Below are 144,179 nucleotides of genomic sequence, written 5' to 3'. Positions count from 1 at the left end.
TTGTTATTTAATTTTTTTTGTCCTATTTTGGTGTGTTACTTACTTTAAATAAAAGTGTGAGATTTTTTTTTATGGTGGGGGGGGTCATATTCGGTTTCGGCCAGGTAAATGCTGCATTTTCGGTGTCAGTCCAGAATTTGTTTCGGTGCATCCCTACTACTAAGCCAGACAATGAAGTGGTAGGCCTACACCACATCAATGTTTGGCTTAGTATATAGTGATAGGAGTTATGCTGCACTATTGTCAATGTCTGGCTCAATGTATAGTGATAGGGATTACGCTGTACCACCGTCAATGTCTGCCTCTGTATGTAGTGATAGGTGTTATGCTGTACCATTATCATTGTCTGCCTCAGTATATAGTGGTAGGTGTTATGCTGTACAACCGTCAATGTCTACCTCCGTATATAGTGATAGGTGTTATGCTGTACCACCGTCAATGTCTGCCTCAGTATATAGTGATAGGTGTTATGCTGTACCACCGTCAATGTCTGCCTCTGTATATAGTGATAGGTGTTATGCTGTACAACCGTCAATGTCTACCTCCGTATATAGTGATAGGTGTTATGCTGTACCACCTTCAATGTCTGCCTCAGTATATAGTGATAGGTGTTATGCTGTACCAACGTCAATGTCTGCCTCTGTATATAGTGATAGGTGTTATGCTGTACCACCGTCAATGTCTGTCTCAGTATATAGTGATAGGTGTTATGCTGTACCACCGTCATTGTCTGCCTCAGTATATAATGATAACAGTAATTCTGTACCACCTTCAGTGTCTGCGCCAGTATATAACAATAGAAGCTATGCAGTTTTAAAGTGTGTGTGGGGGGGTTTCCACATACAGGATCCGCCCCAGGTGCCAAATACTCTAGGTACGCCCCTGCATCCATGCTCAAATTTACATATAGACATCCATGCACACATACACTCATACCAGACATCCATGCTCACAACACTTATACATAGACATTGATCCTCACAGACACACTTATACATAGACATCCATGCTCAGCTTAACTTATACATAGACTTTCATGCACACAAACACTTATACACAGACATTCATGCTCACATACCTAAAAACATACATATAAACAAAAAACAAACTAGAAAAACACCAAACTATAGTAAGCTGTGTAAAACAATATATGCCTCTCCAAATGCAGGGGGGCAGGCTTATCCAGTCAGCAGACTTAGGATCTGGCATCCAAGCTAAAAGCAATCCAAAACCAAGATATGGAGAAAACGGTCCAGAGAATGGGACCGCAAAACTGAACACAATCCAAATAACTTTACCAACCAATAACTTGTTTAGGTGGCAATAAACATGGGGGGGGCAATCCACAGGGAGTAGAAGACTGGCCTAATGTGTTTCAAACCTTCGGGCTCTTGGATCCTGTGTTCAGTTTGGCAGTCTCGTTCTCTACAGAGTTGGATCGTTTTCTCCGCATCTTCATTATCTAAAAACATACATACCCTCGCCTGTCCTACTGTCAGTACGTAAGGTTGTATGTCTTACCTCTTCTGTGGCTTTTTGTTCTGCTCCTCACACACCGTGTGAGCAGCCTTGTTTCAAGGTGGGGTCTCGTGATATAACATGATATAACATTCCTGTCTCCCCATGCTGGTTCAAAATTGTTTAGAGGGGGCCCTTTAGACCTTCACTGGCTTAGTCCAGGTTTCTGATCAATTTTGAACCAGCACAAGGAGGCAGGAACAAGTGTTCACAGTGGTCGCCCGGGCCCTCTAAAGTGATGGGCCCCTTTAGTTACGTCCCTGCTTCTGATACTGATCCAGGGACACATGTGAAAATGCGCTTTTGTGTTTTTCTACATGTTTGCTCGTTTTGAAGCTGATACACTGTTTCAACTGACAGGCCCCTAGTGGACAGAATAATTAAATCCTCCCAACAGTTTACACTTGTTTGGGAGAGGTCATGTTATTCCTCAAAATAAGGTGTTAGTGTGAGCAGGTGTGTGTTAGCATATGGTGTAATTAACTGATGTTAGAGTTATTATGTGTGTTAATGTGTGGTGTTAGTGTGTGTGTGTTTGCATGCTAGTATGTCTGTGCGTAACTGTGTGTGCACTACTTGCCCTGGGGAGGGAGCGCCAAAGAAAATAAAATCCTGCTCCAAGGCACCAGTAACCCTAAGCTTTTCCCTGCCTATCAGTGTTCAAATGTAAAATGATTCTTGTCATATATTATGCTAGAATTGAAAGAAAAATGCATATACTTATTTGAATATGGTATATCCTATATTGAGAAAATCTGATGTAAAATTATGATTATGCAAAAGCATGCTGTTTAATTAGGCTACTAAGAAGAAAATACAGTATGCAAAGCTTTTTATTCCCCTTGTGGTAATCAGATAATATGCCTTTTCTACAGCTAGACTAATCACTAATGCTTGAATTTATTCAGGGTCAAAGCTTTGACTGTGAAATGATGAATATTGGAAGCTTGAATGATTGTACACCTTGGTGTTTACCTTTTAATGCTAATTACATGCTAACCCACTTAAACATTAATATGCATTAGTAACTAATTGTAACTAGACAGAATCTGTGAAGGGCCAATTGCCAATGATGGAATGCCTTTATGACATTTGTGATTGCCTAATTGTAGCTGCTCCTGGAGCAGGGACAAACGTGGACTGAAGCTTTGCAGGGTAAGTGAGTTGTGTGTGTGTCTGGGTATTTTAGTGTGTGTGACTGGATATGTTAGCATGTGTGGGTATGTTTGTGTGTATGTGTGTGGGTATGTTAGCATGTGAATGTGTGTCTTTGTCTGGGTTTGTGTATGTGTCTGGGTATGTTAGTTTGTCTTTGGAGATGTCTGGATGTGTGGGTGTATGGGTGTCTGTTTCTGCTTCAAGAGATGTATTTCCGCAAGTTAGATAGCCCTACGTTTTTGTCATTTTATCCATAAGTAGATAAAATGAAATAAATTCAAGCCAATTCAAGTCCATTGAAAGGATAATTAGAAATGTCCACGAAAAGATTTTCACTTAAATGGGGTAAACCAGACACTACCCTAACGGGAAGCTAGATTTCTTCACTTCTAATGTATTCAAGTAATTATTATTGTACATCAATGCTTTATGGAACAATTAGCTTTTCCTAAAACTAAGCCTAAATTATGTGTGCTCCGTGGGAAAAAACATCACACTGTCGTTCAATTATATTTTGTAAGCAATACTATTGGTTAATATGAAATATGAGCTTTTTGGTTGCCAGTCCATCAATATGTTAGTCCATGTGCTAATATTTCATTTTTTAATGACAATATTACAATAAATACTGAAATCACTCGTAAAAGGTTTTTGAAATGTTAAGATTAACTAGTAAATAACTGTGTTTGTAGATACCTGGTCATTTGTATTTGAACCCCAATAACAAGAGAACTTATTTCAACTGCCACAAATCTTAAAAAACATATACTGTATTCAAATGTTGAAATGCTATAGCAACATACTAAGGAACTCCTATGCCCACTCCCAGCTAAATTGAGGGGATTTGGGGATAGCAACTCCATTGTGTGGCTAATCATACGCCGATACAAAACCAATCACCAAGATAAAGCAGAGATCCAGGCGGTCTACCCGGGACGTATGTAAGTATGCAGATTAAAGCAAATGAGAATGGCCTACATGTGTATACAAAGGAAATAACATTTTATTTTTGTTTCCTGCATATGGAGTCTTTAGTTGAAGTGATATATTCTACTGCTCTGATGATTCTTGCCACTGGTTGACTGCTTGAAAGTGCTCCCATTGAAATCACAGGGGGACTTGTTAACACATTCCCAGTAGGGTTCACCAAGCCAGAGATGGAGTTGGGTGGCTCAAAATGTGTTAATATTATCCAGCAGAACACTACCCCTTACATGGAACATATCTGGAGGGTGGGGAAGGAATCTGCAGAACCCCCTCATGCATATGCAAGGGAAAACCCTCTCAGCTATCATATGCTTTAAGGTGCATTACAGAACCATTTCATCTACAACATTAACATGATACTGCAGTCCTGGAAGTATGTATCCTATAAATATTTAATATGTTCCGTACCTATTTGGATTCTTGTAGACATTATTATATACAGTAATAAAATTGATGTTAGCGCCAGTAGGACATTCATTTATAAATCTTAGGTCTAGTTCTAGACAATTAACAATGTTAATTTAGACAAGAGTGAAAAATACTGACTACCTACTACTACATGACCATAACTAAATAGCATGAAGGATCAGTATCTTAATGAAATGCCTATATTAAAATGTTGCTGGTGCATGTATAACAAAACATAAAAAAAACAATATAGCTTTTCTGAAAATATCTGCCTTTTGGCAGTTAATACAAATTTTAAGCTACTCTAGTATCCTTTGGTTCAATATGATAAAATATATAATACATTATAATAAAATATACCGTATTTGCTCGATTATAAGACGACCCTGATTATAAGACGACCCCCCCAAAATCTGAATATTAACTTAGGAAAAAAAGAAAAAGCCTGAATATAAGACGACCCCAAAGGAAAAAAGTTTTACCAGTAAATGTTAATTCATGTTAACTATTTTTTTTAATAAAAGCTATGATTGAGAAAAATATTTTTTTTGTTTTTATTTCTTGTATTTTCCAACCTGTCCCCCAGTTACGCACATCTGCCCCCAGGCTTGCCACTCCAATATGGCACTGTGGCCCATGATATGCCTTTTAACCCTCTATATGCCACTGTGCCCCATGGTATGCCTTTTGACCCCCTATGTGCCACTCTGCCTCCAGAAATGCCTTATACCCCTATATCCCATTCTAGCATTTAGGGGGTTAAAATGCATATTATGGGGCAGAGTGGCATATAGGGAGGTATAAGGCATTTCAGGAGGCAGAGTGGCATTAAGGGAGTTAAAAGGCATTGTATAGAGCACTCTGCCTCCAGAAATGCCTTATACCCCTATATGCCACTCTGGCATTTAGGGGGTTAAAAGGCATATTATGGGGCAGAGTGGCATATAGGGAGGTATAAGGCATTTCAGTGCTCTATTAAATGCCCCCTTAACACCACTCCAGAAATGCCCTATGCCCCCATTTAACACACATACCCTGTACCCCCATTTAACTAACACACACACACACTCTCTCTCTCCCCCCTTGTCTCCCCTCTCTGCCCTCTCTCCCCTCTCAGCCCTCTCTTACCGGTGCTTCCAGCCGGGGCAGCGGGTTGACGTCGCCTTCCGCTGCAGCCGGAAGGAGGTGGAGTTGGCAGCGGGGGTTTGTATGCGTCCGTCGCGTAGACTTTCCCCGGCTGTCAGAGATCAGAGTTCCCCGCACCGGTGCGGGGAACTCTGATCTCTGACAGTCGGGGAAGGTCTACGCGACGGACGCAGACAACCCCCGCTCTTAGCCACACCTCCTTCCGGCTGCAGCGGACGTTGTCTACGCGGATCGCGTAGACGTCAACCCGCTGCCCCGGCAATACAGCAGGAAGCACCGGTCAGTGTGTGTATGATGGGGGGGGTGAGACAGGAGGATCCAGGTCCCCTGCAGCGGTGCGGGGGATCTGGATCTTAGTCTCCTAATCAGACCTCTATTTGAGGTCTGATTAGAAGACGACCCCGATAAGCTCGTCTTATAATCGAGCAAATACGGTACATTGAAGAATATTCTTGTATTACTATATACTTTTACATATGTAATGTAGAATTATATTTCTGTTTTCCCTTTAGAATTGATTATGGTGATCATGTTATTATATTGTACTAGGCTATTAACAAATAAGCCACACTTCTGCCATATATATATCACATCCACTCTCTGCTCTCTCCATTGGCTTCCTATTAAATGTAGAATCTATTTAACCCCTTTGTGACAATGGCTGATTTTATTTTTTGTTTAACATTTCTGCGGTGCTCGTGTTTAGCAGTAATTTTCTTCTTTCCCATTAATAAATGGTTTTGTTTCAGAACAAGAGGGGCTTTCTTTATTTTGATTGTATCATATAATTTACTATAAAAAGTATACAATATGGTGAAACAATTTAGAAAAAAGGACCTTTTCTGACTTTTCCTTGAAAAATAGTTTACTCATCTTTAAAAGCTAATTAAAAAACTGCTAAATAGATTCTACTATTTGTCCTGAGTTTTAGTTTTTTTTTGCTTTTTTCTGCACATTATAGGGTAATAATGACAAGTAGCGTTTTGCTATTTTAAAACCATTTTTTCCAAATCTGGTAATTCTGCCTACATGTGCTATTTGGAACATATTTGAAGCCGTCCAATGCAATTTACCCTCATCAAAACATATATTTTTGAAAACTAGACACCCCAGGGTATTTCAAATGCTACTCTTTCCATGCTGATTCTACCACCAGTCTTTTCAAACTTTGTGGTAGTAATTTTATTTTTTTTCCATTCACATTTTATTCAGGTATGAATTTACAGCTTCTGGTATATATGTCACTGACAAACAACATATGTTCAGCAATATCTCCTGAGTACAGTGATACCCCCATGCATGAGTTTGCCTGACTGTTTGAGGACAAAAGGGCCACATTTAGGGCATGCGTATTTCTCAATGTGACATTTGGCTTCCAAATTTCTTCCTAATCGAGAAAGCAGGAAAGTTAATTTGTTGTGCGAAAACGAATGAAATTTTGTTCAAATCAATTTCTGTCCATTTGCACAAGTCTAATATTTAGTATGAGACAGTAATAATTAAATACCAAATGTATGTTACATAAGCACATGTAGTAGAACCATTTTATCTCTAAATGCAAGTTACATTTCATAATATATATGTGTATATATATATATATATACCGTATTTGCTCGTCTTATAATCGAGGTCGTCTTCTAATTAGACCTCAAAAAAATGTCTGCTGGGGCCGTGCTGCTTACCGGTGCTTTGGTCCCGAGCAGCGTCTCTTCTATTAGAAGCAGGAAGCTAGCAGAGTGTCACATAATTCTGCCTCCCCCTCCTTCCTCTGGGGGCGGGACCAGAGAAGTTGCTCGCACAGCCGGGCCCCTGCAGAAGTCTGCGAGTAGGAGATCTGCAGTTCAGGTAAGGGGGTGGGGGGTTTGAGTGTGTGTGTATGTGTGATTAATGGAATGAATGAGTATTTAAATGTTTGTGAATGAGTGTGTGTGTGATAGCATGGATGTGTAGGGGGGGTGGTAGCATGGCATAGGGAGGCTGTACTCAAACTCCTATCATCCCCAGGTTCCAGCATGTACTGGCTGCCTTGGCTTGATAGGAGTTTGATTGCTGTTAGCAGATATATATATATATATATATATATATATATATATCCAGAAATGCCTTTTAACCCCCTATATGCCACTCTGGCATATCATGGGGCAGAGTGGCATATAGGAGGGCATAAGACATTTCTGGAGGCAGAGTGGCATATAGAGGGTTAAAAGGCACATCATGGGGCAGAGTGGCAAATAAAGGGGGATTAAGGCATTTCTGGGGGCAGAGTAAATTTACTAGTAGTATTTACTAGTAAAACCTTTTTTCCTATAGGGTAGTCTTATATTCAGGCTTTTTGTTTTTTCCTAAATTAATATTTAGATTTTGGGGGGTCGTCTTATAATCAGGGTCGTCTTATAATCGAGCAAATACGGTATGTGTATATATATATATATATATATATATATATATATATATATATGCCATAGTATGTTCATCTATTGTGTGCTAAATGTTACTGACTATACTCTGTAACCATATATTCATTGGTATGCATACTCCAGGCACCCATATTTTCTGGAGGTTTTTTAACCAATCTGTTTCAGCTCTTGGTATTTATATGTATATCAAATGACGTAATACTGACTAGACCAATAAATCACTAGACTATTGGTCAATTCATTATTTTACAATGCATCTTGATATAAAGAGGCTTCCAGAGATGCATTAGAATTTCCTGGCTTCTAGCTAAGATACGATAATAACCTTAACACTTACCCAATGTGCCTCTCCTCCAAATCACTTAATGTACGTAAATCACCACATCTGTCTAATCTCTAGATAGAAGCATTGATGAAATGCCAAGCTGAAACTTAGCTTTAGCTCAAATAAAATAAAAGACTGCAATACATAGCATCAAGGCACTCATTCTGAACGATTAAATTGGTCAAATGAAACTAGCTCATGTCATAACATGAGCTTCTTCCCCTATGTTATCTTTATGGGCAACATGGGATACCACAGGGAGAAAGAAGCTGAGACATTTGCTCTCAGTTTTGGAATACGGCCCACAGCCACTTCGGAGCTGAAATGGTAAATGAAGGTGAACATTGGCTCATATGCTAAAAAATGGCGAAATACTGCTTCTACTCAGCAAGTTTTAGAAAGCAAATAGAATCTTTGCATGTATTGTGAGGTTGGCACGTGTATGTTGAAAGTTTCCGACTGCATCTGCAGGCAGGGCCGGCCCAAGGCAAAATGCCGCCCCCCCCTTATCTACCCTTTCTCTCTCCCCGTCCCTGCCACCCCCCCCATTATCTACCCTTACCCCCCCCCCCCCTTGTACTTACCTTTCAGCAGTCCTGCGGCGAGTCTCCCTGTTCGTTCTCGGTGCCGGCTTGTAATGCTCAGCGGTTGCCCCACTCGGCTCCATTGTCGGGCCGGCCCTGTGGCAGGTGTCTCTATAATTGCGAGTCACAAGATTCGCAATTACTATCTTGAAAATTATTGATTACTTTCCCCCCAGTTCTGATGGTGATGATTAAATCAACATCATTTGTGTGATTTGAGGTTTCTGACCAGCTATTTCTGCTTAGAAATAATTACCATATCCACAAATTGATAACCTACAGTCAAGCAGAGATTTCACCCATGTCATACTAGAAAGAAAAATATATGGAGAAAATATGTGTTAAATATACAAAGTATCTGTAAATATTTTGTTTATTATTCTAGACTATCAATAGTTAATGGAGAAAATATTAGCCCATCTTAGTGCTGGAATTAACTCCAAAATTAAGAAAAAGATAGGGATAGACATAAGTGTCCCCCTTTCTTCCCCTGTCCCATGTAGCTGGGTAGGAGTAATACAACAAACATTATAATTAAGTGCCCTGACATATCTTAGAGTTTGACAGTGATCCCACTACTGGTATAATCACTTAGTAAATCAGGTCAAGGACAAACCATTCTCCTATTTTAGCAGTGTTTATTAGGTGAAATTCATCCCAGTAGCCCATCAGAAGCTGCCGAGCATATACGTTAATTCTTAATGCTCGTTGGGTTCCTTTAATGCATGAGCAGCTACCATATGTGACCAAAAAAATCAACATTTATTGGGAAAATATTCTTATATGTTCAGGGTTTTGCCCATTAATTTGGTTATGTCGATATTTTGTCAGTATTATTATGTTTAGTCATTGAATTGTCCATTTATATTACCCATGTTATATAAATGAGGACCAATACAAGATGAGCAGTTACACCGATGAGCAGATCCATATGATTCCACAGTGAAAATCCCCACTTAATTCCTGCCTAGGTGAGTATGGCTAAAGGGGAAAACCATTGGCCCTTTCATTTAACAATTAAATAGAATATTTATATTAATAGGCTTTGAAACACTAATAGAAAACATATTAGACGCATTATGATTATAAGGCTCGCCTCTGTATGATTTATTCTGAAACATATTTTCATCGGAAAGGTACATGTCTACATGTACAGGTTATTTGAAACATAGCAATAATAAAAGCAGCTATAATTTGAACATTTTATTACCTTGGCAAATGAAATGGTGGTACTTCAAGAAAATGTAAAGAATCCAATTTCCTAGGCTTATCCACAAACACAAGCTAGATGAGGAATAATAAGGACTTATTTTCAAGGTCATATTTGAGTAGAAATATTATCTGCCCTTCTTTTGAGAATGAAACATTTCATTCAATTACAGTCAGACAGTTTTAGATTTGGGACCCTCTTGAACTCCACTCCCTTCAAATTAAGATTCCTGCCCAGCATTCACAATTTATGCGGCTAGTGATATCTCAAGAGTTCAAAGCTAATTGGGTTAGAGTGATTCACTAGCAAAGAGGATGACTACATATGCCTCAAAGACATGGAAAAAAAGCTTTTAAGAAATTAAAATATCAACTAAAGGGCTGAGCAGGCTAAAACTAATAAAATATTATCGTTTTTTAAGGAAAAAAAAACCCACTTGTGTCACATTCCAATAATGGTATTGCTTTTATCATGCCCATATTTAAATGGCAGGATATAGCTAAGGAAACGATGACATGGGGAAAACATTTTGCTGCTGGTGTGCAAAAAATATAATGGGTATTGTATAATATATATATATTTTTTTTTTTTACAGATGTAGCAACAGGAAGACAGTGCTGGAGTGAATATCTTAAGGCAATGTACTGAATAAATTGAATATTATAATACTAAAATGCCTGTGAATGTAATCATTAATGTGGTGTGAATTGAAGTTGGCTTTTAATACAATTGTTTTTTCATCTGGGGCATATACACTACCACTCAAAAGTTTGGGGTCACTTAGAAATGTTTTTCGTTTTTGAAAGAAAAGGGGATTTTGGCCATTAAAATAACATGAAATGGATCAGGAATACAGTGTAATGGAGTATCTTCATAGGCAACAGAGGCCCTTTATCACTCCCATGTGTTCCAATGGCATCGCTAATCCAAGTTTAAGTTTAAAAGGCTAATTGATCATTAGAAAAGCCCTTTTGCAATTATGTTAGCACAGCTAGAAATGCCTTGTTTTCCATGAAAACCGCTAAGTGACCCCAAACTTTTGAATGGTGTGCCATTCGGCCATTTGCAAAAATTACCTTACCTTAAATCACATCAAGCCCAGTCATCAAAAAATTCCGTCCTCATTTTTGGCTAAAGGAAAGTGGCCACTACTAAAAATAAAAAAAAAATTGCATTTAATTTATAGAGCCGTATGAGATTTCCAGTAAATTTTTCTACATAAATTAGTTAAATAATGTTATTAATAGATTTCCAATCAATATATTAAGGAAATTTAACAACTTCTCAGCTTTTCTTTAATTTTAGCATTACAAAGCAAAAAGGATGATTTCTCCCTGGACAGAAACTTCTAGGATCAGTCAGCTGCTCTTTGAAAGAGTGTTAGACACCCTCTAGTGTGACGTACAAAGATCTGCACCTAAAACCAACTCTGCCAATGAAGAACAAATACATTTTTGAACTACAGTAAATTACAAATCAAAAAACACACACGAGGAGCCTAAAAATATTCAAGTTTTTGCATAGAATGTTATATACAATATACACCATAGCCCATATTAATAATAATAGTTGAAGCTAAAGGTCCGCCACTGTTGCAATATTAATTGGGCTACATTATATTATTTCATCTAAGGCGCTGAGATGTCTGGTATGGCACTACAGGTTCCTGCAGATTTGGAATGCCAGACACGCAGTATGTCCAGGGTATTAAACACACTAGGACTGGTCCTAAGTTGGACTACTGTCTACTGTCAGGACCAGACTAATCTGTTTAGGAGGCACAAATAGGTAATTTGCATGGGTATACTTGGTTTCTGCGTACAACGTTACCCCTCCTAGCCAGCCAAGCACCCCATCAGACCCATATTGTTGAAACTAGAACCACAATTGCATATACTATGGTACATTGGATGTGACAAATCGCTGCTGGGTTCCGATCTCCAGGAGGCATCCAGGTCACTAGGGCAAGTTTGGAGAGCATCAAAGGATCATTGTTAGTTTAGTACTCGTGTGAAACATTCAGGTAAAATTATAACTAAGGAAGTTTCAGATAAATCATTCCACTTGTATTACTAACATAACAAAGGCTTTATCAAAACGTATCAAACAGGGTGGTGGGTGTTCCCATTAAAATCAGACACTTTAGTATATTAGCAATAAGTAAGTAAACTTAACCTGGATCAATTAACAGGAGTTATTCAAATCATTTGAAAGGCAGCATTGCACAGCTCGTTAAAGGTGCTGTTCCACGTACTCTGCTGAATTTAACACTTTTGTAATTGTGTAGTATTAACAACAATAACTCCTGGTACTGCTGAATGAATACTTTCGGCAATAAAATGTTAATCCTTAAGTGAATAGACAAAAGAAACACAAAATAAAACAAATTTCAAGAGGTAAGGATATTTCAGAACAGGAGAAATCTTAGTACAAGAGGTCACAGCTTGTAAGTAGAGGGTGAGATGATTACATGTAATGTAAAGGAAGCTTTACTTCATTGAGGGGGTGGTTAAAAAGTGGAACAGCCTTTCAGCGGATGTGATAGATATTAATACAATTCAGGAATTTAACCATGACTGGAATGTTCTGAATATAAGTCCAAAGTACCAAATTCGTAATGAGGGTTTTGAAGCAGAAAAAACTGGTGGACCAAATGAACCTCATCTGCTGTAATGGTTTCTATGACAGATCCACTACGGTTTATTTGCTTAAAAGACTAGAGAGTGTAATTAATGTTATGCCTAAGTGGAAGAACACATTTAACCTCTTTGCCATTGAAGCTAGTTTTTATAATTTGAAACTAGGGAGTGAGAGGCTTAGATGTAATGTAAGGAAGTTTTACATTACTGTCAGGTTCTGCATTCTGTAACGATGAAAACTAGACAAAAATAGAAAATATTGATACTAAATGCATTTAGTATCAATAGTATAATGTATAAAGGAGTATAATGTTTTACTACTCGAGACATGCTGATCTGCTAGTGAAAGTGTAGCAATGCAGTCTGAGTGGCTGTTGCCATAGTAACACAACACAAACTGAGGGCGAGGAAAAGCCAAGACAACAAGACAAAAGAACTACACAAGGAAAGCAGCCAGTATTAACACACAAAAGGCTGTGAGCGTGAGATCTACAGACAGTCCAGCAGGTGAGAGCGGTTTATGGATCATAAAGTTTATATATAATACATGAATTCCGTTTTGCTAACTTGTCTGAAAATCACTATGAGATATTGTCACAATATTCAAAAGAATGTTATTTTTACACATAAAGAGCAATTAATTATTAAAAATGTTCGTACTCACCACATTAACTAATGGAGTGTTCCTATTAATCGCTGCACTCCTTCCAGCTAGTGAGTTTGGGTCATTTATGCTGTACGGTGTGATGGAATTATCCTTAAACTAACTATAATCATTTCTTACTTAGGCCTGGAAATTTTTTTTAGTGAACAGAAAAAGTATTCACATTACATATAATGTGGTTTTACACACTTTAAATTAATGTTTTCGATCAAAATAAAAAAAAATGTTTCAGATAAGAGAGTTTTAATTCCTGTAAATTGTTTTAAAATGCCACACAGTTAAATAAATCAACTCGTCACAACGTTACATAAAATGTCCTGGCAAAGCTCTGGCCGTTTGGGAGGGATGCAATAAAGGATATTTTGGTTTGAGGGTTTTTAGCTGTGCCCACTAAACCAAAGTTTAAAGTGTCCCTTTTAGACATTTGCACCGCTTGGGTGCAGTCTCCAACGCCAGCAATGTATTTATGTTAGCCCCCAGCTGCCCATGAGCTTCACCTCAATGGCCTCTATGCTCACTCAGAGCCTTGAGATGTGACTTCATATAGCAGCGCTCTGCTCACAACAATGCAAAATGCCACAGACAGCATGCTGTAGACCGAGGCTGTGTCCTCCATACTGTATCGGGACATTTGAGGAGATCGGGGATCTCTCTTGTAACCTGCTTATTGAGCAGAGGCACACAGACAGCTTAAGAGGTGGAAGTTTCCCTCACATGGAGGACTGTTTTCAAATAATTTATTTGATTTTAAACAAGTTGACACATATATGGAACAGAGTATATTAGTAACGGGTGTCATAAATGGGTAATCACTTAAGTACATCTGACACACAAACACACAAAGTAACTTGCATAAGGGTAACAACATGTATTTGCAGGATGGTGACTGCCAATTGTGAGTGATTGCCCCGGTGATAATGTATAGTTGTTAACTCCAGTGCCCATGACTAACTAAATTGTTTTTTAACCCCTTAACGACAATCCACGTACATGTACGGGGTTGCCGTGCAAGGGGTTAACGACAATGCCCGTACATGTACGGGCTGCCGTTAACTAGCTGCATCGCCGCGATCGCGGCGTTTTCGCCGCGATCGGCGGCTTTGCAGCATCCACGGAAGCCTCCCAAGTGAGGCTGACCGTGGATCCGGGGAGGGCAGCCCTCGGCAGCCCTCCCCGGAAGAAAAATGGCCGCCGCCGCACCGATCATGAAAGATCGCGGCGGCGCCCGGCTAAAACAGCTTAGGAAGCGATCGGAATCGCTTCCTAAGCATAAATGGTGTTACTGACATGCCTCGATATCGAGGCATATCAGCAACACTAGCCCCCGACCCCCGATCGCCTTGTGATTGCTCCGAAGAGCAACCACAAGTGCCATCCTGTAAATGACGTTGCCGTCATTCACAGGATGGCATTAACAATAGATCTGAGTTCAGAGGGTCTATCCAGACCCTCTTGTGAACTCTCGAGCTCCTCCTGCAGGTTGAATGCAGGTACTGCATCCAACCATGCAAGGTCAATGGAGCCCAGCTCACTAATGAGTGATTAGTAAAAAAAAATAAAAAAATTTTTTTAAAAATTTTTAAAAAATAAAATTTAAAAAATGTTTAAAAAAATAAAAATAATATGGTAACATATAAAAATCCCCACTGTCACCAAAAAAAAAAAAAAAAAATTAATAAGCAAGTCCTAAAATTCTTTATCTTTACAAAAATTCCAGCATGGAAAGAGTTAAAATATTGGCATTACAAATGCCCATAGGGTGTCTCGTATTAAAAAATGCATGAGTGGATGGGGTAAATTGAATTGGCCGGGTTCAAAGGTGTCCCAAATATGGGACATGGGGGCAGTAGGATCAGATGTCTGAATGGCCAAAAAATACACACCTCACAAAGGCGGCCTTTTACCTCCCAAATAACCCAACAAACCCATGCATGTGGGGTATCACTGCGCTCAGGAGATGTTACTGAACACATATTGGGGTGTTGTTTGACAGGGACATATACCAGGAGCGATAAATTTATACCTGAAGTACAACGTGTGTGAAAAAAATACAAAAAAATTTACTACCATAAAGTTTCACAAAGGCTGGTGGTAAAATTAGTGCATGGAAAGGGTTAAATTACCAGCATGTGAAATACCTTGGGGTGTCTAGTTTTTAAAAATATATGACTTGATGGGGTAAATTGCATTGGCCGGCTTCAAAGATACCCGAAATGGCACATGGGGGGAAGAATTACCAGATTTGGAAAAAAAGGTTTTGAAATAGCAAAACGCTACCTGTACTTATTGCCCCATAACGTGCAGAAAAAAGCAAAAAAACATAAAAACATTGGGTATTTCTAAACTCAGGACAAATAGTAGAATCTATTTAGCAGGTTTTTTCATTCGTTTTTGCAGATGAGTAAAAGTTTTTTGTTTAAAAAGTGAGAAAAAGTAATTTTTTAACAAAAAATCCCCATATTTTATCTTTTTTTTTATAGTAAATTAGATGATATGATAAAATTAATGGTATCCAAAGAAAGCCCTGTTTGTCCTGAAAAAAACAATATATAATATGTGTGGGAGCATGAAATGAGAAAGAAGAAAATCACAGCTAAACAGTAACACCGAAAAATGTTAAAATAGCCATTGTCCCACAATATACTACGAGTAATAACCCCTATTGTCCTTAAGGGGTTAATGTACCATTTGATTATGCTTTTAATTTGCAAATCTACCACCTTAGTATTGTATTCGAGCTTCCTCACAGTGTCTGTCCTCAGCACATTGCTATAATTTCAGACGTCTGCATCAAGTAAAGAAATATTATATTTTTATTAGTTATTAGTTTAGTAACTGATACATGTTTAGGGTATATAGGTGAGAAAACTGTAAACACCTGAGACTAAGACGAAAATGGAAGAAGAAAAAAAAGGAAACCCCGCGCTTAGAATAATGCCTTTTGTTTGTTTTGTAGCAGTATGAGGTATGAACCTGAGTAAACTTTAAAAAACAAAAAACAACTGAAAAAATACTTTGGTAGTGAAATGCTGTGGTCTTTATTATGGTTTGTACAAACAGATATCTTTATTTTAAACTAAATTAAAAATACCAAAAATTACTGTGGCCCAAGCCCAGAGGAACATGGATATACACCTAATAGAAACCACCCTATGGCGAGGATCCTGTAGATCAATGAAATCCTATCCCCCTAGCGAAATCTAGGTGAATCACCCCTGAAAAAAGACCACAAAAATAGAATAAAAAGATTAAAAATGAGGGGCGGGAGGTAGGGATGCAGCTTCTAGGTATGTTGCCAGGAGTGTTGAGGCAAACCCTAAAAATCTCATTTTATATAAGGCAGCTTCCCGCTATTAGCTGCCCCAAGGCACTTAATTACCCAATCAAAATCTGATTTCTAGCCACTGGGACTATGCTTGCACCACTGCCCCCCCCATACTTCACTTTTAACTGTTTATCTCCCACTGTTTCCCCACACATGCTGGCAGTGCTAATTTGTTGTTGGCATTTCAGACACTGTTGTTGCTCATGTCTACAGAGTCAGCATAGCCACGCTCTTCCAGTTCATCCAGATTGAGATAATGTCTGAGGGATTGTTACTGAAATTCAATATACTACATTGTGTAGCAATGTCATAGCTCATTTGCCAGATATGCAATGTCACACTATAAATATGAATGATCCTTATGCTAACTCATGCCAGGTTTTGAGAACAAACATTTCTGAAACAGGGAATCCAAATTCCTTAAAACATTACAAATTACGTATGTAGATGGGGTTTTGTATCAAATATGTATAAAATGAAACAATCAAAGTATAACATTAGTAGGCTTGCTTCAAATCCTTTATTCAACATGAATGTATTCTCTAGCTCTATGTGAATGACTGGTGCATCGAGTCCCTCATTCTTCTTCTAGTCATTAAAGCATTACAAATTATAGTCCAGAGTAAGCACAAGTATTTTTGTTTTCTGTCATGGGAGATGCCCTAAATGTAACCCGCACTTTGATAAATTAAGGTACTTCTGCTGATTCCAACAAACATGTCAACTGTGATTGCCATTGAGAATTAGAAGAGGGTACTGATGCAAGAAATAACTCAGCCATGGATAAAATACTGAGCCAACTGTACAGAAATCCACTTTTGTTTGGATGCTATTAAGGGAATTAATCCTATAGCATAGATTTCATTTTACTTGTAATAGTATTTAATACTGTATTTAAATTAGAAATCTCTTATCCAGCACAGTTCCAGAGCCTCAGGTGAGCTGCATTATGATTTCTTTTGGGAATCTTTTATGTTTCCTCAGTACTTCTCAATTCCTATGAACTTTCCAAATTAAAACTTATTCATCAATCAGTTTAATTTATTGCAGTTCAAACTAAAATTAATATGTCTCCTGGGAGCATCTTCAATTATAACTAGTTCCATCGGCTCTTATTCTCTTTCAAATATTGTATTAATAAGGAATGTGCTATTGTGCGCTTCTGTATTAATGTCCAACATGCATTAGAAATATTTATTTATGAATAGATAAAGTTAGAAAGTTAAATCTATTAACCAGGGGCAGAATTATGCAACAAAGAGGAATTAGACCTATTGATCATTCAGTATATATATTCCATCACCTTTTACCAACCACAATTTATGTAATGGTATTTCTTAGCTACCCTCAACTATTAAGCCAGCATCACAACCTCATGCTGACGAGTCCCATTAAGGACGAGACAGCTGTCCATGTCTTCCTGAGTTTTGTCTAAAGGCTGTCTTGTACAGCGGGCAATTACTTTCAAGGGATCCATGTATAAAATGGATATAGAGGCAAAGGTGATAATTGTTGACCTTATTTGCATGCACTTACCCAGAATCCCTTGTGGATGTGGCAGCACCATGAGATTTCTGAGGGAAAAGACAAGCCTTCTGGGTTGTCTGGTGTCTGTAGATGAGTGTTTAATAATACTTCTACTACCCCTTAAATTTAAATGGAAGGCAATCACTGGCCACTTTATTAGGTACACCTGTTCAATTGCAACACAAATAGCTAATCAGCCAATCACATGGCAGGAACTCAATGCATTTAGACATGTAGACGTACTCAAGACAAATTGCTGAAGTTGAAACTGAGCATCAGGGATTTAAGTGACTTTGAACGTCGCAAGGTTGTTGGTGCCTGACGGGCTGCTGTGAGTATTTCATAAATTGCTGATCTACTTGGATTTTCACGTGCAACCATTTCTAGGGTTTACAGAGAATGGTCCGAAAGAGAAAATATCCAGTGAGCGTCAGTTGTGTGGACAAAAATGCCTTGTTGATGTCAGAGGAGAATGGGCAGACTGGTTCGAGATGACAGAAAGGCAACAGTGGTGTAATGGTGTGGGGGGGGACATTTTCTTGGCACACTTTGAACCCCTTAGTACCAATTGAGCATCGTTATATTGCCTACCTGAGTATTGTTGCTGACCATGTCCATTCCTTTATGACCACAGTGGCCTGATGGCTACTTCCAGCAGGATAATGCACCATGTCACAAAGCTCACATCATCTCAAACTGGTTTTTTGAGCATGACAATGAGTTCAACTCCAATGGCCTGCACAGTCACCAGATCTCAATCCAACAGAGCACCTTTGGGATGTTGTGGAAAGGGAGATTTGGGTCATGGATGTGCTGCTGACAAATCTGCAGCAACTGTGTGATGCCATCTTGTCCATATGGACCAAAATCTCCGAGGAATGTTTCCAGCAACTTGTAGAAAGTATGCCATGGCAGTTCTGAAAGCAAAAGGGGCTCCAACCCGGTACTATCAAGGTGTACCTAATAAAGTGGCCAGTGAGTATATATATATATATATATATATATATATATATATATATATATATATATATATATTGGCAATCTTAACTATGTCACCTATCAATAAAAGGCCCAGTGGGAGAAGTGTACATTTTTCATGGGTAAAATTAAAATACACACTAGAAACACATTTTCAGACAAAATGCTGAAATGTGTCACACATTAAAAAGTATACAAACATTCCAACTTAGTTACTGGTATTATGTGAAATTTCATGTTTATTGTTTAGGACTTTTTCTACTGTCTGTGTAGCTATATTATGCAACAATTAGTATTCATTATTTTTTTCTTACAGAATAATTGGATTGTAGACTTAGATTTTCAGGTCCTCTTTTGTTTTATGTAGTTAAAATTGAGAATGTTAGTTCTTTCACCCATAAATAAGCCTAAAGGGCTTTCTATCTTCTACCCATCAAGGATAATAGTGATTGAGAATACCGTAACAATTTGTCAGCTGAGGTTACTATAGTAGCGAATATGGCATTTCAGTTTGAGATGGCATCCAAAAACGCTATATATACTTACATTGTAAATGAAGCAATACTGTCTATGCCAAACGTTTCTAGAATAAATACGATTCACAAATAAATTATGCCATTGCAGAGTAGCAAATGCTATCGTGGCCTATGTCTTTTTTTCCTAACTAGCATAATCATAAGATGTCCTTTAATACAGAATTCAGGAATAAGCTTTGGAAGTGATTGTCTTGTACAACCATATGTTATCATGCAATATGCGATTCAAATTATATGAAGAACTGTTGAGCATTCTCTCACGGTCTGAATAAGAGCAGTACGTGTCACAATGTCGAATAGGATATTTTGGCTGTGAAGTTTTTAGATAAAATGGCCACCTGTGAAGTTAGAGTTACTGTGAAAGCTCAAGAAAGTTTTGGCTATAACAAGTGAAGTAAGTTCCTGGGGAGAAAAAGGGAACAGGCCATTTTCTTCAATCTGTAGATTTTCTACCTTGATAAACAACACATCTTTCCTCAGACATTTGTGTCAGCAGAAAGTAAGTAAAAGCAGGCTGGTTGGTAATGTTCACTGTTTTTCAGTAATACAACAGCTACAGGCAAGGCATCTGCTTCGTTTGAACCAAGCTGGCCTGTGGCAGAATGAAGTAATCAAGTACAAGAGAAACATTGGTTTCAAGCAGCTTGTCTTCTCTTTTAGCTGCACGAGTCAAGAAAGTTCTTTTATTAAGACAGACCGTATCTGCTTTCCATTTACTTAAAAACAGTACACCTTGCTACTCTATAAAGCAATTGTTATTTTTAATTAAGTTTTCATTTTCATGGACTTCCTCTGACAGTACATGATTTAGTGAAGTTTATAAAAAATGGTTTCACTATGGTTATGGCATAAGACTGCGATAACCACTGCAGTGTGCAAGGCGTGTAACATCCATACATACTATAAAATGATGTGTGTGATACACATACGTGCTGATGTATAATACACATTCTTTAGAACCATGTTTTAGAGACAACTTACAACGCAGTTATGCTATGTTCTACTTGCATATAATCATTTCCCCTTTCCTAAATGTTGGCTAATTCACAGTTAAATCAGTGACAAACTCTATAACTTTCAATGGACAAGAAGGGCAGCTGTCCCAGGCACTGCAAGGTGAGTGGTGCCACTGAGACACCCGACAGCAATGCCTCTTTCAGTGAGATCTCTTAAAGCAATCTCAATGATTGACCTATGCTTTATTGTCGTATCTAGGAACTTGCCATGTTATGGACTACCTCCACTGGTCTCTTGGTTAGTATCGTCAATGACCAAGTAGGGGAGAGGTATTTGGTCATGCCAATTCAAAACCCCAGTCTGCCTAGTTCCATCCCCTGACTGCAATCACATCACCAGAAGTTGGGGAAACATCATAGGAAGTTCTTAGGAATGATTATTCTAGCAATGGTGTGTAACTGGTCTGGTACTCATACCCACCAAACAATCTGAGCTTCTAGAAATGATGAATTTATCAAACTTGTTGTTATATTTATATTCTGTATTGTGTTTATCTATCTTACTATCTTATCTACACTATAAAAAATTAAACTAAATAGGGGGCGTGGCTAGCAGCCAAACAAGATGGCCGCATAATCCTGGAGCTCTGCAGGACCCTCTCCGTTTTTTCCGTTGCATACCACGATTACCTCAAGATGGGCAAACACAACAAGGTCCCCGGGACACCAAAAACACAAGGGAGCAGGGACAAGCAGGCTACTACCTCAGTCCGGGCGTTTTTTCACGCCACTCAAGACCAAGACTCCCGGGACTCGTTTGCCAAGATGGCGCCGTCTCCCGCCAGTTCACATGGTGATGGTGGCGAGGATTCCTGTGCAGACCCGCCACTTCACGATCAACTCACATTGCAGGATACGAGGGCAGAAATGGTGCCTTTAATTGAGCAAGCTACACAGGGTATCCGCGATGCACTGGCCGAAATTAAATCGGATGTTCACCAGTTAGGTGACCGCGTGGCTGCTGTCGAGCAAGATAATGTGCAGATAGCTACTACTGTGGACTCTCTCTCATCCCATATGTCCGACCAGACCACCATGCTCCGACTCCTAGCACGCAAGATTGAGGACCTCGACAACGATGGCCGGAGAAACAATCTTCGGGTGCGGGGAGTCCCGGAATCGGTACTTCAGCCGGACATCTCTAATACACTTCAAACAATTTTTAATGACGCTCTGCAGAGGCCTGCCGACTCACAGATCCTTTTCGATAGGGCGCACAGAGCCTTGAGATCCAGAGGCGATGCAGCCGGTCCACCGAGAGACATCATTTGCCGTTGAAAGAAAATATCTTGCGGGCCTGCAGACAGCGGGCGAGCCTGTCCTGGGACGGTAATTCCATCTTTATTTATCCGGACCTCTCTCCAACTACCCTGCAGACTCGACGCGTTTTGAAGCCCCTTACCGCTGCCCTTAGAGAGGCCTCTATTCCGTATCAATGGGGTTTCCCCTTCGCCCTCATTGCTCGTTGGGACGGCGACACCTTCAAGATACGCCAGGCATCAGATGTTCCCCAATTTTTGCAGGACCTTGGCCTGCCGCATTTAACCATCCCGGACTGGGAGGCTACTTTCCCGGCCCTTGCTCCGCTTCGGGATCCCACTAAAGATTGGTCTCCGAGACCGCGCCGCACCAAACGGCAGAGGCTGCCGAATGCCTAAATGCCTCTTTCTCCTCTGACCGAACGACTACCGCGTTCCTGTTCTCGGCTGACTCCTTGACACGATGCCGCGACTCCTGGTCATGGTTCTGCAGCGCCGGACGTCTTTGCATCTCCTTCGACTCGTCGTCTCCGGTTATGTGCCTTTCTGGACGCCCTGCTTTGTATATGGCACCTTGCTTTCCTTTCTCTGGCTCCAGGTATGAGTGCCTCGGGACATGTTTACTTACCTCGCCTGTGCCTTCACTCTGGAGGGGAACTGTCTGTCCGCCGCCGGGACGTTGATGCACTCATTTACATGCTTTAAATACTTTATTTTCTTTTCTTACTGCTTTTTGTTGTTTTGTTTTGTTTTTTACGCTGCTGTAGTGCTTGTATTGCTGGCGCCCTGATGCTCCTCTGTGTACGGAGTTCACATGTCCTGGTGCTGTTATCGTTCGATTGGGCTCTTCCCGGGTCTCTCCCTTCACACTTACACGCACACACTTTATGGCCTTAGCGGTTTCCTACACTTACCTTGAGACCCCCTCTCTCCGTGAGGCTCTGCACTCTCCCATGCTAGTGTCCGGGATGCCTTCCACTTGTCTTCTGGTCAGGGGTAAGGTCCTTGGGTCTTCACCTTCACACACTTACACTCCGATTCATGTTTCTAGCTGCTGTTTATCCTTCATGGTTTTCTTTCCTTTCATTTTCCTTTACGGAGGGGATGCTCCTGCATCTCATCACACTCTCTCTATATTCTTTCTTCTCTTACACACTTACACTACCTCTCACATGCATTACCCGCCTTGCCCTTTGGGACAGGGTCCTAGGGTTTTGACCACTAGCATGGTCTTTTGGCTCATGATTCGACGTGGTTACATCGGGCACATGTTCGCCCTATTTGGTTTCTTTTTTTGGTTACTGGTTTGTTTTTGTTTCTTCCCACATTCCATTTGTTAAAATTAAGCGTGTTAAACGAATGCTTCTCCTCAATCAGATGGTGGACGCATGGCGGGTCCTTCATCCATCTGTGCGGGATTACTCCTTTTTCTCTCCCCCCCATAACAGGTACACGCGTATTGACGCTCTCTTTCTTTCACACCATCACCTCTCCTTTCTCCACTCCGCGGTTATTGGGTCCCAGACCCTCAGTGACCATGCTCCAGTGCACCTTACCTTACGCCTCCCCTTGCTCCCCCCTAGGGTTTGGTGTTGGCGCCTTAATGAAAACTTGATCGAAACTCCTGCGTTTGTCGCAGACCTCATGTCTCACCTGAAACATTACTTTGAGGAAAATTCTCTCCTTGACACCCCTATCTCGACGATCTGGGAGGCCCATAAAGCTGTTATTAGGGGACACCTTATCAGACTAGGCACGCAGCTAAAGAGACTTAACCAGGCCGAGCTCTCTTCTTTATCTCGTCGCATCGCGGAGCTTGAGCTTCAACATAAGCTTTCGTTATCTGCCGAGATTTTGGAGCAGCTCCGGGCGCTAAGGTCCCGACTTGCAACCCTTTTAGACTCTAAACTACGCAGGAACTACCTCCTCGCCAGGGGGCATTTTTATGAAATGGGCGACAAGCCAGGGAAACTGCTTGCTCATGCGCTTCGTGCTAAGAGGGTAGCTACGTTTATTCCCAAGATTAGGGACGCCAAGGGATCCTTGCACCACACTACTGAGGATATAGCCGCCTGTTTTGCACATTATTACCGGGAGCTTTATAATATCTCCCAGGGGCGTGAACCTGATACTCATACTGCGTCGCTCATGGATGCGTATCTGACTAAACATCTCCATAAGCGCATTTCGAGTGCAGACAGGGATAGCCTCAACTCCTCTATCACGGAAAAAGCCCGGGTCCGGATGGGCTTACCCTCCTCTATTATAAGAAGTTCTTCTCAGTTTTGGGGCCGCATATGGTCACTCTTTTTAATTCACTTGCCACTGGAGGCTCCCTAGATCCCCACTAGATCTAGGGAGCGGTCGCACAGGTCGCACACCCCAAAGGCCGGCCCTGAGTGCAGGCCCTCTACACCCTACCCTCGGCTTGTGTGAAGGTCAATGGTGTTTTATCTGAACGCTTTCTGTTGGCCAACGGCACGAGACAGGGTTGTCCCCTATCTCCCTTATTATTTATTTTAATGATGGAGCCCCTCGCTAATGCTCTCCGTTCGAACCGGAATGTCTCTGGCCTTACAGTGGCGGGGATAGAATATAAGCTTTCTATTTACGCAGATGATATGCTCTGCTTGCTTTCTGACCCGCTTACGTCTCTTTCTCATGTCACGGCCGAGCTTCAAAGATTTCATACGGTCTCCCAGTATAAGATTAATATTCAAAAGTCCGAGATCCTGGGGTCTCATGTGCCCTCATCCCTGAAAGCTTCTATCCAATCTTTATTTCCCTTTCGTTGGGTTGCCAAATACCTGACTTACCTCGGTGTTCGCATTCCGGCGGACCTATCGACCCTGGTTAGGGTTAATTTTGTCCCACTGTTGTCTACAGTCGTTGCCGACCTCAGACGCTGGTCTTTCCCGCATATTTCCAGGTTCGGTAGGGTGGGTGTTTTGAAGATGAACATCCTCCCGAGATTTTTGTATTTGGTTCAGTCGCTCCCTGTTTATCTACCTAGGCCCTATCTTAGGGCGTGGCGTAGAGTTCTCACCAAGTATGTGTGGTCTGGCCCCCCCCCAGACTTGGCTTTAATTATCTCACGAGGCCGAAGGAACGTGGCGGCTTGGGTCTCCCAGATGTCGAGGGGTATTGGATCGCCTTGCATGCGCGCAGGGTGGTGGAGTGGGCGACCTACGCTCCTAAGCAATGGGTGCAAATTGAGGATTCCTCCTTTGGGGCAGATATTTCGTTCATTCCTTGGTTGGCGGACCTTCACCGTCGTCCATTGATACGTAATCACCCGACCTTGCTTCCCACGCTTAGAGTGCTCCAGACTCATCTGAAGCGATTGGGTTGGTTGGGGTCCCCAGGCCATTTATATCCCATCTCTTCTAATCCGGCCTTTCCTCCGGGTTTGGGTGACGGTATCATTAGCCACTTGTTACCTGACGGTGTTAGGATCCTCCGGCACCTTTTAGCCTTAATTTTCTGTACCATCAAGTCAAACATTTCTTGCGGGCGTTATCCCCTGTGTATGACTCTGCGACTCCGTATACCCCCTTTGAGATTGTATGTGATGATGGGGCTCGCCATGCCCACCTTTTGTCCACTATGTATAATTTGTACGTGTTGCAACGTTCCCAGGCTAAGCCATACTTTCTTGGCATGTGGGAGAGGGACCTGGGCCTCTCCCTCGATGCTGAGGAAAGGGCCAAAATCATTCTTCTCGCACATAAGGGAGCCATCTCCTCTAAACTTCAGGAAACATCCTACAAATTGCTTACCAGGTGGTATAAGGTTCCAGCGGAGCTCCATCATTTCCTACCACAGGTCCCCCCGCAATGCTGGCGTTGTGGTTCGGGTATCGGCTCTTACCTTCATATTTGGTGGGACTGCCCCTTGGTGCGGCCACTTTGGGCAGCTGTCGAAGCGGTGCTTCGGGCGATAGTCGATCCTGATCTTCAACTCACCCCTGGGATTGCTCTCCTTCATCATACGCGGTCGAGCCTGGGTTCCTACAAACGGTCCCTTACTATTCAGCTTCTTAATGCCGCCAGGGCCACTATCCCTAGGTTTTGGAAACAATCCATCACCCCCCCCGATCTCTGCGTGGCTGTCTTCTGTTAATTTTTTATGTCACATGGAGGATTTGGTGATGTCATCTAGGGGCGCTTGTTATAGGAACGGTCTGAAGTGGCTGCCATGGCAGGACTTCCTTGGGTCGCCCACCTTTCCGACGGTTCTGCCGGGTCTCCCGGGCACCCCACCGGCTTTAGAACCTGTCTAGCTTTCCCTTGGATCTACGCTGTGTCTAAATTTCTTTTTTTTTTTTTTTCTTTTGGGTTACTCCAGTCGTGTGTGCTTTATATTCAGCTACACTAATGCACAACACGGTACTTCTTTCTTCCTCGTAATACGTCCATCTTTTTGTTTTATTTTGACGTTCTTAGTTTCTCAGTACGTTCCAGCTCGGTTGTGATTTGTTCGCCTCTCAGTTTCTCTGACTGTGACATACCCTGCCTTGTCAGTCAGCTACCACTTGCAAGGATTTTTGCTTTATATGCGTATTCTCTATTGCCAGTACGCCCGTTTGCTTTGGTATTTTATGCTGTGCCTGATGGATATGTTACTACTTGTCATGCTCATTCTGCCACTCCTATGTGCATTTTGTACTGTACTTTATACCCTTGGCGGTTGTATTGTCTTTATTCTTGTTTCAATAAACTGAGAATTGATTAAAAAAAAAAAAAATTCAACTAAATAAACAATACAGTTGCAGGGAAAAATGGACCTGGTCAGAATTTTGGTCTCAACATTTAAACTACCTATTTTGCATATTCATCAATATACCCGGGTGCAAAACGCTGGACAATACAAGAAGTTAGGATATGTCGCTTAGTTATATAATGATGTCTCTAATGCTTCAGTTAGAATCATACATACTTTTTGTTTTAGGCCAGTAGGTAGAACAAAATCTTAAGCAACATAAAAAAGCAATGTAAACTGACACGATGCCGGCAGGTAGAAATAGTTCAAGGTCTATTTCACACTAACAACTGAGATAAGGAGATACTATCAGCTTGCATGATTGTTATAGTATTACATGCTGCTGAACAATGTGGCTTCAAGCCACCTGGACCATGCTGGGCAATAAATTCCCCTCTTTGTTTTACAATCCATGGAGATTCCCTGTGTGCGTTTAAATTCAGCTAAAAATACAAAGAATAACATAAAATATTTAGTTTGCTTTGTCCTCAATTCCTGGCTCTTTTTTTTCTTGTTTTGCCATAAAAAATGTATATCTCCAATTAAAGGTGGTGTTCCACTTAGACAAAACTAATGTCACTTTCTAGTATATTAATCAAGTAAACCAACAAAATCATTTCACTCTTTCCCCTGAATGTGTAATCACATAAAACTACATAGAAACATTGCAGAGGCTTCCATGGAAACAACTAATTAGTGCCTACATTTGTGTCACAGGACAGTTGAGTTTTCCCATCAAAAAAAAAATCAATGAAAGAAAAGTTTACATAATTTCAACTTTCCTAATGCTTTGTTTAGTTATGGCACCTTAATTATATTAAATTACGTAATTTTAGTGAACAAATAACCCTATATTATTCAGGTAATGTATGTAAAATAATGAGTGTGTTTAATACATATTTCAGGTAAAATAAAATTCTAGGTACCATACAATCTCCATGCCCGAGGCATCAATTATCAGCTGTAAAAGGTTGTACAATTCTATTTTTGTGCTGGTTAAGTATCAAGCTCTTACCTATCGTCTAGCTCTGGGCACTATGTTTGATCCAGATACTAAGAAAGGTGACCGTGGGTTGCAGTTCTTTCTGCATAGTACATGTGGCCAGTGTTTCCAGTAACTAATCTATGCTGGAATTTCAGCCCCTATAGTAATGTTTTAATGAAGCATTAATTGAACTGCAGGCAAAGGTATAGCGTTGTGCCTTGTTACCCATAGAAAGAGAGAAAGCACATTTGGTGAAGATGATTCTATAGATGCCTTTAAATATGGGCTTGATGACTTTTTAGCAAAAATAATATAAAGAGATAATTAGTTATGTGCAGGATTGGTCATAGCTTGTTGATCAAGTGAGAAATCAGATTGGGTTTTTAATGTGGGTTTTTGCCTAGTTGTGTGTCAACAATAAGGTTGATTTTGATGGATTTTTTTTCCACCTAAATTACTGTGTTAGTATGCATACAGTATAAAGCACATACTTTAAACCAGATGTTTGACCAAATTTAATAAAATATATTAAATGGGCATATGTATTGTGCTCCTTCCGTTGTCATTTGTTTGTTGGTGAAGTAATAAAATGGTTCATTTATTTTATTGTAGCAGATTGCTAGCAATACTTCTGGGTGCCCATACAAGAGGAACCAGAGGTGTTTAAAAAAAATGTACAATGATCAAGAACGTCAAAAGAGCACAAGTGATGGAAATCTGCCTCTACACGTATCCAGCCATAGAAGCCATGTGAGCGATGCCAACCATGAGACTTCCCGACTGACAGTGGAAAATGTAACTAAGTTAGAGGATGAGTATAAGTCTGCTGATAGAAATCTTCCAGAAAGAAGGACATTAGAAGAGTACATTAGGAAGCAATTACCATGGAGTAACAGCCAACAGAATAGCAAGACTCCATTAGAAATCACTAAAGGCCCTGAAGGACGACCGGTGGACAGTGAGGTGAAATCTGACATACTGTACAGACGCACGGAGAAAGTGCCTTCTGGAAATGGTGTGCTTTCTCACAATAGTTATATTTCAACTCACCAATTAGAGTCTCTTCTTCACATAAATTAGAAGACCAATGTGCTGTTTTATTTGTTATAGTAGATTAGATGTATTTGTTATAGTAGATTAGATTTAGTTAAAGTATATTTTAGGGAAGTCTCAGAACCCAGGAAGCTGTATTGATTTGTTATTACTTATTTTTTTTTATTTGTTCTAAAAAAAACATAGGATTTTTTATGGAAATGTGGGTGGAGAATAATCGTAAAGTATACGACTGCCCAATCACCCTCAACCAGGTAACATCTCTTTCTGAAAGGGATGGGCGTTGTTGCAGAGAGTCAGTTTGTCCCCTCTATGATTAAAGTATTTTTTATTCAACACACTTTTATAAAGTACAATATATGAACATATGCCCATTTTTCATACAGCACTTGCCACCGGATTGAAGGTTAAATGGATTTCCACTTTTAAACCCCATTTGTTTGAAGCGTCGGTTTTGTTATGTGTTCTGTATAGAAAATGTTGCAAGGCTTACTTTAAAAGGACTTTTGTACATTAAATTGAATGACATTTATAGCAAACTGCTGATATAGCTACCAGATTAATAAATACTGTGGAGTGCATTCATGTTTTTCAAAGAAAAATGGCAGAATTTTTATAAACATATTTTTACTTTAGGAAATGAAGCGGATGCTCAAGCAGACACATCAACAGAATCTAGCAGGGGGCCTAGGTAGGTACTCATCTGTGTTTATTTTTAATTTATGGAATTAACTGCAAGTATTTCTCTAAATCTTTATTTAGTAGTGGATGTAATCAATTAAAGATGCTGTTCCACCTATTCTGCTGTATTTAGTGCCCTTATACAGTTATAATTAAAATAATAAAAAAGGGATAGACCCCTAAAAACAATAAAAGGTATATAAATTCAGATTGATGTAATAATGATTACTTTGACATAGTGGCTAAACAATATATGCAACAAAATCTCCAATATTTTAGATATAGTCTTAGATAGGCCTTTTTTTAAATGGTATTCGCTGGGTATGCGCTGAATTATTACCCTACTTTGTAACTTAATGCTGTGCAGAAACTCAATTCCTAGCACTGTTGAATGACCAAACCTTTAATAGAAATGATTCTTTAATCATGTAAAATTTTGCCTCATTCATATTTTTCACCAGGAACACTAGTGTCATGTGACAAAAAAAGATGCTGAATATACTACTGCAGCTAGAACCCTAAAGGTCAATAGCCATCTCTGTCCTGTACCGTTTGTAAAGTTGAAGGGGAATCATGGATGATGTTATGACATTGAACATGTTTACCACAAATATACGTAAAAAATGTTTACATCCGAAAGCAAATAAATCTGATGACTTCTGCCCAACACAGTCTCAGATGTCTAAAGGAGATTTATATTGGATTGGGTGAAGGTGAATGATCAACGCCAAAGGCGCTTGAAGATATTCACATTTAAGTAATACAAACAATATAATGTTTTCTAACGATTTCTTTAGCTCGTCAGTGGACAAGAGGGGCTACGTTTTGGATCAGGATCATTTTAACACAAAAAATGCCCAGACGCAGACAGAACGGAGTTGGCATGATATGTCTTCATCGAGCTTTATTGCCAATGGTAATGATTTACAATGCATCCAAATCTATTTTCTTATTATGCAAAAGCAGTGAGGTGCCAAGTTCTGCTTCTATGCAGGGAAAGAGGTTTATCTTTTTATTAAGGGCAATGAAGAGAATTGCCAAAGTAAATGGAGTGATTCCAATGTTTCCAGTGGTTTCCTGTAATTGTATCATGCATCAGATTCTTCATTTTCTCTGGAGTGAATGTTTTTACAATGCATTAGTTTTTAAGAAGAAAACGTATAACCATACTCTAGGTCCATTAGTTATTTTATTAGATTAGTGGAAATCTACAGAACATGCACTTTTACTTAAAGCAACCTCTGTAAATGTTAAGTGAAGGTATGGCTTTGCAATCTGGACACATATTAAGCACAATTAGAGCAGCATTGAGTACTGGTTAGAGGACATTGAAGCAGTGAAGTTTCATCTTGCAATAAAAATGGTTTAATCAACCGTATTAAATTAAAAAGGTCTCTTCATATAAGCAGTTTGGAATTCATTTAAAGTCTGATTTATAATGTGAGTGTATAATATCATATATTTATAGGCTGTTCTGTTCTTTACAGTCAATATTCATCATATGTTTGCAGAACACCCTGAAAGTGAAGATACAATGGTGCGTACGTCAGTAGCAACAGGAGCTGAAAGTAGGTGAATAAAGAAAAACTTTGAAGAAACATTATTGTAAGCATATCAATCAGTTTTTTCTCAAAGGATCCTCACCAACAAAAAGGAAGCTTAAAAGCTATTTATCTGCATGCACATACTTTTTATACTAGTTCAATTTCAAGTGCTTGTTTATAAAGCAATGCCACTGGCTGTGTCACGTGAATTTGTTTGATAACTTTACATTTTAACCTATGTGTTAAATGCATGCATACATAATAACACAGCTACATTATACGAGGCAGAAAACCTGTAAAAGCGGTAGGAGTGGATCCTGTGAAGCAGAGTAGGTTAGGTTGCTGGAGGCAAATAATCAGAATTTGCTGGAGATAAGAATCAAAGTTCTCGAACCGAGAAATCATGGTCAAGCAAGCCGGTACCAGAAGAGCACAGGGACAAGGCCGGCTACAATGGGTTCAATCAATATTGCAGGAGCAATAACACAGTCTAACACCAACCAAGGGTAGGCTGTAGGCGCTGAAAACAAGGCACAGGAGGTCAGACTGGGGTCACTAGAGGTTATAAATGCACGTCACTCATGCACATGAGTAGACACGGAATCACGTGACCGCTCGCTACCTTCCAGAGAGGCCCGCTGTAGACTGTCGAGGAGGCACAGGGTCTGCAGCTGGTGCCCACTGCTTCAGAATACTCAATAGCGGTGGGAGAAGCCTCCAGAGCGGTTGCCACCGCAGTAACTGGCGGAGGGTGGTGGGGCTGGAGCTTCGGACAAGGGGTAGAGCCATGGTGTAAAAATATTTTTATACCAAGGAGGACATATTAATTTTTTAAGTTATTTACAAATACAGTGTAGATGTACATTTAAACAAAGGATCCAACATTGTGAAGACTGCAGGGGGATCAGTATTTGCGAAGAACATTTGTGGGCAATTTAAAGCAACATATGGGTTTATTCACTAAAGCCAACGTTAGCACCATCAATGAGCTGCTCCTTTCATTAAGTTCAACTGAGTTGTATGAAATGGTGCAACACAAGTATAGTCCATAGTCCGCTTTGGAAACACTCCCAATGGAACTGGTACAGCTTGGCCACCTGGACAGCTGGAAAATTAAGCCATGTCAAGCCATGGTTCAAGCCAATGCTGACATACCTAGCCGTAGCCACGACTGAAATGTCCAGTGTTCCAAATTAAGATTCAAAAGAATATTTTGTAAATAAACTACACAGGCTAAAATCAATAGGAAACAATGTTAATTTGTACTTTAAAATAGAGGCAATACAAATGTTGTATTATAACTTCAGGGCTGTACTTGTAGCTAATAATAAACTCAGCATGGCATGCCCTATACTTTGAGAAGGACGGGATTAGTTCACGAGGTAGCTTTCTCCTCTTTATCTCCCTGAAAATACTGTGAATGTCAGCAGTGATTTTCACTTCTCCTTCCTCTTGTATGATTTGTGCTACAGGGGAAAAAAGAGGGCAAGGAAAGTTCAGTTCCATAAAGAACTCCAGAAAAGGAGCCACAGTCATCTGTATCATGTGCGTTGCGTATTTAGAGCATTGAATATTTATGAACTATATTGAAATATACAGTATTTACTTGCACTATTTTGTACGTATCTATTCTCTCCTTGAGTGCAGATATCTGGCAATGTAGAATGGCTGTTGAATTTAACCCTTTGACTGCCTGGAAAAACAAAGTTTTTTTTTTTAATAAATGAAATTGATTTAAAAGTTATTTAAGCAAATGTGAATTATGCATTTGATTTTTTCTTTTTTCTGATTGGTGTTTTTCCCTCAGTCCTTTTCTGAGAATCATCTTCAAAGTGTTTTCTGCTTACCTATTAGCATAGAAAAACAGACCCGTTTCCCAGAATGTCTAGTATTTTTTTCCCTTAAATGTGATAAGATTGTGGATATGAATACTGATTAGTTTAGCAATGAATATGTTAACCTGCTCGTGGTAATCACACATTACACCGAGCTAGATCAAATTTTTACTAGGAACTAGGGGCAGGCATTAACTACTCCCTAGATGCTAACGGATTGTAATGCCTATGATCCAGCGTCAGCTTGTTGACAAATGCAAGCATTTGTTTCTCTGAGATTTTTTCTTCAGTTATGTGTCTGCGACCAATTACCCTCCATTTGTTAGTAGGTTATACATACATATCATATACCATACCTCCCAACAGCCTCAGTTTTTAAAAGACAGTCACGATTTTCAGTCCCAGTTGGGGAGATCTGTTCTCAATTGTAGATCTCTACAAATCTCAGCAGCAGAGCAGCACAATGTGCCTCATTGGATAAAGAGAGTGAGTAGCCTCACCTTTTGCCCCATCCACTCCTACCTATGGCCACATACTCTCCTTCCTCTAGCCACACTTCTCAACACAGGTGTCCCAGTTTGGACATCTGAAATTTTGGGTGGTTTGGTATACTGTATGATTTTATTCATATAGCATAAAATAATAATAATCTCCCTCCCTTATAAATGCGTGGAGGGATTCTGATCTAACATTGCGTCTTAATTGTCCTCGTTGTGATGCTAGATTCTCATCTAACACATCATGCTAATTGTTTATAGCTTACAGATTCAGCATTATTTTGACGGAACAATCTTTAAGATTCAGCACTCTTTGACGGCCCAAGACAGGCCTTAATTGTAGGCCCTGGCATTCTGAATAAATTGTTTCTAATTTATTGTCTTGATATTTTTAATGTTGCGACTCGCGTTATAATTGAATAAGCACTTCTATGCACCAAGTCACATTTTAATTAAAACTAGTCGACTGGAAAAAAGCCATTGTTGCATTTTGGAATTTCTGACCCTTTATCTTGAAATTACTTAATTTAGCATTTAACAAGCTTTAACTGGTGAAGCAATAATTGTTGGTCAGTTGGTGGTTCTTTGCAGCATAATCCTAACTTTTCATCCAATGCATTAGATACAATATGTAATTCACATATTATTGAAATAAATTGATATTGCAAATAGCTATTTCCTTCTCGAGTAGATCTGCAGCAGATATTATTAACCATCTATTTTGTTCTTTAGAATCTTAAATAAAAAACTGTTGTACAGCACAAAACATAGCAAGGGATGAACAGCTTTAAACAAGAATGTCTTCTTGGTGATGTTGCTAACTTCTATTTTTACAAATGACATGGCATCTCTTTACCTGTTGCCTCTAGTCCATTTGCCTCCTATCAATTGCTGTTTCACCAGGGGTATGTCCAGATTAACCCTGCTATTTCTTTCGAAGCTTCACCAAACTTGTTATCTGAATCAATTGTCCTCAAACCAGTTTGGTATTGTTTCACATATAATTAACATACAGATACACAAACTAGAGCCCTGCGCGGGACTACTTTTTTAATCCCGCTCCCGCCACTTTTGTGGCCAATCCCGCCCGCTCCCGCCACATTTGTGGCCAATCATGCCCGCCTCCTTACCTGATTTCCCGCGCAGTCCCGCGCGGCTGCCCTCGAGTTGTTCCCTCACGGCGTCTCTTCTCTTGCTCCGCCCAGGAACAAGGCGGCGTCACAGGAAGTGACGTCACATCACGTGACTCCGTTTTGTTCCTGGGCGGAGCAATCTAGGAGACACTGTAAGGGAGCAGCAAGAAGGCAGCCTTGCGGGACTGCGCAGGATTACCAGGACCCGCAGGTACAGTGCCTGACCGCCCGCTCCCGCCCGCAGCCCCAGCAAGACCGCCCGCGCCCGCAAGTTTTTTGGCGGGTCCCATGGGACCCGCCTCCCAGTGCAGTCCTCTAACACAAACACATTAATTCATTAATGAATAGAAATGTTTATATCATCTCACCATATGTTCTATAATTATAACACACGCAGAGTGTAATTTGGGCTGGATTCCATTCTATATAAAACAAATGTTTTGGCAACATTAATGTGTTTAGAATCACTTACCTGGGTGTATTAGAGCTGCATCAATAAAGTGCATAAATGTGCATAGAGTCATAAGGTGCCACATAGTCATGATCATATAATTTGTAGAACTAATATGTTGGCTGGAAATATGTACATCAAATGAAAATGTGACTATTAATATTTATACTTAAAACAGAGCTTAATTTGCTGGTTAACAAAATATAGTGATAAAACTAGAAACACAAAAAAAAGGGGTTGCGCTGTAAAATTAATGTAGACGCTAAAATAAAATAGAATAAGGTGCAGCAAAAACCACCAAAGACAAATTTCACAATTGTCTAACCAAAACCAAAATACATCATATTAATGCCTGTGCTCCATATAGTGAATAAAGTAATAATAATGTAACCTTACATGGATACTCCAATAAATCCAAATATGATCATGTAAAAAAAAAAAAGAAAAATAAACAAAATGATGAGTGGGATTTTTATGTGTTTTATGTGTTATGTGTTACACTATATTTGTTTTTTTTGTTTTTTTTACATGCTCATATTTGAATTTATTGGAGTATCCATGTAAGGTTACATTATAATTACTTTATTCACTATAAGGAGCATTGGCACTAATTTGGTGTACTTGCACGTGCACGTGAATGGGGCTGTGTAACGTATGTGTAGGTACGTTTGTGTGTTGTCACAAAAATGGTAATTAAACAAGTACATGTGCAGGGATAGGCATAATTCTATCCTCAATACAAGACAAGACCAAGGACCAAATACGTATTTAGTTATAAGTAATATTTGTAGTCATACATTTATTTTTTCATATATTTTATTCTCCAGTTTCTGTTGCTAAGCAAGAAAGAGTTGTAGATAAGACTCCACATACAAAATATGAAGAGGAACTCTGCAACTCTGAGGTAAAGTTTAGAAAAGCTCTTTTATATCAACTTCATCATATTTTATTTTTAACTTGTATCGCTATTCAAAACCTGCCTCTCAATTAATATGCACAGAAGGGGGCCAAAGAAAATAAATGTCATTTGGATTGCAATTTTTATTTTTAAATTACTTTTGAGATACAAAGTCTGGAGAGCATGGCTATGGGTTTTTTTTTTTTCATTTTTAATCTTACGCATAATTAAATATAAGTAATTTTTCTAGTCACTGGTTATGTATACATATATATATGTAGCCTCACATGCTTGTAATACTACGGCATATTAAGTTATATGTAAATTGTGACATCATTATATATTATATATAATGTCACATTTAACAAACTATGCCGCGATTTACACAGTATTTGAAAGTTATATGTGTATATATATATATATATATATATATATATATATATATGTTTTTATGGAAAGAAAATATTATAATCTAATAATTTCAAGTATACCATATTTTGCAACTGTGTGTATATGAGCAACTATAGTTTGTAATAACATTGAGGATTTGGGATGATTCTTAATACTTGTGTGGTACATTCAATGTTAGCTTTGCTGAAGACACAGTTCCTCCATTGCCAAGTTGGTAACAGGGACTTTTTACACTATTTTTGCACGATTCATACATTCTTGGTTATGAGAGTTTTTGGAATTTACATTTTTATGTGTCTTTCAATATCATTCTATTTTATTAACAATTTTTTGTAGCGGTCTTGCATTATTGAAGACAAGCTACCCACCACAACGGAAGGCCAAACAATGTGTGCGTTCTGTCATGAAGCAAAAAAACCCTTTCCAACACCTGAACAACTGTCTTCAGAGCCAGAGCACACAGTGAGTGATTATTACCAAACATAGTGATTATTGTTACATATAATACAAAAAATGTACCTTCATGCTCCACAGTTTATTTGAAACCCTTATTAGAGTTATGTGGAATTTTAAAGAGTTATGTATTATAATACTTCAGCCTATATACTATATATTTTGTTCTACTATGACAATTTGTATGTTATTTCCATAACATAAGGTATTATTGTATTAAATTAAATAAGTATATTGGCTACGAAGCCCTGTGATCAGCAAAGGCATATCAGGGACAGGAGAAAAAAAGTGTCTCCCCCTTGCAAAAAAGAAGGAAAAAATACAATAAAAAATAAAGGAAAAATGAACTGAAATAATAAAGTAAATAACATTTATGGCCCAGTGATGTCACCATGGCTTCATTGGCATCCAAATCCCCAAGATCTCCAATCTCAATTCATACAGTGCAAAAAAATATATTTTTGTAAAAAGTCCCCCTTAGCCATACCACTACAAGTAAAATATATATATTATATATATATATATATATATAAAAAACAAAATACAAAATACTGTCTGCGCTTCTCACCCTAATAAAGTTGGCAACAAATATATAAACATAATATAAATGAGAGGTTTTGGTTATATGAATTGGCCAAAGCATAATTAAGCTCACCCGCCACGTCAAGGCACACTCTCAATAGGGTGAGAACCTACTCTCACCTCCTACATAGTGGGCACACAAAGCAGTTTATACTGCTACCAAAACCTTATTAATGTGTTGGGGGAGGTGCAATTAAACCTCCTCCCAATTAACCCCTGGACAGCAAGCTGCAACCAGACTGATGAGGAGCCAACAACCTCAAATATGTGCAAACAGCATGCTCACACTGTTTGGTAGGCCTCATATTATACATTTGTATTATTTGAGCCTGAGACTAGCTTAGCGCACCGACATTTTTCCTTTTCCCTGTTTATATATATATATATATATATATATATATATATATAATCACCACTTCCAAACATTTTAAGCCAGTAGTAGTAAATGTATATTATAGGGTAATATGTAGTAATCAATGTGACCCTCTTGAATAAATAAAAAATATGTATGTAGGCTATCACTGTAATCAGGGGATGATGACAAATATAAATTCATTCAGCTGTGCCAACTACGGTCTATAAGAAATTCTAGGCAAAATCACACAAAAAAATAATTCCTATTTCAGTTAGTTTTGTTTTTACATATGTATAGTGTATATTTATGATTTTAAAAGAAGGCCCGACTTGTGTATAATGGGGGGGTACATCAAATTCTGCAGTGTGTGAATTACATTATTAGGGGCCGCCGGACAATAAGTGCAAACATTTTGCAAAAAAACTAGAAAACAGGACAGTATTTTTGAAAACTTTTTTTTTTACTTTTGTTACTAGTAATAAAATGTATTTCGGTGGGGTTCCCTGTAAAGGGAAACTGCGGTGTAACTGTGACACACAAAGTTTGTTTTGTGCATCTGCGATAGCCTCTGGTGCACTGTCCCTCGTGTGCAACTGACAGGGTTGGTGTCTATTTAGCATCCATGTGATTGACAGCGGTTGCCTCTGTGGAATAGACTTGTCAGTCACTGTTGGCTGCTTCTTTGCATGAGGCAGCAAGCCTTGTCTGTCAGTCAGTGTACTGTGAATTAGCCCTGCACTTGGTTGTATGTGTAGACAAACAAGAAATGTTGTGTTTTCCTGCTAATTTCAACTATATAACTATCCATGATATGCATTAATCTCATTAAGAGGTTTGGGGCACTGTAAAACAACTAACATTCAGTTTATTCTGCATGTGCACAACAAAATAATATTTTCCTCCTAAAAATGAAAACATAGTTCATTAATGTGGATAAAACATTATGAGTGTCAGTTGCTAAATCACAAATATATTAGTGATTGAGTCCACATTTGTGTAGTTACAGAGTTATTGAAGATCAATTTATACATGCAGATGGCATTCCGAGAATCCAAATATTTAAAAAAAACCACACATACAATGCATATAATGTGAAAATACAAGTGAAATAAAAATGCTTCAAAGTTTATGGTCATTCCAAAATCTGTGAGGGCATGCACACTTCATAATCTGTAAGCACACCTTTCATCAGCATTTTCTTCTGCCAGCAATGCAAAGTCTAATGGTAACAGGAAAACAGTCTGAAAATGTTCTAAAAATGTTTTATATTTATACTGGGAGTATTTATTTTACACAAAAAATAGGAACAAAAATGTAAAGATATGAAAACAGATTTTATCGAAGATATAAAATATATCAAAGATATAAAATATAGACCTGGCAAAATGTATCATTGTTGTTTAAAATATGGTTAAACGTCACATAATCCTTACTGTTCCTCAAACCCGGATTTATGTACAACGTCATCTTGGTCATCGTCTCATAGGATCTATATTTGTGTTGCAGTCGTATTCTGGTGATTACACAGATGTATACGTTTTGTGACTACATAACCCTAGAATTAGGCTGTGGTGGGTGCTTGTTGCCACTGTAACCGCACTTGAGGAACACTGTTCTAGAACTTTCCTCACAGTTAAATTATGCACCCATTAAGAGAAAAATGTATTTTGAGAATGCCGGCTAAAGAGTAACCCAAAATGCATTATGTGCTACTCTAGTTCTAGGTAAGGTTGGACTCCAAACTGGCGAGCTAGTGAATTAGTGAGTTTGGTCGGTGAGTTTGATCATTTTTATGTGCTATAGTGCATTACTATTTGTTTTTTCTTCTAGTTGTTTTGCTGTGAGAGCTACCAAACCTTATTTCATTATTTTATCATGGGTATTATTGAGGCCAACACTTGTGGTGAAAAAGAGGATCCCTTTGACATTAGGCCTGATGCTGACTTTGGTGGAGGACAAGATGTGGTTGAGAACCTAAAAAAAGACGAGGACACCATTGACATTAAGCCACATTTTTACTTTGCCGAAGAACAAGAAGCCTTTGAGGACCTAAAAAAAGAGTATGTTTTTGAAATGAAAAACAATCTTTGTTTTGATTTATTAAAGAATCTTGTTGTTGGTAATTTAGCTATTCATTTTTTTGCTATTATAATTATTAATTAATTTATAAAAGGCCATCATATTCCACCTTGCTGTACAATTGTCTTTTTTTTTCTTTTGCCTTTTGCAATATTGTTGCTAAAATATGATTAATATGTCTCCCAAAGAGTTAAATGAATCATTCTGCACAATAAAACATTCTCCCCGGGAAATATTTGTACAAATTAGTGTAAAGAACTAGAGACTACAGGATGGACTCAGTCTCGCTTAAAGAAAATCCACGCAAACAGTGAATGAGATGAATAGGTTTAGCTGGATCGACTCTTGAGTGTGTGTGCCTATACAACACCACAGTAATACAGTTTCACACTCTGAAATATCATTCCTTAGGATATTGCCCAGTTATGCACTGTTTGCACCTTTCGGCACACAATATCTGCAGCTTTTATACTTTGAACCTCTTATACTAAACTTTAAAAAAAAGTGGTATGTAATAAAAAAGTTTGCAGACAGTCTGAACAGCCCCCGACTTTGCTATTCATATGCAGTACTGGCCCTGCTTTTTAGGTTAAAACAGTTAAAATGGAAAGTTCTTGAAAGTTACCTAAATGACTTACTTATGCGTTGTGGCAGGGCCAGGTCATCCCTTCTTGCAAAAGAAAGCGCTTGTCTGTTAGCTTCTCACCAGTTATTTCACAGCCAGTCTTGCTTGTTCTGTTTGTGAAAGTTTTTTTATCAGAAATAAGTTTATAAAAACTGAGAGGATAATGCATTTTAAAACATCAGTGCAGTCTGTAGTAAGCAAACAGCTGCTCAATTTCTGCAAGCAGAAAGTATTATACCACATCATAAAATGTGTCAAAATTGACTTTATCCTTTGGCTTAAAAGAAATCAGATGGTGCTGTTGCAAAATGGCCAGGAAAAAAAAGTGTACGAACAGAAAATTGGCTTGAAAGCTTGGATATTTCAATAGAAAATAATTCATCTCATTTACTGCTGGTCCCATCAGTTAGTATGTGCTACAGCATAGCCAATTGGAATAACTATATTGAGGGATATGTGTGTAAGGTTCAGAATCAGTTGACATTAGGAGGTTTGAGCTTACATGTCAAAATTGACATACCGTATTTGCTTGAATATAAGACAAGGTTTTTTTCAGCAAATGCTCTGACAATTTCGTAACAAGGGGGGGTAGGTTGGCAAATAAAAGGTAATAAAAACAAGAAATGCATTTTTCTCAATCATAGTTTTTATTTCATATGAAAAAATAGTTTACATTTGAATTAATAATTACTAGTAAAAGTTTTTTTTCCTATAGGGTAGTCTTATATTCAGGCTTTTTCTTTTTTTTCTAAATTAATATTAACATTTTGGGGTGTCATCTTATAATTGAGCAAATTGGGTATTTAATACAAATAATACTGGAGGGAATTAAAACCTGTATTTTTTAATATGTCTGATGCCTATATTGAAATTAGTAAATATGGTTTTAGGCATGAAACTGTAAATTATGAAAATCAATTTATATATCCTATAATCCTAGCAAGTGGCATCCTTAGGCAGTGGGGTCTTGCCTAATGGGAGAACAAATCTAGAAGAGAGTCAAAGGCCCAGGTGGGAATCCATATGGCAGGATCAGTCTTGGGACTGTGGTCAACACAGACGGTTGTTGTTGTGCCTTTGGTTTTCTCTTTCGCACCATCTGTAGACACTAACTTGGGCACCAAGGGTTCTGAAGGCAGGTATGTGCAGACTGCAGAGGGGTCTGCAGTTAGAGCAGACTGCAGAGGGGGTCTGTAGCATGGTACCAGGGGATGATGCAGAAGAGAAGTCAAAGTCCAGACTCAATAGGTCAAAATCCAGGTCATCAACATCAAACATCTACACCAAGGTCCACACCAAGGTCCACACCAAGGGTCAAATCCAAAACAATGAGCAGAAATTGGAAGTAGAGCCAGAAACAAATGCAATACTTTGGGGGGGTCCCCACAGTAAGGTATGCACTGAGCAGTATTGCTTCACTTCCCTACCGGGCACTAGACAACCACATTATCGATATTACTAATCTCCCCCCACCCTTGTCTTTGCTTCCCCCCCCCGATGCTTTCCTTAAAGTAACATTGTTGTTTGTAATATAAAGCATGATGCAGTGTGCTACATATTGTAACAGAATTGAGCTGCATGTCCCTATATAAATAACACAGGTTTTAATTTTTTTCAGGTTCAGCAAAACAAACATGCAAAACTACATCATCTCTGTGGCAAACCATCTCAAAGTCTTTGGATGTAAGTACTACGATTCAATCACGAGTTATGTACCTCAGTCAGCCTTTTTTGGTCCAAAATTATTTTTAAAAAAAAGCTATTCTGAAATGATGATGTGTGTTAACTACCAGCAACATTTGGTTTGTCAATTTAATTTCCCCATTTTCAACATAGCTTTATCCCCTTAACGACAATCCCCGTACATGTACGGGGTTGCCGTGCAACGGGTTAACGACAATGCCCGTACATGTACGGGCTGCCGTTAAATAGCTGCTTCGCCGCGATCGGCGGCTTTGCAGCATCCACGGAAGCCTCACAAGTGAGGCTGACCGTGGATCCGGGGAGGGCAGCCCTCCCCGGAAGAAAAATGGCGCCCGGCTAAAACAGCTTAGGAAGCGATCTGAATCGCTTCCTAAGCATAAATGGTGTTACTGACATGCCTCGATATCGAGGCATGTCAGTAACACTACCCCCCTACCCCGATCACCTTGTGATTGCTCCGAAGAGCAACCACAAGTGCCATCCTGTAAATGACGTTGCCGTCATTCACAGGATGGCATCAACAATAAATATGAGTTCATAGAGGGTCTATCCAGACCCTCTTGTGAACTCTCGAGCTCCTCCTGCAGGTTGAATGCAGGTACTGCATCCAACCATGCAAGGTCAATGGAGCCCAGCTCACTAATGAGTGATTAGTAAAAAAAATTAAAAAAAAATTTCAAAAAAAAAATTAAAAAAATGTTTAAAAAAAATAAAAATAATATGGTAACATAAAAATCCCCACTGTCACCAAAAAAAAAAAAAAAAAAATTAATAAGCAAGTCCTAAAATTCTTTATCTTTACAAAAATTCCAGCATGGAAAGAGTTAAAATATTGGCATTACAAATGCCCATAGGGTGTCTCGTATTAAAAAATGCATGAGTGGATGGGATAAATTGAATTGGCCGGGTTCAAAGGTGTCCCAAATATGGGACATGGGGGCAGTAGGATCAGATGTCTAAATGGCCAAAAAATACACACCTCACAAAGGCGGCCTTTTACCTCCCAAATAACCCAACAAACCCATGCATGTGGGGTATCACTGCGCTCAGGAGATGTTACTGAACACATATTGGGGTGTTGTTTGACAGGGACATACACCAGGAGCGATAAATTTATACCTGAAGTACAACGTGTGTGAAAAAAATACAAAAAAATGTACTACCATAAAGTTTCACAAAGGCTGGTGGTAAAATTAGTGCATGGAAAGGGTTAAAATACCAGTATTTCAGATACCTTGGGGTGTCTAGTTTTAAAAAATATATGACTTGATGGGGTAAATTGCATTGGCCGGCTTCAAAGATACCCGAAATGGCACATGGGGGGAAGAATTACCAGATTTGGAAAAAATGGTTTTGAATTAGCAAAACGCTACCTGTACTTATTGCCCCATAACGTGCAGAAAAAAGCAAAAAAACATAAAAACATTGGGTATTTCTAAACTCAGGACAAATAGTAAAATCTATTTAGTAGGTTTTTTCATTAGTTTTTGCAGATGAGTAAAAGTTTTCTGTTTAAAAAGTGAGAAAAGGTAATTTTTTAACAAAAAATCCCCATATTTTATCATTTTTTTTTATAGTAAATTAGATGATATGATAAAATTAATGGTATCTAAAGAAAGCCCTGTTTGTCCTGAAAAAAACAATATATAATATGTGTGGGAGCACGAAATGAGAAAGAAGAAAATCACAGCTAAACAGCAACACCGAAAAATGTTAAAATAGCCATTGTCCCACAATATACTACGAGTAAAAACCCCTATTGTCCTTAAGGGGTTAAATTGGCTCTTTATAAATATTTAGTATTTAGTTTACCGAAAGTTATTTTGGTTGAAGAAAGGTAATGGAGGATCAGATCTTGACATATGGGTTTCAGGAGGAGGAACATTTTCTTTAACTCAAATTTAGGCTTCTATTTCCGTATTAGTTTGCAAATACTGTGTTATATATTTGTTAATCTACCCAGAATAAATGTGGTACACTAAAAAGTGATTATTTTTTTTTCTGGTCCCATTTTAGCTCTTTTTGCAATGAACACAATTTCATTTACTCTGGCAGCAGAAGATAATAAAATCACAGACAATGTGAAAATAGACATTCCATATTCTGGCAATGCTTTTAACTGCTTTTTGGATGATTTGTTCATTTCTGTACCAGTGCTGCCTAATCCACTACTGGAGGTAAGGGCATTCTTTGTTGCTACTTACCACAAATAATCATTGCTAAGATTATAAAATGTGTTGTCAGTGGGATTATGTGCAGAGGAAACTTGACGATATGGAAAACGTAGGAACAGGACTGCACTGGGTATCATCAGGCGTCACCTTAAGACCAGCAGCCATCTGATGATGTAAGTGTGGTCAATGTATCGTGCGGCGGGATATAACAAGCCAATGGGCACATGCTGCAGCACCCAATCTGCCACTGGAGCAGCAGATATAGTAAATGTGTGGCGCTGTCAAAATTATGAAGGGAAGAAGAATTGAAATACATGTTAATTTGTATGTGAAATTCAACACGTATAAATGCAAAGTAGTTAATTTTAATTATAAAGAAAAAAATATGTAGAGGTAATTTCAGAAGATAGACATCTAGTAATGTGTAATGTCTGGGCAAAGACATATTGGGAAAAGCCCAAGTTAAATATGAACTGAAAATAAATGTAAGTTAGAAGCCGAGGCGAGTTTGCAGTAACAAGCTTGAATAAGATGGACTGGGAAATTTATTGCTGCTAAGCTGCATTTACACTCTACTGAAACATACCTCATAACTCTATGATGCATTCATTATCAAGCTGCTTGTAAACTGTAAATGGGAGTTAGGACTTGCTCATTTCACCTTGTCTACTCAAGAGCAAGTGAGTTGAAACTATACACACACTCAACCCCTCCCTTCGTTTACATAATGATAACAATGAAAAAAATAAATGAAAAAACAAGGTTCCACAGCAGTGCCTCTTAGCTCCCGTTTACCAGAAGCCTCAAGTGATTTGAGGCCAGGCAACCCCTGCTACCAATTGTCTCCTCTTAATGCCATTGGGTTTGGGTAATACCCACAGCAAGCAGCACAAGGAATGTAGAGATCATCCAAGTTGTCTGGGGACAAATGTGGCACAGACAAGCAGTCTGGGATACTGTTTGGGGTACTGACAAGCTTTTGGGGGCAGAGATAGCACAGGTAGGCTGTTTGGGGCACTGACAACCTGTTTGGTGGCAAAGATAGCACAGACAAGCTGGTTTGGGGGACTGACAAGTTGCTTAGTGACAACAATGGCACAGGCAAGCTGTTTAGGGGCACTAACAAGTTGCTTGGGGACAAAGATGGCACAGATAGGCTGTTTGTGGTGCACAACCTGTTTAGCGGCCAAGATAGCATAGAAAATGTGCTTGATGGCAAATACAGCACTGATAAGTTTGGGGGCAAAGGTGGCACTGTGAGACATGTTGCTTGGTGAAGTCGGGGGGGTGTGGTTTCTAGTTACGTCCCTGCAGTGATACTAGATATATATAAATATATATATATATACATATAAATCAACAAATCTTAAGTAAAAGACTAATTTTAGAAACAATGTCAATTTGCCCTATTAGATTTCAAGTTATCCAATGGGATAGTGGCTAACAACTATTTGACTTCATTATTATTATTATAACTGAAGGAAAAAGCACTTCATTAATGCACTGAAGGAATATAATGATGCCACAGCCTATGACAATGCATAACAACTGGGAACAGGGTTATTTTAAACTATTTTTTCCTAAAGCAGTGTAGGGGAACAGTATGAGGAGGTTAGCCAAAGAAGCAGTAATAAGTTCATGGGAATTGTTAATTCTTGCGCTCCTCTTTTTTCAGATTTCTTTTATAGATTGAATATTATTATATATTGAGTTTAAACCATGGACATATTTGCTTAAGTAATATGTAGCACTGGGCTACTTACATGAACTATATTACAAAGGAGATCACTGAGAACTCACATAATGAAATAGGGGTTATCTTCCTAAAAATGACACTTTCTTGTAACTTTTCTTGAGTGGAACAAGTGTTCTAAAATGCATCTCATAGTGCTCAGGTAAATAGGATCTGATCGTCATATGCTGCTGCAAAGGGGTAGATTCTTGTGTTCTAAGAAATAATTTATCAGTGAAATGAGTTCCATAAAGAGTGTTTGTATGAGGTTTGGAAGGTTATTCGGCATGCCAAACACTGTACATTGATTTGAAAGATGTACTCATTGTTTCGGGGCAGTGCTTCCTTTGAGGTTTTCTTTTTTATATGATGTCTCATAAGGCGTCTGGTGTCAGTATCACTGTAGATCGAGACAATAAAAAAAGATTTCTCTACTTGGAGAAGGTAAATTAGTGTGCACATGAAGTATGAATTTTGCTTGTTCACAACCTTCATACTTATGGTAAATCAAACTGATTGGGTTCCATTGACACATTTTATAAGTTTTTGAGTTTGGGTGGCAGTAAATAACATCCTTGTTCTATTTTATTCCCTTATGAACATCGTTTTTCATTTGTAATGTTTTGAACACACTGATCCGCTAAAGAACAAAACACATTGAGCATAATACAATTTCTACATTTTCACTTAGACTTAACCCGGTACATGGCACGTTTATTTATAATGCTGTTTTGTAGATGTGTGTGTGTATGTATCAGGGGTGTAACTACTGTAGAAACCATAGGGGCCTGGTGCAAAAATTGCATGATCATATGATGTAACGTGACCCCGATATGTTCCTTTCTCCCCATCCCCGGAAAACAGGAGACAGGAAGAAGGGGTCACACTGGGCCCCTGGAAGCACGGCCCTGACGCAGCTGCAACCCCTGTAGTTACACTAGTGGTAGTGTCCAAAAATTCCAACAGAAACACTCCACAACCTCGTGGAAATCCTTTCCAGAAGAGTGGAAGGTGTTATAGCTGCAAAGGGGGACCAACTACATATAATGTCTATGTATTTAGAATGTGATGTCATAAAAGTCCCTGATGGTGTAATGGTCAGGTGTCCCAATACTTTTGTCCATATAGTGTAGATAGCGACAGCAGAAAAGGACCAATTGGCTTATTTTGCCCCTTTTAAATAATTAAACTGGTGTCTGCAGCTGCTAGCAGAAGAAACACTAGACTTTGGGGATCTTGATATAAGGGCTCCAATTCTAATACAAGCATTGAGTTTATTCATACACCAGTGGTTATCTGTATACACAATACACAATATGTTTTCTGCCCTCCAACATCTGTTTGGTGTCGCATATGGGCATTCTTGAAAGGTGCATCATCCAGTTATACATTAGTACACCCTATGATATGTTTTCTTTAGCAGAATTTTGGTTACAACTAACCCTAAACTCTTTATTGCACAAGTATACATAGTTTTCAATATCTTAGCATGTCTTCTTTCTTTTTCGTGCTATTTTTCTTATGGTTTTTAAAATGTTTTTGTTTTATCAAAAAATAAGTTTGTTTAGCACTAGCATTATCAGTACTTTACATAATTTTACTTTAGATATTTGTGGAGTCAGCACTGTAAAAAAAAATATGTATATTTTTAAGCATTTATAGTAAACTATTAAGAAATATACGAAAACATCCACAAAGATGGAATGACAATAAATAATTTATAAAATACCTCTGAAATGACTTAGACCGCTGCATTTTTTTTCATCCAAGTAACTTATTTTTTTTTTAACACATCCAATGTTTACATTAAATAATGTAAAAAAAAATATCTAATTTCTTCTGAAATAAGTGGAAATACGTCATCACTCTGAACTGTCATCCGTAAAAGTTGTAGGAGAAAGATTTTGGCATTTTCAAACTACCCATGGATAATGAAGGTTTGTTAGTTACTTCATTAACATACCTGTACCTTTTTAACCTAACAATCTTCATGCTTTTTATAGTTTTGGGTTATGTGGTTTTTTTTATAATGGACTGCAAAACAATAGCAACAGATTCTATTTTAAAATGGGTCCAAGTTTTAGAAATATTGTTGAGCTTGCTCCATTTAATATAGAATGCAGCTCATGATCTTAATAGCCTATTATTAAAATAGATTAAAAACACTTTTGAAGACTTACATACTATAAAAGGAAGGTCAGTTTAACAAGTTTCATGCATTGGATCAGTAGCTAAGAATGATTCGCACATAAAAAAAAAAATCAGCAACCTACTTTTCCCCTAAAGTTCATAAACCTTATCATTTTAATTATTTTTAATTGGTTTCCAGATTGCTTTGAAATCTTCAAATGAAAAGTACTGTTAAAGTGCAACATTATTATTAATAATACAATTAGTGTTACTGTTCCCTTTATAGTTTTGACCTTTCGGTTAATGTATTCAATATAAAATTAACTTCTTTACCAAAATGTATTAGACGAGGCAGACATATACTTGGATTTACTTTGATTTAAAAAATAGGTATCAGCAGTGTAAATGTTATATGTTGTTAATATTAATAGCTGTAGTGCTTAGATCTGGAAGTAGTGTCAGAGATAATTAATACATTCATTTAATTTTAATATCTTAATTATAAAGTTTTGTCATTTTTATCTACGACTGAAAGATTAAAAGTAGAGTTGACCTCTTAGAAATGTGAACCTGCAACCTTGAAATGTATTAGCTGCATTATCTACGCCATTCTCCCTGACTTTGTCCTACCATTCATATAGAGAGCATTTAGACCAAGAACAATGTGTTGAAGGGAAAATGTTTTAATTAGTTTAATGTAAGAAATATGTAGCTTTCGTTATTGACTAGCACTATTGTGCTAACAAAAATTGGTACACCACGTTCTTGCCATTCAGAATGTATAGGGCAGGACTAGTGTACACAAATTGTCAAGATGTATGGAATGTGATCAGAAGCGGAGATATCGTCCTCAATTGAAATGTACTTAGCAACCTTTCCATTCAAAGTTGACCTGTCACTGACAAATGATCAATCATAAACATGCTAACCAATGATATTTGAGAATAAAAAATAAATAACTCTGCACCCATAATCTTTAAAAATGTCAGGTTTGGTTTGAATGAACAAATACAATTATATACACATTTTTTATAAAGTATGTAAAGTAAATATGTATATATATATATATATATATATATATATATATATATATATATAGTTCAATAAGTTAACTGTTTATATTTCAAAAGACCGAAGAGTGCCAGTTCTTTTTTGTATCCATGGTACATGTGCCCACCATGGGCACATGCCAAGATAATAATTAGGAGTATCAGCAAAATTTACCTTCTATTTTCCTTATTAATGAAATATAACTTTACTCCCTCCTTCAAATTTTTCATTTGATCTTGATTTTTATTCTTGTTATTTCCAATCTCTTCCTACTGCACTTCTGAGTGACAAGATTTCTGATTGGGATTTTTTTTCATTTCATAGGTAATCAAGTCAGCCAGGCTGAAAACCACAGCCACTTAAAACAGTCACATTGTCTGCTGGAATGGTTTCATTTAATACAGTCAATTTCCATGTTTTTCGGTGTGAGATGAGCTCTTTAAATCTAGGGAATTGTAAATGTGTGTGAAAATGTCTATTTTAAGATAAAAGCACATTTGAATTTATCGGTGCAATTTTCTTAGCAGGATGTCAAACCTTAGCTTCTGCGTGTAGGCGTTCTTTTGGGGGGGGGATGTCAGAAGAAAAGTTAAATTTTACGTGTTTGAGAGAGGTTGTCAAAATGTAACTTTTAGACTACAGTTTGACATCAAGTCAAAGAACAGAGATGTGGCATCCTCTGGGGGCCACAGATACAACATGTTTTCCTGTTGATCAATAACACTGTGGTCATTGTTAATTTTCTGGTCTTGTGATTATTAGGTAGAATATTAAAATGCTAGTTCATGGCACTCAAGGACATGGTAGTCACCCCTGTTTAAATTCTTTAAATTACAACCAAGCAACACCACCATACAATAAGGTGCAATATTTAATGTACAATAGAATGATAACCATGAATGAGAGTTTTAGCAGATTACCAAAACCACATACAATAAAATATTTATGAGGCTTATTACCCTAGTCCTGACCTAAGCCCGAGATGCCCATCCTAGACCTCCTGTGAAGGAGGCGATCCTACAGTATGTCTTCCTTATGCTGTGCATGTCATTGGTGTTGTGTGCCGGCTATGATGTCATATCCAACTCACTACTTTATCAAAGAAGGTCATGTAATAAGAGTTCTGTAGCAGCTAAAGCACAGACCTCCACGCTGTAACTGGGTTGATTACAAGGGAGTCACCCTAGGCAAACTATGTTGCTGTTGTGATATTAAAATGTTGCCTATATAATAGAACAAGAGATAAAAATTCATATTAAGCTATTTTAAGATACTCTTTATTTTGTTGTGTTTAGTCTACTGGAAATGAGCAGCGGAAACCCACGGGTCTAAGGAGCACTAAACAAAATACTGAATGGACTGTTTTTTAATACACTATTTTAATATGTTGTTTTGATTTGAAGTGGGAAAAGGGGTTCAAGGAGGTCCTTGAATGGTAGTGCCCATTCTGTGAATGAGGAAATTGTCAAGCTTCAGGTATAAAAGGTCTATAACATATTTGCTTCCAAATATATAGTTTTCTAAGCATCAGATTTTGTTATTAGTAATTTTAGCATCCCCATAATAATAAAGCTAGATACTAAACCTTCAAAATTACTCCATTTTTCCAGAAATTTAGGTTTTGAATTTCTATAAATTTCCCTGTTTCCCCGACAGCGTTCTGCTTATTTAATATCACTGATTTTCCATTGAATTCTGTGGCAGTGTTGGCACCGAGGAGAGCAATGAATTCCAAACAATATATCCCTCCGGAGAGTAAAATGACGGGTGTTTCATCAGTGTGAATGAACTGAGTAATGACTTGGAATTCTGGTCTGACACTGTAATAAAGAGATGTCAAGCTAGTTCTGTGTCACGGAGCCAGGATGGGTCTTATCTAAGTCTACAATTCACCAGACCCAGATTTACTCAGTACTACTGGAGTTAATAGGATAAACCTTGAGGCTTAACATTAGAAATCTCCACCACATCTTTAGTATCTTTATTTCTTGTTTATGGCTTTTGAATTTGTACATTGGCGGTTTTTATTCTTCTTTACTATTTTTTAAACGTTTTCTAAAATTGAATAGGTAATTAATATCTTACTACCACTCACTATTGTTCTAGTATTATGCTATGTGACAAGCAATTCCAGTGCCTTATTTTTCTAAATACGGTACTTGCTGCAGAAATCATACCCTTGGTTTTTTTATATTCATCCATTGCTTTTGCTCCAATTTGTATTGGGGTCACTAGCTTATACGAAATAAGCATGGTTTACATTGTTTTTCTGACATGATAGTATAATACAGTACTATTACAGTTGAAATGCTGGATATGAATGCTGGATATGAATGAGCTATGTGTGGTTTCCCCAGAGTCTTTCATACTTTGGCCTTGCCATTCATTACCACCCATGTTGGTGAAATAACAGAGACAATTGGCTTGTTCTTGTGCCTAAAGACCTTAGCAGACACTTGATAGATGTGATAAATAAAATGATGGGCATTTAAGGGAGATAGAGAATTTCTTGATATTATTGATATTTAAAGCTTTATAGTATCCAGTGGTTAAAATGCACCATTTGTTGGAATTTCCGCTAAAGATATATTTGTAATGCTCAGATCTTGTTTGCAAACCTTCCAGATACCTCTGTTTAGGTAGGACAGTCCCTCTTCAGGACCCAAATACCGTCTTCCCTTTTTCTTCCCCCGACTGCCCTCTTGTCTTGAAGCTCACAATTTTCGCTAGGTTTGTGTGTATCACAGTGTTCTGCAGCCTCAAAAATCGCAATAAGATGTATATAAACACCAGTAGATGGGTTTATATATCAAAATGTTTAAATAGAAATGCATTATCTTTCTTCTCAATGCCTTAATAAGTTACATATGTACAGGAGAGGGCTGGCAGCCTAAGGCCTGGGGGGCAAGTCTAGACAGGTGGCCCGTTGCGCCACCGAATTAGCGCACTATACATGCCCATCTTTTCCTGATTTTCTAACGCATATTGATGTAATGTGATGGGACTGGGAGTAAAAAAAATTATGTTTAATACATTAAACAGCTAATCTTTGTAACAAAATAAAATTTAAATATGGAAAAATTGGACCCTAAGCATTTCCTTGGGCCCCTGCCTTTGTCCCTCATTCACCAAGCCACACCTCTGTTTTACTTACTCCCGGTAGTTCAGGTATAGATCAAATAAACAACACATGTAAACAGCACGTGCATGTATAGATCAACTGAATAAGAAATACAAACTCTGTATTTGCAGGTATACATAAATAATGTATGCAAACATAGCATAGCAGAATAACACACAAACCCAGCTTTGCCGGTACAGATCAACTGGAAATCACATAACAACTAAGCATTAAAGGTGTATAGATAAAAACCCCTAAATTACAGGCATAGATCACAGGATGCACACCCCCAAAGCCAGCCCTGGTGTCCACACTGCCCACATAGGACCCGACCAGCACCAAGATAACATTAACAAATTACAGTCCAGAGTGAGCCAACTTTATCCCCAAATAATACATACCAGTACAAGCTCTGCAACACCCACACCCAAACACACACACCAGTACAAACTCTGCAACACCGACACCCAAACACACACACCAGGACATGCTCTGCCACACCGACACCCAGACACACACACCAGGACAGGCTCTGCCACACTGACACCCAAACACACACACACCATGACAGGCCCTGCCACACAGACAGCCAAACACACAGACACCAGGACAGGCTCTGCCACATCAACATCCAAACACACACCAGGTCAGGCTCTGCCACACCGACACCCACACACACACACCAGGACAGGCTCTGCCACACAGACAGCCAAACACACAGACACCAGGACAGGCTCTGCCACACCGATATCCAAACACAAACACACCAGGACAGGCTCTGCGACACTGACACCCACATCCAAAATGCTTTCCACACTGGTTTGTTGTTTGTTTGTTTTTCCCCCTTGTGTATTGATGCCCAGCCAGCATTTGGTTTTAATGTATTTCCCCCCACACCCTTGTGTATTGCCCCATGTGGATTTGTGCCTCCAGCCAGACCCCTTTGTACATTATGCCCCTTGTGTATTGCCCCATGTGTATTTGTGCCCACAGCCAGCCCCCTTTGTACATTATACCCCAACACCCTTGTGTATTGATTAATGTGATGTCCCCAGCCAGCCCCCTCCCTTGTGTTTTGATGCCCCCCTTTGCATTGTTAATGACTGACCCATGTAATTTGAACCCAGCCCCCCACCTTTGTGTATTGATTTATGTGGTGCCCCAACCACCCTTTTGTTTACTTATACCCCCTAGCCACCCCATTTTGCATTTAATTGTTGTCCCAATGCAGCCCCCCTTTGAATATGGCTCCCCTTCCACCTATTACCCCAACTATTTTTTTTTTAATTGGCAGAAATGATATGGTTAGTACCCAAGTTAAGTATCCTTACTTTTTTCATTAGCTGCAGCAGCAAAAGTGTATTTTTTTTATTTTTTTAATACTTACGTTTTTGCCGCATCCTTCACTGTTGCTGTGCTCCAACGTGCTCTTCTAGCTGTCACGAGGAGCTGTTCCGTGTGACTCCGCCCCCTTGAGCGGCCCATCACATTGACGATGTGACGTGCCACTCAAGGGGGCGGAGTCACACAGGACACTGGGCGGCACTGTGCAGGCACGCTGGCCGCTTAATGATTTTAAAGTGGCCAGCGTGTCTTACGGCCGCTTAATGATTAACCATTGCAGCCGATGTGGCTGTGACTCTTAAAGCGGCCGTAAGACACGCTGGCCGCTTTAAGAGTCACAGCCACATCGACTGCAATGGCATTTCGGTGTGCCGGCCAGTTCGGCCGGCCTACCGCCTACTGGTGTGGCCGGATCAGCCGCTTAAATGGGCGGCCGCGCGGCCGTTTAATGCCGATTCAGGGCGGCCTGGGGGGCAATTGTCACAAAGTCAAAAAAAGTCATACTGAAGCCCTGTAGCATGTCTTTTAGCCACATCCCAGAAAACAAAAGCCTCCCACCTAAATGTCGTGTGGCATGGGTCTCAGTTGTTTTGTGTTGTACTTTACTTGAAACTTTACTGGTCTATAAAAAACAGTCTTAACATTCTCTTGTTATAGCTTTACATTCGTTTTCTCAGCTGATGTCTGCACATGTATACAGGGTGGACGTAATGAATACTATTAAGGGCATCAATTAATAACTTATTCAGATAAATGAATGAAACACTCTCTGTCCACACATTTATCAGTTAGCTGAAGGGTCTTATAATTTTAGGGATTTCCATCACAAATATTAACTGCTCTGCATGTATTGTATATACTGAAGACACTGGAGACTTATACACAATCATAGGTCAATTATATCTACTGTTTAAGTATTAATGGCAGCTAATACTTCAAGTAACTTTAATAGTTTGAGTAAAATATGTTTTCTGTACTCTACAATGACCAAAAATATAGAGCAAACAGGATACATCTCACTTTGTGCTTTGGACCGATAGCCACTGTTATCCTCAGCTGTCTCTTTAACCATTGTGGGAAATGGTGCCAGAAAAAGCAGGGAACAATAAGTGATTAGTGTTGGGTCAGTAAAGCTGCTTTTTTACTCAAATACTTAAAATAACAATTATGCAAATCTTACTTTTTATTTAATAATAATACATACCGCTGCACAACATTTTTCAAAGAATGGGTAAAAAGTTCCAAAAGGCCCGTGTGGGAGCCCTACCTCAGAAAGGAAATACCTTATCAATACTAAGAGTTACCAGGCTTGGGACAATCTACTTTTTTTGGCGATCAAATATAGCCACTAAGCAAATGTGGCTAAATTCTCAGAAAAGTTTAGGACAAAAAGCCGTGTAGAAAACAAAACAAGAAGGACATAGCTGTTCTGTTTCAGAATGACTGTAAGCATATCATTTTTGTTGGAAACTAAAGGGTGGTTGAGAAAATACATTTCATGGGCTGATAATGTTACATTTTATCTTTTTCAATGCTTTTAATGTAAAATGTTTTTCTTCTAGAAAGATTCTGTTGGCCTATTTGACCACAGCAAATCAATACCAACCCCGCCAAGGGACAGTCTATTACATCCTCTGATGGTAAAAGGTATATTATGATGTATGCGCCTTAAATGATGCACCTCTCCAACGTAAATCATTATTTGTTTTATCATAACATGATGTAGAAGGGGCTGGACTTGGCAGGCCCAATTTAATGAAGTGCCATTAAACACAATAATCTTCTTGGAAATACAATCAACCACTAGTACTATATACAAGGTTAAGCAAATTAACAAAGAAATAAAAACTAAAACAACTGCAATTATCAAGTTCTCCAATCACACATACAGTTTTTAAGATAAGCTGTGTGGCTGCACAAAATACAGCTAAAAAAAAGATGCATCCAGTAAGATCAAAGCTAAACATGTCATGTTTCCATGACAACTATATGTTTCACCCAATTAAAAAAACTATAGAAACACACAACCATTAGACCTTGCCTGTGTTTAGACTTTTCACAAGATGCGTCACATGGTTTAAGAGGACAAAGATTAGAAAGAGGAGGAGACAGGAACAGTGGAGGTAGAATCAAAAAGGGATTGCAAGCAAGTTGACATTTTATTAAGTTTATTAAGCTTAAGAGAGCTTGGTTGTTCCAGAAGCAAAAGCACTAAAGGAGGGGATCCCAGTGGAAACAGGGTACAGGTATCACACACAGTTCCAAGTAGAACACATAACTCATGCCCCCACATCATGTGGAAAGGAGAATGGGGAGGACCTGGAAAATGTGGGTTACATCCAGGCCCGGACTGGGACAAAAAATAGGCCCGGGCATTTAAGCCTGAGCAGCCCTTATTTATTTATTTATTTATTGTTAAAGCCCACCCTTCATGTACCATCTTTGCATTTAATCATTCACACAAATCATTAACACATTCATTAATGCAGTCTCACAAATCATTCAAGCAATTCATCCTCACATGAATTCATTGTCATACGCATTCACACAATTCATCCACACATTCATTCATTCTCATACGCATTCACACTACCCCCTCTCTTCATCTTATCTGCCCCTTCTCACTATGTTCCCCCTTTTCACTATGTAACCCCCTTCCCCACTTCTCAATATGTACCGCCTCTATCTATCCCCTCTCCCCCTTTCTCACTATCTAACCCCCCTCTGCCCCTTCTCACTGCACCCCCTCCCTCACCCTACTTACCTTGTTGCCGGAGCAAGCAGCAACTGAGACCGCGCCTGTGGCAGGGCATGATTGACTTAGGGGCTGATGGAGCTGCAGCTCCAGGCCCCCACCTTAAAATAGGCCCAGTCAGGACCGGACTGACTGGTCCTATATGGCCGCATTAACGCAGAGCCCCTTAAGCCCGCCGCAACTACCCCCTCCTAACTATCTACCCTCTCCCTCTTTGAAGTTCACTTACCTTTCAGGAGTCCTGCGGTGGGGGTGCAAGGCCTCTGCCTCCCAGCTCTGCCACTGTATGGAACAGTATAGAGTGATGGGAGTTATGATGTACATTGGAAATGGTACAGCATAACACCCATCCCTCTCACACACTTACCAATCCACACGTATACCAATCCACACGTATACCAATCCACACATATATACCAATCCACACGCATACCAATCCACACATATATACCAATCCACACGCATACCAATCCACACGCATACCAATCCACACGCATACCAATCCACACATATATACTAATCCACACACATATACTAATCCACATATATACCAATCCACACATATATACCAATCCACACACATATATACCAATCCACACACACCCCAATCCACACATATAGCAATCCACTCTCACTTAATGCTTTCCTACCTTTCCTTTCTTCTTTCAGCTTCTTTTCCTCTTCTTCAGTTCTTCTGTCTTCCCTGTCTTCTTCCGGGTCAGAGGGCACGGACAGCGGTGGGCGCGGCTTCAGTGCTGTGCGCCGGGATCTTACAACAAACCCCGGCGCACAGCAGCTGTTGCCGGGCGGATCACAAGGGAGCGGTATCGGAGGTCTTTAGCAGACCTCCGGCTCCCTTGAATGATTTTAAGCCGGGTTGAACCCGGCTTAAAATCACTCAAGGGAACCGGAGGTCTGTTAAAGACCTCCGATACCGCTCCCTTGCGAGCCTTCTCCTCCAGCGGCGGACATTACTGTCCGTCTCTGGAGGGGTGCCGGGTGCCGCAAGTTGGCACCCCCTGATGAGCGGCACCCGGTGCGGACCGCCCCCCGCCGCCGCCCCCTGGAGTGTGGCGCCCTGTGCGGTCGCACACCCCAAAGGTCGGCCCTGCTCTAAGGGGCCGGGAAGCCCCACCAGGGCCGGCCTTAGGGGTCTGCGGCCGCACAGGGTTGAGATTAAAACATCGGGGGGGGGTTTTCAACTTTATTTAACATCCTCCATGTTAAATAAAGTTAAAAAAAACTTTATTTAACAAGGAGGATGTTAAATAAAGTTTTAAAAAAAACCCCGATGTTTTAATCTCAACCCTGTGCGGCCGCAGACCCCTAAGGCCGGCCTTGATGGGGACTTTCCGGCCCCTTAGAGTGGCGGACCCGGTCGCAGTTGCGGAGGGGTTAAGGGGCAGGTGCCCCTTATGCCCTGCGTTAATGCGGCCGTAGGTAGGGTAGGGGCCTGGAGCTGCAGCTCCATCAGCCCCTAAGTCAATGCGGCCCTGCCGTGGCCCGGCCCACCGGGCAAATGCCCGGTGTGCCCGATGGCCAGTCCGGGCCTGGTTACATCTTGTGGTCCCAGCATGTGATCTTCAGGATGAAAGAAGAAAATAGATAGACATGGCAGGAGGTCGATGATGCCATCAATTAAGTATTTGCTGTAAAAAGATACATTGTAATGATTCAGAAGATGTGATCAAACAGATTTTAGATTCACTAATGTGTAGCAGGGGCCATTAAATCTGTCTGAGGAATTATTTTCAGCTTCCCCAATCTTGACTGTTGAACACCAAACACTGTGTAGTGCAGTTTATTTTTAATGGGACTTTGTGTCCTAAATGTTGGTAACTGGCAATATTTACTCACGGCTTTTTTTTAAAACATACGTAGTTGTGGAACACCGAGCAAATATTATATTATCTTAATTGTTGCTAGATGCATCTTTGTGATTATGTACCTGTCCAGATTCATATTTCTTCAAGTACTTACTGGTACCTTTAACTGAAAGCATATGATTTTCATAAGAAAAAAAAAACGGTATGCTCTGATAATTAAGGGCAAAGTTCTTTGTAGCAAGGATGTGGGTGGAATATATGCAGGACCTGACCTGACATGGATAGAACCTGCTGTGGATATGTAATTGAGCTTTACAGAGGGAAGTGGTTCTTTGGTTACTCTGGTAGCATTTAGATTCATATTTTTCTTGTAACAGAGATAACAATTTCATTTTTGTATCGTTTAATATAGGGCTCCATAGCAGTTTTCCAGTTGAACAGAAACTTGAAGATCCTCCAAGAGGGCAACACACCACAATTCAAAAAGTATGTTATTGTTATTTTTTTACACACACATATATATGTTTTTTTTTCAAGTATTTTGTGGATTGATTAGTGATTTCTCTTAATTTTGCATGGCTGCATGTAAATATAATTTTAATATGGCTGCAGTGATATAACACACATACTGATGTTCAAAGCAGAGGAGGGCTGATAAGAGGTGGTAGGGAAGCTACTACCCACATGGGCTGCACTAATTTGATGATTTCAAGCCATTCCAAGTCTTTTTGTGTGTTTTACTTGCAGCTCCATACCTTGCCAGGGTGTCTAGAGCAACAATAACCTTATGCAGGATTTACACCTTGAGTGTATTAATTTGCCAAATGTGTATTAGAAGCATAGTGCACGCATTGAGTTTGTTAGCCTCGCTATCATTGTCCAAATGTTTTGGGGTACATGGTATTGTTGGGCTTCTAGCTTTGGTCTGCACCCTCAGCTGAATAGTGATATCTTCATTATTGAAATAATGCCCCTTCATATCTCTTACTTAAAAAAGGCCTGCTGTATCAACAAATTACATATTAACATACCGTATATGTTCCATTGCTGTTTAATTTTGATGAAAGTGCAGCTTTTAATAAGGAGTCTTCAGTTTTAATTGACACATTAATGCAGGTTAGAATAACTTGCAGTAGCTCAAAACCACATAATATTAAATAAATATACTGTATAAACTTTCAGCCCCAAAACTAGCACAGGGATCGCTTTATATTTGGCGGTTTAGGAAGCCCAATAACATACCAAACAGCTATTCTGTTTGAATACTTTTTGAAATTTGAAATTTTGGATAACCGATGGAATGATTGCAGTCAAGAGGTAACAATGGTGAGCCAGAATAAATTTATAACAACCATGTAGATATTCTACATTACTTATGAACAACAGTTTCTCAAGAAATGTAAAAAGAGTTGAGATTAGCAAAAGCACCGGTCAACAGTCTTGGCATTCCCACCTAGAAGGCTCAGCAGGTCTCTTTCAGATTGACAGAATGTTTCTGAATAAATATTAATATTTTATTATTTGGTGTAGTGTTACTGGGGTAATATAATGTTTACTAATTACTAATGCTCATATTCTCACAATATGACCTGACCTTTCAGGTATATCATGGTTTTTTTTTTTTTAGACAACTCTTAACTGGAAAAGTGAATAGAATTTGGATATTCATCCTTTTTAAGTTTGAAATATGAGCTATGCAACTGTGACTTTGCAACCGATTATCCATTTTATTGACCTTCCACTGTAACAGATGCTGTGTAATATAATAATGATTTAGATATATTTACTTATTTGAGCAAATCCATAGCATCACCCCGAATGCCTGTAAATGTGAACAGCCCAGCATACAAGTAAATTGGATACATTTATGTCACTCATTTGTGAGTCACTGTGAGGCTTCCCATCATCTGTTTCACAGTATCCAGGAATACTATTATTTTATAAGGCTATTGTGATTTTATTTGGATGAAATCACTCATTATTTTACCCAAGCACTTGATATTATGATACATTAGAAAAATAAATTATTAACCAAATGTATTATGTCAAAACAACCAAAGAAACCCATTTGTTTGTGATTACACCAATATTTATTAAGCTTAAAATTTTCAGGAAAGAAATAATACAATTTCAGATTTTGGACTACTTAATGGTCTAGAGTTGTACACCTTGCACCAACATTACCAAACGCTGCAGGGCTCCTTTCTGCCAACCAACCACCGTGAAGACCAGAGGCAAGTGGTATAGCACAGAATAGGAACATGGGCCTTGCATGGGCACCATAGTACTAGCTATGTGTCTTAATATCATTTCATAATCCCATAAAGCCTTTAAAAAGTGTCCCTGTGATGGATCATGGTCCATAAATCTGGCAATGGTCCCAGGAAAACATTTTGATTAATATACTTTGTCCAGCTCTATAGGTCCCCATGTGATACTATGTGGTTTGGTGCCATAAGGAAGATGTTGGGAACCACTGTTCTAGGTAATATCATGTGCTTGAACATATTCTACTCATGTCAGGATTTAGCATGATTTGTGGTCATTTGTCTGTCTACAAAGTATACTTTGGAGGTCAATTCACTAAAGAGAGAGTTCATCCATTCCCATTGTGTTTATGCTCCAAGAAGAGCTCGGCTCTACCTGTATAATATATAGTTAAAGCACTGGGGTTTCTTCAGTCTGTCTACCCAATTATATAGTATGCAGCACCATGAATATAATGAATAGTGAAGTGTGGGACCTGTCCTATATAGTCTCCTACTGGCTCTTCCTTTAGGGTATAAACCCCTTAATCTGGGTATATTGTTGCACCTTTCTTGAAGCAGACAGGTGTTAATCCTTTTCCAGGTAAGCAAAAATCCTTACTCGGTAACAGTTATTCTGTCAGATCCAACCCTGCTCAGACAAAATATAGTTGTAAATGCAATGCTTTGCAGCCATAGATAATAGATGTTGATTAGCATAAAATAACTCTCTTACAAAGATGTATTCAGTGTTGTTAATTGTATCGTGTGTCCATTATATTTCAGACAGAAAAAAAAGCCTCCATTGAACATTACCACACTGGGAAGAACTTCAGCATTCTGTTTCCAGATGGAACAGGACAGTTTTTGTATCCGACACTGTGCAATAGTTTACAATACATATGTAATGTTTAGTTTATGCCCTTTAATCCATATGCATAATGATTTAGTTTAATGTGTGACTAAATCTATAACTTGAGCTGTTTTAACATTGTGTTAGGAAAGGTTTGCCTAAATATTTGGCTTCTGCCCTTTAAAAACTTGTGTGGCACTTGCAGTATTTTTTGGCCCTACTAAGTGGAATGCTAAATTATAGCGAAACTAAATGGAATCAGGAAAAACTGCTCATAAACTCAGTTGCTGAACTAACATACTAGAACATACTATAGTCTCCATTATAGTCAAATAGGCTTTAGCACTTAGGGCGTCTAATTTGTATCTTTCGCTGTACAGATTATGCGTAGATCTTGATGAGCAGTGTGACATTTCAGGATCTATGTTATTCTTTCAAATCATCGTTTCTAATGACTGAGCTAAGTACTGTTAGTTTGTTTTTCATTAATAGAGGTTTATTATAGATTTTCTGACAATGCGCTTGCAGCGTATTTTATAAACACTTGCATTTTTTAAATGCTTGATCGTAAGATCAGACAAAATACAGGCACAAATAAATTAACATTTTACGTGCCCAATAATAAACAAATATGAAAGTAACCATTATTTTGCTAACAATAAGTTTGGATGAAAAGCCAGACTATGGATTCTGTCCTACATGTGCACACGGCATTATTCACATTGTCTCTACCAGTAACCATTTCAAGGGTTCAAAGAAATCTCTATGAAAAAGCTTGTTGATAATGGCTCTAGCCGTAAATTAATCATGAACTATTACCCTACAACATTATGTGAAATCACTCCTGTTTAAAATGTCATATCCCTTGAGTTGCAGAAAGTATTTTTCTATCTTAACTACAATCTACAGCTATCCATCAGGAAATATAGGTATCTTGATCATCTGCTCTGACCCACTCCACTTCACGTTAATCATCTTGGAGGATGTTGAACAGAAACCACAGGTTCAAGCCGTTTTTATGAGTAACGGGCATTCAGTCTGCTTCCATCCGAATGGAATGCTTTGGTAAGTTGAATGGTGTATTAAAAAACAATTTAAGCCAAGGCTCTAGAAAAAAATGACAGTTTAAGGTGAATCAGCCCTGACTGACGTACCTCTATCTTATTTTTCTTCACAATGCCCTTTAGATTACCGCAGTTTATCAGCAATCATTCTACTGTATGGTAGGGAACCGGAAAAATATTGTGTTGATGAATTTCTGTATGCTGAGTGAACGAGCAGGTCTTTGAGAGGTCACATCAACTTTATAGCAGACAACAGTTTGAAAGACTCTTCTAATGGCAATTTATGAAAATGTGGGGGTTTTACTCTAAAGTTTAGGGGAAGATGCAGAACAGAAAACTATTACAGGTGTCTTTTTGTCTGTACATTTTACCTTTGCATGGTAAATATTGTACATGTTTAATATTGGTGCCTTTGGAATTGGGATAATTAGCCATTGGTTTTTAGGCGAAGAAATAATATTCAGCAAATATAGTATATTGCATAAGAACATTGTAACCCACACAAAAATGATCCATTTAACTTATCCAGCCCATGTTCAAGTTATTATTCTCGATTCTTTTAAGAGATTAAAGAAAGCTCCATTAATTGTTGGAATACTTACCCCAATGTTTCTTGCCAACATGGAAAATTAGATTTGTTTAAAAAAAAAACTTAATTCTCTCTGAGGTGTATTAATGTAGTCATTGCTATGAACCTAATCTAAGACTTTCAGGTTAACAACAGATAAACAAATTGAGAATAAAATATGACTCTCTAACTTAGGCTAGAAAGCTATTTTCAAAATAAAACTGCAAGGATTCTCATGCCTTGAAATTCGTCCCAGAGGCACAAAGTGCCAATTGCACTTAATCGAAGCTTCTGCAGCAATAGTGGAATAAATTTAACCTGACGTATAGTATTCCTGAGTGCTCCTTAACCATGGAGAGAGAATACAAATTGGATATTTTGATCTCTATAAGTATTACGCTGGAAAAAAAAAGGCCTTGTGAGAAAAACAACAAAAGTATTAGAATTATGTCATTGATAAAAGAGCAAAGGAAACAAGGCTGAGATTTACCTCACTTAGACGCATGGTCCGTTTTTGTTAGCCGGGTTTCTTGAGAAACCACAGAACCTGCAATATGTGGAATCATATATCTGTGCACTATATGGAGTCTTATCAAAACTGCTTTTCAAATAGAATTTAAAATATTGCCTGGAAACCTTGGGACACAGTGGTGGCGCTTAGCCAAAGTGGTTTTGATGTTAAATGTCACAAAAATTATCTGTAATTATTTTCAAAAGTGTCACAGAAGAAATTGATTTAAACACATAGGATTAAGCCTAGCCTAGAGGTAGAATACAGCCTGCCTCAGGGACAGACAACAGGTGGGTCTTGCTAGATATTGCTCAACTATAATCCCCATAGCAAAAGCCCAACTTTTTTAGGAGATGCAGTTCAACAAATTGTCAGCTACCCTGGTCTATTCGGTAAAATATATGCCAGTTAAATATTTTTTATTTCAAGTGAATTCAAGGCAAGTCCTAGGATTTGCAAGGTCCAAATATTATAATATTCCAAACAAGTACTTTTTAAGTAAGCAAATTTATTGATATTCTGACTCTGCTTTATATATAATTACCATCAGGGGAAGGCCAGCACCTTCTACGCTGGGGGTCTGATAAAGCTGACTGGCCTCCCTGGCCCCTTGCACCCCCTGGTAAGCAACATGAGCGCTATACATATACTTCTTCACACCCCACACTATTATATTGACCGGAGCCTTTCATTATAGCTGCTTGCACACTGTAACCTCACTGGGTGGTTGGTCCAAGTTGGACCAGCAACGTTTCAAGGTAATTCTCCCCATGTACCCTGGTCTAGCCTGCCCCTGATTAGTATGCAGTAGTTGTATTATTTTGTGTTTTGAGAACAGTGAGGCAATTTGTTCTCGTGGTGATTCATGTGCCTGCTGTATTTGCAAGGGAAGTTGTGTAGGGGAGACGTTGCCAAACTTTTCAAACAGGCCAGTTCAACTTGACCAGCCCAGAGACTAGAGCAAGATGGGGTCACATGTGTGAGCAACTATAAAAATGTGTCAGGTCAAGGTAGGAGTGTGAACATGTATGTGTAAGCATGTAAGTGTTAGCGTGAGTATTTGTGTGCTAGTACACATTAGTTATTATGGGGTGAATGGGGCTGGGGGGCGCACTTGACCTCCCATGTGTATTTATACTATGAAAACAAAAGCTATGATATATAATGTACTGTATGCTGGTAGTTTTTCTTTATTCTCAACAAAACATAGCAGTTCTCAGGCTTCTTGCGCATCACAAATTATGTTATAATCAAATACTTACAAATTCAATTAGCTTTGACTTTCTGAAGTTTTGCTGTCTAATTCTGCTTGGAAGGACAGATATAGGATCACTTTAGCTAATGAATGCAATTACATTGAGAGCAGTATATGGTTTTGCCTGATTAGCTGTAAACTGTATAATTTGCCAATACCTTAAAACAGAGTTGAGTGAGATCTAGTGCTGAGACTAGAAGGCTGTAAAATGCTTTGTAATGCATATTAAGGACTCGGTTATTAATAATAGTAGTAGCATAAAACAAGAGACTATAAGGAAAGGTGGTAAGCTGGCTCCTATCTTCAGAGAAAGCATTTAAAACATTGATTATTCTGGATGCGCCTCATCATAAGGAAGATTTTGTTTCAGTAAGAGCAAATCAATTCACCATAATGCATAATTAGTTTTTAAGAATACGTTTTCTCTTTGTTGACCTGATCTTAAATTGATACTACTGATGCTAGTTCATAAACAGTTGCAGCAATGTGAAATTATGAAGCTTAGTACAAAAATAGCACAGTTGAAGAAATCTTGTGTAATATATAATACGTATAATATAATGAGTAAGTGCAAAGGCAAAAGCAGACACATTGGTGACCTTCTGTGCCCCGCATACAGGTTAACTGCAAACAATAGTTCTGACCGTCCTTCGGACAACTGAAAAATAATACCGGTATTTTAGAGATACGTAAAATAATGGATCATTAGCCCATGGAGAATAACTGAGCAACAAGTATTTATGACCATAGATGAATTGTGTTATGCTAAGATTTATGTTTTTCCAAAGTTCACTGCTAAACCAGTAGATATACTTAATTCAGACCTCCTTAATTACCAGGCATGGACAGCTATGCACTCCGTCCTGTTAATACCAGTTTATGGCAGGTTTGTGAATCTCCGATCCACTGGGAACTCTTTGTAATAGTTACTGTGGCAAAGATGTATGAAATGAATTCAATTAGCATATATTTCCCTGGAGTAGCTTTGGAGAAAGCTTTGTTTTCTCTTGATCAATATAGTAATAAAGGAAAAGGCAGCTTTATTAATTAAAATGGTTCCACTCTGTGTACATATATCTTTTCTCAAGCTTTCTTGTAATGTAATGCACGTTATCAGCAAAAAAAAAAGTGAAGTACATATATCCAAATGTTTTTCCAGTACCTTTCAATAAGCATTTCATCTAAACACCAAGGCCTATGTACTGCTGATTAAAAAATATTGTAAAGAAGTAGCCCCATCATGATTGTTCAAAGAAACTATTCCATTAATGGTTAATAATGTTTCTAGGTTTTAAACATGTTAGACCATAACATCATAACTGCAGGGCTTCAAAGGCTCCATATTGTGTGCTAAATATATTGATCACTTTAGCACTTTAATGCAGGCAGAGCAATTAGGAATTGGGGGGGGCATATACACAAAAATAATTAAAATGGGATGGAATATTCTATCTTGATATTAATATGGTACAGTGATGGGAGACAGGGTGACTCACATGGGAGTGGAGGTACATGGGTCAAGTATGAAAACAAGAGAAGTAGAAAATCCGACAATAGAGGGGAGAATGGAAGCATATATGGAGCTTGGTGGGGAAATGATATGTAGGGTGAAAGAATCATTAGTAGACATGGCAACAAACAGAGGTTAAGGAGACGGACAAAATGGGTTTGGTATGGAGGGAGAGAATTAGTACAGACAGAAAATAGGAAGCTCAAAGAGAAAAAAAATATCAGGACTGGTAAAATGTGCGAAAAGAAGCTGAGACAGATATAGTGAACAAAGTAAGGTACTGTGATTGTGTATATATTGTGTTACCCCATGATCATCCATTATAAATATAAACATTATGCTAATTTGGTTTGATATATGGCTAGTGCCCATCACAGATTTAATTGACGCATATTTATCTTAAAAAAGGTACATGTAACACCAAATATGTCGGTTCTTAAAAAAAGGATACATAAGGGAGTCTTTAAGTGATGATTAACCTGTTTGCAAAACATTGTTAGCTATTAATCATGTGGTTTAGTGTTTCATGTAGGGGTATACAGTTTTGAGTAAGAGCTAAGAGCGTTTGTAATTGTGTTGAACATAGTATGGATCCTGTCAAAATTAAAGTCATAATGCAATGGAACACATGGCTTTCCCATCCAGGACATGGATCCTTAAAAGCAGTCTTGGTGATCTGGGGTGCTCTAGGTTTTTAGGTGCCCCAATAGAAATTTGATTATACATTAATTAAAATTATACATAACGATGATACATTATACATCAAAGAGCATGGTACATATGATCACAAGATACATTATAGTGATATAAATTTAAAAACATGTGCCTCACCCCCACATGCTCTGAAAGGACCCCTTAAGCCAATGGAAGCACCAGTCCTGCTATTGTACAGTAGGTAAACTTATCATAATTATGAAATGATTCAAGATCTATACTGTAACACATAAAGCACCCTGTTAAGGCAAAACGTATAAACATTGCAATCTACATTTATTTTTTATTCCCCCCCCTGCCATTTGAGGAATCTAATTCCAAGAATACAGAATTACAGCTAGCAGTTTAAAATGTAGCAAAGCGGTGCTGAAACAGTTAAGGTGTTGTGAAGACTCAGCTATGAAATTAAAAGCCACAATTGTGTAAGGTGGCATCTTTTGTGCATAAACTGTAAAATCACATTGATGTGTATCTAAATACAAGAATTATCTATACCGGCACATATTGTGAAGTCAAGCTCAGAGCATCAGCTGGACATGCTTACTGGGCAAAATGATTAATCCTTGAACAGAGGGCATGGGAGCGATGCCTTATGCACATTCACATTGACCTTCCTTTCTCCAGTGTGGGATGAAAGACATATCTGAGAAAGTTACTCTTGCAGATCTTTACAATGAACCCTCAGTTCAAAAAATATCTATTTTTAGTGATCTTGCAGGATGATAATATAGATTAAAAACAAATAAAATTTATAAAATATACCGTATTAACAGTTTAACTTTAAAATCTGTACAAATAAAATTATGAATCTCATATTTCATTGTCTATGGCTTCTGTACCAATATAAGACCCCATAGAAAGGTGTTGAGTGGCAATAGTGTCATTTTTCAATTTTAATGGTATTCGCAGCTCCGAACTGTCACACGTTAGGATCGAAAAACCCCGGTTCTCTTTACAGTTCTTGCTCCAATGCTCAGTGTTGGTGCTGGTGCTTACCCCTGCCAGGGTCACATAACAGTGTTAAGCAACTTCTTACTAATAGAGTAGTAGTAGTAGTAGTGTGGTTGGCACTGCATGGCACCTGTGCCACCTGATGAGTAAGCTGAGCGAATGAGCAAATGTGTTTTATGTAGTGTGTGAAGTCCTTTGGCTGCATCACCCCCCCCCCCGGCTCCAAAAGGGTTAGCTCTCCCTTGGTTTTATTGGCAACACACATTTCTTGAAATGATAGCACCTTAGGCCACATCGTGCAACTGCTTACCTCTCTCCCTCACTCTTGTGTCCTGTCTAGGCTGAGTGAAGGTGAGCATGGATAAATGATGTCATATCCCAGCACTCCACCTCTCTCATATGTGCAGAGACCACAAGCATTAAGGAGAAGGGGAGACCTATTTGCCCCTTCCTAAGAGCAAAAGGGTCCCCTCAAATTCTTCCTGCCATGGGCCCTGCAAACCCCGAAGGTCACCCCTGAGGGTGTGCGGATTTCCTATTGTTAATATTTCACTGAATGATGCATTGATAGCAGCCCTTTCCCTATAAAAAATTAGCTTTATATATATAAAAAAAACTCCACTTAGCAAGGGAGACAGATGCTTAACAAATACAATTTGCTTCAATCTGGAGCTGTTAATGCATTTAGTAAAAGTATGTCCAAAGTACGACAGCTAAGCAATTTACATTAACATGCAGTGTCTGAATCAATTACTGGCCGTTCAAAGGCAAGTGCCTTAGATATTTTAATGACATTGAAAATTCCACGTATAGACTAACTGGGATATTTACCTCAAAAGATAGGAAGAAAAGCACAGCATTTTATAACCGATTATATAATTTAATATTTAGTATTTAGGAAGAAAATCAATGGTGTATTTTAATTAAGTCTTGGTGATCTGTGTGCTTTTAAATTAAGATGACAAGGTTATGTGGCCTTTCATCCATAAAAATACATGAAAAAGTATATATAAAAAACATATAATATCATATAACAACAGGGCAAGCACAGGCAGACACAGCCAACTACTTGGCACAGGACTGAATTACCCCATAAATAAAAGAATTGACCACCCCAGGGTGAGGAAGGAGATAGAGGAGCAGTAGCAGCAGTAGTAAGGCATGTGGTCTGTGCAGGCATTGCCGACCCTTGGTGCAGGACTGAATTTTCCCAATATTAAAAAAATTTAAATGGATCTTGAAGCAAAGCTGTCATGTTTACAGAAGTGTCGGTTCATATCAGAATTGGTCAGATGTACTAGCATCCCGGCTCACTTTCTTTTTTTTTTAATTCCATGTTTTACCAAAGAATTGCTTACAAGCGATCTTTGCCTTTAATCCCACCAAGGCACCAGAACATGACCCATCTGTGAATCCTCATTAGTGACCAAAATTGCGGCTCACGTTGGTAGTTTGGGTTGAGAATATTTTACCACTATTACAGCCAGGATGTTTGCTAGTACTGCTTGCCGCCACCTTGGCCCAACCTGCAAAAAATTGAATCACTTCTTCTTACACAAATTTCTAAATCGATTGTAATCACCAGATGGGAAAAAGTCCTCGGCCCTGCCTAATTTGCCATCAATATTTTATGATTTATTATTTATGTTTTCCAAAATCTAGAAGTTGTGTGGGTTGCAACTGTCTTAAACCCAATTCAGGAACAGTATTTCAGGAATGAAAACACACTGTTACATTGGAAAACAACCCAAAAATAAATAAAATATTATGAATAAAGAGGAAAACAAAACCTTCTGCTGCAGTCCCAATAAATCAATAAAATGAAATATAGTTGTGCAGCTTCTCCATTCCACCCCAGTAAATTTTCTGCACTACACTACTGGTCACTGACCGATTCACACTCCTTCCTCCATTACGCTGCGGCTGCTACTGACAAGTTAAAATGGCGTCAGCACAGGCTGTTGCACCCATCAATCACAGCCATAATCAATGAGAACACAGCCCCCCTGCTTGTTTTTGCTACTTCTACCTTTCAATCATTTATACGTACCCTCCTACACACAGTCCCTTCCCAATTTACCTCATCAAAGAGCACCAAAATGGGCTGTTATGGTGCCAAAATATGTCGAACGAATGAAAGCATCTTAATGAAATTTCAGATATTTTGCCGTTCCTTTTCTTCAGTTTCGTTGTGGGCCTCATTAACATATTCACAAAATTGGCAAATTTTGTTAAACATAAAGTCTGTACAAATCCAAATGCACAAGTCTAATGGCATGTCCCAGATTGACTGGGACTGTCCTGGAAATGGAGAATGCCTGTCCCAGGCAATCCCAGACTAGACTACGTAATGCCCTGGGCTGAAAATGATAAATACAGCCTGCATGTATTTAAGCGGGGATCCAATGTGCTTTACCTATGAGTTCATGAATATGGTCATGGGTGGGCATAGAAAGGGAAAAAGTAAACCAAAAAAAAAAACAAAAAACGGGGACAGAGATGAAGAATAAACAAATTCATAAATTAGTAAATAAAATCACCCTGGTGTTTGCGCACACATAACGTTGGCAAACTGTCTCACTCTTCAAATGGAAAAAAAACTCATGTCTATGTCTATTTTATCAGTAACACACATACTCCAAAATCAATGTCTATTACTGCTTTTCTTCCGGTTTAATCAGAGATTCAACACTAAGGTCTCCAGAGGTCGAACTTTCACCAGCACATTGAGACCCCTGTCAGTCATATTCTGTGTACATGGCACTGAAAGGGCACACAGTATTCTGTGAACTAAGAGGAACAACTTGAGTTGTTTTGTTGGTTTCTTAGAGTAAACGGGTCCCCTGGAGTCCCTGGGCCTCCTACAGGCAAAGATAATGGCAGCGTGCACACATCTTGGGAAAGGGATTGCAGGCAAGAGAGGCTGCCAAATGGTAAGAGGTACGTGTGTAATGCTGGCATGGAAAATGGTACTCACACTAATCGTCAGTATTTATGGAACCTTGACTACATATAATAAATGCAATGTGGGGTAATACAACACTTACTGCTGCTGAGTGGTTTGAATTTGTGTCCACATTGTTGCAAGTTGTCAAAAAAAAACCAGATTAGAATGTGGGCAGCAAATCATAATTTCAAAAATAGTAGACAGAGGTCCACTGCCAAAGAAGAGTAACTTGCAGCCCACAGATGTAGAAATGAAAAAATATAATGTCCAGTATTGTTTTGCAGTTTACATATATATATATATATATATATATATATATATATATATATATATATAACACCAAAATATATAGCAACCTTTCAACCACCAGGCAAAAATTTGTCTTCATCAGGGCAGCATACATGGAAAAAATGGCAACACAGGCGACCAAAAGGGAGCATCAGCTTGGCTAAGAGTGGTCAGTCTGTTTTAGTGTGCATCAATATTGGTGATGATTATCTGCTTGAGTTAACATCATTTAGTTAGTTTATGTCGCCCTGTTTTAGTTTGTGTTGGTTAGTGTGTTTGCTTGGTCAGTATGTTGGTCAGGATGATGAGAATAATCATAATGGTTTGCAGCTGTCTATGAGCATTTTCAGTTCTAACATGCCCGTCTCTACACATTGTGAGTTGTTCTTTTGTGAGTTACATGTACTTGAATAAGTTGTGAGTTGTGTTCTTCTTATGTGTGTATTATGTGTGGCTGTATGCACTGTAGACAGGGCATAAAGTATTTGTTGTGCTTGCTATGGGCAAGGCATGTTGTGGGTCAAGTATAAAAACCATCACAGTCTTCCAGGTGGGTCCCCACACTTTGTGCTACACTTCTGAAGTAGCCGTCAGAATCCCTCCTGTTAGCTTTTCTTGGAGCACTTTCGTCATTCAGCCATCAAACTAGAGATCATAAGATTATCAGCCTGTGTTTGTCTGTTGGGGTCCTTGTCTGAACCTATACATTCATGTTTACGTCCATTGCTCTCGCTGTACCAATGTTGTTAAAGTAATTATCAGGCTCTCAGTTAAAAACATTTAATGACAAGAGTAAGTGTGTTGTGAGGATAAATATTTCAGGTCTCTAAAAGTGAAAGGGTAATTTAAAAGTAATTGAATCTTTCAAGGAAAGACGATTATTTTGTTAAACTGAATGTGTTCATTTATTTGCAGACAATGGGTTGTGTTAGCCATTTACACATTCTGTTCTAATAGGATTCCCAATACAGAAATAATGGAGGCAGCAGAAACAGATAACTCGGACTGACCTTGTCCAAAATAAAGTAGCTTCTGGTAGGACAAATGAGAAATTCAAACCCCCCACCCCCACCACCACATAAACTACAATAAAATCATAATCCTCTCTTAAACAGGTTTGGGTAATCAATTTCAAATGGAAGAGCTCAGTCATGGTGAAAATTCTTGATACTCTCACTGAAGGTTGCTTGGGACCCTCAAGGAAAACAGTTTATTCCCCAAATGTTTTAATAATTTAACATGTTATGTTTTTCTTGTTAGTGATCACCACGTGTGTCATTTCTCTGCATTAAAATGAAAACACTTGCGGTTATGCGCATTAATAACATAGATCGATTGCAAATGCTAATCTATTATTAAGAGCTACAAAAGCTACTGGGTTCATCTACTAAACTGTGAGTTGCAGATGCGCTGGGTTGATATTTAACATCTTATCCCCTAACATTAACTATGTATGATATGCGTTGTTTGTTACTGCAGAACAATCCCTCTGGGACTGGCTCTAGATAGGATTATTCACTAAATGATAAGTCTGCCACTTAGTTAAGGCGGAAGGAAGCATTTGCATTATGAATGGATGACTGGTGGAGCTTCTATGGCATGAAGGGCTTAATTTGTCCTTCAAAATGTATAGTCAGTTATCTCCAACCTTGCTTTACACCGTGATTGCAGTTTACTTACATGTGGAATCTATGACAGGACTGTCTTAGACCCCCTGGGTGGCTCTTACCTTGAAGAAAATGGAATGCACAAGAAAATATGGACGTGGTGGGATTTTAGCCAGCATGTCCACGCTCCACCCTTCCAGTCCATCACACTGAGGCTCAATCCTAACACGGAAGTTAGCCTTTTAGCTCAAGATCAAATACATGTGACTTTCTCCAGCAACAAGAAGAAAGCAACATTCAATGTTGGCTCTAAACTATTGGTAAGATGTTAGCATTCACTCTGTGCTCTGATGGTCAGGCACCACACAGAGTTCTGTATAGCCATGTATAATTAATTGATATATTTAATAAGAAATATTATTTTAAAGCATGAATATTTTATGTTTTGTATGTTATTGAATACGGTAATTCAATTGTCTATCCTACTGAGCAGAGATAATTCTGGACAACCTGCACAATCCTGCGTTTTATCCCTTGGACAGAGCTAGAATTTTGTCCCCCCTGGAGAATTTCTGAGGATGCCCATGCATATATTACATTTATTTACAGCGTGCTTGCAGATATTAAAAAGCAAATGAAAAAGCAGCTAAACCTTCCATTTAATATGTTATTATATGCTAATGCATTAATTCTAATAGTAATCAAACCAGGTCACAATATGTCCAATGCCAGTTCTTTTTGCCCGAGTCTCCAAAATCAGATCATCCATGGCTATAGGAATGTGCAGGCCTAACATGTCTAAACTCTTTTACTCCCCAGCCATTGGCTGTAAATGTTAGCCCTTGTTCCAATTTGGTACTAGTAATTGCTAATCTGTACCGATTTCTTTGAAGGATAAACATATAAACAAAAGTTTTATATGTGCATGAAATGTGCATCAAATGATCACCATACCGTAATGTAACTTGATATTGGAAGTATCAATTTTTTTTTACTTTGTTTCTCCTTGCAGTTAAAAGATCCTGGAAAGGCCATCCTACTGAAGAAAGCATTAGGCAGCAAGGAAGCCAGCTACCTTCGGTTAAAAAAATATCAGATATACAGCCTGCTGGATCATATTAGCAAATCAGTTAGGATTTCAACTGACTTACCGAACAGAACAGAAATTATCCAAGATTGTGTTTCACAGATAATTAAATCAATAACTTATATTAGAAAGCTTGCAAGCAGACATCAAGATCCACTCCTGTTCCAGATGAAGTTTTCTAAGGGGATAGTTGGTGAGTCAGCAGGAGTTAGAGACCCTCATATTAAGAAAAAGCAGAGAGAAAGAATCAGTCAACAGACAGGTGGACATCCCGCCAAAGCGGCTTCATCGACTCAAGCTAAATCACGTAAAGACACAAAGGAAATGGCCAAAAAACACGGTGGCAAGCAACCAGCCAACAAAAATATGCAACAAAGGACTGAAATCCTAAAGCCTTTGTAGTGTCCAAGGTATGGTATCGAGATAAAGTTTTCACATGATGACTTTAGGATCCAGTGATCATAACACACAGGAATTATACAAACCAATTTAAGGACACACAACCAAAATCAGATGCCTTCACATCACTGGAAGCTCTTGGTGTGTGTAACATACAACAAAGCTGTGTGATGGTATTTTTTATCTCGTCAGCAACTAGCCTAGGCAAATGTAATAAATATTTTCCATACTAGAAGTGCACCTTATCATTCTATCCTATTTTGTAACTCATTAATTAGGGAACACAATAACTAGCACACATTTCAACATGTGGAATGATATTTAGAAGTAATAGTGTTTTTGACTGTTCACTTTCATATATATAGAACTTTACATATGACAATAAAAAATACCTGCGTACGTTAACTCCCCGCAAAATGCCTTTTACCACGTTACATAAAAACATAGAATTTGATGGCAGATAACTGCTCGGCTCATCAAGTCCGCCCATTTTTCCAGACATGGGTACTCAGGTCTTAATCAGTCCTTGGACTTCTTTTAGATTCAGGACAGCTTTATACCTAAATAATTTTAAATTCCCTCGCCGTATTAGCCTCTGCCACATCTATTGTGAGACCGTTCCATTTATATGCCACTCTTTTAGTGAAGTAAAACTTCCTTACATTACAGCTAAACCTCTGACCTACCTGTTTCTCTAACATTCTCCTCTGAAATAACCTTTCCCTGCTGTACAATGTAAGCATATACATATTGTTATCACATTGCTCCCGCTCTCTTCTTTCATCCATATTATACGTCTTGAAATCTCTTAGTCTTTCCTGATATGTTTTATCCTGCACAGCATTTACAATTTGAGTAGCCCTCCTTTGATGTGGTCTCCAAAACTGTACACAATGCTCTAGATGAGGTCTGACCAGAGATTTGTAAATTGTGTTAATTTGTTTTGGGAGGCTATGGGTACATTTGTATGCTTTTATCATGTTTATGGCTTTGTGAATGAGAAGATATGCAGTAAAAGCACTAATATTACATGGCACGTGCCCCAGACACCTACACCCCTAGGAATCTCCTTCACACTCTATCAGTGCTAGGTTTTAATGAGCTTGTCTGGGCCCATTAGTGAACTACTTAATATAAATGTAAATGTGGCTTTCAGACATCTGGACAGCAGGAAAACTAAATGCAATTATAAAGCCTCAAATAAGAAACCTTGTCAGAGAAAAAAACTCACAGCTGGAAGTGTGGCTAATACCAGATATAATTACCTCCGTTGCTTAATAAATCTATCTGCTGTGTGTTGAAAAATTCTGTTCATTTAGTGAAAGAAACATTTAACGGTACCATTGCTGTAAAGTGTCAAAGCAGCAGAGGACATTGTGGGATAACCTCACCATCGCCAATGGTTTAAGGACTTTCTATCTTTATCATCATGACTGGTCATGTACACAAAGGGACCAGTAAGAGTGGGCTAACTGGCAATGGTCTGCACCAAGGGGACAGTATGAGCATTGCCTATGGAAATACAGATCTTGTTTTTCTGTTCCTTTGGTCAAACAGGGGAATGCTGACAATTTTAATGCCTGGACAAAGCCAGCCACATAGCCATGTAGTGCCCCCAAAACACAGGTTTTGGACAAAATCCAGGGCAGGACTGGGAATCAAAACCAGCCCTGGAAATAATTGAGTATATCATGGTACACTGCATATTGGGTTCTGGCCCAATATTTTTTGTTTAGTATAGGGACAAACCAAGGCAATGTGCTACCCCAAGTCAGAAAAATAGGTATGGGTCAAAGACCATGGATCTTCCAGCAGGACAATGATCCAAAGCAAAATGGACTGTTTTAGACTGGCTTTCAATGAGTCCTGATCTCAGCTTTGGAAAGAGGTCATATTTTATGTTGAAATGGCATCTTTTTCTGTCCCATTAAAATAGTTAAATATATTTGTATAAAAATAGATAATACAAAGTAGGTACATTTCCAGTTTTACTACAAGACAAAGGGTTAAAATCAATATTTAAAGAAATGTTAAATTCACCAATGAGGTTAGGACGCAGTCTATAACAGAAGCTGTACAGCGATTAACGTCTGCTTTGTTTGCTGCTCCCACGCATACAGGCATTCATATGCGCTCGACTTTCAATCCGTTCAGTCATTGTTTGATGAATATTGTCTAAATTATTTTATCTATTTTCATGTTTTAATATTTACTATTTATATGTATTATTTATATTTATTTTACATTGTTCTCTTTTTTGATCATTTCTGCTTATTTGCACCTTTTCTGTTTACCTGACGTTTGCCTTTGATCTGTTTTCATGGTTGACTTTGAGCATTGCTGTAAAGGGTTTCTTCTCCCTTGGGTGCCTTTTAGGTTCCATTGCCAGGAATTCCCCTCATGCTCAAAATATTTATTTCACGCATGCGCATTGATTTATTACGGTCTCCTCGCGGACGGGAGAAAACAAATCTGACATTTTCTATACACATTTTTCCGTGGGTTCGCTTTCAGTCAGTCCTCTCGTCGTAATGTGTTTGCCTTGACCTCTTTTCTCAGATTTTTTTCCACAGCACTCAATTTCCCCTGGTTTTCTCAGCTAGGCCGAGAAATTAAAAAAATAAATTCCATTGAATATATAATTTAAATAGATTTATTAATCAATAAAATATTGATATTTATTCATATTTACTGATTCAGATTTATTCAGATAACAAACCTAATTTATTGATCAATTTATCATTTAATTTAGATGTTGGACAGCACGAACCCACAATAGGCCAGATTATGAGGACTCCTCAGGTAGCAGTGACTCTGAGAAATCAATTCCTCCAAAAAATTGTTCTTTGTTTGAACCGGATGGCATCAGACCCTGATTTTAGGAATGGACTCTGAACAAACATGTATCAAAATATAGAAAGATGTCGCTCGGGAAGCTAATGGACCGAGCAGAATGCCCCAGAACCTTTTTTTCAAAAGAAAATATGTAAGACCCCTGTCATTGATCCCACAGTGGCTCAATACCTGGCTATGAAAGAGAAGGACCTAAGGAAGGCAATTGACTGTTACTTCCGCAGTTACCACGACAAACTACTAGGTATTATTGGGCCACTAGCAAAAATATCTGATTTGGCCAAAAATGCTAAAGCTAATAATATTTATATTGATGCAGACATTTAGACAGTCGATTCAAAGGTCGATATGCCTTTTAGGGAATGCCAATGACGCTTTGCCCACTAAACATTTAATCTTCTTAAGGATGGGTCCGCAATTATCAGAAATGGCCAAATCAGAGCCTGGCACTGCAGCTCAAGGAACGTTGTTTGACAGTTCCCTTATCAAAGAGCTTGGAAAATACGTTAACACCTTTACTTCCAAACGAAAAAATATATAAAATAGCGGATTGGTCGATACTAATACAACATCAAATATTCTTGAGACACCTCACCAGGATTTATCTGAGTCAATTCAAGCAATTTTCTGTCGACCTCTCCATTGAAGGCACTACATCTTCACCGAGGTCTTAACTATACAGATTTCATTCCCCTCTCCATGGATGCCAAAGAAGAATTCCTTTGGTGGAACGGGAAAGCTATTTTCAGACCAATCCAGGATCTGATAATAGAATTGGATGCAAATCACTTAGGCTGGGATGTTTGTTGCAGATCTTACAACTGGAGGAGGATGGTCACAAATGGAATCAGATCATGATATAACTTATTTAATGCTTTTAGTAGCCTCTTTTGATCTAAAATCCTTCATCAAAGACAAAATAAATTGCTGTGCTCTGCTTTGGATAGTCAATGTGTCAGTGGCCAGATAATCACCTAGGTGGAACCAGATTGAAGAACCTTACAGAATTGGCAAAAAGATTTCTGGCCTTTCTGCCCAGATTGGGGAATCACTATTCAAGCAGATTATATTCCTGATTTGAATAATTCAATAGCCGATTGAAACTCCAGATTCCTAGTGGATTACAGCTACTTAAAATTCAAGTTTCTATTGAAGTAGATCTCAGTTGAGATCAGAAGTTGAACCACCAGTTACTGAAATATTTGAGTTGGAGGCTGGATCTGGAATCATGGGGACGGATGTTTTTCATCATTCGCAATGATACCAAGAGTTCTTTTTACAGATTACAGAAAACCACTGTGGTTTTCATGACTCCATTCTAGACCACCCAACCTTGGTTCCCAAACCTTTTTGAATTATGCATCGATTTTACAAGAACGCTTCCGACCATGGTTGATATTGGGACTTCTACAACTACAGGGGTTCTTTCGGCTTCAGATCTCAACATCATTTAGAATGTCAGTGATCCAGGTATCAAATTACACAAGAGCCTGGAAACTATGGTTTAGCTGGTGAGTGGAACAGGATCTGGATCCCATTCATGCACTTGTGAATAATATGGTCGCTCTCATTGCCCATCCCTTTGAGCAAGGTAACGCTTACAGAACTATCAATGTGTATTGTTCATCGATATCGGCTTTTCCTGTTTTGTGGATTCTCGTCCAGTGGGTAAACATTACTAAATGTGTATAATTATGAAAGGTATTTGCATCATGAAACCTCCAGTTCCAAGATATTTGTGTACTTATGTTTGTAAGGTTCTGAGTATCTGTCTTTAAAACTACTTGGTGGTAAATGTACCATGCCGTTATGTTTATTATCTTGTAAATGCATCTCAGATGGACATGCCCTTGCTATCTATAATAAACCTAACTAAATAGTATCGTGTTTTTTTATATATATATTTCTTGATGCTGTGTTCTACCCTGGATCTTCTCTTAACCCTAGTAATGTGTTGTGAATTGTTTGCACAGGCATATTCAGGGGACTGAAACTTTAAATAGCCCCTCTTGTAAATGACTTCTTATCATAAACCTTTTGCTCGGGTTTCTTCATCTTTAGCTAGATAGGTTAGCTGGATTATGCAGCTGTCAGGCATTAATGGCAAGTGCTTTAAAGCCCATTATATCTGTATTACGATATCTTCCAAGGCTTTGCTGTCAGATGCAAGGCTTGAGGACATGCTCACAGCTGCAGATTGGTCTAATAAAACAACTTTTACGGACTTCTATTTTAAGCCAATTTGTTATGCTCTCTGCTGTTTTCTCATGATTTGCTTTAACCACTTAACGACCAATGACATGCCTGGCACATCGTGGAATTAAGTAAGCTAGAAAGTGATCAAAGATCGCCTGAGAAATCTGAGCTCCCTTACAGGTTGAATACAGGTACAACATTCAGGCATGCAAGTCAACGGAGACCTAAAATGATTGCTTTTCCAAAACTCCTGGCATAGAGATAAAATACTAGGATTTCAAATATCCATGGGGTTTTTAGCTTCACACTAAATGCATAGATTCATAGGATAAATTGAATAGGCTGGATTCAAATACATCCCAAATAGGCCAAGCACTTGCACAAACCATCACTATGCTCGCTGCCAAACATCAGCTGGAGTGGTGTTAAGCACACCGCTGCTGGACTCTGAAGCAGTGGAGATGTGTTCTGTTGAGTGATGAATCACACTTCACTATCTGGAAGTCTGATGAGCAAATGTGGGCTTGGCAACTTCCTAGAAAACACTACCTACCTGAATGCATAGTGCCTACCGTAAAGTTTGGCGGAGGGGGGGATAATGGTCTGGAACCGTTTGGACTGGGCCCAGAGAAGTGTAATCTTAATACTACAACATACAAAGACATTGTAGACAATTGTATGCTTCCAACTTTGTGACACTGGTTTGAGGAAGGCCCTTTCCTGTACAAATTCCCGCAGACACACTCCAAAACCTTGTGGAAAGTCTTCCCAGGAGAGTGTGTGTGTGTGTGGGGGGGGGGGTAACTCCATATCAGTACCCATGGTTTATAGGATCTCCCTTCATTGACCTGACTGGGGTAACGGAGGCCAATTGCAGGGTGGTGCTATCTGTCCAGTAGAGGACCCTAACGCCAGCACCGCAGCTCCTCCCAGGCAGAGCATTCCAATAGGTCGGCAGGACGCTGCCTCACTGAGTTTGGGTGCCAGAATATGACATCATATCCTAGCACTTAGACTCCGTGAGACAGCCTGAGGACTGCAAGGGAACAGCAGAAGAAAGCTGTCACTGGCTAGTGGACTGCTCACTCCTGGGCCAGCAAAGGTAGGGGTGTGTAAAGTATGTAAGTGCATGTGTACGAGCAAGTATGATAGCGTGTAAAATAACGTAAAATAATTTCCACCATGTAAACTAGACTAAAGATCTGTTTGTATACATGTATTTATTTGTGAATGAGTTAAAGTATGTAAACTGAGGCAACAATAGCGGAGTTGGCAAAATCTTAAATTCAGCGGTTACTGCAGCTCTACTATTTTGGCCTCAATTTTTCAAATTTCTTGCACGTCCCTTGAAATCCTCTCCAATTTGAGTAAATAGACACTACAACGGTTTATTTTTTCAAGTTTATTACTGTAAAAATGTAATAAAAAAAGGCCCCTTAGCTCAATAGTTCCACCACAGATATAGATAAATATACACTAGGGCTACAACTAACGATTATTTTCATAATCGACTAGTTGGACGATAATTTTTTCGATTAATCGGACAAAAAAATAAATGTAAATTTTTTTGTTTATTTAAAATAATTTAATGAACAAACGATGTTAAAAAAAAAAATAAAAAAAAATCTGCCCCTCTAGTTATGTACGTTTGAGCCCAGGCTTGCCACACTGCCTCCCAGATATGCCTTACAATCCCAGATATGCCACTCCGCCTTCTCCAGTTATGCCTTATACCCCCTGAAATGTCACTCTGCCCCCCATATATGCCCCCTGAAATGTCACTCTGCCCCCCATATATACCTTATATCCCCAGATATGCCCCTCTGCCTCCACATATGCCTTATATGCAATGGTGCCCCCACAAATATGCCTTATAACCCAATAAGCCACTCTGCCCCCCAAAAATATGCCTTATATCCCCAGATATGATACTCTACCCATCCCAAATATGCCTATATGCGACTCTGCCCCCCCCCCCAGATGAAACCCCCTATGCTCCAGACTCCTTAGTGTCTAGTTGGGGCAGCCGGTGAACGTCTGCGCGATGTTCGTAGACAAACCTCTGCTACTGGCCGGCACTTTCGCTTCTATGACCGAGCACTGGAAGGTCATGTGACGCCGGTGCTCCATCATAGAAGCCCCAGCAGAAGTGCCTGTAGTAACAGAGGTTGTATGCGCGCAGACGCCCACCGGCTGCCAGAGAGCAGGATATAGGCCCCCTGCAGCGCTGCAGGGGATCCTCCTCTCTGGCAACCGGTGAACGTTGCACAATGCACGCAGACCACTTCTGCTCCTGCTGGCACTTCTGCTTGGGCTTCTATGGTGGAGCATCGCACAGACGCCCGCTGGGTGTCAGAGAGGAGGATGCGGGTCCCCTGCATTTGCTCTGAAAAAACCCTCATCTTATATTCGATAAAATCGATTCAACTAATCGATAATTACATTTGTTGGCAACAATTTTCATTATCGATCATTATCGATTAGTTGTTGCAGCCCTAATATACACACACACATTTAATATCGAGTTTTCAATTTCTATGGATAACATGAATATTCTGACAAAACAGGAGGGAAATCTTTATTTAAAAAGTTATTAAAACAAATTTATATTTTGATTCAAACAAGATTAAATATGTATTTATGGCTATGTACATTTGTGCCTAAAATCTGAAACTGTACATACAGAATGAAGCTGCTATATACACTGAAACCAATGTATCGCCATTCTTAGATTTCAATGTATTTTAGTTTATATAAGGACAGAATGAAACAATCAATCCCATTTTCCTATATATATAACGATATGATTACAATCTTCCTTTACATGGTGTTAAAACAAGTGGTATATGTACAGCAATCTCATTAAGTTATGAAAATCTAGTATAAAAGGAATTTGCTATACATATGTTACAAGGCACAAGGCAGATTGTTATATAACCAGTGCTCTCAACCCTTTGAGGGCCAGAAAGGGAACGGGTACATATACGCAGCACACCCCCTTGGTGTTTGAAAAAAGATAAGCAGAAAAGAGAAGTTTAATGTAAAAAAAATGTCAGTTCAGTAGTTACTTCACCAAAAAGAAATGCAGAAGTAGCTTTAGTGATAAATTCTATTTTATCAGATTTATTTCGTCCACCCAAAAATCATTTGATTGAAATCTATAATAAATAAAATAAGAACATCTCTGAGGAGTGCTGCAATTGGTTATATGTTCATTTAATTCCAAGTATGGTGCACTAATTTCAATCGCTGCATGTTCTCTGCAAGATAATTGCCTTTAATTACAGATTTGGCCCATATGGCTCCATCCATTTCCCTTATCTTCGACTAAAGACCCCATATCTCATGCTCATATATCATGCCAATGTTTGTTAAATACAAACTATAAGGGTCACAACATGTAGTTTGAAATCTTTACCCACAAGCGGTTTTAATATAGACCTGGCAGGATATATCCGGGGGACCGATCCGGCATTGTTCCAAAATAAACGTAACCAACTCAATAAACCTATCACCTGTACTGCTGCCGGATACTTTCTTGGTGTTACTACAAAGACTGCACAAGACTAAAACATTTAGCATTGGGTCAGAAGAACAGTCCTGATGCACACAAGAAATAACAAAAAGGAATCACTGAGCAGTGCTAGACATCCTTGGCCAAAATACTACATTTAAACCAAAGAAAAGTTTCTCATTTCTCAAAATTAAGCACTTCCCATAAGAACAGCTCCACTACTGTCTTGAGAAATACAGCCTTATTTCTGGAGTGACTCATATTCATGCATGGAAAATACGAGCAACTTTTTGGCAAAGTGTGAATTTTGGAGCATTCAGGTAAATCCAGATTACCATTTTATTACCACATAAGAGACACGGCATATACCCATTTGACTCGATTTAGATAAACAGATATTAGATTATATGCACAATTCACAGTTGGATGTCACAGATTCTTCTTTAAGATGCAGAAAAAAAAATATTGTTTTTCCAACCCACAGACATCCGATATGTACAGAGGGCAATTCTGGTCAAACCGGTAAATGTGCAATAATCAGCAGGACTTTTCCATTTTCCGTGCTATTATTCCACTTTGACCAATTTGCACCGGAATTATTTTTTTTATGTAAGTCCTGTATGTTAACTAAAGCCTACACTTTAGTCATTTACAGCTAAATGTCTGGCAGTTTGCAGAGTTTCAAAACAGGGTGATCCATGAAGCATGTTCTACTTAAAGATAATTTGCAGTGTTCCACTCTTGGCTTAAATTGCACGTGATGACACAGCTTTTATATTCTATACTTGAAAACATTAGTTCCCACAAAGGCCCACGTTAATGACCCTTAATTGAATGGTACTTAACTAATCACAGGGGATGCATATCTACAGCAGCCAAATAAACACTGGGTTTCTACTCGCTGTACATCTTAACTGCACTCCATCCTGTCGAAGAATAGTCCGGGCTGCGTTAATATATAATGCCTGCCTTAATACACCGTCTCCTCCCTAATCTGTCTAAATAGAATGGTCTGCCTAAATAAACCTGTTCTTGATGTGCCCATTCTGCCTAAATACACAGCCCCCTGGATACCAGGGTCTACTTGAACATACACCCTGCAGGATACTCCCGTCCGTGTTAAAAGAATACACCTTCCCTGGTATACCTTAGCCTGTCTTGAATACCCCAGTCTCCCAAAAACTAAATGGTGTCCAAATACTAGTGTAGTAGAAAAATACAACCGAAATGAAGCTTTCCCTGGAACTAACCTGAATAAATGAGATTCACTTCTACAAAGTATATGCATAGTTTAAAACAGGAGTAGCAACCTGAAACGTGCAGCTGATATCACCTCCAGCAGCTACCGTCGATGAGTTTGCCGGATGCCCCCACACAATCCACTGTTACCAGCAGTCCTGCCTTATGGCTGATGAGTTGTATTACATCCACGGGGCATTCACAGGTAAACTGTTACTCGTCAGAACATTTGTATTTTGTGTTTAAGTGCCTTCTATTTATATTCATATTAAACAGTTTAATATAAATATATAAAATGTGCACCTTTCATTTTTCTATGATATCAGTTGGTGTTCTTTGAATGCAAAAAGATGACCCCCAACTCTCGATCAATCAATCAATCTTTACACTAGAATGGAAACCATACTTACTGGTGATCCACTCCCCAAAGTTTAATCCCTAACGTCCCTTTCAAATTGCTGCAAGAACATGGAGTAATGGTTGCAGTAGGACACAATTACCATTACTTATAGTAGTGTAGTTATTTCCAGCTTGATATCACCTACAGCGTTCCACATTAGTGCGTTAGTCTCTTTGTGGGGGCACATTTTAAAGTTTCCCAGGGACTGTTAAACCGCTTTGGTGAAGCTTGTTTTCATTTAATTCGCTGCGTGCCCCTGGCTGTGGAACGGTCCGTCTGTCCTTTAGCCCTGGTTCATTTTCAGGCAGGCAGAGAGCAGAGAGAATGTTTCAGGATTCTTTGTCTATTTAGACAACGACAGCAACAAATTCACCTGAGTGGAAGAAAGGAGATACAGTCAGAGTATACAGCAGACGGCCTTGAAAATGGATATCCTAACCTATGTAGACTATGTAGTCTACAACTAACTGCTGTTGCAATGGAATATTCTCTTTAAAAAGAAAAAAAACACATACATTAAAGAATAGCAACATAAAGCAGCACAGTGCTGATTTTTGATAGATTTGTGCAGATATAGAAGCATGCGCTGGCCCACTTTACTCTGAATAAGTCTTTAAATTAAAAACCTCCCTAATCTTGACACTGAAAGGGTTAACGTCATGAATGCCACCTCGATATCATCTCACAAAAAGCAGACCCTTTTTCCTGTACCTGTTCCATTGAGGGGCAGGCAATAATCTGCAAGTCTTCACCATCAAATTCTTCCTTCAGCATCAACAGGAGCTTTTGGAAAACTTGCTGAATGTTATTCTGCAATAAGGGGGACAAAAAAAGGCAAAATAGTAAGACTTGGGGAAATTCCAGTATTTCAGAAATTAGTGTGTTAGCTTCAAAACAATCGTTTCATAATTAATGAGTACTATCATTATCTGGCTGGCACTTCTGTTCATCGCTTGTTGATATTGCCGGCATTTACCTTAAGTAAAGGAGACAAGACACATGTGAAGAAGGTGGCGCTGGCCAACAGTTAAAAAATATATTTTATATATATATATATATATATATATATATATATATTTTATATATATATATATATATATATATTTTATATATATATATATATTTTATATATATATATATATATTTTATATATATATATATATATATATATATATTTTATATATATATATATATATATATATATATATATATTTTATATATATATATATATATATTTTATATATATATATATATATATATATATATATATTTATTTATTTTTTTATTTTTTTATTTTTTTTTTTATTTATTTTTTTAAAGACACTGTCCGTATGACAAAGGCCATATCAACTACCAAGCTGTACGATGACTGACTTGATATCTGTGCTGTAGTTACCATGGTGGCAGGAAATTAAAATAACAGCATTCATTAAAAAGTGTGTTGCTTGCGTGAAATGGTATGATCGTCTTTGAAATATTGTCTTTGCCTTCCTTGGACATTGTGATATTAATTACTATACATATATTACATTAAAACTAAACGAACAATTAAAATTCCCCAAAATGGGTAAGGATATACACAGTCTCAAAACTTACTAACTACATAGGGAAAACCCACAAGGTTAGGTCTTTGTAACAAAGCCTGTCTTGGAATTTTGAAACTAAGCAGGAAAAAGATCTTCACAAAAGTACCACTGTTCCAACTGATCTGAACAAGGACGTTTCCTCAAGTTGTGTGGAACTTGGTTCCTTGAGTGAGATGTCCCGTCTAGTTTTATTACACCTTTGGCCAGGCACAATGTAATGACAGATTACAAACTTGACAACCAGGGCCGGCCTTTGGGGTGTGCGACCTGTGCGACCGCACAGGGCGCCACACTCCAGGGGGCGCCGCCGCCGCCGCAGCGCGGTCCGACGCCACTGCCGCCGCGGGGTCCGCCGCAGCGCGGTCCGACGCCCCTGCCGCCGCGGGGTCCGCTGCCGCCAGTATGGGGGCACCCGGCACCCCTCCAGAGACGGACAGTAATGTCCGCCGCTGGAGGAGCATGCTCGCAAGGGAGCGGTATCGGAGGTCTTTAACAGACCTCCGATACCACTCCCTTGTGATCCCCGCGGCAACAGCTGCTGTGCACCGGGGTTTGCTGTCAGATCCCGGCGCACAGCACTGAAGCCGCGCCCACCGGTCTCCGTGCCCTATGACCCGGAAGAAGAGAAGACAGAAGAACTAAGAAGAAGAGCGAAGAGGAGGCAAAGAAACTGAAAGAGGAAAGGTAGGAAAGCATAGAGTGACAGTGAGAGTGGATTGGTGTATATGTGTGGATTAGTATATATGTGTGGTTTGGTATATGTGTGGATTAGTATATATGTGTGGTTTGGTGTATATGTGTGGATTGGTGTATATGTGTGTGGATTGGTATATGTGTGTGGATTGGTGTATATGTGTGGATTGGTGTATATGTGTGGATTGGTGTATATGTGTGGATTGGTATGCGTGTGGATTGGTATATATGTGTGGATTGGTGTATACGTGTGGATTGGTGTATACGTGTGTGGATTGGTATGCGTGTGGATTGGTATGCGTGTGGATTGGTATGCGTGTGGATTGGTATGCGTGTGGATTGGTATATATGTGTGTGGATTGGTGTATATGTGTGGATTGGTGTATATGTGTGGATTGGTGTATATGTGTGGATTGGTGTATATGTGTGGATTGGTGTATATGTGTGGATTGGTGTATGTGTGTGGATTGGTGTATGTGTGTGGATTGGTGTATGTGTGTGGATTGGTGTATGTGTGTGGATTGGTATATGTGTGTGGATTGGTGTATATGTGTGGATTGGTGTATGTGTGTGGATTGGTGTATGTGTGTGGATTGGTGTATGTGTGTGGATTGGTGTATATGTGTGGAGTGGATTGGTGTATATGTGTGGATTGGTGTATGTGTGTGGATTGGTATATGTGTGTGGATTGGTGTATGTGTGTGGATTGGTATATATGTGTGGATTGGTGTATATGTGTGGATTGGTATATGTGTGTGGATTGGTGTATATGTGTGTGGATTGGTATATGTGTGTGGATTGGTGTATATGTGTGGATTGGTGTATATGTGTGGATTGGTGTATATGTGTGGATTGGTATGCGTGTGGATTGGTATATATGTGTGGATTGGTGTATACGTGTGGATTGGTGTATACGTGTGTGGATTGGTATGCGTGTGGATTGGTATGCGTGTGGATTGGTATGCGTGTGGATTGGTATGCGTGTGGATTGGTATATATGTGTGTGGATTGGTGTATATGTGTGGATTGGTGTATATGTGTGGATTGGTGTATATGTGTGGATTGGTGTATGTGTGTGGATTGGTGTATGTGTGTGGATTGGTGTATGTGTGTGGATTGGTGTATGTGTGTGGATTGGTATATGTGTGTGGATTGGTGTATATGTGTGGATTGGTGTATGTGTGTGGATTGGTGTATGTGTGTGGATTGGTGTATGTGTGTGGATTGGTGTATATGTGTGGAGTGGATTGGTGTATATGTGTGGATTGGTGTATGTGTGTGGATTGGTATATGTGTGTGGATTGGTGTATGTGTGTGGATTGGTATATATGTGTGGATTGGTGTATATGTGTGGATTGGTGTATATGTGTGGATTGGTGTATATGTGTGGAGTGGATTGGTGTATATGTGTGGATTGGTGTATATGTGTGGATTGGTGTATGTGTGTGGATTGGTAAGGGTGTGAGAGTGATGGGTGTTATGCTGTACCATTTCCAATGTATTTTTCATTATATAATTATGCTCTAAAGTACATCATAACTCCCATCACTCTATACTGTTCCATACAGTGGCAGAGCTGGGAGGCAGAGGCCTTGCACCCTCACCGCAGGACTTCTGAAAGGTAAGTGAACTTCAAAGAGGGAGAGGGTAGATAGTTAGGAGAGGGTAGATAGTTAGGAGGGGGTAGATAGGGAGAATGGAGTGAGACGGGGTACATAGGGCAATCATACTCCTATCATGCCAAGTAGTCTACGAGTACATCCTGGAATCTGCGGGCATGATAAGAATGTGATTGCTGTTAATCATATATATATATATATATATATATATATATATATATATAAATATTGTTATTTAATTGTTTTGTTATGGTGTGGGGGGGTCATATTCGGTTTCGGCCAGGTAAATGTTGCACTTTCGGTTTCAGTCCAGAATTCGTTTCGGTGCATCCCTACTACTAAGCCAGACAATGAAGTGGTAGGCCTACACCACATCAATGTTTGGCGTAGTATATAGTGATTGGGGTTTTGTTACAAGTTTTGATTCCTTTCTTTTTTTGGGATGGGGGGGGCGCCAGACGAGTAGTCCGCACAGGGCGCCAGAACACCTAAGGCCGGCTCTGTTGACAACATTCACCAAGCTTAAGTACTCACTCTAACGGGCTTGAACAGGATGAACTCTGTGTCTTTGCTGGCCAGGTACAGTGACATACTCCGTAGAGTCCGCGGCAACTTAGTTTTCATGTTCTTATAAGTGCAAGACACCAGGTCGTTAATCTTTACTGGGGAAGAAAGACACAAGACAGCACTCAAAATCTAATAAGACTGAAAACAACAAGGCGACAAGAAAGGAGATCAAACATCTGGGAAGAACGTGAGGACCATATGGGGCAATACGTAGTGATGAGTGCAGAAATAAGAAGCATTGAGGGGTTTGTATGTTTAGAGACGGAATTATCTGGTTCTTGACACAATGTGAAGTCAGTAGAGGGATGGACATAGTGGAGCAGCAGAAACATGAGAAACGCATGCCTAGCTTTGGCACTCTGGATACATTTAAGAAAAATGATGTCCTGTGGGGGAGCCTAAAGCCAAGTTACTGGTATTAGGGTACATATTAGGTCCAATTCGATTATAACCCGCCTATTTTTGTTACAAATGAAATAAAACTAAATGGTAACATTTAAAAGAGCAGTTAGTTGAAATTGCTGGAATCCTGCACTTATCACAGGCTACATGAATCAACTAGCATCTCCTTCACAAATCCTGAATATTAAGATACCTCACATACCTGGCTGTGCCCAAGGTTGTTGTGACAGATTGTACTTTGGACCTCCTTGACTAGCCATAGTTTTCAATGCAGTCACCTGAACAAAGCAGGGTTAGAGGAAAACATAAATACTTTAAAAAATAAAAAGTAAATATCCTGTGAAATAACGCAGTTTAATTTTATGTCCTGTCTGATTCTACTTTTTTCCTATATATATTGTACAATCCAAAACACCAGTATGTTTATAGAACTTTGGTTATAGCACCAGTATTTAATGAGTTTGACTTGACACCATCAGAAATTCTACTTGTATCCATGTAAAGATAGATCACTGTATTAATAAATCAAAGTGCACACAGCCAATGGTGCCTGTGTTGTTTATGCTTAAGAGGTAAAGGCATCACACTGCCCCCTAGTGCTTGCTGGAAATCTCAAAAAACAAGCAGAAAGGGATAACAGGAAACAGGTTTCAATGCAAAAAGACAAAATATGTAATCTATAACAAAATACAGAAATTCAATCAATGCCTATAATAGGTTCAAAAGATGTCCCTACGTCTAATGATAAGTTAATTATGAAGTTACATCTAGAAAGTTCGATCTCACTTTCAAGAATACAGAACCCTGTAAACCCCATAAGCAAGATTCACATTTACTTTTGCCATGAAATCTTCTAATGGTTCCACAAAAATCTTGCTCTGCTGCTGAATAAACTGCTCACAGGCTGCCTTGAGGTGACGGTCTACGTCTTTTTTAGAGTCAATGTAATGCTCCTTTATTTCAGGGGTTCCCTGCAACAGATACATCTCTCTTAATTCATTTCCAGACAAGAGGTAATGCCAGCAGACTTGGAGGAATCCTTATAAAGCTACACGTTACCTCCAGCAGGAACTCAAGAATGGCATTGTTGCTGTTGAGCCTGAAGAATCTAGGAACAGTCTTAGGGTGAAGAATTTTAAATGCTGCATCTATGGAAAAACAAATGGATGAAGTACAACACAGGACCCCAACTGTTGTATTAAAATACAGTTGAGGTACAGACAATTCTTATTAATATGAAATTAAAACTAATGTACAATATTAAGAAAAGTGAGGATGGCATTCAATGAATAGATTAAATTGGAGGAATCCATACATTTGGGCCTGATTTGACCTATGGGGACAATTTTCAAGCTGCCTTTGATGTCATAGTGTGATGTCATATGGAAAAGTGTTAATGCTATGTGATCAAAGATCTCTCCATTACTTTTATTTTTAAGAACAATAAGAATAAAAAAGGAATTCAGTCGCAAAGTGGAAAAACAGCACAATTGCCATAGCAAGTAATTGGATTGCTCACGGAGGTAAACTTTTCTGTTTCCAGCCAAATTACATTTTTTTTTTCAAAGGGCAAAACATAAGGAAGCTCAAAAGGTATAGTCTGTCCCCTGTGTACAACTTATTTAATGGGAGAATTGCACAAATATATTAAAACAACTGTATTCTAATTATATATCTGTTTCAAATAGGGTAAAATCTATTGTTAATAATATGTCATGTTCATTCCACTATGTAACTACTTACCCTTTTAATAGTATACCTGCAGCGACTTACCTATTAACGAACAAACAGGCTGACAAAGAAATATACTCGTGTAACAAATGTGCGAGCAACTTCTATTGTCAGCCAACTAAAAACACTAGAAAGGACATATTTACCTCCGACCACAACAGAGACATAAGTATTACTGCTTAGGCTTCAGTAATGTTCAAATGCAATGAAACGATACAGTTAGCTTTGGTTAAATAGTAGAAGAGAAGAACGAGTGTGTTAAGAGAGGTGATAAAGCCATTTGTAATGGCTGGTAGTTTGAACAGACATGCAGTGAGCAGTTCCTCTATTCCATTTAAGATGATTAATCAAAGAACTAATGGTCGTCACATACAAGCATAAACAGATTTTTGTTAAATACCTAGAAATGTCACCAATTAGAAATATTAACTATTTCTATAAAAGGACAAACAATTAAAGCTTCTTAAGCGCATAACCTTACGTACAATTTCATCCAGCATGCATTGTCCGCTACCAGAACATTACTTTATCATTGAACCTAATGCAAACTGTATTGCAATTGTTAGCAGGCACATGAAGTATATTAGGTAAAGAAGGAACATATTTCACAACACAGGTTGAAATTCCTTCGCTGGCATTCTACATGCCTATGACCGGTCTGATCTCAGTATTTCCAAACCTATCTTGAAGCTTGGCAATGGACACTTACAGGTCTATACATACCAAGACATTGCTTTGGTTTTACTGCTTTACTCCAGTAAAAGGCTACAAGGATTATAGATTCAGAAGATTAAACTTGCATGCAGGTACATAGAGTATGTTGTTAGCATGCATGGTATTGCAGGTGAACATGAAAAAAACCACAACAATCATTTGGTAGATGCCCAGAGCCGGACGGGTTAACCCCATCCAGCTCCCTCAGCCACCACTGAGTAATACCTCTTGTTCTTTTGAGGTCCAGGGAAATTTCCTTAATGGTGAATTCAGTGTGAAAGGGAGCTATTTGTTCACGAAGGATCAGGAGATGTTTGATGAGGAACAGCTGTCCATCAACCTGGGTCTAAAATAATATAGAAAAAGGATTTTATATGATGTCACCTAAATGAGCATTTCTCATGTTCCCCACAGTCTAGTATGCCTTGTACCTATTGTCTCCAACCAAACAACCCCAATGTTATACTTTTTTTTAATTTATTTTTGAAGTGACCCTATGTTATTAATAGCTGCCAATATACAATGACTGTTTACAAATTTGCAGTGTAGATTCATATCTGACTAGCCTTAAACCGGGCCGATTCTGAGGTATCCAACTATCCAGAACAGTGATACATGGCTTAGTGAAGGTGGTGCCACAGGGGCCCATAGGACCCCCCGCCATTAGCCCACCGCACTGAGAGGCAACCATAGAATAAAGAAAGAGAGGAAAAAAAAAAAAAGAAAATGCGGTGCCGGGATGTGGTGCGGAGGACATGACAGCTCATGAAGTCCTTATAGCCGACAGAGCCAATACCTGCATGGTAATTTTTATTATTATATATATTCAATTATTTGCTAATGGGTGCAATTTTATTCAAAAAAATGTTTGTTCTAATTTGATTAACAGTATGATTTGTTCAAATCACATAATTTTCTCCAGATTTCATATACAATCTTATTGGTTAGAAGATAAAGTGCCTTCCACATTAGTCAATCAACTAAATGCATAAAACCTTAGTGACGTTTTACCAAGCAGGTATTCATTCACTCGCTCATATCTGCTGCCAAGTGAGTACAAACACAACCTGCAACAAATATGGAAATCTGGAGTAAAATAATTGCTTTTCAGATAGATAACACAGGGCTGGATGCTATTTTTTTTCCATCTTAATAACCCTGGTGAGAATTTTCCACTATTAAATTATACAGACAGTATGTGTGCAACATCATCAAACCAAAAACTAGTAACAGTCTAGGGGTGATCCATTCACATACTCCAACAAACCAAGTGAGATACTGAACAAGATTTAGGTTGGAAAAATACACAGTGGTCCCGTAAAGTAATATTTTGTTTATCTACTATATTTATGGCTTCTATGGCTTGTATAAACCATGCATACGCAATGGCAAAGCTTTTTTTCATCACAGGATTGTTGGGCTTCCTGTAGTGGAACTTGAACATGGTACATAAATGATATTTTCAGATCAATAAACATGACTATGAGAGCTCTGTCAATAAAATAAAAAAAAAACTGCAAAATGGCTAAATAAGATTTGACCTCCCCAAATCACACCACAAAGAGTCAATGTTTAGATCAGCTCCAGGTGGCTGTTTAGGGGGTCTCCTAATATTATATTATAGTATTCACATATTAACTGAGAAGAAGGTGTAACTGTATATGGGTTAAAAAATACTATAGAATACCCCAAAGGGAGACACAGAACCAATATAACAACTTTTAAGTGGGGTATCCCTGTCTCCCCCAACTACCAGTCCAGTGTGGTGACGGGGTTAAAAATCCCACTGCCCCTCCAATCTGTGTCCTTTTTTAATTACTGATCTTTTAAATAAAAAAAAAAATGTTTACATCAGTGGGAAAGGTTGCAATACGTATTTCTGCTGGAACAAAGTTTGCAATGCAGACACATGGTAATTATTATGCAAGTTGTCGTTTTTTATGAGTGTATGCAAATTGTGATTTTTTTGGGGGGGGGCTAATACAAGATGGCTTTTGGTCAATTTGCTTTAGTCCAACTTGCCTTTTTTATGTCACAAGAATCTGCATTTTCGTGGCAAATGTGGGCTTGCTATAACTAATATAATTCACGTATTACATAGGATTATTGAGCATTACTGATTAGTAAAATGCAGGCTTTGGGAAAGATCCTCTTTACGGTGTATACAAAATTTGCCTTTCACAACATTACTTCCATAACCTTATCACCGTCTTGCTTAGCGAAGCTAGAAAAAAGAGATATGCTTGTGCGGCTGACTTTTACAAAGACAGGTAGCCAAGTATAGAATGATTAATGGCTGAGCGGTGATTACATTGGATAAGTGCTAAAGAGCAGGGCATAACATTGATGCGCTTAGTCTCGTTTCACAGCTCACAGCTCTTGGAGGCGAAAAAATCCTTTCTATCTGACAGTCTGCAGCTAACGGCTTCAGACGTCTTCTTCAGGCAGAACAAATTCTCTGACCGTGTTTATTCATCTAATCAGAAGCAGAGAAAGCATGGAGCGAGCCACAGCGGGTATTTTCTTCAACCTCCTCGTACTTCGGCAAGACCCCACAGCAAAATGCCAACATATGACAGAATTACCGAATATAGCAAAGAATATGCAAGAGTAACACACACACATATATATATATTAATATATTACATAACGTATTGGCTCGAACATAGGCCACAGCTTTATAGTTTGGTGCAATTTAAAAGAAAAAAATATATACATATTTTTTTTTTATTTATTTACATTTAATGTATGGTAGGAGGCTCCTCCTTATCTAAACTTTAGTTTTGCAGCGTTGATGTAGATGCAGCAGACGTGACCTCCACCAGTCTGCCTCATCTACATCAATGTTGAGAATCAAGAATCAGGGCGGAACTAACGTCTGTGCTCGCATTGCCGGGGGACCGCATTTTTGCCGGACCGCACTACCGAAAACGCTCTGCAGTCTTCTGATCCGGTCTTCCAGACACCCTGGAGAAGGTAAAAATGCTAAACCCCAATTATAGGCCACACCCCCACTTTAAAGATTTAAATTATGGGGAAAAAAGTGCCAAGATGCATGAATTTGGTGGTTAATAATTTGCTTCCAAGCCCACTTGTGATGCCATAGCGCAGTAGAGTTGGTCATTCTGATGAAGCCCGTGGAGATTTTATTTCTGCTTACGACATTCTCATCCAGACACTGCTGTGTGGTACTGCCTGCTACAGACACAGTAAACCTACATACAAGCCTCAGCCTTCAAATGAGGCTTTCCTAATCTCAAATTTTGCACCAAATCAAACCTCAAATCAAATAGGAACATATCCTTTTAATTAAATAGAACCCCAAATCCAATTATAATTAAAAAAAATACCATGCAAACATTATTAAGAGATAAGAACTTTCGGACCGGTTACTTTCTCATAATATCAAGGGAGCCATAACAAATGTAATTATATTTTACTGGCTCCTTCTCCCCAGCACCTAATGCCTGGCTCCTCTTGTAAGAGGGTGCATTGTGGTGCACGAAGCAAAGGGTGGAAGGTGCTACATGTCCCTTTACACATTACTAGCAAAGCCAGCTATTCTCTTCTGGCCCATCTGAAACCGTAGAAAGGGTCAATTCAAAGCAAATCAAATACAAATCTTTTATTCTTTACTCAAATCTTACATTTTATAGTTCTATAAAGGTTTCTATAAGTTAAGCAATGACATTTACAGTTTAAAATTAACAATATACAGTGCTGGGAAAAAGTATTTGCCCCTTTTGTGATTATTTTTTCTGTTTTGGCTTATGTGTCACAGTTAAATGTTCAGATCATCAAACCAATTAATAATTAACTTTGAAATTATCATTTCATTTATTAAAAGGTAAAGAGTTAATCAAAACCTATATCACCCATGGTACGATGCTCTTATTGTGAAGTGCTGAGTTATCTTTACACCAGATTTAACGGGACCAACGTCTTCCAAAAAGATTTACTCTGGACTCATCCACAATTATCCCAATTCTTGGGGGTCATCAATATCATTTTGGCAAGTGTTGTTTTGTTCTTCATGGTCAGCGGTGGTTTTCGCCTCCAATAGATGTCATATTTTTGCACAGTTCTTATAGTGGAATCGTGAACACTGACCTTCATCTAGGCGAGGGAGGCCTGCGGTTCTTTACATGTTAGCCTGGGTTCTTTTGTGATCTCCTAGATGAGCCATTTATTCGCTCTTCGTTGGATTTTTGGTAGGCTGGCCACTCCACTTTCTTTAGATTGCGGCATCATGAGCTGTTTTGGACACCCCTTAGCCTACTTCATTTTGCCAGACAGGCTTTTTACATTCGGTTAATTGGTTGGATTGGATAGCTTTTTTCTCTTCCATACAGAAAATCACGATTTTAAAACTGTATTTTATGTTTACTCCGGTTATCTTTGTCTAATATTAAAATTAGTTTGTGTGACAACTATGCAAAAATAGAAGAAATCGGAAAGGGGCAAATTCTTTTTCACGGCACTTAAAAACCCACCGTCGGAAACTATGGGGAATTATACCTTAGCTTAGAATTATACCTTAGATTTTTTCTCCCCATTATGTTATCCTAGGTTGCAAATTGTTGTTATAAGGGTTGGATAAGGAGAAGGGAAATAAATTGATTAGATCATGCTGGTTGTGGCTCAATCTCATTTTCCAGGAGGTTAACATTTAAATTAAATAATCTCTGAAACTTCCACTGACCAAAGTTACAGGGTACAAATAACTTTACTAACCCCAATTTAGTTATACTTTTTAGCAACAGTTCTATTTAACCCTTCTAGCCACCCGCCAACGGATTTCCCTGACAGCAAAGTCACAGATCGGATTCTGACCTTATTTTTGGAGATGGCATCAGATGCTCCCAACAATGACTGAATACAGGCTGACAGGGCCTCCTGAGACAAGCCTTGGAACACGGCTTTCTGTTGGAGAAAGACATAAAACCATCTATATTTATATGAAAGACAAAGTAAATTCAACCAGCTTCAGAACCAAACTGACGCATTCATATTTAAACATGGACCTATTAGCAGCTCTAAACTACAAAGCTAATTATCCGACCTAAATTAAATGCAAAAAAAAACCCCCAAAAATAAAATATTACGACAATGATATTGTAATCCATTTTAAAATATTAAGAAACTATTGCAGTACAATGCATTTAACAAATAATCTCAATACTGTACACTACAAAAAAAAAAGCAAATAGTGACAAGTCCACACAATACTGTTCTGCACATACACACACTATATGCTTTTAAAAGAGAAAGGCAGACAATTATATATTTTATTCTTTTTTAATAATCTGCACTATAGTTGACTTGGTATTTCCCCTCGTTGTTAGGGTGCTATGGCATGGTATATCATTTAGCTCTAGGGCTGCAACTAACGATTATTTTAATAATCGATTAGTTGGCCGATTATTTTTTCGATTAATCGGATAAAAAATGCATTTTTTTTTTTATTTAAAATAATGTAATAATAAACGTACAATTTACACTTTCATCTCTTTATTGTAATGGCCTCTCTCTCTGTAAAAAGGAAGGCATGATTGACAACCAACTGTATGCCAATGAAGTGTAATGGTGTTCTGATGCAGAGATCCAATGGGCAAAGCCTCTCTATACAAGATCTTAAAATGGTCTCAAACATTAATGGAGATTCTTCTCTGCAGAGCACATGGCAAATCAGTTAGGACATTTGGTCACCTTCCACTCCCTCCCCCAGTGCAATGTCCTTTCCCTTTTCTATCACCTTGGTCTCTAAGGGTCACTGGAGAAGATAGGTTACCAGGGGAGTGTCCAGCAGAAGGAGGACTTATTGTGTTTATAAAGTCCTGCCAACTCTCTCTCTCTCTCTCTCTCTCTCTCTCTCTCTCTCTCTCTCTCTCTCAGTCTGCGTGGAGATGATCACATGGGAGTGGTAATTGTATCACGTGTTTACAGGCTTATCCTGCTGTTTCTTTGTTATTTCCATTCAATCAATAAATAGTTAGTTTGGTAACAGCATATACTAACTTATAGTAACTTGTATATGTATTGTTAATTTGTTTAGCCTCTCTTAATAAATATTGTTAATTGTAGAAAACAAGGAGTGTGGACTCTGACTTTACACTCGATAGTTAGTGGTTATTGATAGCATAACAGTGTATATATATATATATTCATACAGTAAATGTTATTCAATAATTACAGTAAGATTCATAAAATACAAACACGTTTTTATATTTATAACATTTGGCGAGCCAGGTTATTATTTTTTACCACTTTTTGCTCACTTGCAAGGGGGGACAATCCAGTTTTCTCCAGATACAAGTGAGCTAAAAGGGACAAAATAACCGAACCAATTTTGTTTTATTTGCTGGAAGCGTTTTCTGCAATACGTCTCGGGCCAAGACGTGAGAGATCCTAAGAGGCAACCAGAGTGAGACGCAATTAGTAAGCCGGACATCATTTCTGGAGGATCGCGTTTAATCCAGACCGAGGATTCAAAGTGGGGTGCACACCATTTGATTGCCTGCAGTCTGAAGACACAAGTCGTGTGAGTAAATTATAATTTATTTTTTGATATATAAGAATGGAAATTGTAGCACAGTATGCGGAAGCTAGCACTTTTGACCCATTAATGATGGAAAATGAAAATGAATTTAAACAAATGCATAGCTTGTGGTTGCAATGTGAGAAAGAGAATTGCAGAGTAGACAATAAGAAGTGGTGCCTGAATAAAGATAGACTGAAAATCCAGAACTGTATGAAGTTGCTGAAGTTATTGAGGAATCAGTTGAACCGTATACTTGTGGGGCACACTCCTGTGGCCTCCATAATAAACAACACAAGTAAATATAGTGATTGTCCAACCTGTGGATTAAATGGAGATTATGTAAACACATTAGAGGACAATTACGAAGCGAGAGGAGAGTTGATATCATCCCTTAGGACATGTTTAGCCACGCAAACCCCAGTTGCTGTATGCAGCCAGGGGGAAACATGTGCAGAAGAAGAAGAGGCACAAAGTATTGTAGAGAATGAGAACCCAGGAACAAACATAGGAAACCGTATACTGGATGAGCTAGATAATGGTGGTATTCCTGTATTAACCCCTCTTGTAACAAAGCCAGCAATACCACATTTTATGGACCCTTTATCTGTTTCACCTAGTGTTAAAAGCAGGACATCTGCCACCCTGCAAACTGCTAAAATTCTACAGCAGCAGGATAGAGATAAGGTGATGAAACAGCTGATGAAGTTAAAGCCCCTCTTTACCCCATATGACTGCAAAACAGATGTCCTTTCAAACATGTCCAATTTCGAATCAGCAGTTAAACAATATATGCTCTCTCCTAAAGAGGCATGTATGATGCTTAAAATGTGGGTCCCAAGCAGCATTGCATGTAGATTTAATCCACCCATAAATGGCCCTATTAATCGAGACCAAGATTGGTTTAAAGATGATAAATGGGGTACAGAGGGAGACAGACTTAGAGCTGTCTCCAAATTTGTAACAGGAGACAGAGATTTAGATAGTCATTCACTTGCTGAGATGAAGGTGCATTTACAAGATGATCCGTGGGTTTTTGCTTCCAAATTTGAGCAAGTCTATCGGCTAACCCACCGCATTCCACCAGATCAAACTCCTCCTGATCTACTACAATACCTAGTAAAAAAATTCACTTACTTAGACCCTGGAGTGCAGATGATGGCAGAGGAAAAAGATACTTTGGAAGGGGTATTGACCATCATAGGGAAGGCCAGGCAGAATTTAATAAGGAAAGGAGTCATAGGACAGAGCAAGGTTGCGATTGTAACTACCAATGAAGGGAAGCAATCTCTACCTGAGATTCCCTTCAGAGGGATTTGTTATTATTGCAATAAAAATGGTCATAGACAGAAAGAATGTAGAAAGGCCAAGAGAGACCAAAGGGTGACTGAAGGATGGCATGTTAGTCCATCCCCCTGGTCTGTCAAAGAAAGTGATCAAAGAGGATCTGTAAAGATGAAAAGAAATAACAGTCCTGAAAAGGCAGGTCAGGAACATCATTCTAACCCTCTGCCTAGGACCAATCTGTATGGTCCGGCACGGGAGGCTCTGAGAATGATGGCAGTTCAAGGAGCGGTTACTAATGACCACAAACTGAAACCAGGGGATGAGGCTCCTCTAATTTTATTTTCAGATTGACTAGCACTGGACGATATGGTTCCTATTTGTAAAACATTAAGGGACCATTCCGGACGTCCACACGTGCATGGTATTATGGCAGGACATCACACTAAGATTCTTATTGATACAGGAGCTTCAGTGACATTAACCGATCTACCATTAAGTCCTCCTTCTGGGGTGAAAAATACATTTTTTGTAGGACTTGGTGGTTCCCAGTCTCAGGCATTTCTTATTCCACAAGTGACCTTGACTTTAAGTGCTCAGTGGAGTAAGAAAATACTGATCTGGCAAAGTAAAAACACTGAAGGTACTATACTGGGTGCAGATGTAATGCGAACAGAAGGAATGCTGGTAGACCTTTGCAAAATGTTTTGTGGAGAGATATGCAAAACCTGTGTTCTCTATTAGGAATACAGCAGATATTTCATATACCTTATCATCCCCAGTCATCTGGTATAGTGGAAAGAATGAATCATACTCTGTCCAGGTTATCTAAAATGCTGGTACAATATGGCAAATCATGGGTTAACCATCTCCCAGCAGTACTCATGGCTATCAGAGCTACACCCTCTAATGCCACTAGGTGCTCTCCATATGAATTAATGACAGGGAGAAAAATGGCACTAGGCCATCCAGGTGAACCACAACTTTCAACTCCACTGAGAGAATCTGTGACTAGAGACCAGTATCTCTCCCAAATTCAAGAGCAATTAAACTCATTGCTTCACTTTGCTGCCTCCAATATGGCCCCAACAGATTGTAAAATTGTATCCACACCTCAAACTCTGTTTGAGAAGGGGGGATTGGTAATGATTAAAAATTTTCAGAAAAATTCTCCCTGGGATGCAAATTGGGAAGGGCCCTATGTAATTCGAGATACACTGGGCACAACAGTTCTACATGTACAGAGGTCTAACCCCAAAAAGGCCAGAAGGCAGCCTGGATATAAGTGGGTGCATGTAGATCAGTGTAAATTATATAAAGGTACTTGTGCTCCAGATACAGGGTTAACTGCTAAGGATTGATGCTTCTGCTTGATCTTTTTAGGTGCCCGAAGTATGACAACGTGAAATAATATTCTAAGAAGAATGAAGCTCAACATCTTTCCGGTCATGTTGCATTTCCTTAAACAATTCAGGACATGTGAATCCGATAATAATTCCCTATTGGAACTGAATGCAACTCCATCCACTCAGCAACATAATGGAAATTATACAGATACCAAAAATGAATCTTCCAATACTTGAACTTAACACAAACTCATTTGACCAACATCCTGAAGGCAATTATACTAGAAACAGCTCTTGGACTGATCTAGGCATCACTCCGCCCTCTCGGGACCGCAGAGGGAATGCCAATGGAATAGAAAGATGGACTAAAATATGGAGTGGTGACAATGTATATGATCTGTGTTTATATGTAATACTCAGTGGGGGTGGGGGTGTTGTTAAAAATTGATGGGGACATTTTTGGGGAAATAATTATCTTCTGGGATTTTGGGTAGATAACCAGGGCAATCAAGATAATTGGGAATGTAAAGGGTCAGTTTGGGGAAAATGTACTGTAGTTTTAAGTGGTAGGGATGTAAAACTGACTGATTTTAAAGTTCTACACATTTTCAAAATTGTTCCAGAATTACCTGTACTATGGAAAGAGCTTTAATAAGGTGGGCAGAAAGGGGTAGAGGTAGCTATAGAAGAGGGATTGTGGACACAGTTCTGGGAAGTGTAGGACCTGGGTTGGGTTAGTGAATGCAGTAGACATAGCCAGTATGACAGCAGCACTACAGTTGTTAACTGACACTCCTAGTACAACTTGGTGGCAAAAGTTAGCTAATACTTTCTCAACATGGGGTACTGCTCTGGGGAACCTATTCATACATCCATTTATTATTGTATTGTGTGTTTCTGTAGTATGTATTGTTATTCAAATTGGTATGTGTTGTTACTTGAAGTCATTGATTGCCAGAGTATATCACCTCCATTATGGAATGCAAATGGAAAGAACTCTGTGAATAGCGGGCTGGGCATGCATACATTGTAGATACACTGCGAGGTACGCTCTCCCTCTTGTCTCCAGTGGGTTTTATAGAGTCCAAGAGTCTCATCCACTTCATTGTCAAAAGGAGGGATGTAAAAAGGAAGGCATGATTGACAACCAACTGTATGCCAATGAAGTGTAATGGTGTTCTGATGCAGAGATCCAATGGGCAAAGCCTCTCTATACAAGATCTTAAAATGGTCTCAAACATTAATGGAGATTCTTCTCTGCAGAGCACATGGCAAATCAGTTAGGACATTTGGTCACCTTCCACTCCCTCCCCCAGTGCAATGTCCTTTCCCTTTTCTATCACCTTGGTCTCTAAGGGTCACTGGAGAAGATAGGTTACCAGGGGAGTGTCCAGCAGAAGGAGGACTTATTGTGTTTATAAAGTCCTGCCAACTCTCTCTCTCTCTCTCTCTCTCTCTCTCTCTCTCTCTCTCTCTCTCTCTCAGTCTGCGTGGAGATGATCACATGGGAGTGGTAATTGTATCACGTGTTTACAGGCTTATCCTGCTGTTTCTTTGTTATTTCCATTCAATCAATAAATAGTTAGTTTGGTAACAGCATATACTAACTTATAGTAACTTGTATATGTATTGTTAATTTGTTTAGCCTCTCTTAATAAATATTGTTAATTGTAGAAAACAAGGAGTGTGGACTCTGACTTTACACTCGATAGTTAGTGGTTATTGATAGCATAACAGTGTATATATATATATATTCATACAGTAAATGTTATTCAATAATTACAGTAAGATTCATAAAATACAAACACGTTTTTATATTTATAACACTCTCTCTCTCTCTATTCACCTTCTTATTTTACTGACATAATAATAAAAGCTACAAGAACCCAAACCCAGTGTTTCTCAAACTAGGTTTTAATATATAAAGTTATTAGTAAATATTAATTCATATGTTAACTATTTTTCATATTTAATAAAAACTGAGAAAAAAAGCCTTGTTTATATTTTCTTTTATTTACCAAACTGCGCCCAGTTATGCACATCAGACCCCCAGCTTGCCACTCTGCCACCAGATATGCCTTATACCTCCTATATGCCAGTGATACGCAACTGAGCCCCCGATATACCTTTTATCCCCAGATATGTCTTATGCCCCCCTGATATGCCTAATATCGATATGCCTTATACCCCCTATATGCCTTATAACTTCCAATATGCCACTCGCCCCCATTTATGCCTTATACCTCCCTATATGCCACTGTGCACCCCGATATGCCGCTCCGCTCCTCATAAATGCCCTGCACCACCCTGAAATTCATTATACTCTCTGATTCACCACTCTGCCTCCCCTAGATATGCCACTCTGAAATTCATTATACCCCCCATACACCACTCTACCTCCCCCTATACACAACTTTAACTCCCCCAGATATGCCATTCTTCCTCCCTGAAATTCATTACAGCCCCATACACCACTCTGCTACCCTGAAATTCATTATACCCCCCATACACCACTATTATCGATTAGTTGTTTCAGCCCTATTTAGCTCACTTTATTATTGTTTTATTTTATCATACCAGGGTGTCAAAAGATGTCCTTACCGCAGCAAGAAAGTCAGGACATACATGTACGTCCAAAAGGGCTTTATTGAATGCTTTTTTAGGACGTACATGTACGTCCATAAAAGACTGAAGGAGCTAAGGACACTTACGAGTAAGGATATAGCTCCAGCACAACCAATCCACCTCTTTACCTATGCTTGCTTTGTGAGAACAGAGACATAACAGCATGGGCCTTCCACAATTTGTGGTGGAAACTACCAGAAAATTGCAGTGCAGTACATGCTTTGAAAAAAAAGCCCATGACATTTGACAGACAATTTCTAGTACTTACATCAATGCACCTGTATAGCTTGGAAAGGCACACCAGTGTCCTTTTCACTGTTGGGTACCACATCCCATGCAGATCCGCGGGTGAAATGGTATTCTCAGCCCTTAGGCTTAAAGATTCAGAAGAGCCTATGTACAATAGTAAAACATAACGTGTTACCATTACGTGTTATAATGAAAAAGTCAGACATTAACTGAAACTCATTTGGGACTGTAAAACATTCAGGGTTCAGTATTCCTCAAACTAACCTGTAATAAACCCATAACAAAGTGTAGCCAATTCTCATTTGGAAAACTTTTCATTGTGGTCCCTTAAGTCCATGACCAATTAATAACTATATCACAAGTATATACTGCCATAATTCTCTGATATAGTGCATTTCACATACAGTTGCTTAAATGGCTACAATAAAAAGGTATTAACTTTGATTAAATACTCCACCTCTCTTAGGCTTATACGGCTATATCTATTTTTCTCTTCCATTCAGAAAATATAAAATATCAATGCTTATTTGCTACTTTAAAAGCCACACAAGTAGAATGTATTCTGGTTATAAGCAAAAGATCAAGTTATGCCAAATATAGATAGTTTTATTCTTTGTTTAAAGTGTCTTGTATTTGTTTATTTGTGACAAAAATAATTAGCTGTAAAGACAGAAGTGAATAATGTCAATAGGGAGTAAGACCAAACAGCGTTAAACTCCCACTAGATAACAACAGAAGGCATCCGCAGATTCATAGTACCCAGAAGAAAATGTTTAAATGGCATTACCATGGAAACGCCACATCAAACATTACTTCTAAAGAGGCATTTTCATGAGATATTGTTACATGGTCTTTGTACAGCGTCTGATTCTATCAAGGGAATGAAAATGAAAACTGTAACACATTTCCAAGCCCTTCATGGTGGAAGATGTTTAACCCCTTCTTGCAAAGGAACAAGCTAGAAAATCCTTTATGGCAAAAAGTAAGGAAACTGGGGTTGGGTAATCAAGAATTAGAGGCTGTGGTACCTGAAACCGCATGAGCAAATACTAAAACTAAGTGCACAACTATTTGCATATCATATGAACTTTAATGGCGAGTACCACCTTATATTTCACCTATTTTTGTATAGAGGGATTCATCTTAATCCTCTCTACCCATTTTCTCTTTTTGTTCCATCGAACACAATGCCTAATCAACTACGTAAGTACTTCATAAGACCATTATGTGCTCTACAGGTTGCACATGTACAGGGTTCAGCCGTCACATTCTATGTTTCTATGTACAAATTGCTGTAGTGTAATTCGGAACAAGAAGAAAGAAAAACACACCTACCACTTTTTATAAGGTTATTGGACTCTGGGTCTCCAAGCTGGACATCTGAAAAAGAAACTTCTGCAGAATGCAGTTTCCTTTGTTCTTCTCTGAGACTCTCTGCAATTTGCTAAAAATTGAAGACGTGTAACAGGTTAGGAGCACAATTTACATGACATTATTCATAATAATATAGTTATTGCGGACAGTAGGATAAGCTTATTGCTGCTATGGCCGGTAATGGAAAAGTACAGAGAGCATCTGCTATACACAAATTTGCAGCTGTGTTAAAGCCACACTAAACTGGCCCCATAAAATACACAGCAGATATGGAATATTACTAGTTCTGTCACCATTATACAGCATAAGCCCTTCTGGCAAGCTAACGAAGTCCATTCGAATGGAACACATAACAAAATATTTATTTTGGGTATTACTGTAATCAGGGGAGGTTGCTGAACATAACTTGGGTCATTATTGTTCAGCTGTGACACCTAGTGTAGAAGGATTCTAAGCAAAATTGTTTGCGATTTTAGTATAGGGTTTTACAAATTATCACCAATAATTTATATCAATAATTATTGTTGTATGTATTTCTAATATTTTAAAAGGTGTTTCCTATCCTGAACAAGATGTATAACGTATGCGGGGTCATCAAAGACAAAAAAGGTTGAATCAAGGTTTAACAAACATATGGTAATCACAACAACTAAAAAGCTCTAGGCTTTTGGGTATAAAAACCCTGGTCCCGAAGGGGTTAATACTAAGCCATCCTATTGTTTACCTTAGTCAGGGGGTTTGTCTAGTAAACTGGGCCAAGATAACAGCTAGAACACATCCTAATAGCTAATATGCAATGTACGTAAAACATTTTGCAATGCAAAAAACTACAACGGTTTAAAAAAACAAAAAAACATTTTTTTGAAAACGTATTTTTCATCCGATACCAGTACCGTATTTGTTCTATTATAAGAGGACCCTCACAATTTGGATCTTAAGAAAATAAAAAGAAGAGACCTGACTGTGAGAAGACCCCTCTGAGAAAAATCAAAACCATTGTATTTGAGGTCTGAATAAAAGACAACCTTGGATTTTTTTTCTGTAAAAGTGTTATAATTAAGCAAATACAGCAATAATGCTTTTACCTCCTACGTAAACTCCAGAGGGCAGCAGAGTATTAAAATTACTGCTGCACATGCGGTCTTGGCTGCTATTGCCAATAGAAATGGGTTCACATTAAGGGCAACCTTACCTCCATCATTTCTAGTTTTTCAGGATATGCAAGGTCCCCTGGAGCCGGTTTATAGCCCAAAATATCTGTCTGTATGTATATGTGTGTCCGGTACACAAGTCTCTCCTGTACATCTTCTAGCATCTGCTTCAGCACGGCAGCAAAGGCACCAAGATGTTCCACTGATAAAAGCAGAGAGAAAAATGTGAAAAAGGCTTTTTCATAAAATCAAAGAAAAAAACCCCAGCATTTTCTGCATTAAACATGATCTGTAAATAAACCATCTACAGTATGTTGGTGCATTAAATTTAAGGAGGTTTGAGGTGGCAAGCAACTTGCAGTACCAGAGTGTGATGAATTGTCAATAACTGTAAAAAGAACACTTATAATTGGTTGTGTAAACACAATTTCTATGCAAATAATATTTCTGTACATGCATTACTAGATGTTGTTCCATCTAGTCTGTTTAATTTAACATTCATTACTAAATGCACCAAGTGTCATATAGATTCTTACTAATAATGTTAAATTCCAAACTCTTCCCAGAAATATTCTTTAATCAAGTAAAATTGTGCTCATTTTTAATTAGCATAAATCCTTTCATGTTACAGATTGTCTTACAGAAAGTAAAGTTATTAAAATACAAATTACCGTTGTTCTGTACATGGTCTTCCAGCATCTCAATTTTCAGTATGCCACAAAGCTCAGACAATGTTTCTAAATGGACGACGTGAATAATCAGCGGCCTTAGAACATCATACAAAGAAAGGCCAAGCTTCCCCAATAGTTCACTGTGAAGAAAATGAAACGCAATAAACAATCATGGATTGGAGAGACGTATCGTGAAACATGCTAACGCAGTGCTACTCAGCGCTATTTACTGGTTAGGACAGTGGGTCTGGGAACAGAAGCCCCTCTGCTGTAAAACTGGGGGCAGGTTGGTCTATTAGAGATCAGATCCCTGAGTGCCGCTGCTCAACAAGCTGGTTACAAGGAGATCTCTAATTATTCACACTAACGTTACCGTTTTTGTCATTATAAGAAGAGGTATATCAGAATGTACATCATGTTGCTTTCTTAACTGGCAGTTCTTTTTATGTACAAACATGGATAAAATGGAAAAGGAGCTCACTGATCAATTTACACCAAGCTGTGCAGCAAAGCATTTCTTTGCAATGAAAAGTTAAAGTGATTTGGCCAATTATAGATCCATAATGATCTATGATGAAACACATTTACTTGTGATAAAACAAACAGCTAATTGCATCATCTGTTTTTTTTAGGAAAAGACCATTTCCTAAATAAAGAAGAAAATATAATTTTGACATATGGAAAGGAACAAAATTCCAGCTATTTAATAATCAGTACAAAATTTACCACATACTCCAATTTTGGTGTCGGTTTGGTGAAAAACTCATTGTAAAGCTGGTGTTCATCCTGACACACGTGGACCATGAACGCACAGCCACTGCGTACCTGCGGGAAACAAAGTAACACATTCAGCGACAATCTTAAACACTGTCAGAGATTTCATTTCTCTGCATGAAAAGGTCAAAAATTGCATTGTATACATTGGAGACGTACATTATTATATTTATCATGGTTAGAAAACAAACTACAAAGAGTATAATTACATCACGTCTGTATGTAAGAAAGAGCAGGGCACAAGAAGAAAGGGGTGACAAGAAGAAAGGGTAAACAAGAAGAAAAAAAGAGAATGGCATTGTATCTAATTGAAAGACAGAGCGAACAGCCTGAATGTTCAGAACTTTACAAGAAAACTGCAGGCATTGGGCAAAGCCGACGCGGCGAGTCTGTGCTGTCCCACTGCTTGCGCTATCACTTTCTTGCTCCATTTGTTGCTTACCACTAGAAATACTGAAAAGAAGGATGCATGCTGTGCGTAATCTTACCAGAGCACAATGATCCCTGTTGTTTTGGCTGGTTAGATCAGTTATTGTAGTCATGATGCTCGGACTCAATAAATGTTCCCTCTGGTCCAGGTAGCATTGATGTATTTCAGCCAGCAGCTGCTGGTATCTTAAAGGGGGAAAAAAAGAATAATTATATACAGCCATGAATCAGAGGTTTTCCTTTTCAGAGGACCATCAGTAACTTCCCTAGAATGGAACATATAAAAAAAATATTTTGGTTTGGAGAATCTAGTAAATTAAATAAATCTCACACTGTTTGAGATAGCGTAATATAGTGTAGTAAATAATGAGGCATTACATTTAGCACTGAATATAGGTTACAACTTGTACTGTTGTGCTTTGGTTTATGCCCCACATCTTCCCCAGAGAGAGGACAAGCACCAGAGGCATCATTCAGAAACTACCATGACCATACAAAGGATATTCTGATCAGAACACAGATTTTATATTCCCAAATGGTGAACTTGGGTTTCTATCCCCTGTCGTGATTATGGTGATCTTTGCTCAAAGCTTCCAATCTACTGTCACAAATAATGGTAATAGAGACGACATAAGGTTTTGTGTGCCGATCGCTACATACCCATGTTTTCCATCAGAGGCATATGAACAGGTTCACCATTTCAAAGCTTTCAGGAGGACATGAACCGTTTAGCATAATTCATTTGATAAAACTACCTATAGATTTTGTCCTTTGTTTTCCAATCAGCATGGCTCTGATTGATAACTAGGTAGGGACTATTTTTGGATCAGTAAAGCAGAGCTCTGTGACATAGAGCGCAAAAACTCTCATAACTATTTTAGCATCCAGTCCTTTCTCCACAACCCCACCATTACAAAGGTTGTCTGGACCAAGCAGTTTCCAGAAAAGAGAAGGAATGACATATTAAAAGGAGGAATAAAAAAACAGGCTGAACACACAAGTCCTACAAACTGCTCACACAGTACGCACATATGGCTTATTTTATTTATGCCACCATTACATAAGGTTATCTACTATACTAGACTACAGGAGTGTAACATTTATCAAGGGAACATTCGCGGTAGTCAGTAATGACTTAATGATACTTACTCAGGTATCTTCTCTGAACGCTGCTCCATTTGCTCTATTAACGTCTAAATAAACAGAAAAGAGATGTTCGGAAGGTTACGGTTGCACAAATTTACAGGCCGGCGGGATGACATTAGGACTCAGACATACACAGGAGCAAACAAAGTACTTCTCAAACTCATAATCTGGAAAATCCATCATAACCTGGGACATGCTTACAATGTAAAGAGCCTACAGCATGACTTTTAAAAGTCAGAGCGCCCTTTATAGTTATAAAGTAAAAAAGAACCAAAAAATTGCAATCAGCAAAGGTTGGTGATTAGTAGTAGCAACCAAAAAGCAGAGGAATAATACAAGTCTCCTAGAGGCACCACTTGTGACATTACTCAACCATCAAAAGGTCTAGCCCATAGTGCTTGATAGATAGATAGATAGATAGATAGATAGATAGATAGATAGATAGATAGATAGATAGATAGATAGATAGATAGATAGAGGTTTAGTTTGGTAGATTACAAAAATGTTAACTGCATTACTACTTTAAGTGTTAACACAATTTCCCTATATCCAGACTGCCTGACAAAGCTTGTATTATGTCAATGGGTCACATTATAAGGTTTCTCCAGGGAAGACTTAACAACAGGCTTAGGATGCAGTGCTTTGAAGCTTGGCTTTCTAGAGCAGTATCTTATCTAACATCTTGTATTTACGAGATTAAGGGATTGTGACAGACTCAACACACTATCTTGGTAATACTTACCCTAACCTTGGGAGCTGCTGCTCGAAACTTAACATAAAACAGAGTGAAAGCATTGTCTGTATTTGGAACATTTGATGAATCATGCTGTTAAAACAAAGCAGAGAGTCACAGGTTAAATGTTTTCATCTCAAGAAGATCTAAAAATGAAATGCTAGATTATCTGAAAGTCTCCACCAAACCAAGTTTGCTTCGCACCCCCTCTAAAATACACTAGATAGTGTTGCATACCCTTTTCAAGAGCTGGTTGGTGAGGTTCTGCAATGTGTTCACAGTGTACGTCTTCATAAGGAGCATTGCTTTAGACAGGCATTGCTTAAACTTCGTCAGGTACACAGGGTAATCTTTATAACTTGGCTGAAATCATTAAAACCAGATGTTACATTCGGAGAAAGTCTGTCAGTCTATTTATACAGCTACAATTTTAGTAAGTAAGGGGGACAGAAAATGTAACAGGTGGGGGAAAAAAAAAAATCACCAAATATATTGAAACACAGTGAGGCCAGAACAATATTGCTAACGCTACTCACTACGAGAATATCTTCGGATTTGTTTTGGGGTAAAGTTTACATACATACAAATAATGAAATAAACTTCCCGCCTGTTAGGGGGACTTTTTACTATTCTCCATGTTTAAGGTACCATGACGCCAACACGTCCAAGCTCAAGAGAGAACATTTCACATGCAAGACTCACAAACAACAACAAGAAAATGTCTTACATGAGATGATATATAAAAAATGCAGTCATCCAGTTTAGATAACATAGGTATAAATCCTTCACTATTCACCGATAATGTTGGGGAATTCAGTTTCTAAATGGGAACAAAGAAAGAGTAGTTAGTTAAACAGTTTACACAAATCTAACATATACCAACAGATTAAGCAGTGAATTATGATGCATAAATATTATGTTTTACATCATCACAAGGTGTGTGTGGAATACACTCAATTTAAATTTCTTGTATGCATAATACACCCTTAAGACCTAAACTTCCACCGCAACATTTTTGAACTATGTAGCCTTCCCTGTTACAATTACTTCTGAAATTGTATGGTTTTTTTGGTCTTTTACAGGTTTCACAATAACGAAACAATAGATGAAGCAGTCATGTTTTCTTGAGTATTACCGTTTAAGCGAAGAAAGCGTTTATAAGCTTGTTTTAATGAAATGACGTGTCAGGCACGTCATTGGTCGTTAAGTGACCGTTTTTGCGTGACAAGCCGTCAATGGACGTTAAGGGGTTAAAAAAGCCAAAATATACACAGTTTCTATTTTTCATGGTCTATCCATTGATTCTAGTCATTTTGATGAAGTCTGTTTCTCTAAAATGAATTTTCTTTAAACTGTCACAATCTCTTAATCTGATGGTATGTACAGATAATATATATTTTACCAAGTACTTAAACTAAGTAAAGACTTACGGTATTTATATTTTCTAGTTCATTAAAATAGGAAAGCTTCTGTTGGATATTTTCAGCGAGGTCAACCAGTTCTGACTAAAGGGGAAAGAAACAGAAAAGAACTGATAAATTTGTATTTTCAACAGATGAATATTATAAATCATACACATATGAGCGATAAAAGATATTAAATGTACCAGGGACATGTTAAAGCATAAAGCTGAAGTGTAGACAGACAGATGCAGGGAAACGTACCTGTTCCTTGAGAAGTTGCTCACAGGCTTCATGTAACGTCCCTGTTTTAGTAGATACAAAAAGATATTGCTTCTGAAGAGACTCCAAATGCTGCAAGGCAATATTCACATCATTTAATATGGCATCACACTGCTCCTGGAATCCGGACAAATAGTCCCTCATTTCACTAGAAAGGAGAAGAAAAAAAAAAAATCAGATTTTTTTTTAATATATAAATTCACTTGTTATGCTTTATTTTGTATTCCTGTCAGCATTATAAGAACAAGCAGCTAAAAATGTAAAATGTCTTAAAATGGAATATCAACTATATTTTGTTATTATTAGTGTCAGATTAAAATTAAGCGTTCAAAAATATTCTGTTTTCTTTTTTTTCTTCATTTTAGCGATTTCTATATGAAAAAGGGCTTTTGTCAATGTTAACTTACATCGAAAAAAATATTTTTATTCAAAAGGAACTTTCCCATTAAACCAAAGAAAATATATTTCTAACACACTCAATGCTACAAACTCCAGATTCTTATAAAGCCACAGACAACAAAGATCCTTTTCCATTCCGATGTATGTGATTACGGAGATATAAAGATATACGATATAAACTGGGCTGTTAATCACCAGTATATTAACACGTTAACCCCCAGCTCGGTGATCAGTATTGACAAGTTTTTTTTTTTTTCTTTCTTTACTAATGTACTTACATAAACAAACACAATTACACACATATACTCGCACATATTGACACATTAACATACTTTATGTTTACTTCTGCCTTTTGTGGGTTCAGGGAAGCACTTCTGCTGCCTGCTCCCTCACGGTCCTCGCACGCTGCTTGCGTCTGAGTGCTGGGAAATGTCGCGCTTAGACTCGAGTCAGTGTTCTGGGACCGAGGGAGTGCGGGCCAGCGGTATACACAGTATGGCGGGGGTGTTGACGGTACTGGGCAGTGTGGGGGTCTCTGTTACACAAAGTATAGTGCTCCCCTGCAAAACCCTAGGCGACAGGAAACTATTTCTTGTCACCATGGCGACCCAGGTTTCCCTCCAGAAATTAATGTTCAGAACTTCATTATCTATATCATATCAGAGCAAAAACTACATTTGGCTTTTGAGATTCGAATCACTTTTATTTATCAACAAAAAGAGGTTTATACCTGTACTTTGCATCTTCATCTTGATCCATCTGGGTTTGTAGCTGAGCAAACCATGAAAAAAACTGAAACAAAATAAATACCACATTTATTATTGCTCAAATCAGCCCCTGGGGGTTAAACAGCTACCAGAAGTATACCCATGCATAGGATTTGGCAATAGAACTGTAATCACAAAATATAAAAAGTCCCAAATACCTGTAACTGCGCACTTTTTAATAAAACTCATTAAACACACACTCAATGCTTTTTAGACTAGATTCGTTATTTAAGAGTCTTCCTACAGTTCTTGTTCTATGTATTGTAACCACCTCAGGACCCCCCAAAAAAATGAAAGACACCTACGCTCCAAATGGATCCACACAAACCAATAAAACTAATTATGTTTTAAAGGATAACGGCATAAGCAACATACTTAACACGTTGTATTGTATATAAGATAAAACGTCCTATCATCCTTTGTACTACTACTAATTCTATGTAGCCCTAAAAGTCACCACAATGAAGCAAAAAAGAAAAAAAAAACGTATCCTTCTTCTAAAACAGTCACTACTGAAACCAAACATGTTAATGTACAGATCTAATGATACAGATGGACAGATGTGCCACCAATTCTATATTTCAACTTAAATCTAAAGCCACACATCAAAGAGAAGCACCCAAATGCCACCTCATCCACAAGTAGGCACTAAGCTTTATCCTCATAAATTGATCAAAACAGGTATAAAAACAAATAATATAAGTTATTTATTTGTATATAAACCAATGTTTCTAAAAATGAATATAAATATAGTAATATACTAATAAAAACAGTAAAATGATTAAAAAAAAAAATGCTGTTCATGAAACCATATGTAATAATACATAATATGCAATAAGTACATATGGACTGTTTGATGAAGACTGGTTTTTATCATTTTACTGTTTTTATTAGTATATTACTATATTTATATCATTCTTATAAGCATTGATCTATTTAATATTCATTATTCATTTTATACCTATTTTGATCAATTTATATGGATATACCTTAGCGCCCACTTGTAAATGAGGTAGCATTTGGATACATTACATTGTCTTTATCTGTGCCAGTATTTAATAAAACATTTTGTTTAGGATTATCTCCCTTTTCTTGGCTTAGACATATCTAAATTGTCCGTGTTTATATACAAGGTTGACTTTTCAGAAGCCTTTTCAGTTTCTATGGCAACAATCTATAGGTGCCTGCTTTCACGTCACACTGAAAAATTTTGTTGGTACAAGAATTATTTCGAGGAAGGGTTTTGGAATACGTGAGTAGAGGGGATTATGTTTCTAAAACTGCATTTAGTTAATAAAGGGTGAGATTCAGCAGAGTAGGTGGAACAGCACCTTCAAGTATGTTCTGGCAAACTCAAATACAACATAAGACACTGTAGATGGATATATTCCGCGTTACTGTTTATGAATCGTAAATCACATCAACACAAGGAAACTGCTATTGTAAAAACCCAGTTTATAGACTATGCAATAAACAAGGTCAACAGAAATGTGGAAAGTAGTGCGGGGAGGTCAGTACTCTGCTCGTACACTAGAAGACAATAGCCTCAACCAGGAAGTTCGAAGAAAAGACTTGATTCTTTGTTAAAGCGGAAAAGTATGCACTAACAAGACTGGAAAACTTTATTTATCATCTAAGGAGCCAGAGATCCTATAAAGATCTGTCTTATTTGCCAAACTTTGCACCGGGAGACAAATTTAGGAGCAAAAGCTACCTTGCTTCTAGGATTTTTTCAGTCATGCCATTTGGATTACTATAAGTCCAAAATTTAAAAATCTATTCTGTTTTTTAAAAAAAAAAAAGGCAAATATTCACTGTGCAGTACAAACCTCTTATATAAAAATGTATCAAATAAAAAAAGGAAATTTAGTTAAATACGGTTTAGAATAAACAATTACATGTGTGGGATTATATATATATATATATATATATATATATACACACACACACACACACACACTTCTATATTCATCATCATGGTTTTTTAATATCTTCTGGCACACGTGACTTCACCTATAGGCTGATTATTTATCCATAACGTAGATGCCGAGAACTGACACGTACATACTAGATAAAATGTGTCCAGCAGGTCTAATGGATAAGGCGTTATTCATAGGAATCTATAATCAGGCCCTGAGGCAATCACTCATCAAAAAGGTCTCCAAAGGGAAAAATGCATACAGAAGTCCTTTACTGCTTGAAAAAACCCATACTCAGAGATGGTTTAACCCGCTACATGCCAGAATGCTGTGCAACCGCAGAAATAAGATGTTCTCCTACAGATAGTTAACATTATATTACTTTACGGTCACCAGATACTTAATGTAATCCCTTATCACAGCACTGGCATAAAGACGGCTAAAGGATTGATTGTATCATACTTGCTGTGCCGTCTCGATTCGGTCATCCTCCATGCCCAGCATAGAAAATCCTTGCAGGAGGACGTCTTCTGTAGAGTCAGGAACCGCTGAAGATAAAGCTCCCGCGAAAGATCCGCAGGTCAGGCTGCATAAATCTTCAATCGGAAGCTGAAAGGAAGAATAGATTATTATCGTGTCTACTACAATCACATTCGCTTTTAAAATAATATAATAATTTTAATTCAACAAACATGCAAATATGCCTAAAATCTGCTACATATGCCTTCAATGCTTTCATGATACACTACAAGACGCAGTTAAGACAGCTTAAGACAGTATTGTAAGCTCCTTGGAGCGGGGCCATGTTTCTGAAAGTCCAATTGTTGTTATATACTGCTTGTCATGTCCTGTTTATCCGTTGTACAGCGCTGTGGAATACGACGGTGCTGTATAAAATAATAATAATAAATGTGCATAAAGTAATCCTTAAGAAACAACAGCAAAAGGTGACCTTAACAGCTGTCTGTATTTCTGTGTTTGAAAGAAGAAGAAGAAGAAGAAGAACGTTCCAAGAAGCAAAAGTTAGGAGCTTCGTCAAAACACCATCGAAAAATCTTAGTTTATGGGGTTTCATCCGGGTTTAACTGCTCCTTTATCTGATCACATTTGGACCGTTTAAAAAAAAAAAAAAGCTAATTATTTTAGCAGCGAGCAACATTTATAGCAAAGCAACTTATTACCTCCCCGCACACAGTTACCCCAAGACAGGCCAAATGATATTTATCATAAGCCCAGCTAGTCCCTTGGCTGCAGGGATTTAATGATTTGAATCAGCAATCTTTTCCAGAGTGTTATTCTCATTAATATATTTTATTTATATAGCGCCAACAATTACGCAGTGCTTCTTACTGTCCATACATTCAAAGGGTCTGATAAAACTAGAACAGACACACAGATATATTAGATAAAGAGAGTCCTGCTCACAGGTTTACATTCTACAGGCACATAAAGCCATCAGGGAGTCTAGATTGACAGGGATTTTAACCTTTTATGGGCTTTCTAGATCTTCACATGAAACTGATTCTCCACAAGGAGCAGGTAGCCTGTAGAATGTGTTTTGAGCTGCTATATGACTGGGCTATAAGGATGCACTTGTCCCTCCGGGTTGAATGCTTGCCAGCCCCCCCTGTCTTTGCCTGTTACTGGCCTCTAGTATCCTCACCTCTCCAGGCACTGGCAGGTCCTCCACTGCTGCCTTGATCTCCAGCACGGAGTCTGTCTGCTTCTCTGTGAGCGGGGCTAAGGGATCAGTCCTCCGATCCCAGAGTGACAGGTTCTCCCGGGCCTCCAGCTCCTCTGGCCCAGTCGCCATCATCATCATCATCAAGACCATGGACTAGAACAGCCACAGCAGCAACAGTCAGATCCGCTTCCGGGATCCTGAAACCTGGCAACACTGAGAAGAGGCGGTGTCTCCCCGACCCGGAACGGCTTGCGCTGACAGCTCCGACAAACCCCAGCTGACACACAGCAGGATTTCTGACCAATGGCTGGAGCGCAGGTATGTGTCTTCAACAGAGTTGTATACAAAGGAGACATTAACACTGACAGTGTTTCTGATCTCCAGCACTCGCTTTTACGTTAATAAAAGGGCGCGGCCATCTTGCTGGAGACCATTCTTGTAAGCAATACCAATGTCGTTAGTATTTAGAACTCAGCAGTTCCACGCAAGCAATATAGCTGATGCACAGAGCATGTTTGCGTCGTTGACGTTCTCTTCGGAGTAGCCAATAAAACGACACATAGGAAGTAGAGGTGGAGCAGGACCCTGTTCCTTGAGAAGTTGCTCACAGGGCCCTGGCGCTAGGGATGGGTTGTGAGGTGGAGCAGGAGGTCAGGGCCCTGGCGCTAGGGATGGGTTGTGAGGTGGAGCAGGTCAGAGCCCTGGCGCTAGGGATGGGTTGTGAGGTGGAGCAGGTCAGAGCCCTGGCGCTAGGGATGGGATGTGAGGTAGAGCAGGAGGTCAGGGCCCTGGCTCTAGGGATGGGGTGCGAGGTGGAGCAGGAGGTCAGGGCCCTGGCGCTAGGGGTGGGTTGTGAGGTGGAGCAGGAGGTCAGGGCCCTGGCGCTAGGGATGGGATGTGAGGTGGAGCAGGAGGTCAGGAACCTTTAATATCCCTTAATATTTAATAACTGGTGTTTGGTTTGTAATAGATATGTCTGAATGAATGACAAATACTAAACATATATCTACCAATTAATACAAATATATGCGCAATAAATGAATGAGTGTACAGTGTGGTTGGGAATCAAAATGTATAATTTTACTTGGTAGCGGGTGAGGTAGCGGTACTTGGTCCCAGCTATCAGAGCTGGACTAGGCCAGTAGATGGGCATAGCCCTTACACACATCCGGTAGACCACAAAGGAGACGCGATAAATGTAGAGGACATTCAAATAAAGTCTTAATATATGCAAGAGTAAAAGGGTCTTCATACAATCACAGACGTGCTTGGAGCCAACCTTCTTGTTGTTGCTAGTGCGCGCAATCATGGCATTCATTTAATAATCTGCATGCATGATGTTTTTAAGTCCTTAAAGGCAATTCCCTCAGTGCTGATTTGTACTGGTGCCTGAACCTTTGCCTATGTTCCTAACTCTTGGCACCTATTTGCCACTTATGGAACCTTTGGGTGATTACAACCCCTGGTACCTGTTGTCTTGAAAGCTTGCACTCTTGTTCTACTTAGTTAGCCGCTACTTGTTTCCTCGGTTTTACTCATCACTTACTGCAGATACAAAAGCAAGCAATGCATACTGCAAATCTATGTTTTTGGAGGGGACCCAAACCTACATACTGCAGATCAGTACTTAACATGTGCTGGTCAGCTACTTGTGAAGTGGGGGGTCAAATACTGGAAACCATAACCAAACCCTGTACTAGCGGAGCAGGACATCCAGGTTCCTCTGTTTTGTTGTAGCTTTTAACAGTTAGCTTTAACACTTGTGTGTCAAGCAGCAACATGAAATAATTCCCTTGTCTTTCGGTGTTCAGCCAAAACTTACTTCAGGCTAAACAGATTGTTTCTCAAGCTTAAACTGCAAGTAAATTTGAAGACATTTTCTAATACTACTCCCCAAAAAGTATCATTTATCTTTATATACAGTGGCAAGAAAGAGTAAGCGAACCCTACCTGGTTTTCTGCAATAACTGTTCAGAAACCGTGATCTGATCTACATCTAAGTGATAAGTATAGACAAACAAAATGTGCTTAAGCTAATAACACACAATGATAATCGTTCATGTCTTTATTGAACACACCCAGTAAGCATTCACAGTGCTGGTGGAAAATGCAACCAAACCCTTGGATTTAATAACTGGTCAAACCTTCTTTGGCAGCAGTAACTTCAAACAAGTACTTCCGGTTCAGGAGGAATTTTAGACCATTCTTCCGAAGCTCAGCCATATTCTTAGGATGTCTGGTGGAACAGCTCTCTCAAGGTCATTCCACACCAGCTCTAATAGGTTAGGTTCTGGGACACACGGAACTATATTGTCTCCATTTATAAAAACTATTTGTCTGTGGACCGATGAATATGTAAACTATGTGAGATTACTTTGTAACCCTTTATGTAAATCAACAATTCTTGATTGTAAGTCTTTTGAGATTTCTAGTGTTGTGAGGCATGGTTCTTACGAGCAGATGCTTCTTGAAAATGGCTAACAACATGTCGGAATGTTTTTCCTTTTTTGTCAAAGTAGCTCTAAAACACAGCTCCAATCTCACTTCATTCATTGGACTCCAGGTTTGCAAAATCCTGACTCCAATTAGCTTTTGTTGACGTGGTTAGTCTAGGGGTTCACATACCTTTTCCAACCCACACTGTAAATGTTTGAATGATGTATTCAATATGGACAGGAATACACTAATGTGTGTGCTATTAGTTAACAGATTTGTTCATTATTGGAACTTAGATGGAGATCATATTACATTTTAAGACTTTATACATAAATGCTGGTGGCTGCAAAGACCACACTTACTTTTACTTGCCACTGTAGATGTTCTTATATTAAAGTAAACCTCCCAAGCAATAAAAAATGTTGCACCGACATTTCTAGAAAATGAGTGATGTGAAGTCACATGTGTGCTTCGGGCATAATAATGATAGTATGAGAGAGGAGAAAGTTGTTATATTACTTCTGTTACACAAAGTACAAGGAGGGTATAACACATCAGAGTTTAACAGAATTTCAGTGATAAGAAAGCTCCAACTGGCACATAGAAAGCCTCCTCTTGGTTAATTGCCAGTCACATAGCTATCCCATGATAGTCACCTGCCTAGTTTTAACTGGCAGTTTCCCAATACAGCCAAACACCTCATGACCCACAAACCCCTGTCTAAAAGCAGATCACTCAGTGGAGAAAATATTATTTTACAGCAGTTGCAGCCAAGAGAATCATGGGACTTGATGTTAAAGAGCTGGATAGTTGTTGCTTGGCTACTTTTGTCATAATAATGTATACATTTATGCTACTTAAGCAGTGAAGAAATAAGTGGCTGAAAGCAGGTTAACAATTTAATGGAATCATAAAACCATGTATCAGCCATATATGGTAGATAATAAATAGGAGGAATGAAACACGATTGCTCTTGTTATATCTCATAATTCATATGAACAGTTTCTTAAGACAGATGCACGATACATATTTTTATTTTGTTAGCAAAGAAGTTTGCACATGAACTTTACAATAAGCAAAACTGCTCCAGTTCAAATTTACAATATATATATATATACAGAAACCAGAAAATTAATATACACACACTATATATACAGAGACAATCAACCTGTCATTGTACATTGCAAGGTGCTACATTGGAGTACTGCCAACATACAACATATTGAAAAATGTTTTTTTTCCCCCTATAAAATGTGGTACCGTGTGTGATTTTTTTTTTTTTTTAATGGATATGTCTGTTATCCGGGGGCCGCCACCACTCCTAACCAGGAATACGCAGCAGCATTTGTAGCACCGGATGAGGATCCCCAGCTGGGAGGGCATACAGGACCAAGCCCCCTGCCTGCAGGTCTGTATGTGTGTGCGTGGGGGTATAAACGGTAGGAGGTGCCCGGATATAACACAAGTAACTTTTTCCCGGCATCAGTATTTGAACTACTGATGTACAAAACCCTGCTGGCATCTGTCTGGAGGGATCTCCTACTAGCTTGGCTTTTTATCAATATTTGGGTAACGGGTTTCCTACACAACTTTCCACTCAAATATCTTTCATCAAAAGGTTTGCATACATCAGGACACGCATAGGCTGTTGTACAGATCACACTATAAACAGACAGTCGGTAAATAGACTTGGCATGTATATTGTCCATTATGACGCAGTCTATTAATTGCAAAATGTGCAAAGTGTGTGCTTGGTCTAGTAGCATCAACAGCATGGGGGGAGGACGATCTATTCTCAACATGGAAAATGTTTTACCTTGAATTTACAATTTACAGAAGCGGGCAACTGAATACAAAGCTTCTTAATTTACCTGTAACATTCCCGTTATAGTAACAAAATGTAACATCTTTGTGTGGTTTGCAGAGTTATATATACATAAAAAACAATATTGTTACTATTGTTTTTTAATATTTTTAACACTTAAAAATAACATTGCTGAAAGTTGCAAAGCTATACAAAAGAAAAAGCCATTTTTTGGCTAGAGAGGTGAGCAAAACGTAGCCATGTAGAAGACAGGTATAAAAAGGTAAAAACACACTGATGTTTGTGCACCAAACACTTTAATAATTAATAAACTGAATTGGCAGGATAAATCAAAGTGCCATGTGCACAAAACAATATAGATTTACTTAAAAAATAAATAAATAGCTGTGCACGTCAGTGGAATGTATGCTGGTATTCAAAACAGCGTATCATACATTACTACAGAAACTTGCACTAAGTAATAAAACGTGAGGGGCCTGAAAATAAAAAAGTTACGCACACGAGAAGTGTGAAATCTGCATAAAGGCAACTGAAAATACATTCTTTATTTGCCATTTTAGAGGGACATGTCACCCACGAACATCCAACGACAGGGCTTGCTTCAAGTATAAATTATAATATATATATCCCTTATGTATAAAAGACATATCAGGTGGTCTTGTGTTATAGGGCCCAACGAAGCTTTCTTTATGAGACAGCAGACAGCATTTAAAGCACATTGACCCTGCACCCCCCAGTAGACATTATTCTACTGTAGTTCCTTATGCCAGTGGTTAGGCGTGAGAAGGGTAACATTTATGTGCAGTGTATAGATTATTAAAGTGACATTGTGTCATTTTTGGTTTTCACAAGCACACTTAGCCTGTATGTCTTCACAGCTATCCGCATAGGATAAACCTAACAAAACCAGGAAAAAATACAATGTTAATGTGGGGAAAATATCCAAATTCTTATACAGCCTGGAGGACACAGAAAAGTAAGTTTGGAGGAACTGCAACAGATACATAAATTATACATATCAATCTCATTTCAACAGTCTAGTTACCATGCCCAGTGATAACTGTAAAAAAAAAAAAATAATAATTTTGTAGGTAATTCTCTAATGGATAGTACTTCCATTCATAAAACACAGTAGCGATTATGTGCTGGTATTTAGTGCTTTAACAGGGTGGGTCAGACGACTTAGCTGAGGTTTAGCTTCTATGCTTCCTGTTAAGCGATCTCGTACATACATCCCTCCGAGGAAAGCTCTACTGTAGAGAAATCTGGTATTCTGCTATTCAAAATAATTGAAGGGACTTCACAGCTTGTATGGATTACCACGCAATCACAAATTCAGTTTCTTTAGCTGTTCATAAGTTATAAAGAACTGAAACACTGTATTAAGGAAATGCAACATATGTACATAACATAAATGGACATGAAAACACGCAGTTACAAAAGTCACTATTTCCTAAATTACCGAAAATATAAAAAACACTTCAAACATTAATGCTGATCACAGTACTCCGCGGCTTCTGAACAGACCAGTCCCATTGTTTATCGGGACAGCTAGTGAGTGTTGCATGTATTATACTAGCACTATAGTATAGTCATGGAATCACCAACATAAAGTGAGCAGACCATGATAGGACGTCACTGCACACACATGGAGGGGGAATCCAAAACTGATTTATATATTTGGATACATTTGGATGAATTGTTGTGGGAATCCCCCCCCCCCATTTTTCCCCTAATAGGATTGATAATGTACCAAAATGGAAAATGTTAGTTTAATACTATACAATAATAACATAAAGGATACAATGATATTCCAAGGGCCCAGCCTTAACCAGTTTGGCCAAAATCCTTTGTACAATGCCAGAAATCCTTCGCTCCTCCACGTCTGTAAAGAAAGTGTTAATTTTACATTTCAAAATCAAATATAATTACATCATAGCAGTCATTTAGCAAAAAAGATTTATGTACAACATTCCATATACAACATCTTACATTTGAACCTTATGTTGAATCTTGTTCAAAGTTGTGTTCTGAACATGGATACAGGCTGCAAACTGCTCTTTTAATCAATTAATTTTAAATCTTGCTTTCTAGCCCCTAATATGCTGTCCAATCATAGTGAATGTAATGATATAATAGAAAGAAAAAAAAGATATGCAAGTGAGCAGATTCACATAAACCTGTCTAACCTAGTCATATAAAAGAAGTGTATGGCTTTTCAGTAGAGCCAGACTAATCAAAAAAGAAAAATGCATTTGCCCCATTTTTATATGTATACATTACCTGCAATAAGCAGTCCACGGTGCCCTTATAACTTGAAGCGGATGCATCACATACTGCTTTTTGGTTCATCATCCGCGTCCTTACAACATCTACAGGATTTGAAGCTAGAGCTCCTGCCAGGCCACAGGTAAAGCTAGACCTGAACATATGAGAAAGGTACCGGTACAAACATGAGTTCTACATTCAGCAGGAAACAATTGGCAGGTGATCAAAGAACATTTCACCAAGTCAAATAAAAAGGTTATTTTGCAGGTTTCATCTACATACATATATGTCACATAAAAAAGGGGTCCGGGTAGCTCAGGAACTGGTACCATACAGGAAAGGATAAATTAAATATGAACGTGGGCTGTATAGTAACCCCCTTGAAAGATTAAACCCCGCTTGTAGCAAAAAAGTCTTAATGACACAGCAGAGCATGATAGTATTGGGACCATCAAGCTTGTCAACAACCTGTGTCCTAAATAAATATCCTATGACACATTAGAATTCACTATACCATTTACTAAAGAAATACATTAACTGTTACAATGGATAAATGGGTATGGGTTTACACACAAGCTCAGGGGTAATCCGTGTGTGAGAATTTACTATTCATTGAGCACCTCATGGCGGTGTTGTGTAGGCAGGGCTGGCCTTAGGGGTGTGCGACCCGTGCCGCCGCACAGGGCGCCATGGCAACAGGGGCGCTGTCCGGGGCTTAAAACATTGTTGGGTTTTTTTTTAACTTTATTTAACATGGAGGACGTTAAATAAAGTTAAAAAAAAAAAAACGGTGTTTTCATTTAAGTCCCGGGCAGGGGCGCCGAGCGGTTGCTCGCGAAGTTTTCAGCAACCGCTCGGTGCCCCTCACTCTCCGTGCTGAGCGCCTGAATTATTCTGGCGTTCAGCTGTGAAGCGTGCACCACGGCAGAGCGGGAAGACTGACGCCTCCTGCTCCCACCGCGGGACTCCGGCAATAAGGTAAGTAAGGATAGGGGGGGCGAGATTTTTTTCCTTTCTTTTTTTTGGGATGGGGGGGCGCCAGAGTAGTCCGCACAGGGCGCCAGAACACTTAAGGCCGGCTCTGTGTGTAGGTAAAGATCTAAAGGACCTTTTTTTTTCCAGGAACTAATAAGTGACCCAAAACATGACATGCAAAGAAAGCCCAGTAGGCTCTTAAGACTTCTTAGTGAATACCGACATTGTGGGGTTATTGTTATCCAAACTCAGTCTTGGTGACTAAATGCCTATATAGTATTTCCTCCCAAAAAGCAAGAATATACTACCAATTCCAAACAAATCACCTACAGAAAATGATTGTAGACTGTGTCTCCCATTAACCCAGACAGGATCAGGTGTTTCTTGGTGATGTCGTAGACTGGTAACTCCACTCCAACTACAATAGCTGCTCTTTGTGCAGTCAGAGACACCCCCTGGAGGTAAAAGCATAAATAGAGACAGATGTTACAGTGAGAAATCTTCATTTCTAATAGAAGTTAGAATATTCAATATTATATTGAGCTGCAGCCATGCGATAAGTGCACAAGATACGGCCACATGTTTTTCAATCCGTAAGGCCCAAAGCAGCAACCCAACAATGGGCGGAAATGCAATACCAGCAGTGAAATAAGCTCCATACACCTGGATGTTAACTTTATAACACATACACAGGATCGACCCAATGAAAATGTTTTAGGCAGTGATAAACTTACTTTCCATAGTCCCCTTGTCCCTTCTTGCTGGTAAATATTTATGAAATTTCCAATCATTCCTCCCTGGATAAGGCTACCTTGGGCTTGCATTCTGATCTAAAGAGCACAGGACAATTGAACAAGGAAATTGTTAATATACAAATAAAACATTGGAAAGTAGCATGGCAGTGTAGTCACCAAATGCAGTGGTCACATCTTCTGTGTAATTATGTACAAAACTTTTTTTGCTACACCAACGTTGGGACATTGATCTGAAGATCCCATACAAACACCTGATGTTTCACGCTGCACATCACACGGTCAATTTACTCCAGCTCAATGCAATCGTTCTATTGGAACTTTCAGTATGATCTAAATATCTATTTTAAAGCTTCCACTGAGAATCTCATTGATGAGAAAGTTTTCTGATTTTTTAATTCTGAGCCACCTAAGGTGTCATAGCTGTACCTAATGCCACAAATGTCTTAATTCCCCTGCGAGACCTATTGTGTCCAGTTGATGGTCAATACTTCAACCTAGCGCTATTCTGTTACTTATCTTCAATTATTTGTATGTAGTAAGAAATCTTATTTGAATGATGCTACTGACTTTACTAACGAATTAAAAGGTTATTAAGGTTTGTACTGTGGATGCAGGTAGTCTTATACACCCATCCCTCCCCCCCTTATAATGAGGATTAAGGCTTTGGGCAGGACTAAAATATACTTCTTATGGACTTGCTTCGGGTTGCGCTCATATGGAATGATTTTATTTTTGAGGAAAGATTATCTACAGGTGCAGGGTATGGTGGTGGGGTCAAATGTGGCCCCATCATACACTAACCTGTTTATGACTGTTTCGGGATGTGTGTATACTAATCCTTTATTCCAACGGCATATCAACATTTGGCTTAGATACATGAAATATATTTTTTTCGTATGGGGAGGGGACATTGATTCTTTACTATCATCTAGAGTTGGATGGCCTCCTGTAAAATCACTGGAATTTAATCGATAGAGAGATGGATACCTTGGATTCCGGATGTGGGCTTTACTTTTGTAAGAAAGGAAGACTGACAGGATTTCATTCCCTGAAGCTGGGATCCGTACACCCTCCGTTATTTAAGAAACATTTACCGCACAGCCAATCAGTTCGTACCCGTACAGTTGTGTCTAATGGTGATGCATTTGTGCAGCGAGCCGACATGATGCGTTCTAATTTTTCTATGGGGCTTACAGTAACAATATCTTACATGATTACATGATTACTCAAGAAAGAGAGAATTCTTACCTGGGAATTCCTTTTCCTTGTCCATTTCCAGGTGGCACATGAGAAGAAGGCTCCGCCTACCAGGTAGGGCAGGAAACACTATAAAAAAAAGGACACCTCCCCCTTCCTCCCCAGTGTGGTTAAAAAGAAAGACTCAGACAAATAATAGCAAAACCAATAAATTTTAATGGGCGGGGAAAAAGTGTGCCACCTGGAAATGGACAAGGAAAAGGAATTCCCAGGTAAGAATTCTCTCTTTCCCTTGCCATTCCAGGTGGCACATGAGAAGAATTAGCAAGATAGGGAGGGAAGGATTCCAGTCTGAAGGACACGACGACCAAATTGAGACTCGTCTGAGAGATGAAGGTTCAGCCTGTAGTGCCTTACGAACGTATGAATCGACCTCCAGGTCGCTGCCTTGCAAATGAGAGACGGAGACACCCCGGAGAGTTCGGCCCAGGAAGTTGAGACGGATCTGGTCGAGTGAGCCTTCAGGCCGGAGGGAGGTACTCTTCCCGCGGAGACGTAACATAAAGCGATAGCGTCCTTAAGCCAGCGGCTCACGGAAGCCCTGGATACTGATCTGCCCTTGCGGGGCCCCGCAAAGGACAGAAAGAGAGAATCGGATTTCTTCCAGGCCGACGTACGTGAGAGATATGACAGGATACATCTCCGCAGGTCTAGCGAATGGAGTTCCAGTTCTTTGGGATTCTTGGGATCCGGACAGAGTGTAGGTAGGACGATCTCCTGATCCGCATGGAAAGGGGAGACCACTTTAGGGAGAAACTCTGGAGGCAAACGAAGGATAATGCAGTCCGGCAGAATCCTGAGAAAAGGTTCAACTCTGGAGAGAGCCTGGAGTTCGCTCACCCTCCTAGCGGAAGTGAGGGCTACGAGGAGGACAACCTTGTAGGTGAGCAGCTTAAGAGAGGTATCTACTAGAGGCTCAAATGGAGACAAGGTGAGTTGATGCAATACGAGATTAAGGTCCCAAGGAGGGACCGACGGCCGGATCCTAGGGCGAAGTCTACACATTCCCTTAGAAAATCTGGAGATCCACGGATGAGAAGCCAGATTGAAATCCAAGAAGTTACTCAGTGCTGAGATCTGGACCTTGATAGTAGCAGGTTGAAATCCTTTATCAAAGCCATCTTGAAAAAAGTGCAGCACCTCGCGGATAGATGGAGTGGATACTTCATGCACATTGCACCAGGCGATGAATGTCTCCCAAACCTTTTGGTACTTGGTGGCCGTAGAAATTTTGCGGCTGGAGAGAATGGTGTTCACCACAGATGCAGCTAATCCTTTGGAGGACAAGATCTCCCTTTCAGAAGCCATGCAGAGAGGTTGAATCGGAATGGATCTGGGTGGAGAACAGGACCTTGAATGAGAAGATCCTTCACCTGAGGAAGAAGCAAAGGTTCGTCTATGGACAAGGTGGTAAGGTCCGAGAACCAGATCCTGCGAGGCCAGAAAGGAACAACCAGGATGACTTTTTGAGGGTTTCCCCGAATTTTCCGGAGTACTCTGGAGATAAGGGGAAGCGGAGGAAAAACGTATGCGAGGTCGAAATCCCAGGTCTGCGAGAGTGCTTCCAGTGCTCGGGGATGACCGACTGGTGAAAGAGAAAAAAACTCCTTTACCTGAGCGTTCAGGTGCGTGGCCATCAGGTCTATCTGAGGAGTGCCCCATTTCCTTGTTATGAGGGCGAAGACTTTTTTGTTTAAGGACCATTCTCCTGGAGGTACTGATTTCCTGCTGAGGTAATCCGCCTCCTGATTCAGAGACCCCTTGATATGAACCGCAGAGAGTGTGCAGAGATTGACCTCCGCCCATCTGCAGATCTGAGCAGTCAGGGTCTGCAGGCGTCTGCTTCTGGTGCCACCTTGTTTGGAAAGGTAGGCCACCACGGTGATGTTGTCTGAAAGGATCCTGATGGACTTGTGCCGCAGGATTGGAGACCAGAACCTTAGAGCCCTCCAGACCGCCAGTAGTTCTAGAAAATTGATGTGTAGGCTTGATTCTTGGGGAGACCAGGATCCCTGGGCAAAATGGCTTCCCATGACAGCACCCCAGCCTGTCAAACTGGCATCGGTGGAGATTACCACCCAATCTCTCGTCTGCCAAGGGAGACCCTGCGAAAGATTCTTGGTTGACAGCCACCAACGGAGTGACTCCCGAACGAGGGGAGAAAGCCGGACCTTCTTGTATAGGGATGTCTGGGAGCGATCCCAGTGATCCAGTAAAAATTGTTGAAGGGGTCTTGCGTGAGCCAGTGCCCAGGGAACCGCCGGGATGGAGGAAGTCATGAGACCGAGCAAGGACATGACGGATCTGAGGGACACTGACTTGTACTGCAGGACTGTATGTGTGAATTCCCGTAACCTTAGGATCTTGTCCTGCGGGAGAAACGTCTTCTGTACTTCTGAATCGAGGATCATTCCCAGAAAAGACCGACGTCTGTTTGGCAGAAACTTTGACTTTAGGGGGTTCACTAACCATCCCAGTTTGTGGAGCGTCCTGAGGGAAAATTCTAGATGAGATTGGAGCAATGATGCCGAAGCTGCTATCAGGAGCCAATCGTCCAGGTATGGGACCACCTTTATGCCTCTTTGCCTCAGGAAGGCCACGACGACTGACATGAGTTTTGTGAAGATTCGTGGTGCTGAAGCAATTCCAAAGGGAAGCGCCCGAAACTGAAGATGCCGAATCCCTTGAGGTAGTGGAACGGCCAGACGGAGGAATCTTTGGTGGTCTTCCCTGATGAGGACATGTAGATAGGCGTCTCGCAGGTCTATAGTGACCATGAAGTCCCCCGATGAAACAACCTCCGTGGCGGACTTCAGGGATTCCATCCGGAACCTGTTGTATCTGATGCAGGCATTTACCAACTGTAGGTTGATTATTAGTCTGAATTTCCCGGATGGTTTTGGTACGACAAAGACGTGGGAATAAGTTCCCTCTCCTATTTCTTGAAGAGGCACCGGGACCAGAGCCCTTTCGTGAATAAGGTTGTTGAGTGTGGAGAAGAATCCCGCTCTTTTCCAAGGATCTGTGGGAGGCATGGACAGCAGGAATCGCTGGGCAGGTAGGTGAGTAAACTCCGGAGCATAGCCTTGATTGATGATGCGAAGAACCCAGGGGTCTGAGGTGATCTCTTCCCAGGCATGCAGGAAACCGGATAGCCTGCCCCCTACCTGAAACCTGCTGGCGTCAAAACTTCCCTGATTTGCCGTCCCTGCCTCTGCCTCTTCCTCTCTGGAATCTGCCTCTTGCGTAGGGTTTACCCCGAAAGGACTGGTACTCTTGATAGGATGTTGAGGGCCTGTAGGACTCCCTGTCTCTTGGAGCTCTGAAATAATTGGACCTGAAACGCGGTGGTCCCTTCCTCTGAGGTAACCAGTGCTTATCGCCCGTGGTGGATTCTAGAATCGTGTCAAGGTCGCTGCCGAAGAGGTGGTTCCCCTGGAACGGAATGCTGCACAGCTTGTGTTTAGAGGCGTTATCTGCAGACCACGACTTGAGCCAGAGCGCTCGTCTAGAAACCGCAGAAAGTGCCGTAGCTTTAGCAGATGTACGGACAGATTCAATGGAAGCATCGGAGATGAAGTCAATAGCTAGGCAGGTGTCGGACAAGTTTCTTGCGACCTGCTCAGACCCTGGGATAGCTGCAAGATCTTCCACCGCTTGTTGGAGCCAGATCTTAATGGCTCTAGAAGTTGACGCTATTGCAATGGCTGGACGAAAGTTCGCCGCTGCTGCCTCAAAAGCCCTCTTGGCGGCATTCTCAGCCCGCCGGTCCATGGGGTCTTTGAAGTGGGACGCGTCCTCCATCGGAATGGCTGTTTTCTTCGTAGCCTTGGCTACTGCGGTGTCTACTTTCGGGACTTCCCAGGCCTCAGAATTCTTGCCATCAAAGGGAAACAGCTTTTTGGTTCTGGAAGACGTGAAGAATCTCCGGTCCGGATATTTCCACTGCTCCGTGATTATGGCCGAAAGCGAGTCGTGAACTGGAAAGGTCTGCGGCTTCCTAGAGTGACCCTGAAAAGGATCCGGTTTTGAAACTGGTATATCATCCTGTAGATTTAGAGTAGATCTGACTGCAGAGATTAGCTTCCCTGTTTCTTCGACTGGGAAGAAAAAGGTTTCTTCTTTAACTTCCCCCTCCTCATCCGAAGACTGGGGGTCATTAGACTTGTAGTCGTATTCAGAAAAGGGTGCCGAATAATCTTCCAGGGTATCTGGTAGAACATTTGGAGGACCCTGCTGGAAAAGATGATGCTGAGACACCGGCCCCTGAGCGGAGCTTGCCATGGCACGAAAACAGTCAAAGGTGGACTGCAGCTCCCCCTTCAACCAGGAGGTAAATTCTGAATTGGAAACATCTTTAGGCCGAGAGCAGGAGCTGCACATTTTGGCCGTAGGATCGTGTAGGGTCTTTTTACAGGATGAGCAGGCTTTATGTTTCGTTTTCCCCACAGACTTCCTATGTGGGGAGGCCTCAGAAGGAATGTCTGGATTTTTGTCCGACATAACTGAGGAGAAAACACAAAAATTATAACATCAGAAAGCAATGGAATAGGCCATAGAAATCTCTCTCTAAACTAGGAGAGAAAACACCTACTTGAAAAGGCAATATACAGTCCTCAGGCACAGGCAGGCAAAAAAAAAGAGGAGTAAAAAATCCAATAATACAGTACAGGTCGAAGAGCATGGAAAGATCTTACCCATTCTGGCGTTTTTATAGAGGCATTTAGGCGCCAAGGCCCGGAAACCGTCACATCCGGAAATTCCTCGTCAATTGACCTCTCCTGACCCCGGACGGAAGCCGGAGTAATTGCAGAGAGGAGATAATAAAACCGGGTGCCGAGAGATCGGCACTGCCGGCTTAAAGAAAACTGCTCGCGCCGGAGCGCTCTCCTGCCGCCGCACGCTGAGGATTCCCCCTCCCCGGGACGGAGAGAACCGGAGCCCGGGGATGTACGTCCCAGTGAGCCCCCTGGGCTGTGGGCAGCGTATAACGAGGACTGAGCCTCGTGTTACCGCGATTACCGCGGAGTTTACAGCCTCCGAGGCTGCCGCATCACCCTGGATCCACCGGGACCACTACCGGGTGTCGGGAGAGAGGATGCCCCCCCGGGGCTCCAAGAAAACAAAAAAAGAGAAGAAGAGGTAAGCTTCAGCCTAACCGCTACCTGAGTAGGGCAGGAAACAACACTGGGGAGGAAGGGGGAGGTGTCCTTTTTTTTATAGTGTTTCCTGCCCTACCTGGTAGGCGGAGCCTTCTTCTCATGTGCCACCTGGAATGGCAAGGGAAAACAGAATGTTAAGAAAAAAAAATCATATAGAATTCTATGTATCACAACTTTAAGGGCCGATACCAGTTTAACTTATCAAAAGGTATGTACCGGTTATGTGAAATGTAATAGTGGTATAATAGGTGACGTCTTCATTAACTGAGCATATGACAGCCACCAAGAGTGATGCGCTTCATACAGGTATATAACACGCTACAACTTTAATGTTTTAGAATTGGTGCAGAAAAAGCTAAAATATCAAATTAAAATTGTATTAAAGAAACTAGTCAAGAATCTAAAAACACCTCTACTGTTTAATTCAGTATGACGGCTCCACTAATGCACATGTTGAAAACGATCACTGGGCTCATTGGCTATTCTTAGAGTACAAAAAACTACTGTCTCAAGTTACAAGCTGGCAGCGTCCACAACATACTAAGCTATTTTTATTTTGGGAGTTAGGGAAGCAAGGTATGTTCTGTATTCATAACTAGGGTTCTATTCATAAGGATGGTGTTTCCCTACAGCCAGTGGTGTAACACTAACCCCCAGGGGTCCCCATGCAAGATGTATTCAGGGGCACCCCGTCATATTTAAACTCTAAATATTAAGGAGCAAATGAATACAAGATTGCTTGAAATACTAGCAAGTGGAATTCATACCTTGGGTACGCAAGAAAAATAACAAAAATTATGTCATTAACAGCAGATTAGGGATAATTATAAAGGGGCTGCCAGGGGTTGTGTTACACCCCTGCCTATGGCGATTTTCAAAAGGAATTGCGTCATACCACCTCACAAAATACAGAACATAGTGATCAGTTCCATTCTACTGTCACATGTTACAAATGAAAGCAAACACCAGAGTCCATTCCAAGTTGCAAAATTTCTGGATATATTTTTTTTTTTTTTTAAAACTTAACCCACTCGGATGCATTTGCTGTCCCCTCTGGAACGAAAAAGGTCTTCAAGAGTTAACTTATTTAGAATAAAAAGGAGCAATGGACATTGTAATGTAATAAATATGATAGCCTAGGCGTCCCTTTACATATTTATGTGGTCCTCCTTTGCAAATACATAGAGGGATTCTGCAGAATCACATACATTTGCCCTTTCCCCTATTTTGATGCCAGCCACCTGATATACCCACCATCAACCAGCTCCAGTACTGGCTTTGCAAGGGTTTCTGGTGTGGGGGTTAAGGAGACCTCCCACCCACACAAGCAGAAAATAATAATTATAAACGCATTAAAGGTTTCCCCAGATAACATTAAAGAACAACCTGATATTTTTATCAAAAAGCCAAGAAGGCTGTCCTTCATGCAGATCAATGTAACATGGCACAAAAACATTGGAGAGAAAAAAAAAAGCCATGAATTTCTGACGCCTTTGCCAATGTTTGACAACTCATGCTCTGGATGCTACAGAAACTACATCTCCAAAATATACAGCATATATTGCACACACCCCTCCTGCCCAAAATATTTGCAAATGAGAATTATTACCTTTAAAACATCTGTGGGGTTGGCAATGCAGGAAGACATGACACCAGACAGGACACCACAAAATACATTCAGCACTAGTGTCTCCTCTACAATAGAAGACACAAAAGTTTACTAAAAGAAATATATATTTTTTGTCTGTTCAAAATTATATTATGTTTGTAAATACGAAATATGAGAAGTGCATGCAAAACCTTCGCTACAAGTCTTCGCTATTTAAAAGTTTAGTTGAAAAAATTAATTTGCAATGATTGTATTTGTATACCCGTCACATTTTCCATATATTTCTATGGAAATCAATTTATATCAATAGACACAATCTGAGAATGGCTGCAATTTTCAGAAAACAAGGAAAATACTCCACCAGTCATAACCTGACCTGTGTTAGCCAGGCTACAACCTAACCATGTTATTACTCTCGTAAATCTAACACTAATATAAGAGTAAAAATATTTCTTAAGACACGACTCACCTTCTGGACTATCAACAAAGAGGCGCTTCAGGCTCTGGTAAGTGCCAATTTTAATAGTGCCGTATGATGCCTGGCGAAGCATCGCAGGGGCAATTCTGTGGAGGCGGAAATGAAAATAATGAACACAATGGGACAGCGGCCACACAGCTCGCCGCAGCCAGTCGGCAAATATGTGTGGAAGTGCTATGTCATCATAAATGGACTTTAACAAGTAAAGATTGACCCCCCCCCCCAATATTACATTGAGCTCAAGGAGAGGGAGAAGGGAAAAAGAAAAGGCAAACAGTAATTCTTCATGAATACTGTATGCCTGTAATATGTTTTTAAACCACTGAACTACTTGTTAGAAATGTAACTATATCTTAGATCTCAGCGCTATATGTTGTAGTCTTGGTGAAAGCGAAGGGTCAACTAAACGTCTCAATTCCAGTCTGGTTTGCAGACATTACAAACATCTTGCTTTTCCAGCACAGGCCTAACGTTGCAGTTTAAACAGTAACCAACCGATCCAGTGCAGATGAGCACCAAACAAAACACACACACAGAAGGGCCCTGTTTACAATACAAACCAAAGAACCTCAACCCTTCTCTACTCTACAGCATTCGCCTGGACGCCAGAAGAACCAGTACCGGTAGGTTTATTCTTGTAGGTATGTTGCCCCCTCTAAAGACAAACAGAGGCTTGCAGTTTAGTATATTTAAAAGGAACCCTCCCCAAGATGTTACATTGCGCTTTATGATCTACTGCAAACCAACTTTGTCAATAGACCCGTCTAAGAACATTGTATATTGTCCAACATAAACATAATGACTTATCAACTGGCCAATCTATATAAATGCTCTATACTTACCCAGAATACAATGCTCTGAGCCCCTCCTCTCTGCATATTCTTACAAGTGCATGGAGCATTCCTCGATACCGGATTTCTTTATACTTCACATCGTTGGCTTGGCCCTGGACCTGGAGTCGTGTCTTTGTCAAGTCAATGGGGAAAGTGCCTTAAAAAACACAGAACCAATAAATGGGAATGCTCTGGCATGTGGCTGGCATTTCTTGAGAGGAGAAAACACAATTTAAAAAAAAACAAACAAACACAGTTTTCTATAAATTACCCTCAACATATTAAGTCATGGCATAGGAACAATTAGCCAGTGAACACATATTAGGGTGTTACACATTTAAAAATGTAAACAGACTCAATTTTATATCCTTGGTAAAGAAAAAAATGAATTTTTTGTTTAGCAACTGACAAAGTAACTGAAGTATAATAGTTAAGCTACGTTCAAAATGGAAACTGTCAGCCTGCAATATTAAACATCAAACATCAGAACCTCACAGGCATCATGAAAAACCAGCCAACTTAGAAATTACATTTAGCTACGTTGTTAAAATTATACATCCACATAGCTATTAATGAACGACATGACGCTTTCTTGTATATAAACAGCACACTTGTTGCATTTGATCGGCTGAAGCAATATTTTACTTGGTATTGTTTGGGTACGTACGCATGTATACATAAGTAGGGTCAGGTTTTCTTGCATTCCGAACTCACTCTCACAATGTATTGTTCATATCGGATTTTCCATCTCAGAAGCTCATTAACTAGTTGCAATGTACTGAATAAAACCCTAAGCACCAACGATCACCAAGTCTCTCACCACTGCTACAGAAGAAACATAAAACTATACAACAGACTTACCACATTCAGCTGTGATTGATGCTAATCCTCCATATATGAATGGTTTCCAACTTGCAGAGGACATATTTCTTGAGGGATCTATTTTGCCTACAAAAGAACACCAAACAAATTACGATATGCCATGCTGGCATACGAGGACAGACAGTCCTAAGAATATGTTATAGGAAAAGGGAGATATTTGATACCATGCATATCAAAAGGAAAATACTCATAGCCAGGAGACCGGTGTATTAAAGAATAGGCAGTTTTCTTAATTCTACAGTTTACAATAAGCCTACGTAATGATGATTAGCCATTTAAGAAGCTCAGTTTCCATGGTTACAATGTATAAACCCTTTCTTTTGGTTCACATGACAAATATTCCTGGTCAAAAAAAAAACATGAATGATTTCAGCATTCAACTAAGGGTTTCTATTGCTGCATTTAATTACAGAGTAATCGCAGCATCGCCCTGTATGGAGGACAAGGTTGGCTCTTAAGGTCCGCATTGCAAACCATGTATCCCAAACATGGCTACACCGGTGAGAGAAGCCTTGTGGGCTTTATTTGATAAGTAATAGCCTTAATAGTGTATACAGGGCCAACGTGTTAACTCTAAGTAGTAAGCTGGTGAGCACGGCACTCTTTATCTAATGTATTGGTCTGTCAGTTTCTAGTTTTGTCATACCCTTTCAACATATGCACTGTAAGAAGCTCCATCATTTCCCAAACAGAGAGGCTACAGCAGAGATGCCCAAAACATTTTTTACTGCTCTTATGTATAGATTAACGTACGTACAAACAACTACACGACGCAGCTGTACCAAAGTACTCATAAAAGACATAAAAGAGTTTGGATGCCAGAATAGTTCAATGTATAAGGCAATGGTTGAACTTTAGGAGGCAGAAGGTTGTAGCTAATAGCTTTTATTTAAAATAGTAATACTAGAGAAGGTCTTAATGGTATGGTATGTACTTTTGTAGACAATACAAAGGTCTGAAACACAGTAGACATTCCCGGTGGAAGAACTCAGATGGCGAATGAATTTCGAAAATCAGAAGAATGGTTGCCAGTACAGCAGCTGCAGTTTAATATTGATAAATGTAAAATAATGCACTTGGGAAGTAGAAATAGCAAGGCAGAATAAAGCATTGGGGGGGCACTGTTCTGTTAGTGACAACGAAAGAGAGGGGCTTTTGAGTAACCATTTCTGATGACTTAGGTAAGCAGAGAGTACAATAAAGCAAGCAGGATGCTGGGTCGCATAGGGATAGGCATTAATAGCAGAAAGAGGGAGATGGCCTCTGATCAGGTCGCCTCACCTAGAGTATTGTGTAGAGTTCTGGAGACCCCATATCCACAAGGATATAGACATCTTGGAACGAGTTCAGAGGAGAGCTCCAAAATGGAAAGTGGTTTGCAGCACAGAAATTATCAGGAAAGGTTAAAGGATCTTAATGTATAGCTTGGAGGAAAGAAGAGGGGGTACACAAGTAACATTTAAATACCTAAAGGGATTTAACAAAGTACAAGAGGCTTATTTGAAAGGAGGAGCAATGTTATAACAATAGGTCATGGTCTAAAACTAGAGGGTCAGAGCCTTAGATGTAATATAACAGAGTTCTACTTTACTCGGAGGGTAGTAGATAAACGGAACAGTCTCCCAGCTGCAGTGGTGGGGATAGACAGGTCCTCACTATAGGACCTGACCAAAGATTGACAGGGTTTAAACCCCTTGCATCAGGACAAAACGGACACACTAGATGGGTTGAATGGTTCTTAGCTCCCGTCAAATTCTATGCTTCAAACAAAGGAAGTACAGCAAGACAACTGGACCAAAGCCAATAAACTAAGTGAACTTACACTTACATGTCTTGCCGCATTTCTAAGTGTATCAAAATTAAAAATGTAGATTGTGTGTGACTCAACATAAAATGTCCTGACATCCCCCCCCCCCAAGTATAATACCCCACAAAAGCAATTCCACATACTATATAGAGCCAAAAAATAAAACCCAAGGTTCTTAATTTTAAAACCATGCTCTATTTGCTTGACTACTTTCCTCAAACAAAAGTGCATTCATTCTTTAAGTAGATATGTTTACAGTCACCATAAAACAGACCAGATAAACCTATTGATCTTGGGCCATATAGATAAGATCAGTCAACTCGACCATACAGGTCTCATCCATTCCATGACACTGTCCCAATATCAAACCGAGAGAACCGGAGAATGCTTTGTTTAAACATGAAGGGGGTTACAGAAAAGTTCAATGATAGCTTCCCTTTAACCAATTTGTTTCATCTGCTAACAGGGGTGGAGGCCAATACAATGCGCTATTTAAACATACATGGGACAGGCACAAAGCTATCCTGAATCTGAGACAAGACCAAGGACTGATTACAACAGGAAAAACAGGAAGCCTAGAAATACACAATTGTTTAGTATTTTGTACATTAGCTAGCCTGCCGAGGGTCTTTAAACATCATTCTGTATGGAAGTTAATTTGGTTAGTTTTAGAACGTGCTAAGCTATAAAATGAACTGCTAATGAACATTAAAGTAGCAGTTTAGCAGCAGCCTCCTGGTGGAGCCTGTTATTAACATAATACTCCAGGCAACTTGGCAGTAGTTATTCCTGAATTCCTACTGTTTCTGCTGCTATGCAAGTAAGATCAGGCAAGCAGTACAGATAGCGTCTGAGGAACACACTCTCCATGAACTCTCTAATCCATCGCATACCATTGTATTCAAGTCAGATTTTTTAAATCAGGAGCAAGCATTGATTTAAAGTATTTTCCTGGAAGATTTTGGCATCATATACACAATGAGCGCACACGTTAACAATCTTTATGGAGTGTATTAACGTAAAGAGAGAATCTGCAATTTCAAAGTCACCATTCATTATGAGGGCCAACATGGGCAATTTTCTCCGGTAACAGTTGACTCTGAATAATACATAGTTCAACCGATGGGGAGACATTCAAGCAAATTCACTTATTTAACTATACATCACGCAGGGCTCCTCCTGCAGCATAAGATCAAAGGGAATGAACCATCATAGTGTGTAATGAAACCCCAACTCGCCTAGAGATGTTTAATAAACTATGATTAGACCTAACAAACAGAACCAGTCATAAATATTATGTAAACATCTCAGGTTCTACCATTCAACTTACAACAGGGCTCTTGTGTTGACTTAAAACTGCACATACTGTACATTTATAAACACGTTCAATTCAGAATAGAGGAGCTATTATAGCCAATTCAGCGCTGCGGAATCCGCCGGCGCTTTATAAATAAATGTAATAGCCAATGAGGTCCATAATAAACAATAGTCATAAATGGAACCAGACCAAAATCAAAAGAATACTGGAGGAAAAAACAAACTGGTAATATAAGGTTTTAGCGGCAGAAAGAATCCTCATAGTAAGCTTCCTGACCTGTGAAGTTATACCCATAGGTAACATGCCTATAAGAGCTATAGACTGGCTGAACACCTGGGACCAAAAAGGTAACACACTACCTTTTGCATTACAACCTCTCCACCACGGGTATCACCAAGCATTTATTCCTTGAGAACTTTCAATGTGAGAAGATCCTTAGATCCAGCAATGCTAGTGAGCCATGAAGAAATGGTTAGTACATATTGTGAAAAATGCTTATTAAGATCAATGGAACAAGTGGAGTTATTTACTGTGTGTGTTCTGGAACATACTAATAGGAAAAATAAAAGCAACCGCTTAGTATTCGGCTGAATTTTATGTTTCAAGCACATTTTTATAGTAATAATTAGCATACAAAAAGTAGAGTTTTGGGTTCTGCATGTTTTCTTTCAAGGATACCACTATGAAAAACACTGGGCTGGATCCTCAAACCAAAAGCTTGATTAGAGTGATGTTCTGCCAAATTCTACATTATATACCTCTATAGATTAAATTAACCTATTCAAAGTTATGATATTGATAAGAGGCTAATACAGGCATAACGCTATCCAAGACAAGATCAAAGGCTGATTAGGATGTGCATCTTGAAATCAGGAAAATGTATGTCAACTTCACATTCTCAGAATTTATAAGATTATTTCTCCTTCCCATTGCACTCTATTAGTACATGATTGCAGATAGTAGATATAGAGCCTTGCTCTATGTCATATAGGTGGGGTGTATACTATATTGCCATTTCACATACATATTGATCAGACAAAGAACATGAATAGCTGTCAGAAGAATGCGAACGACCAGTAAAACATTGTACATAGAAATGAAAGTACATGCATAAATGCTTATCTGTAGAGGTGAGACATCTAAGAAGCCTGAACTCGATCACCTAAGATGCAGGTGGAAACAGCTCTGCCCAGCCTCGTATCAGCACAAACGTTAGTGTGCCAGAGGAATTCCACTCGACAGCAGCAAGGTCACGAGAAACAGCCCCGGGGTCCTGCTAAATGGCCCGCGTGCCCTCTACGATACTGCCCTTGCAGTCAAACTGGTTTTCCTTTAATAGAATGTCGTGGGGTGGGGGTGTAATAAAGGATATCACTAGGAGCAAACTATTTCCAATCTACTGTAATCTCACGTGGCCAAAATAAACTGTATTTTCACTACTATCATCTCCTGAAACCGTGCTTATGTCACTCTGCAACTTTAAAATGCCAGTAAATCTATTCTGGAGTTTCCATTAGAGCTCTAAGTGTCTCCAACGGATTTCTAAATTTAGTAAATATGTTTTCTCAATACGTTCTGTGTTTGTTCTCCAAGCTCAATATCTTCAAATTACAAAATGTCCATTAGCGCCTCATTTACCCGGTGAGAGTCACATGGACCACATTAAACGGCTCTGTGTGAAGCCAGATGGGGACAAGTAATGCCAGTGACATCTCTAACCTTCAAATATTTGGACAATTTATAATGTACTGTTGGAAATGTTCCCAGGTCAGTGACAGAGAAAAATTTGATAACAAAGGACAAGTACTGATCCTCAACACTAAAGATACTGATTACTACATTGTAACACACGCAGAAACCGGTAACTTCTTCACTGTAAACTTATAAGCATGTATCAAGGGAACATATACTGCCAGCATGCATTTTAGAACAAAGCTGTTGCTATTACACTATTGTAACACACTTACTGCTACAATATGTACAGATGACACAAGACACTACACCTCAATAGAGCCTGGGAAATATGTACCGTATATTAATAGCGCTCAACCATAACAGCTGTTTGACACCCTACTAAACCCTGGTCCAGAAAGTGTAGCGTTAAATGGGGTAAAATGTTACACAACATGCAACATTTATATGTTCTACAGTTTTAATGTTTGGTAAAATCTGTAGTATATTACCGATGGGTGGTTTTTTTTTTTTTTGTTTTTTTTTTTTATATTGCACCTATAACTTCTTCAATGTTGTACAGCAAGATATGTGTGGACCGCCCTGCTCACTAAATTCTGGTGCAAAGCCGTAAAAGCGGTGCTATCGCCAGAGCAGCCTTTGGGACGTTCTTCACTTTACATATTTAATGCAGAACTTTAAATCAGCTTTTGACCTTGAACAAGATGCACCAATGTTTGACAATAGTGTGCATTACACAAGATTTTACAACATGCCACATATTAAAGCAAGCAAGGCTGTCTCTGTTCCGAAAACTGCGTGTATATGATATATAAGAGATATAGACAGTAAGATCTATATGGCAAGGATCTTCTATCCTAATATGCTCTACCTCTTATTATAAGGTGTCGACAGGCCTTCTGGCACACTGGGTAAACGCCAGGTGGGCCACTGGCCAACAGCACCACACACTTACCCAATCTGCCTCACCAGTGGCAGATCCGGTGCTGTAATGTGCAGCCACAACTGGAAATGCCTGGCGTGAGCACAAACACATATATCAAGTGCCGCGCACATCTCATTAGGTTCATAAGGCCACCTTGTCATCACCATCCCGGCCACACAGTTACTGCCATCAATTAACAAGCGTGTACTGTAACAAACTATAAAGCAACATGCGTCCCACTACATGATTTCATTCATACCTACAAGGAATCCACCAACCCGACATGCCAGCTCTCATCCCAAAACGAGCTTACTAACAGAGCTTAAAACAATGTTTGGAAGAACTTTATTTGGAACTTATTGTCTACTAGCTACTCTTCAGTAAAGTTGAACAGCAATCCAGGAGTCTGAACAAACCCCCCACCCCCCTCACCATTGGCCGAACCAGGGCAGGAGATGCCCGGTGGCAAGTATACAATGTTGGGCCAAACACATCGCCTACAAGGCATTTAGCTGAGGAGTGTTGAAAGAGGCAACCGTAATCCCTTTATGTATTTGAAGCAGGGATGGGGGCACCATAAAAATGTTGTGGGACTCGGTTATCATACACATTAAAGTCCACATGATGCTATATGTTCCTTTAGAAAGTGGTCTTGTGTAACTCATTGATTATTCTGATATGACATTGAGATATTTATGAAGGGTTAACCTGGAAAGTTCCATTTGGAATGGATTTTTAGCTTTCCAACACAGCTTATATAACTTGACTCGGTTTTGCATGTTAGACCAATAAAACATATCAACTTCGACTAAAAGACTCCAGCCATTTAAGAAATGTCATTGGTGAATCCTGATATCACGCTTGGGGGCATGACGTACTGAAAAGACGTCACGACGACTGCTCGTACTCCCTACAGAGCTACGTACTTAACTATACATAAAGGGCCCCTTGCAGCTTCCAGCCAGAATGCGGGTAGCCGGCTACGAACACTGCTGCACAAAGTAGGCAGCGCTCAGTGTCTGACCATTCAGCTCCTGTTACCGCTTTAAATAGTCAACACTCGCCCCACGTGACAGCCACACGCGCGCGAGCTCTCCCCTTCATTAAGCTGAAGCCCCATTCAGATGCCTGCCGAGCCCGCTAAGTCTGCTCTGCCGGACCCGATACAACAGGGAAAAAACGCAAGTGTACGCGGACTGTGTATACGAGCTTATCCCCACTCAGCGTGTCACCTACCGTTGGGTTGCGTGATGTTAACACGCAGGCCTCTCCGCGACACGACCCAGGGAGGAATGAAGAAGCCGTGAACGTTGACTGGAGAATTCCGAAGACGTTAACGCCTCCCCTCCCAGTATGTGAGTGGGCCCGACCAGTACAGCATATTACCACGCCCACACTGTGAGGCAATCTGCATAACCCCGCCAGCACGCCGGTAAATGTAAGATCTGGTTGGTGGGGAGGTGGAAAGGCGTTGCTGAATGTGCACGTGAAAGGAGAGTGATCAGCGCTGTGGGCGGAGTTTAATCATTGAATGGGCGGGGCCCTTCAGAGAGCAGCTTGTCCTACCAGTTTGGAAATGATTAGACTCTGGTGTTAACGTGTGTGGCTGTCTGTTATGAGTTGCTGTTAGGAGTATAAACAGCGTGACTGAGAATGATTTACCACTGACATGTATACAATGAAGAAAAAAGGGGTGGTAACGGGCCTTCTGTTTTTATTACATTTTAATTTAATTGATTTCAGCAGAATTTCTTGAATTTTGGCATCATGTTTTAAAGTCTCTAGTGTTTGTTTGAAATAAGATCACCATATGATCTCTCTTAGTCCCTACTACATGTTTATATTTGTTTCCATATGTTTTTATTTTTGTTTGAAATGTACTTGTTAGTAAACCAATTTTTTATTAATTTACAAAAAATGTATTAGAATAAAAATCCTCCGTGTCTGAAAGTCACATGGGCCCTAAAATATGTTCGCTTAGTGCCGGTTAACATCTTAAACGGAGGGCCTGTTTATGGCCAGTTGAATATAGGTAAATATTCATTTAAGTGCACAATAAAAATGATATGATATAAAAAAGATAGCATGTAACCTTTTAAAGTGACCATGTTATGATGTCACAATATATAACCAAATCCAGATCTGCCCCAGTCCGTTGTGTTGTCATGGGGAAGTGGATGTATCTCGGATTCAAAGTTCAGCCACGAAGGGATAGACTTCACAGAGTGGGGCTGCTGCATGCTGAAGCGCGTGGCACATAAATATCACCTTTCCTCTGTAGTATCGCTACTCTGTAGCCTCTGGAAGCAACATCAGCACAAGCGCTGTGCGTCAGGAGCTTCATGAAATGGGTTTCCATGGCTGAGGAGCTGCACACAAGCGGTGTAATGCACACTGCCGCTGGACTCTGGAGCAGTGCAAAGGAGATGCAAGGAGAACACGACCTACCGCGCATAATGCATACTGTGAAGTTTAGTAAAGGAGGGGTAATGGTCTGTGGCTGTTTTTTAGGGTTTGGGCCACCTACTTCTTGTGAAGGGTCATTTTAATGCTACAGCATACAAAAACATTTTTGAAAGTTATGTTTCCAACGTTGGGGGGAACAGTTTGAGGAAGGCCCTTTTCTATTCCAGCATTACTGTGCCCCAGTGCACAAAGCAAGGTCCATACAGACATGGTTGGATACGTTTGGTGTGGAAGAACTTGACCTGCCGCACAGAGCACTGACCTCAACTCCACTGAACACCTTTGGGATGAACTGGAACTTTAAAGGCAAGAGTTTTAAAGTTTTGGAAGAACGTATAGCCAGGTAGCACGGAGTACTTTAATCTGCATTATTCTACAGTGGGTGTCAGTAGGCAGTAGTCACTTTAAGGCTACATGTTGTAAGGACATTTATAGCGAGGCTAACATTACCCTAAATTCTTCAAAAGACCTGAATGTGACACGAAGCAGATTGCAAAATTGTGTATGGATGTCGCTCTAAAGCCATTGTTTTGCAGTTCACTGCCTCATGTGGCACTGAAACAGGGTAGGCAAAGGGTACATTTGGATCGCTTTCAGTGAATGTGACATCATTTAGATCTTGTACCTGGACAACTGACTCTCTGTCATGTGGGCCAAAGGTATAAAAGTCTTTGGCATGGCTGATCCCCTACAAAGTACACATTACTTTTTTCCACTTGTTACATAAATATTATTTGCTTTCTTTCCTCCATTCTTTTTTGGACCAGTTGAATTTCATGTTTTCATTATTTCTCTCCCACTCCGACATTTTCACTTTTTTCCTCCATGACAGCTAATTCATATATTCAACCTGTCCTGAGCAGATGCGTAATCAAAAGGTATTAGAGACAGGTGCTATTGTAGCAAGCACCTGAGCTATGTTTCCCTCACTGTGAGGACCATTTGCCACAGAAAATAGTTTGCAACCTGCACTCCTCCCACTAATGGCCCTATCTGGAGCCAGGGCCGCCGTCAGAAGTTTTGGGGCTCCTTACACACAGGCCGTTTGGGCACAAAGGTTGTGCAGACATGATGTTTGAGCACTCATACAAGCCACGATGGTGCAGACAAGCCGTTTGGGACACTGAGAAGCCATTTGAGCACACTGACAAGCCGTTTGGGAACAAATACATTATCAAAGCATTGCAGGAAACTAACCTCTACCTGTGAGGGCTAGGGCCAGCTGCCATTCAGGTACACAGTAGGCCGCAGATGAGATTACAAACACAGCCGTATGCTATATACATATCTATTCACATATGCACACACCTAGGCACAAACACATACAATA

The 144,179-nt window shown here is 39.3% G+C and overlaps 3 protein-coding genes across 3 annotated transcripts; 1 reads left to right on the top strand and 2 right to left on the bottom strand.

Annotated features, from left to right (window-relative positions):
- Positions 1 to 35,274: 35,274 nt before the first annotated feature.
- ERICH6B (glutamate rich 6B) lies at positions 35,275 to 73,879 on the top strand. Its single transcript, XM_053456027.1, has 10 exons — positions 35,275 to 35,299; positions 35,465 to 35,541; positions 36,283 to 36,408; positions 39,167 to 39,396; positions 41,659 to 41,723; positions 43,761 to 43,921; positions 54,858 to 54,942; positions 58,289 to 58,362; positions 72,417 to 72,710; positions 73,403 to 73,879. The coding sequence occupies exons 1-10, from the start codon at positions 35,275 to 35,277 to the stop codon at positions 73,877 to 73,879; spliced, it is 1,614 nt and encodes a 537-aa protein (XP_053312002.1).
- A 10,451-nt stretch (positions 73,880 to 84,330) lies between these two features.
- COG3 (component of oligomeric golgi complex 3) lies at positions 84,331 to 116,347 on the bottom strand. Its single transcript, XM_053455505.1, has 23 exons — positions 116,141 to 116,347; positions 114,940 to 115,086; positions 112,522 to 112,583; positions 111,375 to 111,540; positions 111,141 to 111,215; positions 110,438 to 110,530; positions 109,948 to 110,073; positions 109,720 to 109,803; positions 108,981 to 109,024; positions 107,891 to 108,017; positions 107,362 to 107,453; positions 106,629 to 106,768; positions 105,999 to 106,159; positions 104,768 to 104,876; positions 103,452 to 103,576; positions 96,224 to 96,313; positions 91,616 to 91,736; positions 90,005 to 90,093; positions 89,782 to 89,916; positions 89,148 to 89,223; positions 88,511 to 88,638; positions 84,790 to 84,888; positions 84,331 to 84,451 (listed from the first exon to the last, which is right to left on the bottom strand). The coding sequence occupies exons 1-23, from the start codon at positions 116,309 to 116,311 to the stop codon at positions 84,422 to 84,424; spliced, it is 2,490 nt and encodes an 829-aa protein (XP_053311480.1). The 5' UTR covers positions 116,312 to 116,347; the 3' UTR covers positions 84,331 to 84,421.
- A 5,219-nt stretch (positions 116,348 to 121,566) lies between these two features.
- Positions 121,567 to 141,727, bottom strand: SLC25A30 (solute carrier family 25 member 30). Its single transcript, XM_053455489.1, has 10 exons — positions 141,620 to 141,727; positions 134,621 to 134,707; positions 133,769 to 133,916; positions 132,918 to 133,012; positions 132,449 to 132,534; positions 124,400 to 124,495; positions 123,996 to 124,120; positions 122,706 to 122,844; positions 122,227 to 122,307; positions 121,567 to 121,791 (listed from the first exon to the last, which is right to left on the bottom strand). Exons 2-10 carry the CDS (start codon positions 134,682 to 134,684, stop codon positions 121,750 to 121,752), a joined length of 876 nt encoding a protein of 291 aa, XP_053311464.1. The 5' UTR covers positions 134,685 to 134,707; positions 141,620 to 141,727; the 3' UTR covers positions 121,567 to 121,749.
- Between the last annotated feature and the right edge of the window lie 2,452 nt (positions 141,728 to 144,179).

This window comes from Spea bombifrons, chromosome 2, assembly GCF_027358695.1.
Source record: "Spea bombifrons isolate aSpeBom1 chromosome 2, aSpeBom1.2.pri, whole genome shotgun sequence".
NCBI classification, from domain to species: domain Eukaryota; kingdom Metazoa; phylum Chordata; class Amphibia; order Anura; family Pelobatidae; genus Spea; species Spea bombifrons.
This window is presented reverse-complemented; position numbering and strand designations above follow the sequence as displayed.

Bases quoted from the DNA above. Each gene is read 5' to 3' on its own strand.
- ERICH6B (XM_053456027.1), top strand. From the start codon at position 35,275: ATGGGGCTGTGTAACGTATGTGTAG. The intron at 35,542-36,282 runs GTAAAGTTTAGA...AATTTTTTGTAG, and splicing joins AGGAACTCTGCAACTCTGAG to CGGTCTTGCATTATTGAAGA. The intron at 39,397-41,658 runs GTATGTTTTTGA...AATTTTTTTCAG, and splicing joins TTTGAGGACCTAAAAAAAGA to GTTCAGCAAAACAAACATGC.
- COG3 (XM_053455505.1), bottom strand. From the start codon at position 116,311: ATGGTCTTGATGATGATGATGATGGCGACTGGGCCAGAGGAGCTGGAG. The intron at 111,541-112,521 runs GTATAAACCTCT...TCTCCTTTCTAG, and splicing joins GATGAAGATGCAAAGTACAG to TGAAATGAGGGACTATTTGT. The intron at 89,917-90,004 runs GTAACGTGTAGC...TATCTGTTGCAG, and splicing joins TTCTTGAGTTCCTGCTGGAG to GGAACCCCTGAAATAAAGGA.
- SLC25A30 (XM_053455489.1), bottom strand. From the start codon at position 134,684: ATGTCCTCTGCAAGTTGGAAACCATTCATATATGGAGGATTAGCATCA. The intron at 124,121-124,399 runs GTAAGTTTATCA...TTTTACCTCCAG, and splicing joins GGACAAGGGGACTATGGAAA to GGGGTGTCTCTGACTGCACA. The intron at 121,792-122,226 runs GTATCCTTTATG...ACAGTGTTTCAG, and splicing joins TGGGCCCTTGGAATATCATT to TTCTTTATAACTTATGAACA.